Source organism: Fundulus heteroclitus, chromosome 19 (assembly GCF_011125445.2).
Source record: "Fundulus heteroclitus isolate FHET01 chromosome 19, MU-UCD_Fhet_4.1, whole genome shotgun sequence".
NCBI classification, from domain to species: domain Eukaryota; kingdom Metazoa; phylum Chordata; class Actinopteri; order Cyprinodontiformes; family Fundulidae; genus Fundulus; species Fundulus heteroclitus.
The window spans coordinates 16,706,274-16,815,243 of NC_046379.1; the positions used below are offsets into that span (position 1 = coordinate 16,706,274).

General features: G+C 40.1%; 1 protein-coding gene across 6 annotated transcripts; it reads left to right on the forward strand.

Moving 5' to 3' along the window:
- Positions 1-8,436: 8,436 nt before the first annotated feature.
- Positions 8,437-104,357, forward strand: myt1lb (myelin transcription factor 1-like, b). 6 transcript variants are annotated; one of them, XM_036150829.1, is made up of 22 exons: positions 8,437-8,572; positions 18,947-18,992; positions 22,354-22,387; positions 49,780-50,222; positions 55,316-56,467; positions 62,934-63,068; positions 66,661-66,751; positions 69,697-69,804; positions 70,627-70,853; positions 71,891-72,171; positions 82,658-82,888; positions 85,217-85,338; positions 88,921-88,983; positions 89,628-89,696; positions 90,342-90,404; positions 90,496-90,579; positions 94,635-94,856; positions 97,391-97,485; positions 97,888-97,991; positions 98,089-98,232; positions 99,049-99,111; positions 101,647-104,357. In XM_036150829.1, the coding sequence occupies exons 2-22, from the start codon at positions 18,947-18,949 to the stop codon at positions 101,785-101,787; spliced, it is 3,918 nt and encodes a 1,305-aa protein (XP_036006722.1). In that variant the 5' UTR covers positions 8,437-8,572; the 3' UTR covers positions 101,788-104,357. The 6 variants fall into 6 exon arrangements, with proteins under 6 accessions (XP_036006722.1, XP_036006724.1, XP_036006723.1 ...); XM_036150831.1 differs by having other exon boundaries at positions 98,089-98,136; XM_036150830.1 differs by lacking the exon at positions 88,921-88,983.
- Positions 104,358-108,970: the final 4,613 nt, after the last annotated feature.

Sequence of the window (108,970 nt, forward strand, 5' to 3'; positions counted from 1 at the left end):
GATTATTTCGGACGTTAGCATTACCTGGCCAGTAAACTAGGATTAAAATGGGGTGAAATCAAGCTTTTTTGGTCGGTTACACAAAACTTGTAAATTAACACAGGGGCAAGCTATCTCCAGTGGTCAATGAGTGAGAGGCGGGATTCACCCTGAACAGATCGCAGTCTCTCACGGGGCAACACAGAGACATACAGGACAGACAACCATGCATGCACTCACTCACACCTCTGCGGAATTTAAAGTAAGAAATGACATGAAACAAAAATTAAAATAGATAAAAACCCTAGCAATAAATAAATACATTGATCACAACAGTCAGGCAAACAAAAGCTACTATATCTGCTGCAGGTGTGCTCATTAGTAACAAAAGTTCAGAGAGGAAAATGGGTTTCCTCATGCTTTGCAGTCCCCACTCTATGGTTTCAATCTACCAGCCAGTTTTTTAAGGGGAAAAAGAGCCTCCTGTAATATTAAAGTTGTCTTGAATTAGGGTCATGGGATTTCCTCAGCTGGTTTCTGCTGCATTACAGTTTTGACAGTGTGGTCAGTGTAATGCCTCGTTGGGATTTGGAGGGTTTTGGCGGTTTAGTTCAGAGATATAGAGGATGAGCCTCTTTTTTACTGTGAGAACCCTCTGAATAAATAAACTCAGAGCAGTCTGGGCACAGGGAGCTTCCTTCTTAGCTGCCTCACTCCTAAAATAACAACAGCAAAAACACATCCTAATGTGAATATGAATCAAGACAGCGGCTCTACGGTTCCTGCGGCTGAACAAAAAGAGACTCATCTCGCTACATTATAAGATAAAAGGGGTTATGGATCACAAGAGTCGGCTGATATTCTTGTCAAAATGATCTCATATTTTCCAAAAAATATTTGCACACAGAGGTGTGTTAATTTCTGGTCCGTTCTGCAAGTTATGCACTTCAGGGATATTTATTGTTGCTCCTCAAAAAAAAAGCTGCTAAATCATTTAACTGCTCCACAGCTGCATGTTTGCTGCCATGCAGGAAACAGCAGCTACACCAAAATTAAACAAAATCAGGAAGCATAATTGTACAGTGCTCACATGTGAGCAATTAAGCCCAAGCACAAAAAGGATGAAGCATGTTTCTACAGCTGCAGTGTGTAAAAGAGGTCTACATGCGTATTGTCTACGCATTTATTGATGCCAGTTCTAGAAAAGTAATACAGCTTACTTTCATTTGTGTTGAGTTTAATCGGTTTTACATGTCCTGCTTTTAAAAGGTTATGTTGCAGCGGGACAACAATCATAAACAATGGAGTGATATTGATCAAAGTAAAGTGGTGTGTTAGAATGGCCCAGTCAAAGCCCAGAGCAAAATCTAATTAAAACTCAGTGGGGATACTTTAAAATTAACATTCCCAGACACTCTCTGTTTCATCTGACTTATCTTGAGATATTGTGTGTAGATGTGTGAATAACTTTCTGAGGCAATGTGCTTCTTTGGGCTACATTGGCATATCAGCTCTTAGGAGTCATCTGTGTTCCTTTGATTTGATCTCACTGTAAGTGTAAGCAGAAAGAGAACTTGTTTTTCTTTTTATCCAAGTGAAAGGATTTCCCTACACTTGTTTGTAACATAATGAGTAAATCTTGTGCCTAATTTGTTTAGACTCTAAATAAAAGGGACAGTATGTGGACAAAGGTAATTATTACAATTAAAACTACTTCAATTAAGGGATATGCTCATCACATTTAAGCTTCTAAATAAAAACAGCATACAAGCTGTGTGCTGTGAAATAGAAGCATCCACTACAGTAAATTAAGAACATTTTTATATAGTAATATTAAAGCATAAAATATTTTTTGCTGATCTGGTAGTTTTTTTTTGTTTTGTTTTTTTTTGGATGATTGCATGCAACAACCCTGGGCTTTTATTTTAAAACCAGAATTTCTGTTATTTTGGATTTCTGTGTTACACCTATGCAAAGTCCTGCCTAACCGTTCACTTAGATGGAAAATTATACATGGTTGTTAAAATGTTTGATAAACAAAAAAACTAAATGAGTGATGTGTTTATATTGAGCTGCCAACACCATGTTTAACTGAGGGGATGGTAATTTAAGGTGCCATTTTTTACCACACATGAGTTTATATTCTGTCCTCATTTGAACATTGGCAGGACAACAGCACTTTCAACAATATCTCCCTTCTCGCCACTTATCCAGTGACAATTAGTTGTCCTATTGGCAGTCTCTCCAACCTGAGCTGTGGGTCTGGAGCTCATCCACAACTAAATGGTGAATGGACTGAATTTATATAGGACTTTCCTAATCATTCTGACCACTCAAAGCATATTAAACCAATCACACTCGCTAACACGCACAAACTCATACACCAATATGAAAATCGGTGGGCAATTTGGAGTGCCTTGCCCAGGAGCCCATCAACATGTGACAGGGAGGCTGGAATCAACCCCGTGACCTTCCAATTGCGAGACAACTAATCTACTCAATGAGCCACAGTCCCCCTGTAGTTACCATAAGCCTCTTGTCTGCTTCTTTGATTCACCACTTGCCAGTTTATGAGACTTTGTGGGTTTGCTGATGTGCCTTGCTCTTTTCATTTTCAGATGATGACTTGAAAAGCTTTGCCCAGGGATATAACATTTTTCTGTGTTTCTTGGTCTTAATAATAATCTTTTTTTCACTCATATTCTCTAATAAACCTTTGAGGCCTTCACTGGAGAGCTACATTTGTTCAGAGACTAAACTACTAACTGTCGGACTAATGGGTGACTTCTGAAGAAAGTTAGTTGCACTTCACCCACTGAAGGGCACTGGGGTAAAGAATGCAGAGTATAGGTTCACAAAATACTGTTTTATATATAATAGAAATGAAAAGTGTTTTTACTTCTCCTTGACTTCTAAAATGAGCTGATAGCTTTATTTGTCTATCACACAAAAGTCCAATAAAATACACTTTAAAGATGTGGTTGCAACATCAAAAAACGTGAAGAAGTTCAAAGGGTATCAATACTTTCACTTCAGATGTGTATGTAAATCTAAGTATCTAAAGAATCAGAATCAGAATGAACTTTTTTCACCAAGTTCGTTGTACAAACAAGGAAGTTGACATTGGATTTCAAAGCTCGCATTTTCGCAAAGCAAAAAAACAGACTAGCACAATAGCATCCATCCATCCATTTTCTTACTCGTTTTCCCTAATGGGGTCACGAGGGGTGCTGGTGCCTATCTCCAGCGTGCAATGGGCGAGAGGCGGGGTACATCCTGGACAGGTCGCCAGTCTGTCGCAGGGCAACACAACAGCAACTGCAATCTAAAAGAAAAACAGTTTTCAGAGAAAAGGTAAAAACAGGGGCAGCATTTATAAGAGGGATTTCTTTATGTAACCTAAATATATGTATCATTACATATGATACATATTATGTACGTACATGGGGTAAAAATTCTGCCTAGTTGGTGCAAATAATTCTTACTGTTTCCTGCACAGTAGCTGGCTACTCTGGCTGCAAGGTAATTATTAAAAACACAGCTTGGGGATAGAAGCTGGATCTGTGAAGGCTCGTATTAGGCATCATCGTCCTGTAGCGCAGGCCTGAAGGTAGAAGTCTGAATAACGTGACCAGGATGTGTTAGGTCAAGGACTATTTTAGCTTCTTCTTTTCTTGCCCTGGACCTGTACAGGTCATCCATGGATGGAAGGTCAGTCCCGATGATCCTCTCTACAGCTCTAAATGTTCGTTGCAGTTTGGACATGTATAGTTTTGTAGATGAACTGAACCACACAGAGATGGATGAACACAAAACAGATGGAATGAAGGCAGTGTTGAAGATGATAAGAGCAGGGGGCCTGTGATGCTCGAAGGATTTCATGACCACAGACACCAGAGCAATAGATCTGTAGTTATCTAATCCTGTGATCGTCCATAAGGTTTTATGCATCTCCGTCATGAAGCTGAGTCATATGGGAAGTAAAGGTCACTGACATGACTCTTGTTATTTGTGGAAATTCTCAAATTTGGGATAAATAGCTTTGTTTTAGCCATTCTCCTTGCACATTTGTAATTAAATATCCAAGGCGATGTTCTAAAGTAAGAGCATAAACCCTTGCATTCAACAATTCCAGTCAGTTTTCAAGTGCTGCTTTTGGCCCCTTCAGACCACAAATCTGACATGAAATGTGACATATTTAATCTCCGTCCCCACTTCTGTGCTGAATTTGGTGACCTCACGGGGTTGTAAATAATTTATGTACATGGATAAAGAGCAGACGATAGATGAAGGAATCTCTGATATGCAGCAGAGAGTCTGCCATCACCTCCCTCTGAAATCCATCAAACGCACATCGCTGTTGCTCTGACCGGCCCCAAGTATGAGGGTACATTTCGGGCTTGAGAAATCACAGCTGCTTCTTCATCTCTGTTGCGCGAATGTGCGTCTGAGAAGAACACAGGATGGAGAGCAGCAGAAAGAGAGATTTCATCTTCTTGAATGTAGGTCAGGCAGCCCCAGTCAGTCTCAAAGACTGTGAGAAGAAGCTTGCTGTGTGCGTGCACACACATGGCATGAATAAAGCATGCTTTTCTCTTGCAAAATATGCCTATATGTGCGCACCCCCTTGTTTGCATGCACCATATTTACGTCTTTCAGTACATAAGCTTTGGATTTATTGTGTGTGTGCGTGTGTCTTAATCATGCCATGCTGCAGGGTGGTACATTTTCATTTACTGGGTTCATGATAGGGTGTGTGTCAGAGGAGCTATTTAGAGTCCTGCTTTGATAGATAAATAAGCTCAGTAAAGGCCAGGCATGATCTGTTTTCTCAGGGAAACAGTCTGAGAAAATACCACCTTAAATACACACATGTGGGATTCTGGGTTTGAGGAGTTCCTGCAGTGATTTCTAACAAATGGGAAGAATATATCGGTGCATGTGTGTGTGTGTGTGTGTGTGTGTGTGTGTGTGTGTGTGTGTGTGTGTGTGTGTGTGTGTGAGTGTGTGTGTGTTCCCATTACCGCTGAAGGCCAATTCTTCATGTCTGTCGCTGTCCTTGGTGCTTAAACCTGCAAACTGAAAGAAGCCGATCAGCGCGAATCCTGTAAGCACCACCAATACTCTTACAGGGGAACACATTGCATTGACACGTCTGTCCACTGTCTGGTTTAAGCAAATTTATTCCTTAATTTTTTTTCTTTCTTTTACTCTTTTATCACCTCTCACCTCCCCCATTTTTTTCTGGTCCACGCACACAAAAGAGGAATGTAGGCTGTGTCCTGATGAAGCGTCAGAGAGCTGTGATTTGTCATCAGCCTCCACATGAAGACCTTCATCAGAGGACAGACCCATCACTTACACTCTGATTATAAAGACCGAGAGGCCAGCAATGTGTGTTCTTCTATTTTATGAGCCGGAAGCAGTGCTGCACATCAGCTGCATTTATATTATCTGTGAACTTTGAACTGACAAAGGCTGTTATTTGTTAATGAATATGGACCAAGTGTAGCTCACTTTGGCGAGGCCTGATAGGCTTCTTGAATATTCCTTGAATACTTTAAGCAGAAGAGAGATGCCCACATTTCTGTTTGACAACTGCAGGACCTGGTTGTCTGCTTTGTGTGTTTCTTGCATTTAAGCTGTAGAACATCCTTTCTGTTAGTGATACCATAAATATCTTCCCATCTTACTGTAAAGATTATGGCCAAATTAAGCATTAGGCTATGTTTCAGCTTGTGGCATGATCCTTGACCAAACCGTTTTATTTGGACTGTCTTTATGTCAATATCAAAAGAGGAATCATAGACAATGTTGTAGATTTTAAATATATACTATACCCAATGATCAGCTTTAAAAAAAAACATGTAAATAGACTGAAATGCACTCTGGAATATAACCTTGCAACCCTCAGATCAATCAGAAACTCTCCTAGATTGGAGGGCTCTAAGACGTTCTTTCATGCTCTGTAATGCCAAATTTCTCCTTCTGTACAAGCAAACAAGACAGCCTCAAAACCTTTTAAATCTTTCTAAAAACAGGCTCTCAATTGGATACAAGGACACAACTGTACCACAATTGCAATTTAGGATGTTAAGTTTTGTAAACATAATCACTTTTGCTGGTGTGCATTTTGTTCTTAAAGTCCTCCATCATCTGTTACCTCCACCTATTAGGTTACGTTTTGTCCACATAAGTAGAGTGACAAAACTCATTTTTCATATGAGTCCTTAAAAGAATGGAACAATCTCCCTACTCACTTAAAAATTACTATGGACTAGAGAACCTTTTCTATTTGTTTTACCTGAACAAATTTTATGTGTTCTATGGTTAATATTGTATGCATGTTTTGTGACATTGGATTTTGGATGGCATTTCATCTACATAATCTTAAATGAACTGGGATTGCTTACGTTTAAAATGTTGTGCATCTTTGCTCCGTTTACTCTGTTGGCTTTCAAAAGTAATTTACCCCATTCCAGAGCCTTACTCTGCCCACATCTAATATTTGAAAAATGTGCTTAAAGGAGGCAGTACCCGGTGTTCCAGGGAATGTGTGGGGGGTAGACAGCTGGGCGTGGTCTGTGCATCTGGACCACATGACCCAAAAGTGCAGAGCTTTTAGCACACTTACCAGCAAGGCACAGCAACAGGTGGGGGAGGGAGTTTTCAGCATTTCTCTAAGCTCCATACATCCAAAGAAAACTCCTGTCACTCCAGGCACATTTTTGGCTGAACAGAAGGAACAGTACGGTGGAAAAATCTCGGCAATGTAGAAATCCTCCCTTAAACTTAAATCTTTATTTTACCTTGATGTCAATAACAGGTCAATGCCTTTTTGTTGAATGATGCTTAAACCAATCAATGAAGGATATATTAGCATCCCAGAGCTTGGAAGTTAACTGTCACAGAAAATGGAGTCTTACTGGCAAATTTGACAGTTTTTGGCTGAAACTGTGCCTATGATACCATATATCTGAGCAAAAAGGAACAAAAGAGAAGCAAACTAATGAAAGCTGTCTGGGAAGAAAATATGTAAATCATCAAGTGACGTTCACTACTTATTTTATTTTTTATACAAGGCTTTATAAATGAATAATTTTAATGCACCTCAACTATGAAACTGTAAACTAAGTAGTGAATTTTAAATACTAAACTATAAACAAAAATAAATGCATTTTTAATCTTTGTGAACTGAACTTTGAAATAGATCTTTTAAAGTTTGACAGCAATGGGATTCACTTTGCCAGCAGTTATCTCAACTGCATTAGATTTTTGTCAAATACAGTTTAGGAAGTAGGTGTGTTTTACCACTAGAGACACTCTTTTTATCTGAAGTTATACCTATTTTATATTCACGAGGTAGCACATACCAGTAACCAAATCCACTTTAAGTTTGTTTTATTGCATTTTTTTTTTCTTTGTGAAAATGTTTTTGGGGCACACCAGAGGCTGTAATCAAATACAAACCAGCCTTTGATGCATTTTTCATGAAACAAAAGACAGCAGGGCTGCAGTAGTAAATGAAAATATAGCACAAGTGTCCCATTGTTTCCCATTAGGACTTCCTGTTAATAGCCATTTTGAAAGTTGTTTGCACTGTCCCCTTACAAGCCGCTCTGTCTGTTTCCATGCTTATTATTCACACTACAAAGGGAGTGGAAAGAAGAGGTGTGTGGTATGTTGAAGAACAGAGGAGGAACCCCCGCCGGTTGAAAGTAAAGTCCGCATGTGCACGCAAGCACTGCCTTTTACATAACGCCTGACTTGAGCTCCGCCTGAGCTTGCGTTTGTCCTGAGGGACTGGCTTTTGTTTTGATTTAAGCTACTTTGAGATAGGTGGGGAATGACTGTGTGAATGTGTGTGCGTTACCATCCGTCTGGCAGGCTCCCTGTGGGGGCCCTCCTCCTTCTTTGTGATTCTCCCTGTTCACCATCAACACCTCATCTGTTCCCTGCTGTACATCTTCTCAATTAGCAGCAGTGGAAAGAGAAAGAAAAGAAAGAGACAGGGATAGTTCTCCAGCATGTTCAGTGCCTAACGCCTTCATCTCTTCCATCTTTATCTCTTTCTGAGTCTAAGGCTATTTTATCTTTACAGCAACAGACCCCCACCTCTTTTTTTCCCCTGCCTCCTGTTTTCTCCTCCAGCTCAGCCAAGGATGGAGAGCTGAAGAGAGAAATCATGGAGGCAGGCACGGATCATTAGCTATATTTGTCCCCACTTCCTGCTGCAGATGATAGATCTAGCTAATTACCCCATGTTGCCAAGCCTATCGCACACGACACGTGGCCGTCGTTATGGCGGAAATCAGTGTTCGCTCTGCCGCGTGCCGCATAGCTGACGCTATATGACTATTCATGAGCCTGGAGTCAAAGGAGAGGAGGAAATTTCAAATCCTGTCATGGCTGTGCGTGAATGTGATTGTTCTGGGAATGATTTTAATGATGCATGCTCTCCGTCTCCCCCCCTGTGTAGAAAATGAGTTTGGAGGAGACGTGGTGAGCTGTTCGTCTAAAGCTGAACGTCAGAACATCACGGTGGCAGAAGGAGCTGGGACCAAAGAGCTGTCAGAAGCCCAAAACATTTCAGGTAGATGTTCCTGTGTGCACGCCTGATCCGCTTCAGCTTCCACAGTTCACTTAGTATCACATGTCATAGGTTCAGAGTTCATTCATTAATCAACCTCTACTGTGCCAGGTGTTCTCAAAGAAAATCAGTATAGTGGTTGTAACATATAAAACTCAAAATAAATAAATAAATAAATACTGGCGAAGAGGAATAAAAGTGGTGGAAGTGAAGTAAAATAAGGAATTTTTGCAACCCAACGTGTTTTATTTTTTGTTAGAAAGCAAAAATAAAAAAAGACCTGTTGTATTTTAAATTAATGTTTATATATATTGTTCTTGAAATAATTTAACATCAACCCATTGTTTGTTTATCGTCATGCCAATGCAGAATAACATTTTATTTCAAAAAGCCTACTAGACATGAGCAATTCACCAGAACAGCAGCAGGAAAATCCAATGGCTGAATCAGAATAAGATGTTTAAAAAAATGTTTTCTTAAAGGAGCAATAGGCAAAATTTCACCACTAAGTGGGCTGTTGTGCACTGTTTGTAGACCAAAACAAGATGCCTGGCAAGCCACGCCTCTCTCTACCCCCAAAGTCTAAACACCAGATCAGTTAACCATTTCAATTTTAAATTTTTTGTCAAAAAAGAGAATGTTCTAAATGTACGCAAGGATCACATTTGGTCGCTCACAAGCCTGCCGGGCTGTATTGAGCAATGTTAACTGTATTTTCTGTATTTTCAGTCCGGCCCATTACTGGTCAAACTTCAACAATCAACCCACCTGCCACAATTGTAGCATTACACTAAATCAAATCAACACAGCAGCTCAAGTCTAACAAGACTGTAACACCAACAAAAACAGGCATTTGTCTTCATGCTGTTACTCACCTGTCTGAGGAGAAAAGCTTGCTCCGAGTCAAACTGGAGCTGCTTCTGCTCTCGAAATGCTCTCCGCGTTGGGATCACGAGGCTAATGTTAATCCTCGTTTTGTCTCTTTCCTTATCTGATAACTTCTTTGCCAAAGACATTTTTTTGTGTTAATAATCGGTCCCTGATTGTCTGCAGGTGAATGCAGTGGTGGCATTTAAGGGGCAGGGAGGTGCTGAGTCCGGGGTAGCAGCAGTTTACATGCATGTGTATGCACACATGGCCGGCCAAGCTCTGTAAACAAGAGACTGGAGAACAACACAGAGAGATGGTGTGTGACGTCATACCATATAATTAATCTAAAATGATACATTTAATTCTTTACAAAACTATTTTGTATTTCTATCTAAAATAATGAAATTTCACTTATTGCTCCTTTAATATCACCTTTAGGTATTCACATACCTATGTTTTAGTTCTTTCTATGTAAATTAATTACATTTTTGCTTATTGCTTATTTAAAGAGAAATCAGAATCAGCTAAAATCCATATCAACAGGTAAAGTGATAAAAAAAACAGATATTTGAGATTGACCACAAAACTATGATGGGTTGATCTCTACAATTCGCCACTCTGTTATTTATCAAAAAAGTCTGTCACTCACAAGTCAGTTAAATTCTTTACACCAACAGTATTCATTTAATCTTAGTTTATAAACGACAGACTGCTTGCCACTGCTCTGTGGGACGAGCAAATTGCTGAATGGTTAGAGACACCAGATGGTGTGAAGTTCTGTGACGTTTCCTAAAGTAAGTCAAGGAAGGAAGGAAGGAAGGAAGGAAGGAAGGAAGGAAGAAAGGAAGGAAGGAAGGAAGGAAGGAAGGAAGTTCAAGTTCCTAACTGCTCCAAATTGAGAATCCAGAAATGATTTGTGCTGATTTCCCTGTCGGACTTAGCTTGTTTGATTTTCTTTCCGCTTCATAAATGAGCTACTTTTGTGTTGGTGTATCATATGAAATTCAAATGATATACTTTGAAGTTTGCGGTTGTAACATGGAAAGTGTTATAAACATTTATGGAAGGCCGTGCATACATCCTGAGTAAAAAAGCCATCCCCACAGCTGCTTTTTGTCATCACAGGGCCAGCTGATGAACAGTGTTATTGTGCTCAAATCACAGCTTTTCTCGCTCTAACCGTTTCTGAGCGTTTCACAGCTGCCCTCACCCAACCAGCCACAGCCATTTTCCACAGCATTTAGGAATCAGTGCCAAATTTTAGCCCGTCCACCGCTATCACGTTCACCCTCTTTCTCGCTCAGCAGCCACTCAGATGCTATCGCCGCAACCCTTCACACTAATTCAGATGCACTTAGCATTGCTCGGGCACACGTGTTTGCTGTCAATACACGATGCATGGTGTAAATATGCGTTTGCAGTGAAATTCGATAACGCCTGTGCAGTTTTGCACCGCAGCTTTGTGCAGAATACCAGCTTGTAAACGTGAGCATGAGTGTGACTTTAGGATGGAGCTGGGCCCCAGACGACTGAAACACATTCTTCCAAAACATGATGAAGAAAACAAGGGGAGAATACTAGTGATGCAACTTGCTGTGACTGATGTCTGAGTGCCTCAGCACCCTCATTACTCAATAAAAAAATACTTCTATTATGCCTCAGTGCACATCGCAATAATCGCTGCATTCTTATAATGCTTGATTTCAAATAAAATTCAAATTCTTCTCAACCAAAATGGAGACTTTTCTTTATTTGAGGTATTCCATATAAATCACAAAGACCTGTTAAAAGCAAGCAACGCCATTTTTATTTAGATTTTGCTTTATTTTGATTAAGTCTTCAATCAGTGCTAATGCACTTGGTATTCAAGCTGTTGCTGTTTGCTATATCTCAGTGGAAATAAAAGTTTATCCTGCCTTCTTCTAAGTATAGTATGAAAAGGCATGCATGGTTTTTTTTTAATACAAGTCCCAAGAAAGTGCATCATACTTAAGAAACTGTCACAAAATTGACACTGGTGGACCGCAATGTAGGAAAATGGAGGCAGAGGTTGAGTGAAACCGATACAATGATATGATTAATGACACATAAAGAAACTTACAAAAAGAAAGTCTGAAATTCCAACAAGGTTTGCTTGGAGATAGCGAAACTAAATAAATCAAACTAGAAACATGGAGGGACGACGATGAGGGCGGAACTACACAGGACAAACTAGAGCAGGATTAAGCAGATGAACCAGCAGTGACTAAAGAACCAAAGGGGAATTTATACTGAGGAGAATTCATGAGTGATGAGACTAATGAGCAGAGCGGAAGAGGCTGAGAGCGCAATCAGACAACAGAGATAGAAGGAATCAAGGAGAATGAATGGCAGAACAGGAAACAAACAAAGACCTTAAACTAATAAGCAGTGCACAAACATAACACAACTAGATATAAGGAAGACTCAAAACCAACAGGAGACTGGGGGTCCATCTGAATACCCTTACTGGGTAAGGACTCTTTAGCCTAAAGCAGAATTGGGCAGGAAAAGTAGTCTGTATGGTTCCTCTCACTGCTAGTTTAGCCTAGGAACCTTGTGGCTTTTCACGGAAATTAATGAAAATGAAAAATTAGAAGAGAGCGCATACTTTGTAGTTCATTTTCGGAAGGCTGTAGGCCTCTGACTCAGCAGTGCGAAGCTCCTTTCCTCCCCACGATAGTGTTCTTACTGTTGACCCCATGAAGGTCATGGAGCAGGAGCTTGACGCTATCATTATGGGTATCCGAATGGTGCCTGGACAACTCAGAGTCAGAAAATAGGAAGTAAATAGAACACAAAACACAAAGGCTCAGACAACCCAATGCAAATCAGGCAGGTACTAAAAATAAACCAGACAGCTCTAAATACAAGAAGGTCAACTACCCAAACCCAATAAACAAAGTCCAAATACATGACAGAAGTACACAATGCAGGGAATGGCATTATAATTATGTGTTTCTATATTTTATTTATATAGCATTATAATTATAGTTTTCGGCAATTTGTATGCATAAATTAATACGAGATAGAAACGATTTTTCATTGTTTTGAAAATCGTTTTTATGTGTTATTCCATCATATTAAACTGAACTTCAGTCGAAACAAATATTGTGAATTTGAAACTAATAAAAAATGTAATATAAAATAATTTAGGTCTCAGAGAAATATATCCAATAATCCTACCTCACCTATCTAATGTTTAGTCTGACAATAAAAAAAAAAAAACAATCCTTCTTTTGTCTCATTGGTGCACCGTTTTTGAAATGTATATAGAGATTTAATGTGATAGACCATCAAAAAGTAGTGAAATCTATTTATGTTCACCAAAAGTGGAGTGTGCATCTGTATTAAGCCCCCTTTACTTTGACGACCTTCAGTAAGATTCAGAATTTTCCTATTGTAAAACTCAACAATTGTTTCAAAAAACTTAGCTTTGAGTTCCCAAAAATACAGTAAACAAACCTTAGTTATCCTTGGGGTTTTTTTTTCATTCCTATGTTGTTATAAGCATTTATATATGAAAATAATAATGGCTAAAACTCATTAAGAAAAACAGACAAAACTGTGCAGATTTGGTCATCTCTATAGAACTCTTGGAGCTGCGGGATCAACATAACTGTGTGTTTATTCGTCTCGGCATATAGAGCCATTGATCCAGGGGTTTAATTGAGACACAGATGGGGGAAGGAGTGGGCCTCAGCTAATCCTCAATAAGCAGACTAACCTTCATTACAGCTGTGACATTTTTTCATGGGGTCCTAAGAGACCGCAAAAGCCAGACAGGCTATGAAGGGCTGCAACATACGGTGAACCATAGAATCGGGAGGCACGTCTGAGCCCTGCAGGTTTCCTGGGTCCAGATCTGATGAGGAAGTGGAGGCGAAGAATTTACCGCTGTTATTGTTGCTGTTGTTTTCCCATGCAGCTGGATTTGCTGATACTGACCTTGTTACAAAATCAGGACTGGTATGTGACTGTGCACATTATGAATCTAATTTTCATTAAAATCCATAGTGACTGCTGTTCTTGAATAGAGCAGGTTGTGAAAGATCTACCTTTGGTTTTCATTTTAATTTGCTCAAACCTAAAGTGAATAACATGAGAACTGTCAAACCCAAATGTTGCATCAACTCTTAATGGTTTAACATCAATTTGTTGACTTGCATAGTTTTTTCCCCCCCTCAATGATGTATTAAAGTGCAGCCTTTTCCTTAAATAAAGTGTCAAGCAAATGGGAACATCAATGTATTTGAAGCAAAACCATTATGATTGAGCTTAGATATCCGCTGTGAGGTGAGCCACTGATTTCTGAAAAAAAAACATTGTTAAGCCCCAGCTCCAGCTAGCTGGCAGTTGTCGATCTCTGAACCCAAACCGACAGAGAAATCCAAGGGTGGGTTGTCAAGCGCATCATAACGTTCCTCTTCAACATGTTCTACTTTATCTTCCATTTACTTTAAGAATGGGGCAGTAATTCAGAAAATTAAATTTTACACATCATGCATTGTCAATTTGAATTATCCTTTTTTTTATTTGAATTATCTTCCAAGGCCTTCAGATGAAAGAGGTGTTTACTGGGACTATAAATTAAATATGAAGTGGGGTCATTTTCAAATGACTTTTCAACTTCAGCATTTGGATCTTGTTTCGCATTTCAAACACAGCTATAGATTTATTTTATTTTTATTTTTTTACTAAGGAAGCTGCTTGATCATTTAAATTAATTTAATTGAGGGGGAAAAAAGAATAAAAATCTAAACATTTTAAATACTTCTCTTGGAAAATCTTGTACAACGTTTGTCACAAGTGACCCTGGTCCTGCTGATACAACAGAGCTTTAAAAAGAATTGCATCTAAATACAACAAAAAATCCTGTGACATAGATAGCCTATGCTAAAGAGGTACAATTACCCCTTATTTCTTATTGGAGCATTTCTTCCCCAAACAGGTTACAACAAATGAACTGGAACTCAAACAAACAAAGATTTTTTTTACAAGAGGGGAAAAAATAGGACAGCTTCTCCTTCAAGGTCAAACTACATGCCGAACAGTGGTCAGGAAAATAGCAAGAAAGCCAAGAGCCCCATCTAAGACCCTCCATGCGCTAGTTAGCATGCACAATGTTAAAGTTCAAATAGAAAAAGACTGAACCAGAGGCTTGTTTGGAAGCTCTTGTCTCCACAAAGTATATTGCATCTTTATTTTTGTCTGCAAGATACATATAAAATAAATCACAAGACTTATCGAACAAAAAGAATAATGTCCTGTGCACAAAAGTAGAGAGGATTGTCCACAATCTCATATTTAGGAAATAAATCAAACACATCATATAGACACTATAGCACAAGACGTTAACTGTCCAGCATGGTGGTGCAGTTGTTCTGGTGCTTATCTCCAATGGTCATTGGGCGAGAAGACGGGGGTACACCCTGGAACATTCGGTTGATTGTCAGACACCACACAAGAAAACAGTTCTTCACAGAATATGAGCCAAGAGAAGGATGCACGCCATAGCTGCATGATCAGAATGATGTCCCTCTGTTCTGTTCTGTTGTTGCAGGCCTGAGAGAGAGAACAAACGTAATTGGAACAAACCACCTGTCTCTTTTAAAAAAAGTAGAACAAACTTCTAGCAATAAAGCTAGAAGGCAACCAAACGCAGGAAATCAGCACTAACACCTCATACAAACAACCATACATATAGAGAGATTTGGGCTTGTTTTGTAGTCCAATGGCCTGAGTACCTTGCACTTATTGAATTGACCATAAATTCCTCTGTTTACTGAAGGATTAAAGTCAAGTGCACAATGGCTTAGAAAGAACAAAACTAACGTGTTTAGTGGCCCAGTCAAAGTCCAGAGCTCAACCTGATTAAAAGGCTGTGAAACTCAATGACCTGAACCAGTTTCATGAAGGAGAGTGACCCCAAATAGTCTCTTCAATGACAGATGAAGTCTTCAGGTTATCACAAGCAAAAGCAGCTCAATCCACTGAATTATGGGATGCAACTATTTTAACCCATGACATCCAAGCTTTCTTCTATCCCACCACTGTCCGTTAAATGTAGCTGTATTTTTAGTTGGCGTCACACTTCCCCACACAGAGAACCTTCGCCATCGCCAAATTCCTGTATGTCGCTCCCTCCTTTCCACACTCAGAAGATTTACAAGCTATCTTTGCGTTTCATCTTTCTATTTTTCTCCTGTTGAAACATTTATAGGCATTCATAAAGAAACACACCATTAGGACTGAGAGGCTCTACAGTAAAGCAAGAATGGTGTTAATAAATCATGTTTAATAAAACGAGACATCCAAACACGGCCCCCGTCTGCGTCCAATCCTGGCAAGCATGAATATTTAGAGGCATCCGCAAATAACAAAAGAATGTTCAGAGGCGTTCAGGTTCCTTCACAATTTATGATATGTTGCCGAGGTGATAAACCTACATCTGAAAAAGAGATGTAGGCCTGATAAGCATGAAAGATGTCAGGAAAGAGCTTGCTATCATGTAAAAAGAGCTTGAAAGGGAAATTATGTTTGTGATACACCTGTATTTTGGGTCAAATCTGTAGAATCACTTTATCAATTACCTTATGGTTTATTTGACGCATGGATAAAAGTTGTTGAATAAAAATCACAGTAATTGTTTCAGACATCATTTCAACCAGAAAAAAAAGTAACATAAACAAATGTAAAATATGAATATTCATTAAGGTTATCCTGGAGCCTTTTTGGAATAGAGTTAACAGTGAAGATTTTGTTGGCAATTCCCAAACTTATCTATTAGTCAGTTCATCAGTTCTGGCAAAAAAAACAAACAAAAAAAAAACAAGTCTCGGTGGAATTTATGTTGATTTTGCGTAATTTCCAGGAAAAATTATTCACTCCTGGCATTTCAATCATTGTAATCACAGACTGCAATAGAAAGATAGTCACTGCTATTGTTTTATGTTTTACATTTGGTTCTTAGCATCCTGGTGCTCTACAGGCTTTATAATGTCATATTTCTCGGAAAAGCTGTTTTATATCTAGCTTAAAAAGTTGTTCAGATCTTCCCTGTATAGAATGCATAAGAAAAAGTTGATACATTTATAAAATTATCAGTAAGAACAAATGTTCATCAAATTTATTCTAGGGGTTTTTAATTCAACTGAATCTGTGGTAAAGTGAGAGCTGAAGAAAGCAACTTTGAGGTATAATGTCACACATGCAGCGAAATCAAGTGACATCAACAGCAGATTACAAAAAAACAGAACAACATCCGCTCCAAACTGGGGTCACCGGTAGTGGCAAGAACCTTAAGGAACCTCTGGGCAATACTATATAATGGTGATTAAATAATAGCACTCTCAGAAGTTAATAACATTTCCACATTCATAATTTTTCACAACAGAAACCAGATTTAAAAAATGTGTGTTGCAAGTGAATATGAAAAACTTCACTATCAAATTAGTCAGAATACTTGAATGATTGATTGAGAAGCAAAAGATCCCCAGATCGCACTTGTGCCACCCACATCCACAAGCGCCGCTTCTCTTGCATGTTCTGGACCAGTTACATCCAAGACTTCTCCACTGGGATGCTGCAGGTCAGTCGACTTAATTGAAGAAGTATATTTAAAAGAAGGCTGACTTGTCGTTCAGAAGGAGTGAATCTTCTTAATGACACCACGGATACTTTGGGGAGTAATTTATTGACTTTTGGGCGAGAAAATCCTTTTGGAGTGGAAGAGAGATGTTTGGTATCCATCTACACAACCTCTGAAAGTAAATAACATGTACTTTCAGTATAACAGTAGAGCATTTGTTTTAAAGTATATGTAATTAAATATATATCCAAACAAAGCTGTAAACAAAATTAATAAGTATAAAAAACCTCTTCTTGGTCATGCTGTGGGACCTGTAATGCAGTTTACCTTTTCTTTAATGTTTTCTCTTAAACCCTGACCTGAGACTTGGACAGTCCCAGATACACTGCAATGCAAACATTATTTTTTATTTTATAATGTTAAATCCACAAAGTTCTATATGTTTTATTCTAATATTAGGTGATAGAGCAACAAGATTGTGCCTGTGGTAAATCTGCATTACATTTTTTCAGAAAATAAAAACATGACTGTGATGTTCTAAGTTAAGGGGGCTATCCTTAACTCTGATGGCTGTAAATAAAGTCAGGTGCAACTTTTTGAGTAGTTATCGCATTAGAAAATGGATTCCATATGTGTGCAGTTTAAACATAGTATGAATCCAGCGGTTCTGTGAAGCTCTCAGAGGTTTGTAAGAGAACATCAGCGAACAAACAGCATCAAGAAGACCAGGAAAGACAGTCGACAGGTTGGAGATTATGTTATGGAGAAGTTTAAAACAGGGGTATTTTTAAGCCATAAATGTTTGTGGTCGTAAATTGATAGAAAGTGGAAAATGTCAAGGGTTAGGAGAACTGCATTAACCAAAACAGTGATGTTTTGTCTGAGTCTGTCTAAGTCTGAAGCCATGGTTCTCTAATGAAAAAAGGTGGATTGCCCCCTCTGTGTTCGGGTCACTCTCTGCCTCAAGCGGAGGAGTTTAAGCATCTTGGTGTCTGGTTCGGTATGGAAGGACAGATGGACAGTCGGCTCAGATTTAGATATAGGATGAGGATCTCTGTTATGTAGGGTGAGCTCAAAGTAGAGCTGCTGCTTCTCTTCATCAAAAGGAGTCCCTTGGGGTGATTCAGGCATCTGACCAGGACACACCCAGGGAACCTCCCTTTGGGGGTTTTCCGGATCCAGAACTCACTGGAGGGACTACATATCCCATCTGGTCTGGGAATGCCTTGAGATCTCCCAGAATGAGCTGGAGAATGTTGCTGGGGAGAGGAATGTCTGGGGTTCCCTCCTGGACCTGTTGCCCGCTCATCCCGATTTTGGATAAGCGGCAGATGATGGATGGATCTTCATTTAATTATAATTGACTGATCATTTTGACTAATGGGAAAACATATTTGATGCTTTCACCTTGAAGTAGATTGAAAATTGACTCAGAAATAGTGGTAGGTTTTCTCATTTTGCGTAATTTACATGTTTAAGTTAGACCTCTTACGTGGTTCTCCTTGTTAATGTAAAAAAAAAAAAGGTTTAAATTACACCAAGCTGCTCTGGATGTATTGTGGGCTCCAACTACAGTCATTGCTGGAATCATATCCAATAGTCACTGGGTCCATTTCAACTCATCAGACTGGCTCGCAAACTGTATTTTCTGGTTACATCTATCTAGTTAGAAAATAAAACAAGAGGAATTGACTGTGCAGTCTCAATCACTTTAATCATTCACACTAATGCTGCCCGTCAGTCATGTACACGACACCTTCTGGCGCATCAGGTGGGAACTGGAATGTCTGACAGGGTGGAAATAGCACTCTGAACCTGAGAGAACATGTATCCAAATTAAAGATAATTTCACTGCGCTGTCTGTTGTGTTGAACAGCTTGTTTGTGCCTTTTCTGCAGATGGAGGTGGATGCAGACGATAAGCGCCATCGCACACGCTCCAAAGGTATCTGCACAGATACACACAGAAACGCACACCTCCATTCAGGGTGACCTTCACTCCCCCAACACAAACACACACACCTTTGCAGACAGACACACACACACACACACACACACACACACACACACACACACACACACACACACACACACACACACACACACACACACACACACACACAGATCCTGGGCAGTTACACTCCAGTTGCTTTCTCTATCTGCTCACTCCTCCTTTATCTTCACTAACAGCAACAGAAGTCCACCTTTTAAAAGCCCTGCTCAGAATAAAACATTGGCAGCAAGCACAGTGCAAATCAAAAACAAACTGAACGTTCATTGAACAGGTACCTCTCCCTCTCAGCTCACAAATCAATGGACCCCCTATATGCTTATGACTAAGTTCAGGACATGCATTATTTAAGTATATAAAATAAAATGAATTACATGCCTCAGTCCACTCCCACAGCCTGAAATGATTCATGTTTTATGACCTGTATGTTTCAGTATCTAAAATCTTTGATTCCCCCTGCCCCCCCTAAAAAAAGTTACATTTAGATCCCTCAACTTTTATGAATAAAAACATGAAATTATTTGATGTCACTCCAGCGAACTAAAACGCTAAAAATGTTTTGATCATATTTAACTGTTAGCATCTAACAAATTACCCAGTCATCCAATAACATGTCAATCCATGAGGCATAATGGCATTACAGGTGATTTGAAACACAGCTAGCCTCAACGTTAGATCTCTGGTGTGCATATTCACACTGTGAAACTTTCAACAGAGCTATAGTAGACGTGACTAAATGTCTTTACAGCTGCAGGGTTACACTTTAGCCGGTTTAGACGTGGTATATATACATACAAGCTTTTAAAACATTGCAAAAAGCACAGCTAAAGTCAGATTTGATTTCTACTGGCCGCTGGAACAACATGTTCGTTTTATCTAAGGTGCTATAGAAAAGCTGTGCTGTAATAGTAGTTTATGTAAAAGCAAGATTTGCCCTCTGACTTGTACTCAGTCCACTTCCATTGGCAATTAACTTGCTTGGATGTTAGTTGAGCTCTTACCACAAAGATGCCTTATGGATATCATGAAAAAGCTCCCTTTTTTTTTTTTTTTTGCTATAATACAATGGTTCAGAGGAAACGTTCATTTACAACAACTTCAGACATACTGTTCATGGACTTATGCTGCACTCCATTTGTCCTTGGTCATCAGATTCATCCTCCAAATCAGAAATTTTAACTGGAACGGCCCCTATATTCGGAATTATGTGTCGGAAAGTGGGTGCAACAGGATAGTGCCCGATTTCCGTGCTCAAGATGTCTGCTACTCGCAGCAACGTTGAGTAAAACTTCATACTTTGACTGTTAATTGTGTAATATTTACCCAGTCCTGCAGCTACTACGATTCTGTGTTCATAAGACGGGATGTTTCAGTGCTGTTTATATGCTCAAAATACAATGTAGAACGGTATTATTGTTCTAACAGGAGTGTCCACAGTGACTAAATGGGAAATGAAGATTTGCCGCCTTTCGTTGTTTAACATTTCAGGTTTAGTTGAACAGATAAAAACACGCTTTGAGACTCAGGTTGGCTGTATTTGCATGTTTAATGATAGCTTTTGTGCAGGCGTCCATCTTTCTTCCTACTTTCTGTCAAGAGGGAAACTGGAACGTAAAAAGGCGAAGATGACGTAACACGCAACTTGCTAGTTTCAAGGTCCGAGGCAAATGGAACACAGCACTAAACCAGCCTAGCACCCGGATACCTGGACTGACAGTTAGCGTAACGAGACAAGATGTTAGTCATGTGAAACACAGTTGACAGGTTTGATCCTTTGCTCCTTTTGATTAAATATAGACATTTGATAGAAGTCTCAATCTTGATTTAGATTGACATGAGTGGCGTCCCCTGAACATTCAGAAAGACTATAGTCTCCTTTGGCTTAGATTGTGTGGAAAGAAAGCGTTTAAACCAAATATAAACTGTGGCTGTACATTTAAGCTCAAACTGCAACTTTATTTGGTCTAAAAGACAACGTTTCTTTAACATTGTTACATTTTGTAACATTTAGTTTTAAAGGTTTCATTATAGATGCGCATAGGCCAATTTTTCACAAGTAAAAAATTAACGGAAGAAAAAGCAGGTATTGATCTCATGACCACTTTACTTTTAAATACTGAACATTGTAAAACATTTTTTTTTAAAATACAATCTATGCTGTGTTTCCCGTAATGTTCCAGAGATATTCTGTCAGCGCAGCGGCATCATCTCTACTTTTTACAAGCGAGACTCACACGTATCAGAGTTTATCACAAAGGGATAATAGGGATAAAAGTGTCTGACAGTTCTTCTCGGAAATTATGATTCATGCTGAAAAATATTAATTTCCATGAATACAAACTGAACTCCATCCTTCATGATATCCAGGAGACATCTTGCATTCAGTTCTTTATAGCTTGTGAAACTTAAGAAGTGCTGGTACAAATTTTTAAGTATGTGTGGGACCTGTAAATTAAATCATAAAGACAAAACGAAACCTGGAGAAAATACATAGGTTCAAGGCAAAGCTATGCAGAGATTTTATAACTAATGTCTGTGCAGCTTCGACATTGATATCAATGGCTTGCCATTAATCAAATGATTTGTTCTTAATCTCTGATGTTTGTCAATTAGAAACACTGCCTTGTCTCTTCTGAGATTGCAGAGGGTATGTTTTTTATGGGATTATTCCAGGTCTATAATATAAAAAAATTCAGATATTCTGTCAAATGCATACACTTCATTTTCTACAAAATTTTAATATTTGACAATATTCCACTTCTATGCACCCCGCCAAGTTATGCTTGCTTTATAGGTTTCTCAAAACCTCTTGCCCTGAACACATTTAAAGACATTAGAAAACACCTTTCAGGAAGATATATTTATCTGAATTGTTTTGGTTATTCTCATGTTTTAAAATTGTCTTTTTTTTTTTTTTTTTTACTAAAAATGGACACAAAAAATTAGCTGAAGTATTTAATCTGTAATCCATGCTAATACATGCAAAGTTATTTAAGCTTTTTACAAAAAGTCTTGCACATGCTGATATAGCTGTCTATAGAGGAAAAAAATCGAAGGAAACATTTTTAACATTAAAATAAGCCATTAGTTGTCAGCTGTTGACTGACTGATTCCAATATTTTCTCAGCCTTGAGGATTTGATGGCTAATTCGTTTTAGGGCAAACCTACGCAGACGAGAAGTCACAGAGATCAACATTTCAGCAGGTTTCCTTTTTATGTGTTATGACTTGTGTGTTCAGCTGGAGCCGGTGTCGTTTCATAATGATTCTCTCCGTCTCTCTGCTTCTCCCTCAGTGCCTGTGGATCCAGCATTAACAGAACTTTTCAGGTCAGTGAGAATGGAAAAGTGCACGACACTCACGTACACACACACACACACACACACACACAATTTGCCTATTGTTGTCTCAGCGCAGCGAGATAGAGAATGTACCAGTTACCTTATTACCAACCAGAGATTTTTCTTCTTTTTTCCACTATTTGTCCTCACTTCCCTCAGAAGTCTGTGCTCTTTCCTACTCTCTTTTCCTTTTGCTTCCCCTTTATTTTTCTCTTTATTCCAGCTTTGTGGATTGAAACTCTCAGTCCATCCCTTTTAGCACCTGCAATATCAGCGGCATAGATGATAGCAACAGAACTGAAAGAACAAACCGCCGTTTCTTGTAGGTTTTGCATACGATTTGATGATTAGTTTAATAAGGGAAAAAGCTATCCAAACCAACCCTCTATGAAAAAATAACTACCCCCTAACCCTTATAACTGGTTATGCCACCATTGGCGGCAACAGCTGGCTTCAAGCATTTGCAATAATAGGCATTGAGTGTTTCATCTCGCTGTGGAGGAATTTAGTTTCATTTCTCTTTGGATAATTCTTTTAAAATGTGCCAAATGGGAGGGTTTTGGAAAACATTTTTGCCCAGTCCATGGCTTTTTTTACCCTGTCTAGGGATAGCTCCTTGATGAATGGTCAGTGCGCTCTCGGAGTAATTTTGGTAAGCGGACACCTCCTGGGAAGGTTCACCACTGTTCCATGTATTCCCCATTTGTTGATAATGGCTCTCACTGTGGTTCAATTGTGTCCCAAAGACTTACAAATGGCTTTGTAATCCTTTCCACACAGATAGATTTTGATGAATTGGTTTCTCTTTTGCACCATGCATTTATATTGTGCTTCTTTTTGAAATCTTTAGCCTACTTCGTATTGTCAGACAGGTACAGTTTAAGTTTTTATTTTTATTTTATTCTACAAGTCACATAGTAATGAGTCCATGGTATGGTTAAAGAAATTCAACTTCCAAAAATGAGGTTACTTCCAGTTAATTCTTGATTTAAGAAGGGAAATGATTACTCTGCAAAGGGCCAGCTTGGTTTGAATAATAAACAACAGGATTTACAGACTGCATCATGTATGGACTCTGATTATCTTTCTATTATAATCTCATTAATTTTATGATCTAAAACATAAAAAAACTTTTTCCCCAACACTGTAGTATGGAGCTAAATACTGTAGCCCCTTAAAAATTATAAGGGCTATTGTCACCTTCACTAAAACGACCATTTATATATAGCATACCTAGTGCTCTCCTTGATACATTTTACATTGTTGTAAGATTTTTGCTCTCTATTTAGTCAGTTCAGGCAGTGAATGTCTTTTCAGCTTATTTACATAAGATCAGCCCCCCCCCCCCCCCCCCCCCCCACACCAGCTTTATTTCATAATATATGTTATTAGTGACAGGAAATATGTTGTCCATACCTGCATGTGTACTCTAAAATGAACATTTATCTCAATCTACCAACTGCTTTTTATTTATCTTCATGACAAAATGACCAGTGTTTTAGGATAGAATAGAATAAAAAATATCCTTTATTGTCCCTCAATGGGGAACTTCACTTCTCCCACTGTTTAATGCCAAATACCCACAGTAAACTGCAGCGATGATCCAGTTGCAACGGCAACATTTACAGGCTAGTGACGCTACGCTACATGAATGAGTTTGACAGTCTCCCAACTGGTCTCCTGTGTGGGTTTTTTTGCTGCAGTTCGGGATGCATGGAAAATGTCAGCGAGTGCACGAGCTGCAGCAGCTGACTCCAGTCAAGTCGAGTTGAGTCTGTAGCAAACGCTGAACAGTCTCTGCAGCATCCAATGACTGCATCCTTGCTATGTTACTGTTTTAAGCTCTGATGCTTCTAAATATGTCTAGGTCTGCTTGGCTGCAGAAGATCTTTTGTAATTATCTATGTTTAGTCTGAGTTTGGCAAAACACTCAGTCAGGTCACAGTTCTCTATGTTTTCATTTTTGTTTAATGGATTAAATGCTGTGATTTAAGCAGTGTGGTTTGAGTTGTTGACACAAAGTTTCGCAGGACTGTGTAGTGCCACGCAGGGATGGGCAATGCTACTGGAAATTACATGTCTGTGTTTCATGACAGGATTTTCAGTATTCGCTGCAAACATTCACTATTACAGAAGCACTCAAGTAACGTTTTCTAAATGATTTCTCTTGAACTGTTAAGACCCTGAGAAGGTTAGTAGACATAAAATGAATCTGCAGAGGCGAGCTGCTGTTTTCACAATGCCCTTCAGAGTAAAGTTGTCCAGAATGTTAGATATAATTTTTTTTTAATATTTTTTTTTTAAATGTATTCTAAATTAGTTGCAAGGATGGCAAACAACCAGGAGAAAGTCAGCCTGTTACCATATTATTCCCAAACACAGGCGCTACAATTGAAGCCAACTTTCTGTTTTATAAGTTATACAAAGGTCCTCTCGTTTTTGCCACATTACAACCATGAACTCTAATATATTTTGGGGGGATTTCATATAGACCGACACAAATTAGCAGCAGCAAATTATTATCAGCTTGAACTAAAAATACAGCGCAGTATAAATACAGTGATATCGCTAGTACCGTTAGCTTTCTCCTGACTAACCGATGTTCATTGAAGCATTTCTCTCATGCTGCTTGTCCAGACTTCGATGTTTGTCAGTTCCGTTCTGCATGCTAACAGAGGTTGGAAGGAATGTCAGCATTCAGTGTGTTGTTATTTTCAGAGGGCTGTGTATAACCCAGCTGGGATTTTATGGGTGGATTCTTCAGTGTCCTCTGCTCGTCTTTGCAAGTTGTTTCCATCCCAGTAATGTGTAAATTTTATTTTGTCCTTGGCAGTGTTAGGAGGTGGTTGCAGCTCAGATAAGCTTCCTAGCCTACCCATGTATCAATAAATAATATTCCACCTCGAAGATTACTGTGTAGCCTTTAGCTGATATTCATAGATAATACAAGCTGGATTCTTCCAATCCTTCATCCACCCTCCTCTCTCACCCTATCCTCATTTCCTATCATTCTCTCACTTTTCCTCCTATCCTCCCGCCTGTCTCGCCCTCTCCTCCTCGCCGCGCTGCTGCCTGCAGATAGTAATTAATCAGGGGATCGATGTGAAGCCTATCTCCAGGCTGAGGCGTCTATAATGTCGATAACGGCGCTCGATGGCCCCTCTCCCCGAAGAGCTGATAGTCTTCGGGGCAAACATACCTGACTTTGCATCGCGCTTGTTGCTGTAAGTGTCTTAATGTGCTTAAATATGACTTCCAATTTTTTTTTTCTGTTTGCTCAGGGATTATATATAAGATTAATAAGTAATTGTTGCAAGGAGGCGAAACAAAAAAAGGTGAAATTATTGGTGCTGACTCAGAGTGCATATTATAAGGCTATTTTGGAAAATATGCAGCATGATCAACATAGAAATAAGATACATGCAAGATGCAAGAGTCCAGTTTAATGTGGACTTTTGTTTGTACAGTAGGTCCTGTTTCAACCCTCCACCTCTTCTGATCTAAAGTTTTGTCAACACTTTCCTTGCCGTTCTTGTGCTATTTACATGTTATGTCAATTAGATTCTTCTACTCGTTTTATTTGACAATGTAGCGACAAAACAGTTTTCTTGTTGCTGGCTTTGCCTCTATAGATAGTATGACCCCAGTCTGATTCTTCCCACTTCAAAAGCTTTCCAATTGATAGAATGTTAATAAGGGCACCGGGGTATAACTGAGTTGTCAAATTTAAAATGATTTCTGGGAAATTGAATACCTTTAAAGTTGTATACAAAACCTAAAATAGTGGAATTTATGAGTAATTTAAAGTGCCAAAAAAGAAAGTTCAAATAGAATAAATTTCTAAAAACAGGTTTAATCAGTCCTTTTATACTATCTGTTCTTAATTCAACTTTCTTGGTTTGTTTCTCTGTTTCTACCTATAGAGCAAAACTAGATTTTAGTCAGTCCATTAAATTTCACATGAAGCATCATCCGTTAGGACTAGAAAGTGAACCTTTCGGTTTTAGGCTCAGCGGTCATTGATCAAAAAAGTGGGACTAGTGATTGTTGGTTCATGGCAGTCATAGTAGGGTCATAGCAGCGTTATATCATGTTTGTAGCATGGTTATAGAATGGTCTTCACATTGTTATATTTGTGTCATAGTAAGATCATAGCATGGTCATAGTAAGGTCACAGCTTGGTAATAGCAGGCTCAAAGCACAATTATTGTCTGGTTCTTCATGTTAACAACTGCTCATAGCAGGGCCTTAGGATGCTCCAAACAGGATCATAGAACGTTCATTGAAGGACAATAGAAGAGTCATCGCATGTCCATAACACAGTCATGTATGGCAATTTCATGTTTATGGTAGCAGCATTGGAGGACATTGACATGTTCATAGCAGGGTCATAACCTAGTCATGGAATAGGTCAACCAATATAATAGTCACTGTTTGACCAAATGACAAATATTTAAGGTTTGGTTCAACAAGAAGGCAGAGAGAAGATTCTTTTGGAAAAATCAAATATTCTATAATCCTGATTAAAACATATGAACATAATCACAAAACTATTGAAAGAATAAAAATTCCTAAATTTTGACTAGAATCTATTTTATTACACTTGATGGTTTTTCATGCCAGCCATAAAACCCTAACCTGACTCTCGCCAGATGGATTTCATTCTGCAGAGCTCCACACATCCATCTGGGATCGCTCCACTGGAGATGAATCTCAGAAGGAGAGGCCTTATCAAAAATCCTTGCACATGATTGGATAAACCACTTGTCCGTCACCTTGACTGACGTACCACTCACATCGAATCCAACATCAAAACCTGAAACAATTGTTTCCACTAACAAAAGCCTTCAAAGCCGTTCTCTGGTGTTCTTTTACAGAATTGATATGCGGTAGATTAGACAACACTGATGAAATATCAGCATCAATGTTACCAGGTGACCAGATTTCTCTTGTGAAAACCCGTGTCATCTCTGATTTTGCTAAGCGGGCTGGCGCAGAGTCCGGGGTGGGTTTGTTTTGCCCGATCTGCAACGCCGACGAGGCGGGGAAGGCATGTTCTGCTCAGCTCTTCTACTACGTCGGGACAGCAGCAGGACTGGGTAAATACCACTTGCTACGTTAAAGTTTTTTACTCCATCATGATACACTGAAATCGGGGACATTTCCAAAGCGGGGGACGTCTGGTCACCCTTGCTTCCTTGCTGCAAGCCGCCATTGTTGTCTGAATCCAAACAGTCGCTTCTCCGATACGTCACATCTATGAAAATCCGCTGGCCGATCCCGATTGGCACGTCCATTTTCTGTAGAATTGAAATCCCTCCCAATGGCAGCGATTCCAGATGGATGTGTGGAGCCGTGTGGAGCTTCGCGGAACTACATCCATCTGCAGAGAGTCAGGTTAATAAAACCCAGTAACATGTCTAATTCTTCATCTCTGAAATAATTAGCACTTTTGTGCTGGGCCATGCTTTTGGCCAGTGGCTAATTACGGCCCTCCTTGCACTAATCAGCATACACAACTTTGTCTTTGCTTTGTCTGTGCCAGGGGACCAGATCTTTGGGGTGAACCAAACTTTGCCCTATGGGGTTTGAAAGCCTCTGGGACGTCATGTTGAGAAAATAAGCCTCCCAGTTTATCTAAAACTCCTGCAACATTGGGGATGACTACTGGTCTGGGTCTTGATTTGGGGGCTTCTCTTTCACTCGTCCTTTTCACATTTCCCTTTTGCTGTACTTCTCTTTTACCCCTCAGCTCTGAAGACTTTTTTCATATAAAGCAATGGCTGGAACTAAAGGTCTAAATGTACTTTTGGTCAAAACAGACCAAAGACGTTACAAAATACAGTTCCAGTATGGGGCAGACATGTTTTTTTTAAAAAAGCATTTTGGACCAACATTTCCACAGCTCAACCATAGATTATAGGAGGCTTTCCTGAGGTTTTCAAAATGAATTAAATGTGCTGGTATCACAAGTATGTCAGTTGGGCCCTGCAGCCCATTTTATAGACCCTGATTAACTTTTTAATTCAACTTCATACATTATATATAAGTCCGTAATGCACCAGCTACAGTACAACTCTCCTGGCTCTTGGCTTTATGTCTGACTTTCACACACCGAACCACCATCGTTATCATGCAGCTTTTTGGCAGCTAAGTGAGACTCTTGAAGTCCGGCGGAGTCACTAGTTAATGTATCTAAAGCAGCAAACCGGTTGAAGGCGATGCATCCCTTTGCATTGAGAATCACAATTATATGGAATTACTTTTATGAAAGAGTAAAAATCCGGGTAAGTTTAACATAGATCCTGTATTAGTGGACCTCATCTAGCCTTTCAGACAATGGCCAGGGTGGAGAGTTTGTGCGGCACTCCAAGCTCCCATCATAAACATTCTCTCCACATCTCCCCGCTCATTTGCATATTTACAGTCTGCCATGCTAATCATGTTTATTGGGGTGTGTAAGCACGGCACATGAGTTGAATAGCAAAGGATATCCTTGTGCCGGAGACTTTATAGGGAAAGTGCTCGGATGAAAAAAAGCCCCAGTCACCCCATTTCTGAAAATAAATGGTTTCTCCTGTGGTAATCCAATTTCAAAAGACAAAAAAAACAGCCATCTTACATAACTAGGACCGAACAGGGTTTTTGCTAATTACGGTGCTAATGCTCAGTGAAGAATTCCCTTCATTTTTTTTTTTTTTTTTTAAACAAAGGCCAAGATTTCCGCAGATATTTCTGTGCAGCCGAGGAAGCGGAGCTGTAACATTTAAACCAAAATAGATCTGAACCCCCCACTATGCTGGGTTTTAGTGTTTCTTAATCTGTCTGCATATTTTTGAAAATATCCTTCAGAAGACTACACACTGGTGAATGCCTTAGCACCAGAGGCTGGTTAGATGAGGTGAAAGGCACATTCCCTTGATATGCATTGTTACAAAAAAATGACACATTTGTAGGTTTTGTCCATGAAAACATACCTTACATTATCAGTCTGATGGTTTTTTTTTTTACTTTAAGATTTTGGTTGTGGTCAGGTAAGGTGGATCGCTGCTAAAGATTTCCATTTTCATATTTGAGGTAATCTATTATCACTGCCTGACCTAATGAAAGAACACTTAAATAAAACAAAATTGGGCTTCTTATGGGTGCTAATTTTCCATGCACACACACTTTCTGTGTTATTTTAACCACCGCATGTGAACAGTTGAAGCTTTTCTGCTCCTCCTTTTTTTGTGGAATGTCACCCATAGCATGTTGTATTAACTCGGGTTTCCTGTTCATTGTTGTTTCTTCAAGTCGCCCGCCTCGGTCTCGGCTGCGAAGCTTGAACCTGTCGCTGCAGCTCTGATGGACACTGTTGATTTGAGAGCCGGAGAGCGCAGGAATGAAAAGCTCTTTTTTTTCTCCCGTTCTCCGTCGCTGCCTCTCCGCCGACACACACAGCAAACTGCCGAGCGTATCAGATAATTAAAGAGAGCTAAAACAAACATGAAGATATCAGTTCATCACGTCGCCTGAGATGCCCTTCCAGCTCACTCTCTCTGGATTTGGTCTCTCATTCCTCCTCTCTTCTCCTTCCTGCCCGTTTTTGGTTCCCCTTCCCCTCCTAACACTCTCTTCCTTCCTTCCTTCCCTCCTTCCTTTTTTTTTTCTTCCTTCCTTTTCTCCGCTTACTCCCTCCTCCTCCTCCTCCCTCGGCTGTCTCAGGCAGAGCTAATTCCCTCTTCAGATGGTGCAGCTCTAATTTGCATACTTATCAAAGTATTTGGACTATCCGACAGAAGCTGTAGGAAGGTGGGGTCATTAATATGTTAATTAGCTCCACCATTCTTACAACACCCCCCCCCCCCCTTCCAAGCCTTTAACATTGGTGCATCATCCATATCCTCCGACTCTTTCTGTGCTTCGTGTTTAGCCTTCAAGGCCTTGAAAATGCCAGAAGACTGCAGATATTAATGTGTTGTGGTCATGGTGCATTCAGTGTCTGCATGTGGGCTACAGACACTCCCTTCCATTATACACCAAAATATCGTCTAATTGCAGAGTTTTAAAAAAAATCTATATCACTCCTTATATCTTGATGCACACGCGCTAATCCCAGCAGTTACGGCTAAGCGTGGTAAGCTATGGATGAATCTGCACATAATCAGTTTCTTTCCTGAGATTGAAACCGTAACATTTTTCTGCATAAATAAATGGAGCTTAAATTGGAAGAAAAATGGAGGCCATTTTCAGAGCTTCGTGTGCTGTATTACTTAATTGTGGGGGGGGGAGTTTGAAAAAATTAGCTGTCTTCGTGCACTTTTATATAAACCTCGTCTATTTATATGTATATAGCATTCTACAACAAAACTGTGAAGTATTTCCTGATCTCAGATTTATTTGTAAACGTTTGAACCAGATGAGATAAAAAGAAAATGTATGGAATAGGACCTCTGAAAGGGCCATGATATATTTGAGGGTACACCATGTACCATAATACACAAACTGAATGTCAATCGTAAAATTAGGAATCAAATTATTTAAACAAAAGATAAATCAAGTAAAAAGTACCTAGCACTTAACAAAAGCTTTTCAGTTCTTCTTTTTAGTTCCTGGACACGCTAATGGTCAGATCCCAGAAGTGTGCTTCAGTCCACTGATGAAAAAGTAGAGGATATCACTCTTCATTAGCCAAAGCGTGCAAATTAGTTGAAAGAAGTTTGTGAATTTGAACTACCGAAGGTGCCAAGAAGTTGTTTATCTTCTGTCTGTTTTGTTTTTTGTTGTTTCTATGACGATGATGCAGGTAGATCTGCATGGAGACATAGATGAGACTGAGGGGGAAGAATCCTTCTAAATAAAAGTGAAAGAAACGGTGGTGAAAAAGGCATCATAAAACGATGTGAGTGATGTCACTGAGCCACAGGCGGAGGTCTGCATGACCACAAAGGAACATGTTCATGAACAATGATAACTTCTTTCGGTAACTTTCAACTTAATGATGCTGTTCTTCCGGGCACCGCTCTCACTGGAGGAGATGAAATGGTGCTCCGTTCAGGAAAGAATGAACACAGTAAATCTTGAAACTTTTAGGGCAACCCTTAACTACTTTATGGAGGCAAGAAGAAAGAGTCACATTTGCACATTGCTAGTTCCATTTCACAGCTGTTTGGTTTGCATCAGGCTGTTACACACACAGATCCATCTCTCTAGGGACCCATGATTGATAATTTATCTCTCTTCCCTTACTAGAAGATATATGAATATAAAGAAAAGGCTAATACCCAAACCATATAAACCAATAAATTAGACTGAGTTGTGTCTGCACCCGGGTTTATTCTGCACGACCATCCTGGAGGCAGGGAGTAGAAGCCGCGGTTACAGCAGACACAAGCCGTGCGATGAAGCTGCAGCCTAATCCACTGAATCACTTCGGACTTCTCCCTCTCACTGTCATGGGGTAAATATAGCTGAAATAATACACATCTGTCCTCCTTCAGTTTTAAAGTCGGAACAATTTTGTCAGCTCCCTGGTTTAAACCGAATCAGGATTTTATCAAAGAGGAAGACCAATTTAATAAGTGCTTTAAAAGTCATCGCTTTTCCAAACGCTCTTTACTGGCCACCATTTAGTCCGAATTTCTGGCTTCCTGACAATTAAAGCAATACGATGTTTCAATAAGAGCCTCCAACTGTATTTAATTTGATCACAGAGAACAAAAGGCAGTAACACAAAAGTAAATAATCAAAGGTCATATAGCAAATGCCAGATGATCTCATAGTCTGTATTTTTAAAATCTTTATTTCTTATAGATGCTTTTAATAGATGGGAATTGATTTCTATGGGACTGGGAATTTACTGTAATCCTGAACACTAGCTTTATGGATTTATTACAAGCCAATGAACTGCAATTCATCATGTATTTTAAGTCAAATTGTTCCAATACTTCTGCTCACCTAAGAAGTAACAACCACTAGGCTTTTCAAAACTAAAATGATCTGGTGGAGAAACTAATAAATTTCAGACCCGAGATGATTATCATTTACACAGACTCATAACCCGTAGGCTGACTTTTTGTCATTTTTTCCATGCTTGTATCATCTACGTATCTATCGAAAGCAAAGTCACTCTGCGGCAGAAAAGACACCTTGTTAATTATAAGGTTGATAGGTCAGCCATGCAGTTGTTGTTCTAACAAGGCTTGGTTGGCAGTGCACTGCAGATCAGTCAACATGGATTCAGGCGATTGACTTAGACGCTTATGACAAGCAGCTGTGGCTGACGGTAATTAAACAGGCCACAGGAAGGTAAAGCCAATGCTGGATGCAGGACATCTTGCAAATTCATAACTTGAATATGATTTAAATGTAAATCTCTTTTGGATCTGTTACGCAAAAAGTGAGCAAAAGTCAAAAAGTGTACGTGGTCCTGTTGGTCAGTGGACTGTTTAAATTCTTATGGATCTGGAAGGTAATTATTGAGTGAAGTGTTTTTTCTAGCCCGAGGACACCAAACCTGGTATAATAGTTAAAGTCAAAAGCCAATACTGATGCGCCTTCTCACTTATTGCCCCCTTATTATTCCTGTCGAACTCTGTCTTTAAGTTGACAGTCACATTTTTATGGGTTAATTCACAGTACCATGAGTTTTTTTTTTTTTGTTTTCTTTTTTTTAAATCTCAGACACAGTGCAGGAGCCAGAAAATGTAGCCCAGGTTGACTCTGCTACTGCCTTTTAGGGAAACACTGTGCATCTGCGTCATCATTTTATAATTTCTGTGTCCAATATTACTATAAAACTACAGAGGACATAACAATACAGTTGCCACACATTTAATCTGTTTACCAGTAATATATTTTGTCAGTTGAGTGGCCATATAAAATGTCTTGTAAGTCAACCTATAAAGCTCAATAATCAAAAAAAGAGGGCTGAGTAAAATGTGGGCTCATCATAAGTATAATTGTCTTATCAATATTTAATAATCGTTTTGCATATTGTATAAAGGTCATTCTTTAGTTACTCCGACTTTCACTGCCTCAATGAGCAGAGTTTGAGAGATGCATGCCCTCATGTCACTCTGCAATAACACCAGAAAAAGTTGCTAGATTTGTCGCTTGTTGAGAAAAGGGTCTCTAAAGGTCTCCACAAACCTTATGAATATAATAACAACGTTACTAAGTTAGCATCAGTGAACAGGAGTTTATGTTGAGCAGGACAAAATGGAGTGTTTTGATATACTACGATATTTTGTTACATCCCTATTATTTTTATTGAATATCGGAGTAGTTGACAAGTTTTTAGCCCCTTGTGTTTTGTCTTCTAAAATAAATCGTAATGGAAGTAAAACCTTTCCGTTGTTTCATTCTCAACATTTGGGAATAATGGGTAGAATGGGTTGGGGGAATTCGGGGGAATATGACTTTTAATGCGTCTTTCATTGTTGCTGCTGTAACACTATTGAGTGTCTGTATGAAAAGCTGGCCGCTATATTCCCGGCAACTGTGAAGATAACAAGAGAGTCTTGTTATTGGTCAGAGCTTCTCAGCTCCAGGTACATTTTCTAAAACGCACAGGAGGTGAAGAGGCAGTTTACAGCCACTTCAAGTACATTATGCTGAAAGGTAGCTGTGGCGTGTTTGCTTAACGGATAGAAATTCAAAAAGCTTCTTCTTTTGCTTCTCTTAACTACGCTCATGCACCCTTTTCATTATGCTTTATCTTTAGAGACATCTTCTCTGGACTACAGAGATGTGTTGTTGTTGTTTTTTTTTATAAACGAGTCATTTTCCATGCGCTTCCTTTGTTTGATATGCGAGACATCAGAGGCGGGCCAGGTGAGAACACATTAAAAGAAAATATAAGGGTTTGATAAAGATGAATGAAGAATGAGTACTGAAGCAAAGGATAAGATGCAGCAAGAGGAGAAGAGTGTTAACCTTGTTCTCAGCAACTATAAAACTCTCACTAATCCACCCAGCCATGCCACCGAAGACAGATTCCTCCCTGCGTGCCAAGCCGAGAAGGTATTCCATTCGGCCCACACGAGGCCCGCTTGATAATTACTCTCACTTTGAACACAATTTGCCGGCTGTGGGTAATGATTGACAGATTGCATCCCCGGTGTCAGGTGGCCGGCCACGCCCCTCCTGACTATGGCAGAAATTAGAGAACAGCGGGGGCTAAATTACACCTTAGCAAAGACCTCTGGCAGGAGGACAGGAAAAGAAGCATGATGAATGAGAAAAAGATCGTAACAGAAAGGTAGACGGGCGAGTCGCACGGGAACACCGAGATGATTGGAGGAACAGCTCGGGAAGATATTTGTAGCCTTGCTCGAGCACATGGAGGCACGCACTGAGGTAATGGGTCTGCAGTACTATTGGAGTGCAAAGGGAGAGACACTTAAATGCCATTTCTGCGGCTGGGATGCTGTTTAGTCCCTCACGCGCGCGCATACACACACACACACACACACACCATCATCTCTACTCCCTCCACTTTGTCATGCTCTGAAAGCACTCAGACTGATATGCGAGCAGCTAGAAACCAGCAGAGTGGCACAATGACTCAAAGAGTTCAGCAGCAGGAAGTGGACAAGAAGAGTGACAGATCATTGTAGGGATAAACATAACAGGTGGACATCATCTCAACAGAAACTGCTCTCACATCAATCCGCTTATAGCCGAGACGTTTACCTTTATAAAAAAAATAAATAAAAAAAGTAAAACGGGCTGTACTTTCACTTCTGTCAACGAAGGTAATGGAAAGATCAAAACTATCAATGAGTCGGCCACACTTGCTGGCATTGTGTGAGGTTTCACACTGTGGGATGCCGAAGCTTCTGGTTTTAGCTCCGTAAACCAGCCTGATCCAAAAGCTGTTAAAAACACTTCAATCACACATACGTCCGCCGCAGGAAACAGCCACATATGTAACTAGAAAACCACGTTCATACGGTACACTCACCCACCACTTTATGAGGTGCGCCTCTTCAACTGCTCGTTTGCACTAATCATTGGAATCATTATTATCCAGCTTGGTTTACAATGCATATCAATGCGAGGAGCTATGCATTAATGTATACTACAAAAAACATCACAGATTCACATTTTGACTGATTTCACTGTCAAAATTTAAACTTAAAGTTGCTGCACACTTAAATTTACACATAGCATTTTTAATTGCAGGCTTAAATATATAAGTGAATGGATATTTTTGGAATACTGCTGACCCTGACACAACATGGGATCTTTACAATTTAGAAATTACACTGTTGTGCCTGCTGTTGAAGTCAGCGAGGCTAACGGTCCTAAATGTGCATTGCACAGACATTGCAAGTCAACAGACATTTCTTCATACAAATGCAAGAATGTCCATTAAATTCAATTTATTTATTTAACTTTGACTCAAAAGACTTGTCCTTTCAAGGCACTTAACAAAAAAACAAAAATAAAGTAAATTCTATTTAGTCCTACAGACAGATTCCAAGTCAAGTACATACGTTACAATTAATCCTAGTTATCAAACAACGGAGTCAAGTTCAGCTTATTATTTGAATAGTTTGAAAATATTTTGATATAAAGGAAATCCCACAGATTGTATCAAGTCACTGACTTGGAGCATCCCGGATGAACATGCAGTTAACTTTGCAGCACTCCTTCTTACCAAGCATGCATGTGGCGACAGCGGGAAGGAAAACTCTCAAGGAAAACTTCGGGCAGAGCTTGGCTCAAGGTTGTAACTGAAGCTAAATTACAAATGCAGTCCCTTGGCAGGTTACACACAGCTGTACACAAGGAGCAGTTATGGTTGTGCCTATGATTAATTAATAGCCTCCTTTAAAGCCCATTGTACCCTATACCCCCTCCACCCCCTACTCTGAGCTGTCTGAATACAGATGTAGTCACTCTATAGCATAATACTACTAAAAGGGTTGGTTTGGAGATCATTATGTAAATATTAATCTTGTTGATATGATTAACACAAGCAAAGTTATGGGCATGCCTTATAGTAGTTTAGGTTACAGTGGAAATCCTGGATTAGATCTTTTTTGTATTCTGTTTTATCTGAAATTTTATTTCTAATTCTACAAAGTCTGTATCTATATTTTCAAGTTTTATTTTGTAGTCATCTTGTATTTTATAAGCATTTTGTACTACCCCTGCCCTGGGGGGAGTATCATTGGAAGTTAGCTAGCGGCTGCACCCGGTCCACAGATCTCCTGTTTTGGAATGTATGTTCCTGTACGTGATCCAAATACATCAAACATTTGCCAGCCTATTTTTCGGGTTTTAACATATTTATCTGTAGACGTAGGTCTAAGACCACTTGTGGCTGCTCCGTGATGGTCCACTGAGTGTTTGCCGCCAAGACAGATGGCGAACTTTAGGTCCACCTCTTCCTGAGTAAAGTGCTACCAGGCCGACATGGAGGGCTCTTGACTGGAGCGGCACCCTCAGAATAGACTCTTCACCTGGAGAAAGAGAGCAGATAGAGATAGACACTCACCACATGCCGCACATCCGCGCTCACGAAAAAGGCCCTCTTAACACGATGACACAAATGTAGACTTGCAAGTCGTACAATCACACAGACATACGCGCGCAACCTACTTCACATGTAGAGCAGCATTCCCAGCTGAGTGCCGCTCTCCAACCTGGCAATTTCAGCGGAAAGAAAATCCAACTAAAGTACACAGGGCCTCATGCTGATCTCGCAACAGGGGGCTTGAATGGTAGAATGGCCTCACTACAGCCCTCGTTACTGATCCGGCAAGATCCGACTCATCTGGTTCAGTAGCACTCTGTCACTGGCGCTTATGTGTGTGTGTGTGTGTGTGAGAGAAGCTTTTTTTTCCCCCCAACAATCTTGTTGAATTGCGATAGCAAGGGTCCTCCCACATGCTTAAACCAAGCGGAGAATCGTGTCTTTATCCACATCTCCGATGGAGAAACACAGCGTACATGCTCTCAGACACACCTAACGGGGAATGTTTTTGGTGACATTTAGTTTCTAGGTTGCACAAGATGCTCTTATAAATGAATCATGAGTAAATCTGTGAGGTGTGAATAATAGATGGGAGGAGAAGTAACCAAAAAAAAAACAAAGGAGTGCTGTTATTATTTGTTAATAAGACACTCTGGAGCATCACTAACTAGATCTCATTACCTCGATACTCGCAGGCATGCATACCACACATGCACACGCACACACACACACACACACGCACACCCCCCCACATGCCAAACACATACCCAGGTCTCTCATCCTGCATGACTATTTTTACCTGTGAAGCCTGTCGTTGCCTAGCACTATGTAATTACATCCCACACTTCTTCTCCAGCGGATGATTAGAAGCAGTGATGGATGGGTTAACACTGTCACCTAAAGATGCCTCGGTGCAAAGCTAATTATGCGACCATGCATGTGTCATATACCTGATACATGTGATAGCCCTGTGGAGTGAGCGCGATAAAGTTGGACACTGCGTCTTATGTTAATTAACCGATAAGACATGATGAAGGAACTCCCGCCGCTGATTAATAGATTTTTGGAGCTCGGTGGCTCAAACTCCGACAGCAGAGTGACAGACAGAGACAGTTCCTTCGGTTTCTCGTTGTCCTCCAAGAAAACAATGTCAAAACTGCTCTGCTCATTTATCACTCTGCACTTAGTGGAAGATTTTTAAATGTACTATTTTTTTCCCCCCCTTTATCCCCCTCCCCCCAGAATAGAAATGGATTTACTGTCAACGTAAGGCGGGAGAGCCGCGTTTGTGTGTCTGCATAGACAATTGTGGCGCTGTTTGAACCTGGAGATTGGAGTGTGTGCTTATACATGCAAAACGTGCGTGCCCCGCTTTAAAGCATGTGTGCATATGGGGATATGAAGGGTTACGTTTGTGATTGCCACGGCTGCAGCTGGGGATGTGGGCTGAGTAATTGCCTGTCTTGGTAGGGAGAGCGTGGTACCGAGCTAAAAGTCAAGTGCTCTCTTCCTGCTGTAGACCTCATTTGGATTCCACATTGCTAGCTAGCAAGCTAACGCCAGCCTTGGGCCTGTATTATTCATGACTTGACAGATAGCTCTCACTAAAAGCATTGGAAGTGGGCCAGGGTAGTGATGGAGCGACAGAGGGAAGCGGCACTGCTTCACCTCAGTCTCTGGCAGGGAACACTGTAGAAAGGAGGAGGAGGAGGAGGATTTGGAAACTGTAGATGGAGCAGAGCAGCCCGAATACAGGTGCATCTCAGTAAATTAGAATACCACTAAAAAGTTGACTTATTTTTGTAATTTGATTTGAGAAGTTAAACTCTTATAGGAAAAAAATGTCAAGGCTTTAATTTAGAAGAGTATGATTTCCAGCTAATGAAATCCCAAAGTTCAATTTCTCATAAAATTATAACATTGCATAAGACCAATTAAAAAAAAAAGCAATTCTTAACACAGAAATGTCATCATACTAAAAAGTATGTCCCTGTGCTTAACAGTATACGCACTCATACGTTGTTGGTGCCTATTTTGCATGAATTAATGCATCAGTACAGGATGGCACGGTGCCGATCAGCCTATCGCTCTTCGGAGATGTTAATCCAGCCCAGGTTGCTTTAATATCACCTTTATCTTATCAGCACTATTGTGTCTGATGTATCTCATTTTTCTCTTGACAATCCTCCACATATTCGTTTTGGGGCTAAAGCCAATAAGTGAGTTTTCTGGCCAATCATGCACAGTGATACTACGGTCATTGACATAGGTATTTGTACTTTTGGCAGGGTAGACAGGTGCCAATCCATTCTGGAAAATGAAATCTTGATCCCCATACAGCTTGTCAGGAGAGGGAAGCATGGGGTGCTCTAATATGCGGAGCGGTACTGACAGATGACATGACCCGCCAAATTTGCACTGATTCCAGGAACGGAAAAGCTGTAGCCAATGTCCTGGTATGTGTTTAGCTTTGACTAAAGTTGCAATGAGCACCTCCTATATTCCCTCCAAACTTGTTTTGACTGTCTCTGCAGTTTGCAGAACTTTATTTAGAGGATTTAGCTATAATCTTTTGCAACCTTACCCTTCTTGTGGCCAGTGTCAATGACTGCTTGATGAACAACTGTCAAGTGGCCGGTCTTCGTCCTGATCGTGTAAAATATTTCTGCGTTAACAATCGTTTTGTGTTGATATTCTAATTAATTGAGAGGCGACTGTAGAGAACAGAAAAGATCAGATAGGTAAAGGAATGGCACAATGTGAAGGGAGGAGTCTTGCGGTATCACCAGATGGCCATAAAAAGTGTACATATAAGCAATGATTCAGGTGACAATGACAAAAGAAAAACAAAAGTGAAGTGAAAAAAGCAGAAATGCAGAGTGATATCAAATTGAGGAGCAAAATACGGCGGGCAAAAGAAAGAACAAGCAGCGATCCACCCCCACCAAGCTCAGGAAGCCCTCTGTCTCCATGTGCAGCACCAGATAAGGTCGCATTAATCAAAATCTGCCACTTCCCTTTCCAAAAAAACACAGTGCATGCCATCAGCCCCCCTCCGTGAAGTATCTGTCACCGAAACAGAAATTTCCATATTTAATGGGGAAGCTTTATATCACCAAAAAAAACGGAGTGTGTGGGCTGGGGGTGAAAGGAAGTGAGCTGGTTGGATCTGTCAGCGCTGTCGTTAGTTTATACACTTCAGACTGTGCGTGGTGCCTCAGGGATCATTTCAGTTTAGCTCTGATTCAGCTGTTATCACTTCAGCGGCACGACGGCGCTGGACAGAGATTGTTCTGCTCAAATACAATCACTGCTGTAATAACAGTTCACTAAAACACAATTATATTGTCTACTCTACATCACCGAGTCTCTTTCTTCACCAGCTAAAACTTAATTCATTTATTCGTTTGACTGCATACTCTGTCCTCTACCACAGTTTAAAGCAGTCTTTGAAAGCCCTTCAACAGCGCGGCTGCCAAATTTACAGTGGTGTGCGGTTATTTGTTTTTTTTTTTTCCCCCCCTTTGTAATTTCTCCCCTCATTTGCCTTCTGTGCTTATGACAAGCCGGCAAACTGCCTCTCTGACATCACCTGACGTCAGATAAACAGGTGGTGTTTATGCTTCTTTTTTTTTCCTCCTCCAAAACCCCTTTTTTTTATTTTTATAACTGCCTCCCGGTGGAGCAACATCAAAGGGAATGGCAGATCATGTGCGGTTAGCGCGGAGCGTGCCGTGGGGGGTTGGGGGGGGATGGGACCTTGGCAATGGAGAGGGAAAGTGGCGCTTTCTGAATGGGTTAGCTGCTCAGGGCCACCTCCGGGCTCCGGCTCATCCTGACCCCTAACCTCTGAACCCATTTCAAGCCCGTTTCTGGATCTTTCTTCCCCCCCTCCTCCCGGCATGGCTTCCTCTCCAAAGCAGCTGCCAACAGAATTACATCAGTGTCATGAAGCCCTCCTCCAATGGAGGGAAAAGCTGAGGCCCAGCATGGATGAAACAGAGCTGGACTAGTGATGCAGCTCACAAAGGGCAGACGCTTTACTCTTTTATTTTATGGAAGAACTACTGGAACCACCAAGACTAGTTGTGATGGTTATTATCACCAAATCACATGAGAAGAAGAAAAATCAGCCATGCATTTATATGTTCTTTGTCTAACTGTTCTGTGTGACCCAACTCATCTCCAGTTCTGCTAGTTCTGGCTTTAAATGAAATCTTTAAAAAAGGGTCTATTAGCCCCAAAATTGTCACCCCTAATGAGTGGAAAACACCTTTTTATTTAAAACAGAAAACCAAGAGTTACTCTTACAGCAAGTAAAAGAAAATACGATTATAATTGCAATTGTGCGACTATAACATGCAGAGTTGAGCAAAAATATTAGTATTGAATATGTAGAACAGAACATATTGTCCTAAAAGACAGGTTTTTCTTAAGAAACACGCATCAAAAAGAGGATAACATGGATTTTCAAAGAAAATCTGAAATTGATCATCTATCATAAATAAAAGTAATTCCCGTTAAGAACGGTAATCAACCTGTGATTGACAACAGCAAGGCAAATATTTTTTAACTGACCTTTTCACTTAGACGTTTCCGATGGGATGGGCAGATAATAAAATCCATGTCAGATGCTGAATTTTATCATCTTTGAATCTAACAGGGAGTTTCACCAGGTTGCATGTTTGAAGAGAAGGCCACGTTTTCAGGCATTATTTTTCCACTTGTGCTTTTCCCAAATTCTCTGGCTGCTATGAACAGTTTTCAACTTTATTTTGGAAAAGACTTTTCTGCACAACATTGTGAATACAATATCCTTGTCTAAATATCATGGGGCTTGCAATGCTGCAATTGCAAAGGACTGCCTTGACGCAACATTTGGTGGGATGCTATATTTCAAGGGATTTGGATTCATGCTCAGAAAATGGCTAATATTTTTGGCATTTATTGAATGGAATGCCTTTATCGCCCACACCAGATGTGTAGGTCTGGTGGCTGAGAAGCTAAAGCTCAGAGAGAATGGTGGGAGCATGGTCTAATAGTAAATAAAAGAACCACAAAAATTTGGATCACTTGTAGCCAATGTCGTGATCGCGGTTTCCAACAATTACAGATTAATTTTAAAAACTGCAGAGGATTTTTTTGTTTTGTTAGAACGGACAATCAACTCAGAAGGAAAAGGTTAATCAATCATTAATAGAACACAAGAACAGTTAGCAGGCTTGGAAACGCTCAAATATTTTATTACCTTTGATTTTAGCACTTTCGTTAACTTAAGAAAATGTTCATGGTAAAGTTAAAAGCATATTCATGTTTTTAACCATCGCTCCAGGACCTTTTACTTTGTTTCAGCCATGTTCAACATATGGGGCATTTTAAATGTGCTCGGACAAACGTATTAAAGCAAAGGCAGGCTGGTAAACACATTACCTCCAGTGTCAAAATGAACAAAATTGAAAGAAATAGTAGTATGCAGTTCTACAATTAGCAAATCCCACTGGTCTCCTGATATGCAACAAGAATGCGTACAACTCTGAGCAATAATGCACTTAGTGATGAGAATCTATAATGCAGTCTATTGATTTCCAGTCACGTAATGACAATGTTTCCCAGTAAGTAAGAAATAAACAAAAGGGATGCAAAGCTAATGTGTCCTCAGTAAGGTGGTTAATCACAGACAAAGTCTGCTCCATCAGTTCATCCAAGCAAACAGCTACTGTGACAACCTCCTGGGCAGACAGATGAAAAAACAAAAGAAGAGGGAAGTCCTTCTCAGAAAATGGCTGATGGGCTAGCAGCTACCTAGCTGTTCTCTCCTTATGCATCCGAGTCGAGGTGATTGATTGAAGTCATTACGCCGGTGGAAAGACTCCTTACCTGGCTAATCCGGGAGTGATTTTAGCTGCAGGATGACAGATAGCCACATTACAGCGTAGAATCAGCTGCTCGACGAGCTCCCCTCCTCAGGACTCCCTCAAGTGAATTATGTAAAATAACTTGTATGATATAAATACTAATATTCTCACAGTTGATATTGCAAATGTCTGAAAATTCTTTGCATCGCTGACATAAATTGTTTATCAAGACAGTTGCATTTCTGCGATTAAAACCTCTAGGGATCTAGGGATTAAAACCGTAAACTACATGCCTTTCCCTCTGAAAGTCCCACAATAGAATCTGCATCGCATTTTGGCGTCTCAACTGCTGCAGCATAAAGTATGAGTGCAACCCTGATTCATCTCTCCTATCTTTAGAGAAAACAACTCTCACTAAGCAACAAAAACACTTTAGTTCAGTTTGGTAATTAGCACATTAGACAGAAAAAAAAGAGGCAAAAATGAGCAGCCAGCACTTTGGGTGGGTTTAGAAGATAAATGTTGGAAGATTTTCCGAAACACATGTAAGTTGCCAACTGGAAAGGTTGCTTGTCATTGTGCGGTACTTGGGCAGAGAAATGTAGAGACGCCAGCAGTTGTGTAGAGAAATGAGTCGAGATGAGGAAGAAAAGGCTGTACAAATAGTAGATAGAAGGAGCCAAGTTTACATTTTTGATGAGTTTGAACTTCAAACTCTGGATTTCGAATTTAACTATCGTCCTTTGCGGAGCCAGAATTGACCATATTTGGACAAGAGGTTGAAGCTTTGTGTCATCAATGAAAGCTGCTAGGGAAAAATTGGGTTTCAAGGGAAGCTCTCACCTATTGATACAGATTTTAGGCAATTCAGATTTATCCCAAACTTTCAAATCAGATATAAGTTTCTCCTTCATGAATTGAAAAATGACCTTTCCTAAAAAAAAAAAAAGAAAAAAAAAAAGAGAAGGTTCTTGAACACCTTTTCTAAAACAGGACCACGTTACAGAGTCGCCTCTCTGAGGATCATAGAAAAGATAGAAACAGCTGAACTGTGAAGCCATGGATGAAGAGTTCCACCATTTCCGCCATGGTCTTGGTCTTCATCCTTGTTCCTTTCACTGATGATTTGTGAGCTGTACAGCGCCACACTGTCCGATTGCAGATCAGAAAATAAACTTCGGATTTTAGGCTTCACTGCTTGTCAAATATAAAATCTGCTCATTCTGGTTACAAGATGGATTCGGACGTATCTCTGCTTTTAAACATTAATCAAGGGTGAGCTCAACTAATTTTCAAATGATTTATGAAAAATCTTTGATATTAAAACAATCACCTATTGACAGTCGAAAACACACAAAAAGTGTAGTTTTGGCCCTACACTGTCAGTTATTGTTCAGTTTAATGTTCTCTCTAAATTGCCCTTAGGTGTGAATGTGTATGTGTTTGGTTGTTTGACCTGTGTGTCTTTGTGTTGCCATGTGACGAACAGGCAACCTGCCCAGGGTGTACCCCGCCTCTCGCCCAACGACCTCTGGAGATAGAAACCAGCCCCTCCACAGTTACACGGGTATAGGCTATGGATGGATGAATGGCAGGCTTTGTCTCATTACAATGAAAAACACATCTGTTGGGGTCTTAGCTACTTCAGCACCGCAGATGAAGAAGGAAGAGTTGGCATCTGCCAGCTGGGAAGTTGGCAGTTCCATTCCAGCCTCCCTGAGTACATTTTTCTCCCTATACCTCCCCGGTCTGATAACATGTGAAAGGAAAATCATCAAATACGCACGTGATTACACACCAGCGTCATGTGAGTTGGTTCAGCATCACAACTATTTGGGGCGATATTTCTTGAGCTTTAAGGAAAGTCGTCCCCGTGCTCATGAATGGGCCGAGCCAGCAAATATGCAAGCTGGAGCTTGAGCCCGCCAGAATTTGTGGCGTCTGCCATGCGCTTGCTGAGCCTCCTGCACCAAGACACTGCCTTTTGTTCTCCTCTGCTAGCAGGAGAAGCTGACAGCTCTGAAAATGATCCTCACTCCTCTTTCACATGCAAAAATCTTCCGTTTCTTTATACCTCCTCCACCCTATATTTCCCAGGTTTGTGCACACATAAAAGAGGTCTGCGCACGGAAATGCACAAAAAAAAAAAAAGCATACATTCTCCCATCTGTCTCGCCTCCTATAGCCTCTAATTTCCCTCCCCACCCCTCATTTTCTCTCCCTGCCTGCCGTTCTCCCTCATTTTTCCTTGCTGGCTGGCTTGCTGTGAGGATGGCGAATCCCTCGTGGGTTTCTGGAGGGTATCACCATGGAGACGGGGCTCTGCCACACGTGTCTATAGATCCTCCTGCTGGATAGGGAGCACAGTCGGAGGTGGTGCATTCCCTCTGTCTCCAGTCTGTTCTATAAAGGCAGAAGTAAAATGAAGCAGCACTGTTGAAGAAAATAGGGGGGGGGGGGGGTAACCAGAATTAGTCATGCAGAGAGCAATTTATGCTAGAACTTGCCAAAATAAATAAATAAATGAAGAGGAATGTATAGAAAGGAAAGGAGGGAGATTATAAAGCTGGCAGGAAGAGAAGATGGATAGAAGAGGAGGCAGGGGGAGCAGCACCAGCACCTTCATCCGTGCGTCATGGAGACAAATAGTGTGTGATGCTAATGACTGGCTAAAGCCTTTGCCCCCGCTGCGAACAGCCGCTAACATGACTACTAATAAAGGCGCTGTGGAACGTTGTCGCATTCCAGCAGTCGCTCAACTGTCGGCCGAAATTAGCCAAAACAGGAGCTCTCTGTCTCCTGCCACTCCTCTCCCCTCACGTTAATGCTCCAGGAACGGGAGCCCGTTCAGCACAATGCCTCCTGAAGGGGCTATTCTGCATTAAGGGGGCCTCTTGTTCACACTGTAATAGAATTTGTTCCATCTTGTAATGCTAAGGATGCCCTCTTTATAGAAAAATCAAGTGGTCTTTTTGTGATCTGAAGTTCTTTTCTTCTCTTGATTGCTGCTTCCCGTCCTGCACGCGCCTCTCGGAGGATTTTTGTCATTCTGCCAAGGGGGGGGGGACAAAGCAAGCAACTTAGAATGGCGCGGGATTTTCACATTGCCTTCCTTTTTCTTCACATTTCCAGCAAAATTAGTCCTCTTTTCAACGAAAATACCACTTAATTACTTGAGGAATTTTAATTGCTAAGTGCGGTGAGTGGGAGGCAAGGCCTGTGATGAGGAACATTGCCGACAAGGTCACTCGGTGGCAGAATTGGAAGAACGTGGGAAGCTGCAGAGGCTTCCTGCAGGTTTAGTCATCACGGGGCTTGCTAGAAGAAGGGCAAACACACCTTTTCATCATATAGCAACAGCCTGACAGCTAAAGGACACCAAAGTTCTGAGCTTTTGTAGTTATATTAAACTATATTAAACTATATCAATATTCATAAACCAATCAGTCTTTGAAATATCTATCTCATTAATCCTGCCTATCCAGGGAGCAGTCTGTCGCATCTCTGGCATGTATGTGGAACACATAAACGGACATTTTAACTAAACGACACTTAAAACGCAAATTTGCATGAGTTGCATTTACACTGTTTCCTATCCTGCTATGTATGAAGAAGTTTGTGTTAGGAGATTCTGAACTTAAATTGAGTAGATTTTGTGTACCACCCAGTCATGTCGCACCTTTAAGTATGTGTTTTTGTCTTTTGATGCAATCTTAGTTTGAATAGTGCGTCTATATTAGGATTGAGTATGTGGAGTTCAGTGTTACTTTTACATAAAGGCTAATTTTTTTTTTGTATATGAGGATCAACTGTGTGCTAATGGTCTGGTAGGAATATTTGGTAGGATATAGCTTTTCTGTCACCTCATTAATGGAACTGGCAGGGGTCTCTTGATGTGTGGCTCCTAAACATATGCTGTTTTTTGGATAACAGGATGGCCTGGACCACTTGTCAAACCCAAAAGCTAGTTTTGCTGGGCAGAATTTCACTCTGAGACTGGAAGGTTGTCAGCTCTGGCACATATTTTGACATATAGAGCTGGGTTGTAGGTAAAAGGAAAGGTGCTTAGAGAAAGACTGAGCACATTTCCAAGGCATGTGGAAGTGAATCTAATGTAGCATACAATGCAAAAAAGTAAAAATCTTTTCCCTCCTTTTCTAAACACCATATTTATGTTGGATAAAATATGGGTTCACAATCAAAGTTTGAGATATTAACTATCAATTTATAATATCACAGATAGGAATTATATATCTTATTAACATTATATTTAACAGAGTTTGGAATTTCTAAACTAGTAAAATATAATTATTCCTATTAGAGAGTTTGATGTGTTATATATCGATAGACGTTCAGATAAAATACATAGTGAGCATAACAGCTTAGCAAAGTCCTATACTTCTCATTTTTTGGAGTTCCTACCTGTGGGAATACAACATGACGAGACCTGTGGTTCTACAGGAACAATTTGTTGTCACCTGGTGAAAATCAGATCTTGTTGGGGAAATTTTAGATCTGAGGAAGGTAGGCCGCGCCACACCGTCCTGTCACCACTGTGATTAAAATTCATTTGCACACATTAAGGTGGTCCGCTTCCAAATAATAAAGCGTACTTGACTCCTTTTAATGAAAAAAAAAAAAAAACACACAGCCCTCCTTGTATTATTTGCTGTCCATTAGCTGATGTCGCAGCAATTATTCAGTTCAACAGCATGGCCCCGTTTTTTTTTTTTTTTTAGTTTTTTTTTTAGATGTAGTTGCATTAAGACCTGTCAGGCACTGAGCCACACTGCAGCTCAAAGCCTGACAAGAAACATTGCCTTTGGACTGTTTTATTGTTAAAAAAAAAAAACAGGTAGAAAAGCAAGGCCAGGTGACAAAGCAGGAGAGGAGGGGGTGAGAACCCGTGTCTATCTCCCTTTCACACCACTTCTCTCCCTTTCTACCCCTCCTCTCCTGCCCGCCCGCATGCCTGCTGGGACTGGCCCTTGATTTATTTGGAGAGGGCCACGGAACAGAGGAGCCAGGATGAGTGGCATTTTAATGTGCTTTCGAGATGTTTGGTCACAAGCACTATTGATCACGGTGCCGCAGCGCAGTCTCCACCCCCCCCTCCCTCACTGTCCCGCAGACCCTCTCACTGCCCTGGGGGGCTGGGGGGCGGGGGGGTTCTTGTCAGGCTGGGAATGAGTTTCCATGTAGGCTTAGATTAATGAAATGAGGCCCCTGGTCGCGGGGTGGTGCAGGGGGTCAAGACCATTAAGGAATCCCCAGACTGGGTGAGATTTAGCTTTGACTGAGTCAGTCTGGATAGGCTATTGGATAGAACTGTTATTGGAATATAAGAAAAGTAATTTGTGTTGATTTATCAGAAATACGGGGAAAAACATTGAGATGTTGTACAGAGAAAGGGATATGGGGATATTCGAAAGCTCCTTTTTTTGCTTGATTTGACAGCCCAAAACGCTCGAAATACTGACTGAGTGGGTGATTCCTCGAATCACGCACATGCTCCTGGACTCTGTATGGTTTGATGAATTAAATGGAATACGATCCCTGTGATCAATAGCCTGAGCAAATACACAGATTATCAGATTAGGATCTATCCCCCGGTGCTGAGGAGAGCCAGAGAATACATTAAAACCCGAGGTGCCTTAATAGGATTCAGTGTTCAAGCTACAGGTTTGTTCTCAATTACGGTGAAATTCAGGACAAAATGTTGTGTTTCGCTGCTGTAAGTCTGGGTTGGAGGTGTTTGTAGGGCAGGCACAGTGATTTTCTTTCTCCTGAAGGACAAACTGATGTAAAATCTTTTGCTTTGTTTCATTCAGGGATTCCTGTGTAAGGGACTGTAGGAAAAAAAACAACATTTTAGCATTAACAACTCAATAGTTAATGAGCACATCTAATTAAAGCCTGATTTCTATCTCGGCAGAACAACTTGAGATGCTCTGCTTTCCTTCTGTGACCCTGCATCTATTGATTGAGCTCCGTTTTCAAATTTTGGCTAATAAGCATTACAAAATAAATGGTAAAATGAGCAGTGGTGCTTGTAGTGCCTCGTAAAAAGTTCTTATACCCCTTGAACATTATTCAAACAAACATGTCTTTTTAAAATGTTTTACTTTAAGAAATTGGAAGAAATGTGTCATCTTTGTTATTATTCCGCTCCCACAAGTTAGTAGAACTACCTTTCACTGCGATCACATCTTCAAGTCTTTGGGGTTACGTCTCTTTCAGCTTTGAACATCTCGAGACTGAAATTTTTGTCCATTTTTCTTTGCAGAATAGGTCAGGCTCAGTCACATTGAATGGAGAGGATCTGTGAACGTCAGCTTTCAAGTCTTGCCACAGATTCTCAGTTACATTTATTTCTGGATTTTGACTGAGCCGTTCTAAACGATGACCATGCTTTGTTCAAAACTATTTAATTTGAGTCCTGGCTGAATGTTTAGGGTTGTTCTCCCACTGGAAGGTGAAACCTCCAGTCTAGTCTTAAATCTTTTGACAAGATTTCTGTTTAGTTTGTTTATTGCCCTGTTCTATCTAGATTCCCATCAACTCTTGCAAGCCTTTCCAATCCTACCAAAGTAAAGGTATTCCCACAGAAAGATTATGTCCCCACCATGTTTTACTCTGTGGTTCAGGATGATGTTTTCTCTTTCCCTTACATGGATTGTGGGGAACTTTAAAACAGGACTTCTTATTGCTTTAATTTAAAAATTGGTCTCTTCCTGCCAGTGTAGAATGAATGCTGTTGGTAATGTATGATCACAAGAAATAAACAACGGCTTTTAATGGATTTTATTCAGTGGTATCAGAAAAAAGGTTCTCAATATAGATGCACAACACACGTTTAGATTTTTATTTGTGAAAAAAAATGAAAAAATTCTCAATTCTGTTCTAATTTCACTTGGTATATCTCATAATCCCCAATTTAATGCATAGTAGTTTGTGATTTTAATGTGATAAAATGTGAAATAGCTTAAGAGCATTATTCATTTTGCTGCATTTTGCTAACATGGCTAACAGGTGCTCTCGGTTCGCCTCTGCAGTGTGTACGGCTGCCCGCTGGCCAAGAAGAGGAAGAGTCTGGACAGGCCAACTCTGGAAACCTCTCCGAAGAGGAACACCTACTTGGATGACATGGACAACTCCACTATGGAGGAATGCTACGAGACAGACGGGACAGAGGAGATGGACGACCGGGAGGAAGAAGACGAGGAGGGGGCCGTGGAGGAGGAGGGAGAAGTAGAGGAGGAAGAAGATGATGTGGAGGGTTACATGGACTACAATGTTGAACAAATGGAGCATGAAGACGGGGAGGACGAGGATAGAGGGGAGGGAGAGGAAGAAGAGGAAGTAGAGGTGGAGCAAGACGAAGACGAGGAAGGTGACGAAGTGAGGGTGGAGGAGGCAGAAGAGGAGGAGGAGGAGGAAGCTATAGAGGAGGTGGATTATGAAGAAGGAGACGAGGAAGAAGGGGAGCAACACCAAGGTGAGAGCGCTAGACGACAATGTTAGAAATTTAGCAAATTTGGTACATTTTGCAAAATTGTAAATGCCATGGTTGTTCTGTCTTATCAAAAGGAGAAATAATTCTTCAGAGACGACCCTAAAAATAATATTTTGTGCAAGTTTTCATGCAGTTTGCGACAGCTAAATTCCACACAGTGGTTTAAAACTTCTTGAAGTTGTCAGCATGTGTTTTGCTAGCTTTTAAACAAAGCTGGATGAACTTACCAGTTACGGGAATCCTATTAATTAAAGGCAATCGACTGTGCCGATGATAAAATGTCAGGAGTAACATTGGCTGGAAGTTGTGACGATACATTTCGCCATATGCTGCCGCTTCTGACTAACTAGTGGAGAAGAAAGTACATCTAATTGTGTGGGTCCAAATCAAAATGCCCATGATGAATGTATTTAAGTAACCGGCCTTTCTGGGTTCTTCAAATAAGCCGTTTTCTTTTCATTTGAATTACGAGCGCCAGCTTTTCATTGGTATGATTAGGAGCAGAGATAGCCCGAGATGCCACCACGTTCACAAAAGGCTTAAATCTCATTACTCTGGAACCACATAATTGAATTCAGTATCAGTTCAGACCAGTTTGTTTATATAGTGGCAGATTACAGCAGATAAAACAGGTTCATCCTATTGGCAGCTGCACAGAATCCAATCCTGCTCAAATTCACCTCAGATCAGTCCAGTTTATAACGATATTAGCAAACATATGGTCACATTCCGGTGTAAGTAGTGACATCGAAATACTGAACCCTAAGCCGTAAATTTTATAGTTTATTCATATGCATAGCTTACACAGATTCAAAGTATTGAATACTGTTAAAAAATAGAGTTTTGAAATGTATTCTCAAACATGTTGAAGAAATGTCAGTAAAACACTTAAGTTTATCCGTCAGATAAAAATAAAAGCCAGTAAAAGAGTTTTTTTCTTATGGCTGCGCAAATTCTCAGTTATCCGGGTCATCGCAACAGCAAGCAGGCTGAAATTGCTCAGTTCGTTCTGAGAACGTTTCGACATCTTTCCAGGACTTAAGCCTGTTTGCAGTTTATTTCTTGACAACGTCTGCCCAGCATATCAAAGGCACGTCTTCTGCTGTTTCGCAGGTTTTTTCCTCCGCTGTTTTCTTGTCTTCAACACTTTCTGCCACCAAGTCTTTTCACCGCTGTGCCTCGAACGAGTTTTGAATTGTACAGTTACTTGTCCAGTCAGTAGAAAGTGGGTACCCACCTGTGTTGTGTTCAGTGTGAGCACTGTGTGAAAAAAAAATACAGTCACACATGGCAGCTGGCTAAAGACACCGAACCTGTTATCTGATTTCAACATGGGGCTAACCTAAAGGACAGAGTTTTGAAACAAATCTGAATCACATTTGATAATCTCTAGGTAAAAGTAGAAATGATTTGCTGCCATAGAAACAGAAGTTGATAATTCTGCACTAAACAGTTTTACTTTGGTGAAACCTTTATTTTGTTTTTAAATACAAAAAAAAAGAAAAATGGGAATGTTTACTTGTCTCTCAATGTAGTTAAATCTTTTCTCGCCTCACTTCTTTGACATTTGGACAACCTTAGATTCAGGCAAGTTGTGAAAAATGCAATGCATAAACTAGTCAAACCTGAACTGCATAACTTCACATTTAGTGTTTCAAGATTTAGTGTTTTTATCTTTTTTTGTGTGAAATTATGACTCTCAATAACAGTTTGCATCAAAAGTCAGAGCTTATGACTCTTAGTAAATTTCCACCAATATCACATCTATGGATGCGTCCAAATCTTCTAACCTAGAAAGATTTAAACCTTTGGCATTCCTGGATAATGTCTCAAATAGCTGCATGATAGCTGTGACCAGACACGTTTAAATAGATTTCTCCTGAAAACACATTACAAAATTCCACCTAGTTTTTGGGAGTGGGATTTTAGGAGCTCCTGCCCCATATGTTTATCTCCCCTTCCCCCTGTGATGCACCAAACAGCAGATCTGGCAGGTTTCTCTCCAGCAGATTCAGCTTTGCACCCACGCATCACGATTGGACCTGACAGTGCCTTCAAGTCCAATTAAGAGTGAAGCTCAGAGAGAGAAGTGTGTTAACCCTGTTTGGCGCGCAGCTCCATCCACCCAAAGTGTTGATGTGGCATCGCTGCCACCGCCGCCGCCGCCGCTGCCGCCGCCGCCGCCGCCGCCGCCGCCATGCTCCTATTTTCTTGCAGACACGTGAAAACATCTTTTCAGACTCCTGTTCATTAGAGCCCATGGCTGATGGTTTTATCCAGAACACTGAGACTCTTGCCACTATCTCTTTGACCTGTTTCTGTTTCTACGGGAGGCAAGTTGTCCGCATCTGCTCTTTATAAGTGTAATACAAGAGCGCGGTTACAAAAATGAATTCTTCAGCCCTCCTTTTGTTAGGGCTCTATAATCAGTTCACATTGAAATAGCAGCATTTGGATTAGCTGCACGGCAACTCTTCCGGTATGCGCCGTCGTTCCAGTCCCCATTCACCGCTGGCAGACAGATTCCAATCTCCAGGTGAAACTCATGAGCTTTTCTGTGTTCCTCAGTCGCGCGCACATCCATTGTCGCTAATCCGACGTCAGTTCAGGGTAGGGCAGTCTCTCTCTGTTCCCTCCTTTAATCTGTTTCGCTTCCATTTCCCTTTTGTGTACCTTGATTGCTCCTCAAATTGCTTCCCTGTGCCATGTTTCATACCATCAAAAATTAAACCCCCGGTGCTGGGGGTTGCTGTAAGAAGCCTTTCGCTGTCAAAATATGTGCTTGGTCATTCGTGACTGTTCCCTCTTCCTGCTCTAAAGCCCTCACCCACCAGGCAGAAATGCTGTGTTGCGCTCATTAAACTTGTGTGTGTGGAAATGTGTATAGGGATGGCAAATCCCTTGTAGTAAAGGGATATTTTCATAAAACAAATTCCTGCCGTCTTTGTATATTTTCAGTACAATGTAAAATTACCGATATATTTCTTCATTATCACTTTTCGTTTTGAAATGTGTCCTCCCCATCCCAAAAGGTGATGCAAACTTTCGTTCATTATGCCTGTGCGACTTATTGGGAGGCCTCCGGGTGCATTTTCTGTACAAGAATGTAAGTGGCAAATGCGACGCCAATATGAGCAATGTGCTCTCTTCGGCACAGGCAGAGACTGTAAGTGGTGCAGGAGCGACTGCTTGAAATTACTGACAGAAGAGGTTCAGTAACCTTTGCAGCCTGTCGGAATCAATTAGGCACTGAAAGGAATTCTAAAGATACCTGTGATTTAATGAAAGGAGAATTTTATAATCAAGGGATAAATAGCTGCTGTCTGGAGTTCATCAAGTTACTGTTTGAGCGTCAGATTTTTGCCTAGAATTTATGTTTTGAGTAGAAAATAAGGCGTATCGTTTCAGAATAGGTATGTGCCAAGTTCCAATCGGATGATGCATTAATGGAGACATATCATACAAAATGCATTTTCTTAGCCCTTAATTACATTTTGTGCAGAAATGTTGAATGTAGTCTCTCCAGGAGCTACGTAGATAACTTTTATATTCTGTTTGGGTAATATTTTTCAAGCTGTTCAGTTTTCTCTATTCCCTATTAGAAGTATTGAACAATAATGTCAGAGTATTTGCTGCAAAGCTACTAAACAAGGTCATGGACCTCTGGCTAACCAATTTAACGAATCCGCCAATTTTATGTTTTTCACTGTGATTTTGTAGCCCAGGCTCAAGGATACCAAAGGTACAGCTGGATAAGTGAAGATGTTTAGTTGTTAACCAACAAAATTCATTACACCATCACCCTAGCATACTACAAAATGGGCAGAACACGGTTGAGTGAAATGGTCTGCGACCTGGAAAGGGGGTGGGAGGTGGGTTGGAGTATCAACTTTCTATATTATAGTTTGGGCTATAATGTAGAAAGCAGATTGTGGGAAAATCTTTTAAAAATTACCTTATTAAATGCTGCCTCAAGTTTCCTTGGATTACCCTAAAACCAAGGTTGGCATAGTTTCAAACGGTAGACCAACAACAGGTATTGGGAATTGAGTTTGGACTCCAACACTGTTTATTTATTTACGCCTTGATCAGGATCCTTATCCGAAACGAGCAACAGGGCTGATTCTTCAAAGTTCTGAAATATTTTTTTCTTTACATGTTTTTTTCTATTGCCAAACTCCCCTGTCGCCACTTAAAGAGGTTTCAAATGAACGTTTTCCAGGCTTTCCACAGGTAGCGTTTTTTTTCTTTTACAAATTTTGCTCTTTTTGTCATTTAACTCTATCAACTCATTGTACTGTATTAAAAATTGAGAAGAGAAAAGGAGAGAAGAAAGAATTGTCAGCAGATACATATATATGTATGGTCATCTCATGAAGAAACAAGCAAAAAATTAAACAAGGTGGAGATTAACATCATCTTTTAGTAGTCTTTAGCTCATAAATCTTTGGAAATCACCTTACCGCTGTGTTGTCTTTGTAGATTCAAAAGCCTACTCAAGTTTCCCAATAGTCCAATTTAAAAGTGATTCTTTGTTAAATTGTCTGTTTAGTGAAGACACAGCAGAGTGCCATCCCTTAGGTTTTATCTTTTTTACATGATTTATTCAGAGGTCAGTGTTGTGTATTTAAAAACATATATTTCCCTAATAGAGGATTTAACAAAATTCAATAAGTTGACAAAGTCTTTAGAGAAACCTTTAAAAACATTCAAAAACTCTAGAAAAAATACTAATCAATAATATTTTTAAAAAGATTTCAAGAGTTACTGCCTCACTGAATTATTTTTTTTTTCAAGAAATGAGTGAAGACTTTTGCTGCAGAAAGAATCAGAGGCCAACTCTGAAACAGGATTCGTAGCGCGTCTGGAATCTTCCTGAGTCACTGCATTTAACTTCCTGTGATGATTCACAATTCAAAACACAAGCTGCTGTTAAGGCTCTCAAAGTAAATTATTAAGGGGAAGCAAAGAGTTCCTTATCCAATTTGGACGATCCAAGCCCAGAAATTTGATTTAGCTGTAAAATAGAATGACGGAAATGGAATTACTAGATGCTTGTTCTTTCTTTCCAACAGAGGACGATCAGATGAGCACTGGCGAGGGGGGCGAGGAATACGGTGGAGGTGGCGTCGTTGGAAAATCTGGTCCGGCGACGGAGAAGGATGACAACAACAACGATGAGTACGAAAACTATGACGAGCTTGTGGCCAAATCCCTCCTCAACTTGGGAAAGATCGCAGAAGATGCCGCCAACCGTGCCATGACAGAGTCTGAGATGAACAGCAACTCGTCCCACAGTGCTGAAGATGAGGAGGAGGAAGATGAAGAAGAGGAGGAAGAGGAGGAGGAGGATGAAGAGGAAGATGATGAGGAGGAGGACGAAGATGAAGAGGAGGAAGGGGATGAAACCCAACGGGAAGACCTGAGTTTGGATGTTGACAGTGATGTGGTTCGAGAAACGGTGGACTCTCTTAAACTGCTGGCACAGGGTCATGGGGCGGTTCTGTCCGACAGCCTAGATGGACAGGAGTTTGAGAACAGAACATCCGGGAACGGGGATGAAACTGACTGTTCTCACAACGGGGGAAATGCACATAATGGTGGTCAACTAAGGACCTCCGCTAATGGACAAATGGAAAACAGCGACGAGGAAGTGTGTTTGAGCAGTCTGGAGTGCCTAAGGAACCAGTGCTTCGACTTGGCTCGGAAACTAAGTGAAACAAAGCCCAACGACCGAAATGGTCCTTCTCAGCAAAATCATTACTCATGCGGGGACCCCAATCAGCAGCCCCAGCATCACGGCTATGGAGATTATCATGGTGGCCAAAACGACAGACGGACTCTTGATAGGAACTATTCTGACATGGACAATCTGATGAAGCTTGAGGAGCAGCTGAGTCCACGCTCCAAGGCCTTCTCTAGCTGCGCACACGACGAGCGGTATCACACCCACAACCACCGGGACTTTGACGAGGACACGGCCTCGGTGACGTCGGACCGATCGGAGGAAGTTTTTGACATGACCAAAGGGAATCTATCCCTGCTGGAGAAGGCGATTGCACTAGAGTCGGAGCGTGCCAAAGCAATGCGGGATAAAATGGCCGCCGAGGCGGCCAGAAGAGACGGGGTGAGGTACAACCATGACGATCATGGCCCGCGGCACGGCTACAGCGTTGAGCGCAAAGCCCGGCTTCCTGACGGCATGAAAAAGCCATTTTTCCATAAAGGTGAGTGAACTCTATTAGAAATGTAGAAACTATTCACTACTTTACCTAAATGTTCATATTATTTATCAATAATGTTAATTTATTCAAAGCATGATTCACACTTTTGCATCAAGTTATTGACATTTGAATTCAACAATTAATGACAACTTGCTACTCTAAAATTCCGCTTTTAAGCATTACACATTATCAACAAAAAGCTTATCTATAGACAATGAGTTTTGTATAAGAATAAAGCTGAGCGGGGGGAGTGGTGGCCTACTTGTTAGAGCAGCGCGCTTGCGCTCTGAGAAGGGTGCAAGTACCCGGTTCGATCCCAACTGCCTACACTCTGGGTCCCTGAGCAAGACCCTCAACCCCCGATTGCTCCCCAGGAGCCGCACAGTGGCAGCCCACTGCTCCCCAATTGGGATGGGTTAAGATGCAGAAGTGAATTTCTCCATTGTGAGATCAATAAAGTTAAATTTTTCATTTTTCTTTTCTTAGAGAGTTTGACTCGGGTGACAATTACTTTGGTGGTCTTATTCTAAAATTCAGACCTCCTAATCTAAAAGAGGATGGGGATTAGGATGAGGAACAGACAAAGCAAAGTCCTAATTTCAGTGATACAAAGTGCCAGCATTGCCTGCCAACACTCTAATCAGCATCCACTAAGAACAAAAAGTCTTGAATTCGAAGTCTTTAGTGTTTATTGTAGTATTTATCCGTACACCCAGATGGACAGGTCGTTTATGGCCATCTTTCTTAAGATGAAGTGACATATCTACCACAAAGGACAGTATTGCTTCTGGTGACCCACTGAGGTCCGTTTCAGGCAGGACAGCAGCTGTGGTCTCTTTTGACATCTGGTCATGAGATTGAAGATACTAAGCTTGAAGATGGAGGTGTTCAGAGAAAGCAAAAGGAAACCCTTTCCATGAAATTCTGCAAATATCGTCTGAACTCAGCCATGCAATGCGATGCAAAACAAACATTTATTGCAACTGCAGCTACAAAGACTGGCTAGGCCTCGGTGACTCAATTGAGTCCACTTTCCTGCTTGGATTGACACTTTTGTTCTGAAGCTTGGTCTCATATTCAGAAAACGAACCTCAAGTGAAACAGACCCACATGGGGTAGGGCCCAGTCAGAAGAGGATTTTTAGGGAATGTGGAGTTTGTATCAGTTCTTCCTCAGTGATGTTGATAAGATTAAGCTGTGAGAATTTCATTATCACAACATATTTTGACACAAAGAGGTCTGATAAGCATTATTTTTTTTGCACATTCCTTTTATTTCAAAATTGGAATAACTTCTAGTGAAACAGATTTCACATTCATAATTTTTGCATAATGAACATTCAGTATGGAACCTTAGGATGATCAGTTGTGAAATATTTGAATTAAGAGGAAATATATGTTATTGTTCATAATGTTTGATGACAAATCATCAAACCGAGGTACATTGCTTATTATTTGGTAAAAAATAATCTTGTCTTGATGGAACTGAGGGTTAATTTTCTCTAAATAATCTAGCTAGTCAACTAAAGTGAGCAGAACATTTCATGAGGTCAAAGGTCACCGGCCATGTTTTGGTTCACGCAACAGAATCCTTATCTACAAACAACTGTAGATGAGCTTACCTCATTGGACAGGCTCAGGTAAAATATTTCCTTTCAGGGGTTGGTTCTGCATTTCATCCTCTGCACAAGAGACCAGACAAACTCTGCGCATCCTCGGAAGCTCAGCATAACCTCAGGACAAGCTTTTTTTCTCAGCCAATTTGAAAAAATTTGAAACTCGGCACCAGCGTGAGCGGCAGCAGCAGCAGCTTATGTTGTTAAAATAGGCCAGCATGGAAACATCAGAGGGTAGGCTTGTCAGGCATAAGTAATGGCAATCTGCACGGCCTGTTAGGACCGCAAATCTCATCCCTGTGATGCAGCTGAGGGTAAAGCTGCCTATTTTTAAACCTATTGGCAAGCAGGTTGGAGAAGGAACCGTGCAACAAAGGTCCCGTGTCTTTAGAATCTGATATACAAGGTCACTGCTTAAAAATACAACAATATCGCAAATACAGTTCAGAATTTCTTTGTTCTTCTCATCATTTGTGGCAGTAATATACACACCTAAGAAGGATGAGTTACTGTCACCTGTAAAGATACCGTACAAGAGCAACAAATAAGAGCATGGCAGTTCACAGCGGGATGATATTATGCCTCAAATGGCAAACAACTCACAGCAGGTTTATATTGCTACTTAAATGCCACACAAATGCTAATTTCAAGAGCCTTCCCTGGCCTTTGTGTCTGGATAATACTGGAATAATGAGAGGATGCAAGATGGTTGCACCACGATAGCATCTTTCCCCGGGCGAGATAGTAACAGACACTCGTTGACCATGGTTTCGACGTGTGATTTATAAAAACGGAGCTTGGCTCATGGAAAGCGAGGCTCCCTAAAAGAAGCATGAGGTTGAGATGAAAATTGAACAGTATCAGAATGACCGATAACGAACGACAGGCCCACTGACTGCACATTAATTATCTAGAGATGGTATGGTAATGGGGGCCATTTGCTATGCAAAGCGCAGCCCGTCCCCAGCCACAATCAATATCCCCTGCTTTCTAATATGCCTTCCACTTGGCTGCCTCCGCTCTCCACAATAGAAGTGATGCAAGCGGGATGCGCGGGCATCACGTCTGTTTGCACTCACACGTATGGAAATGGAGAATTATTTCCAACGCACTGCTGAAACATTAACAGCGAACGCTGTATAATGAAGCCATTACACAAAGAAGCTGCATTTAACTTTCAGCTCAAGTTCCCTATCAACATGAAACTTCCCTTCTTGATAGTGCTGGTGCCAGACAAAAGAGCCAGACATGACATTGCACTTTTCTTCCAAACTCATATGGGCCTAATGTGGCACAGATGGATGGCGGCCCCGACGGATAATGAGGTGCTTCTTTTCTGATGAATGAGACATGGAATTTCGTTTGGTGACTCATTTGTAAATGTATGATTACGTGTGCCCTATGCCACCTCTCAGTCTTAGTAGTTTCCAAATTCGGCCTTCCGCATTACTCGGTTGATTTTAACACTGCAGGGCGACCCAACTGAGTGGCTTATTTCTGTTAACGTGCAAAGTGAGTGAGGCCAGGGTTTAAGACTTTCATCAACTGTCTGTCAGAGCAGTCAATACTTGTCAATACTTCTACAGTTGCATCTCAGTATACTAAAATATCATCAAAAATGGTATTAATTTCAGTACATTCCTTCAAAAAGTGAATTAAATAATCAGTTTGATGCCCTTAGATTATTTAATGGGAGTTAAATGGGAGTTAGTTCTAGATCTTATAAATGTCGGTACTTTGAACTGATGTTTGTCCTTGCTTGACAATCAAAGTATTACAGAGGTGGAAACGATGCCTGTTGGCACATTTTGGTGCATTTTGGTGGAAACCATATCTGATCTGATTTCAAGGAAACATGAGCTGTAGCTTTTAGGGAGAGAAAGACAGTCTCATTTGTCCTGCAGAGGAGAGTTTCTCAAGATGCATTTTTGTTGTTCTGAAACCTTTCATGCAGAAAAGAAAGTAAAATTTCTTACTGAATCTGAACTTGCTGATGTGTGGCTTTGTTTTGTAGTCCACTAACGCAGCATAAATCAAAGACTGGATGCTAGATTTTAAAAAAGAAAAACATGTATCCTTACAATATCATTGTGTTAAGCAACTTGTCAGCAAAGCAATTATTAATCTTTGGTTTAGCCTGTTTGTATCCCAATTCCACACATAAAGAAAAAACAAACAAAAATAAGTTAAAAAAAATAATAATAAAAAAAAAAGATTAATTCAAAGATCAAGGATTTGGTTTTAAATGTGCTCAACATTCAAAAAGCCAAATGTTTGTTAAAAATGACAAAAGTTGAAAATTAAAAATAATTACCCACATCGATCCTATAAGAATGGAGTTCAGAGACCTCCTAATAAAGATATACAGATAGAGATACTTTGGATTGTAATCAGATTTATTCAGTCCAAGCTGAAATCTTGTTTGTTAATTGAAATACTGATTATTCCTTTTTTTTTTTTGTCCTCCCCTGCACCACCGTTGTTCACAGACATATTTGGTAAAGAAAGCATATAAAATTATGCTGAGGTCAAATAAAAACAAAAAAGTTTCTATGCTCTAATTTTACCTTTGAGAAGGTCAAGCAGATAATACTTAATTTGTTATGATCTTACTAGACTTTTCACGTAAACATAACCAAAGCTACAGCTCAGTCTTTATATTCAGTCTAAATTATTACAGGGCTTCAAAGTTCAGACTTTATTTGCTGATGTCAGATAGCTTTTTACTAGGTGACAAGCAAAAGGAAAGTTTCAGACTTAAAAGTTTTTCATGGAAAATTTCCAAAGCAAAAGTAAATCAACGAAATCCCCCACAGTGTTTTATTTTCAAAAGTTATCCAATTAAAAAAGTCTTTACTCTGAAATCACCAACTTGTAATAGGCTAATAATTACAGTATAAATATTCTGTATTGTTATCAAATGCCATTTGTTTGGATAGTTTCCTGTTAATCTATCAATTCCACACAAAAAAAGAATAATCGGCAAATGTTGTATTTTGAATTGTTTATATAGTCAACAGGTCGGCCTGTAAAACCAAACATTAAATATGCGCTCCTTTTTTTTTCTGAAAAAATCCCTCTCACCCACCTTTTTGCGTCAAATATATTCAGATTTAACATTCAAGAGTAATTTGAGTAATTGTCAACATTGTATAACTTTAACCACAAAAACCTACAATCTTTGAAAATAAAACTCATATAACCTTTGAGATTACTTTTATAACGGATTTTATTAAGATTTTCAGTAAAAGCAAAAAAAAAAAAACTCATGCTGTTATGTTTGGACAGCTACTCCATACCCTTGTTTTTCTTCTGTGATTTACATATAAAAACTTAACAGAGGTTGATTTTCTGTTACCATTTCATTTCCAGTGAACACATAAAAAAGATGTTTGCTGGGCTAAAATCAAACAATTATGTAATGTTGAAAATGACAGAAAAAAATTCCATAATTGTTTGTTTTTAGCCTAGCAAACATATTTTTTTAGGTGCTAAAAGGAAATGAAATGTTAACATAAAGTGGACAACCACTCTGGTTCACTTCTTTGAGTGTATTTGTTTGCTTACCATTATACGGGTATCCAGCTGAGTACATATTTCAGGAAAGACACTTACCAGTTTATGGAAAGTCACAATCAAATGGAAAGCAACTGAGATTTTTTCTTTTCTTAAGGCTCTGTGTTGCACATATGTGTTGAGTGAGTTTAAACAACGAAATGGTAATGATTTGAAAAAGTCTACTTATCCTCATCCATGATGCGTGCATCATGCTTAAGCCAAACATTACATGTTTAGAAATGATTTATCTTCAGAAATAAAAGATTATATTCACTGTAATAGTCATGAACAACAAAACTAAACACAAGCGGCACTAGTTGGCTACACCTTTAACATTTTCATCAAAACCTTTAAATCCCTGGTTACGTGCTTCTACTTTTGACTATGTATTTTTATATTTATATCTTTACATTTGTGAAACCTAAATGTGCCAGGAGTGTGACACAAAATCAAGTAATATACTGTATATAACTTCAATGTTAGGCCTGGTTGTAGCTTTCCTTTAGCTGTGGATATACCTTGCTGAATTAGAAAAAAAATACATACATTTTTAAAGAGTATGGTAGCTGGAAAAACACCAATCAGGACTCAAATGTATTTTGAACTGTGAGCTCCATGTCTAGAACTGTCTAAACCAGTCACTGAATTCCAGTCATTTTATTGTCATTTTGGAAAGCAAATAGTTTAAAGCAAGATGAGATATTGCTTCTATGAGATCCTTCAACTGAAGAATTGAATAAATGGATAAAATACAAATGTAAAACAAAGTTCACAAAACACAAAATAAGTGCAATAAAACAAAGTTTGCCCAGATAAGCGGGTATAGACAGTGGATGGATGGATGGTTAAAGCAAAGTGTATAGTCCTGACAGCAGGTTGGCATTTCACCAGCTTGAGGCAGAAAGTTTTGTGGCAGACCAGTGTTTCTGCTTTTAATGTGTTACCATTTCCCTAATGGCTGCAGTTCAAAACGTTTTCGTAGCGGTTGTAAGGCGGTGTGTGAGGGTCGGAGTCCTGATCCTGCAGCAGCTCTGAAACAGAGACCAGACAGAAGTTCTGATGACCTTTCTCTCTGCCCCCTGCAGGCCCTCTTGTCTACCAGATTACAGACGCTAAGATGCAGTTGACACAATGAAAAAAAAAAAAAAAACGCAAACATTTAAGACATTCATATATTTGATCAAACATTTTTGATTTGGACAGAGACTTTACCGTCTTGTAAATCGCTCACCGAGACGGCAGCGCAAACGCGTTCCACCGTTTTTCCATGCCTGTCACGTAGCTTTCTCTCCGCAGACGTTTCCCGCGCCGACAAGAAGGAGAGCCGGTGTCCGACGCCGGGCTGTGACGGCACGGGTCACGTGACGGGCCTGTACCCCCACCACCGCAGCCTGTCGGGCTGTCCGCACAAAGACAGGGTGCCGCCGGAAAGTGAGTACATCAGCCGCGCGCGCACCAGTCAGTCCCGGCCTGTGTCCTCCCTGTTCTTTGATGTCCAGGAATCAGCATGTTTCCCCATGTTTGCTGCCGTGTCTGGTGCTGTGTGGTGTGTGCCTGTTTGATATCGAGGGGTCAGGCGGGTTGCAGCTGCCTCCTCCCTCTGACTCTTTGCACGGGGCCGTGGTTTTTGCTTTGCGGTTGTCTGCCATGGGTGCCGTTGTTGATGAGGTGGGAAACGAGGCCTTGGTAATTGGCAGGACGGTCGAGAGCTGTCAGTTATAGATTCGCCGGCCTGCTTGAAGCGGCTACGTTGACTGACAGCGATGGCGAGAATAAGAAAATCCCACTTCCTCATTGTGAACGGAGTCGTGGTTGGGTGGGATGTTTTCTCACTGCATGTCAGCGCATGTCTGAGAGGGAAGAAAGGTTAAACAGCTTTCTCTTCGTTCATTTCTGGAGCTTCTTTTTTTTTTTTTTTTTTTTTTTTACTATTAATAGAGTCGTAATTTTTCATTTTCTTGCAACTTGAAAATGCTCGCACACCTTGATAACACCGAGCGCTTCAGTCATCCATGGCACAGACCCTGTTCATTTATTTGTATTCCTTGCTCAATTGAATTCTGTTGAATGGGACGGCAGTCTCATATCTGTAAGCCACAGATCAAGAGAGGTGGCAATAAACATTAGCCTTGAATGAAAAATGAGTTTTCCCTTTAGAGCATTCAGGCTGCTGAATCAGTCTCTTTCACTCGCCGCAAACTCATCTCGTGTGTATTTTTCATTAGCGACAGAATGGAAATTCAGTTAGGATGGGCCATGACCCAGACTTCAGTCAAAATTGAAAAAAAAAAAATAGTAAAAAAAAAAAAAAACAGATACTATTAAAGAGCTAAGCCAACAAGGGTAGTGGTTTTTGGCTCCAAACAAATTGCAAAATGACTCAGAGCAGGTGTCTTGAACCGGGAGCTGCTAAACTGAACCTGGGACGGTCTTGAATTGACTGAACTGGAGATGTTTAGAATGAGATGTTCCCCGCTGCTGTCAGTAAAACTTCAAACAAGATAAAAAAAAAAAAAAAACAGCCGGGTTTGTTTCTACTCTACCTCCTCAAAATACCCTTCCAAGTGAATAATTCAAGACTTCTTGGCATTTTCCGCCATCAGTAGGACAGTAAAAGGTAAATAGGAGCATATATCACACATGGGATCGCCTGAAGGGTCGAATCTTTCTTACTCTTTCACATGAACCCATTTGCGGTACTGAATGGACTATGCATTATTAATTCAGTGACTTTATGTAATTGGGAAATCACATAGTGCAGTTTGACTATCCTCATGAAAAATGATGATTAAATTAGATCTCGGAGTATTTTTTTGTCTGCCTTTTGGCTCTTTTTTTCCCTGTAGAAACATTATGAATTTTGTAATGCACGCATCAATCAGCCAGTGATCGAAATCTACATATTTGCTCTTAATTGGTGAAACCCTGAAAAATATTTTCTTTTCCTGTTGATTGAATGCATCAAGACTTGAAAGCTAAGGTCCCGGTGATGTCATTATAGGAATGAGAATAAGAAATTGCTAAAAAATAATACCATCTACAGGTGCATGTGTTTTTATTTTCCTACATTTATTCTAGAGGTTACTGACATAGAGTCATAACGCAAAATGGAAAGAGTAATGGGCACAAATGTAAAACAAAACTTAATGACATTTTCTTATTTATTTTATTTTTTTGTAATGGAAGAAGAGTGTGAAATACTAGCGGAATTTCAAAATAGCAAGTTTTCCTCTTTATTTTTTTCTTCAGCCAGCTGACAAGCAGCGTGCAGCCACAATTGCCCTACTCCATGCAGCTGGCAAAAACTGCAGCGAGTCCGGTACTTTTTTGAATCATGATATTAATCATGATATTAAAAGAGACAGACACAGAATAACAGAAAACAATAGCAGTTTTTAAACCATAACCTTTTAAAACCTTGCTTTACCTTAATACCCTTGGTTGTGACCTGTACTAAAAACTGAAATATTATTTTTGTACAGAGCCTGTATGGTAATTAATATGTAACCTACATATCTGGAAATAAATGAAAAGATTATTCCATTTTAAAAGCATAATTTAAAAATATTTAATTTTACTGGAGTGATTGAAATCAGTTTGCAGAAGAGTGCATCCTCACCAAAATAAGATTTTATATTTTTTGTTCATCACTGCCCACTCAAAAGTCCTTAAACCTGCATTTAATTTAAGCTTAACTTCTATGACGTGCTCCTCCAAAAGCTTAGTAATCGTTTATATCGGACAAGCAGATCACAAGCAGGTGAGCGCAGTAAGTCCATAACTGAAACCAAGGTCAGATTATAACTGGGCCAGAACCCATGATGAGCATCTGAAGTGAATAGGAGTTCAGTAATACACCAGACAATATTTTAGCAATATTTATCAGAACTCTAAAAATATTTTTCTTTCTCCCACAAAGTCAGCAAAGGTTTCAGAAATGATATCAGCTTCGGTTAGATCTTGAACTAGACCAAATAAAGGCCAGACTCATTAAAAATAGCGCTGTGGCATTTTAATAGAGCGGGATCTCCCAGCAGACACCACTAGAACCAGAAAAGAAATAAACTGTCAGTGAGAATCCTTTTCATATTAGAGATGAAACCTTTGGACATTCATCAAATAAAGTCTAAAAATTTCTATGGGGAACCCTGAGAAGCATACTTTGGATTCCTTACCGATTCAGTTTAGACTCGTCGGCAGAACAGAGCTTATATTTTCTACTACTCTGCCTGTCCCCTACCAGAAGGCCAACACAAACTAGGAATATGCATAATGCATTGTCTTGTGCTACGTTGAGAGTGGGCCGCTTTGTCCAATTACCTGCACCGAATAACCAATTAGTATGTAGGGGAAGGAGGATGATGAGGGGTTAAAGTTTAAGGGGGTGATAATGATGAAGCTGATGCCGATGGGTTTGGCCCCACACGCCACCAGATTCTTCCTCCCCCCCCCCCCAGTCCTGCCGAGCTCTGATGGCTCCTCTCGGACATCCATAGATCATTAATCTAATTGGCTGGTTGCCGAGGGGATCTGAGAGCGTTATGGACTGTCTTAATGGTAAACGATATTGAAGACAGTGCTCTCTGCCCTAACAATGCACGGATGATAAGAAAGCACAATTTTAAGAAGCTGCACTCCATCCGCCTGTGTCCAACGTCGGTTTTTAAGGCTCCTGTTTTGCATGACTGTAAGCTGTTTGCATGCCCGACAATTTCCCTCCACTCCTCTGTCTGTTTCGCTGGCTTTGTCCTGTCAAGCCTAAATGACATCTTTTTATTCATGAATATTCCCCATTCCATGAATACTAATTTGAAAGAGCCGGATAAGTGAAAGCAATATGGTGGGAAACCTCGTCTGCCCTTTCAAACTTGTGTTCATTAAAATGAAAAAAGAGGTCATTTGGGTTCATTTATTAATGATGTTTATAATGCCAGGTTCCTCACGCACTAATAGCGCTCATGGGTGATTGTAAAGGGCTCCTAACCTTCCCTGTCTTTCACTCCTGTCTCCTGTCTGTGTGAAGTTGTGGCAATGTATGAGAATGTTCTTAAGTGTCCTACGCCTGGCTGCACGGGACGCGGCCATGTCAATAGCAACAGAAACTCTCACAGAAGGTAAGAGCTCAACCTGAGTGAAGCTCATATTTGTCCCCCACTTTTTTTCATTTTTTTTTTTTTATTGTGGGATTATTTTTGATCATCTCTTTTTGGAGGTATTAATTTTTTTTTCTTCCTACTTTTGGTGTCCTAATTATTTTTTAAATTTGGTTTTAGGTAAACCCGTTCCTTTTTCAATGTTTTGTGCATGTGTGTGTGTGTGTGTGTGCGCGCGTGTGTGTGTGTGAACGTGAGAAATTATCAAAACACTTCAGAAGCTTCGCAGTCACATAATTTAGCCGAGACTGATTTGAATGCAGTAAGTCACACTTCCCACAGCATAAATCATTCATCAGCTCAAGGCAAAAAAAAAAAAAAAAAAAAAAAGAAAAAAAAAAAAAAGGCATCCATCAGGTGCAGGTTCGGAGGTAGGAACTGAAATAGCTTCTTGGCGCTGCTGTCAAACGGGGGTGAGGTGACAGTGAAAAAAAAGAGTGTCACCCGCAGCAGATGCTCAGGGATTCGGGTATAGCGGCAGCCATTAGCACCTTGCTGCCACTCAGCTGGGGTGACAGGAGAGGTGCAGACCTGGGAGGACGAAGAACGGGTGACTCCATGCTGAGCTCGGTGACAAACCGCGGCACCAAACAGCCACGCGCGGTAAACTTTCACTCCTGCACGAAAGAGCTGCTATTAAAACCCTCAACATACTGCTTCGCACGTTTTCCCACAATCTCATCTGCGCACGTGCTCGTCACGGCAGGTGCTCGTGAAGACAGCTGGCTCCGGGCCATTGTCAGAAATAATTCTTCTCACACGATACAGTTGACAGACTGGATGGAGAATAATAGAGGTTAAAGATAGCGAAATGAAGGTTTTCGCGAAATTGGTTAGCAGGACATATATCTTAGATTAACTAAATGCTTCCCCGTGACACAGTGTCTTACAAATGTACTCGTGCCCCTTAAGCTTTTCCACGTTTCGTCATGTAACACCCTCAAACCCGAGTAGCGTTTCAGGATTTTATGTGATAGACCAAAAAAGTGGTGTTTTTATCCAAAAAGATCCTAAATTCAACCTGTTTTGCTTTTATACCACTTAATGAAGATACAGTACAAACAGTATCCTTCAAATCTCACCTAAATACGCAAAAGAACCCATTTTTGTGTAATTTAAGTTCATTCAGTTGTTTAGAGAACGGGCTGCAGCTACAGGGAACCCCTGTTGAGAGGGCCAGTGTTATTTATGCACTCTTCAAACCTGGTCTTAATGGTAGTGCGGCGAAATGGAGCCCAAAGAAAGCTTGGAGAATTCCTGTAACGCTTCTCTTAAGCAGTGACAGGGAAGCAGGTGAGAGATGATTACTGGGAAATCCTAGAACAGAATCTATTAGATGTTGCAAAGACTTAAGGCGGGGCCATGTTCACAAAAATGTTTTCCTTCAAACCTGATTGGGCTTGAGCTATTTTGCAAAGAAGATTGGATGAAAATTGCAGTCTTTACATTAAAGCTGATAAAGACACACTCCTGAAAGACTTGCAGCAGTAATTGCAGTGAAAGGCGGTTCTACAATGTACTGCCTTGAGTGGTTGAACACAAATCCACTGCAAACCTTTGAGATTTTTATTCCGATTAAAGAATATTAAAGGCCATGTATCATCTTTGTTCAGCGTTTCAACTGTGTGCTTCTCTTTGTTGATCTACTACATAAAATCTGAATTTGAGAACAAACTCAAGGGGAATGAATACTTTTTTTTTTCACAATACTCTTGAATGTTTCTAAAAGTTGCCATCAGAGCTGAAGAAAAAAAATAATTATATGAATAAACGAAACACAATTGAAGAATAAAAATAAAATTATGACACATAATAATAGGGACACATCATAAGAATATTATGCTTCACTTGCCTTTCAGGGCCCAAAATGTTTTTGGAGAGGTTTCAATAAAAAGAAACCATTTTATAACTCATGAATCATATAAGGCCATAGGAAAATTAATGTTTTGTTAGACTTAGAAAAATGCGGGGGAAAATTGTAATAAAAAAGATTTATATTTTTTGGTCCTGTACTCTCCTTCTAGTTTTATTTGAGTATTGCCCTGTGACCAGATACAGTGTGTTGATTCACAAAAAAACAGCAACAAATCTTTAGCATGATTGCAAAGTCAAAAATGTTTGGATAAGATTGCATATTTACCATTTTCCCATTTCCTTTGCATATTTCTTTCTACATTGGTATTGTTTAACATTTAGTTGATACTTTTGTCTTTGCTCTGAATGATGAAGTCTTTGATTGATGCCTCATTTATATGCAGTGTTGGTATCCACCTGTCACAAGATACGCTCCTAATAAGAACATCTTTCAGAATGCTATTTGCTTCTTAGTATTACTTTTTATCTTCTTGGCATAAATTTGTTTTAATTCTTAAAATGTTCTTAAAACTTATTTTCTCTAAATGTTGCATTCAAATAGCATTAATTACTATGTTGTGGATACCAATTGCTATTGCACAAAATCCAATTTTGAAGAAAATCTTCAACCTTTTCTATAAATGAGGCATGTACAGTAAATCCCATATGTGTGCGTCTTCTGTTATTTTACTGGTCTTTGAAGGCAACAAGCTGTAGAATGTACATAGAAAATGCAAGATTTGACCATATGGGAATATGTATTCCGAGAATTATTTTAAGATGCTCAACCAGAAACATGCAAGCTGTTTCTAACTGCGCTGTTATCCAAAGTGTTAAAAGTGATGAAAATTAATGAGTTTGCATTTTTTATTTCTGCATATCTCAAGCAGAGACTTCCTGAACTGAGCTGTCGTTCGCTGTTTTCAGCTCGACAGATTGGATGACAAGCACTTCTAACAAGCCGAACGTTTTACACCCTGTTCGCTCAACGGAAAACTTTAAAAAGATGGTGCTGCTCCACAGCGCAATCTCAATTTTCTTTCTAATTACAGTCTATCTGGATGTCCGATTGCTGCAGCTGAGAAGTTGGCAAAAGCCCAAGAGAAGCATCAGAGCTGCAACGGCCCAAAGTCCAACCAAGCCTCTGACAGAGTCCTAAGGTAGTATTCACTCGGCTCTTTCCTCCTTGTGTCCAATTTGAATTTTTCACAAAGCTGTGAAATTTGTTGTGACATGATGCACTGATGTAAACCCAGTGAAACGCTCATACAATGTGGCATTTATTTCTGCCTTTTTTTTTTCTTGTACATCCTGTAATTGAAACTTGCCGTCTCCCCCTTTTTTTTTTGTTTTATGTTTAAGTTCTGCTGTCCCCTGAGAATGCATCCAAGAGACTGCACGTTCATTTCTCTGTTTCTTCAAGGCGAACCGCTTTAGATTTGAACAACACAGACCACAACAACAGACCACATTTATGACTACGGTGGCCTTGCGATTGAATGAGTGTCTTTGATAGACATGAAAATGCTGTGATGAACAATCAGAAGTGATTTAGAATTTTTTATATCATGAATTTTTTATATCAAAGAGAATATCAGGCACAGTTTTCTTCCCAAGCCTAAATTGAGGCTATAAACGGACATCCAATGATAATAACATATAAAAGAGAAATAAAAGAAATAATTTATTCAACTTTACTTGTTTTTTTTTTTTTTTACTGCATTTAGTTAAAAATACTTAAAGCAGTTTCTTTTTCTTAAAGAAGAGCAGAACAGCCCTGCACCTTCAGTCATTTTCCATGTCCCATCATCATCTATACATTAATTTTCCCACCACAGTCTGCTCGTTCCCTTCCTCCCTCCATTCCACACATTTTTTTTTTTTTTTTTTTTTTTTTACCAAAAACCAGGTTACTTCTCCTCCCCCTGGGCAATGTTCAGTGCCTCGGTCCAACTTCCACCCCCTCGTCATTTATTTTCCAGGCCTATGTGCTTTGTCAAACAACTGGACTATCCACAGTATGGTTACAAGAACAATGTCTCCACCAGCACGCCCCGCTCCAACCTGGCCAAGGAACTGGAGAAGTACTCCAAGACCAGCTTCGACTACAGCGCTTTTGATGGCAGCAACAACCACCAAGTGTATGGGAAGCGGGCCATTGCACCCAAAGTTCACGGGCACAGGGACACGTCTCCTAAAGGATATGATGGTACTATTTTAAAGCAGCATAAGACTTTTTAAAGACATTGTCATGACATGTCTGATTTCTTCCACATTACAATTACAATTTTGTTCGCAACAGGCAGTTTACGACATCATTTCCTCATCTCTACTGCTGTGCAGACGGATAATATTTTCCAAAAGTTTGAAACTGAAAAATAACTGAAAGTGAAGCGATTTGGATTAAAAGTTTTAATTTATTTAACTTTATTTTTAATGGTGATTTTTTTTTTATGAGTTTTACTCATATCTATCTGACAGATTTCAGTTTGTACAATTAGATCTGTCCACCACAGGGGCCATTTTTATTTATGATGTCGCACAGCTTCTTTAGCTCTCTTGGCCTGATTCTTTCTTTGATTAATATCATTTCACTTCCATCACTATGCAGATGACACTGAGCTCTATTTATCAAATGTGCCAGATTATATTTAGTTACTGAGACTGTAGACTTCTCTGTGAGACATGAAAATTTGGATTGGATCTGTAAAGATGGATGGATTTAGGATCTAAGTAACATTTCTGTAAGACCCCTTCAAAACATTACACAAAACCCAGCCAACATGTGTTCATGGGCCCCATCTGGATTTTGCTCAGCACTGGATGGGTACTAATTGGGACTGGGGTCACAGTGGGTTTCTTTTAAGTAGCTCACTAGAGTTGATGGCACACAATCCATTATGGCAAGAGAAGGTGGGCACCTGATACAAGTTTTAATATGTATTATGGCCATTATGTAACCCAAGGACAATTCATTCTGGGACTCATTTCAGAACCAATTTCTCCCCTCATACATGGATGTTGGCTGGGAAGACTGCCTGCTTAAAATCAAAATATGATTAATTATTGTAAACCTTTTAATTTCTGAATTCCATCTTATTTAAAGGTTTTGTCCGTGTGTTTTGTGCCTTTCGTTGGAACACTTTGAGTTGTAATTGTATTCAAAGTTTGCTGCATACATTTTTAATCAGTCAAATGTTATAAAATGATGAAAAAAAATAGCTGTTTAATTTTGTTTCCCTGCAGCCAAGCGATATTGCAAGAATTCCAGCTCAGCCAGCAGCACCACCAGCACCTACGCCCCCAGCAGCAGCAACAGCAGCCTGAGCTGTGGAGGGGGCGGAGGGGGCACAGGAGGAGGGGGAGGGGGCAGCAGTGCCAGCAGCACATGCAGCAAGAGCAGCTTCGACTACAGCCATGACATGGAGGCCGCACACATGGCGGCGACCGCTATCCTCAATCTTTCCACGCGCTGCCGGGAGATGCCCCACGGCATGGGTGGAAAACCCCAGGACTTGTGCTCACAGGTAGGGACTGAAGGGAGTTGTGTATGTGGGGGTGTCGGGGGGGGTATCTTTGCTACAAAAATTAGTTGGTGAATTGTTGTAAGATGAAAATTACACTGTTCAAAGAACAGTCACACACACTAATGTTTTGTTGGACCACCCTTAGCTATGATTACGGCCTTCATTCACTGTGGCATTGTTTTGAAAACCTGCAATGTCACAACTTTTATTGCCATCTAGATTTGTTTTTTTTTTTTCAACAATCTTCCAGAGATTACAGGAGATTAGGACTTCTGCGCATGTTATTCTCAGGCACATCCCAAAGATTCTCACCGGGGTTACGGTCTGGACTGTGGTGTGTTTTATGCTCCTTGAAGCAATCTTGCACAATTTGAGTTAGATGAATCCTGGCTTTGTCATCTTGGAATATGCCTCTGATGTCAGGGAGGAAGGAATTCACAAATTTAAAAAAATATTCTGTATGTTCTGGTAGTCAACCGACCTCATTGTCTGGGCACAACATTGCTGAATCTAGACCTGAAGAATTTAAGCAACTCTAGATCATAACACATCTCCCACAGGCGTATACTGTAGGCTCTAGGCATGATGGGTGCATCAGTTCATGCACCTCTCTTCATACCGTGATGCATGTATCACTCTGGAACAGAATAAATCTGGACTCATCAGAACACATGACCTTCTTTTGGTGCTCTAGAGTCCAATTTTTAAGCTAACTAGCAAATTGAAGCGTATTTTTTCTGATTAGACTGGACATTCAGTGGTCTTCTAATGGCTGCCCGGCTGTTTGGTCTCAATCCTTTGAGTTATTTTTCTTGTGTGTGTATAATGCTCTTACTTTCACTATTGAACATTCCTCAGAGTTCTAATGCTGTCTTTTTACGATGTCACCAAACATTTGCGTGATCAGCAATCACGATCGTTCAAGATTTATTTATTTCGTGAAGAAGATAGTTCCCCACAGCCTTTCTAGTTTTTGGATAATGAGGTGGACAGTTCTTAATCCAATTTTAGGAGTCCCAGTAATCTCCTTACATGTTTTCTTTGCTTGGTGCATGGCAATAATTTAACCCTTCTGAAATAGATTGATGTCTTTTCCATGACCACAGGATGTGTCGTTCTCTCACTGCATTATTTTGGTTAAATAACTTGTTGCCAGCTGAAACATAATTATCTATGCAGTAATTATCCAATGCAAGGCTGTTAACCCTGCTTTGTTAAATCCATGTTACTTTGTTTGGGACAGGCAGCATAGGATTCAAATGAGGGTTTGGCTTCTAGGGTAAAATGAAGATTTTTGTGCAATAACTAGGTTTATTTGTTTTACCTGGGCTCTATCAAACCCAGTTTGTAATATAGAATTTTTTTCATTTTGTCATTATTGAAGATGCATTAATCAGAAAGGTGTAACCCATTGCCAGATTTTTTGTGAAGCTTTAACCTGCCGATCCTGATATTAGTCTATCCCACCTTTTCTTTCTGAACTATAAAATTGGAAGACAGCACTGGAAATAGCTTTTTCTAGCCAACCCTGCTTTGAACAATCTCTAATTACTAGGAGCAGAGTTAATGTATCTCAGCTGTGTGAGACAACAGTCATTGTGGTAGTCTTTCAATAATATTGCAATACCAAGACAAAATAAAAATACAGAAAGATCTGGAAAAAAAAAACATAGGCCACCACAGTTAAACTATTCAAAATGTGTTAAACCAAAAATTACATGTTACAGCATTAAACATTATTATGTTTAATACTAACACTACTTGAACACACTACACTACTAAATACAAACACATAACACAAGGATGGAAATAAAAGGAATAACTTAAAATAAGTGTCACTTAATTAAGCATTGAATAATCACCATTAAGACAAACAAATGATGTAAAAGCGTTGAAATTGACCTGGAGTGATGTGATAGTGTTTTAAAGCGAGGCCTGCTACTAGCCGAATGGCTACAATGAGCTAGCTTTAGCTGCTAAGCTACCAGCTCTAAATGGCTACGGCTTATGCCTGGGCTAACCACAGCTACGGTTTAAACACGACAAGCACGTGATGTCACCGAGGGGCGGCTAACTCTACACAAAGGCCATTAGTTGACCCAATGAGGGCTTCAAACAGATTCTGCGTGAAAATCCAAAGCAACAGAAGAGAAGAGAAGAAAGTAAAAGGGGCAATAGGGATTCTAACAATAACGTTCATAATAAACTTGGCGTCGGTGGCTTTTCCGTTCATAATAATAATGATAGAATCCACAATAATAGTCAATCGTTGACTCAGTGGCTTTCACAGTAATCAAATAAAAGAAAACACAGTAAGCAGTTTATCACCTGCATTCAGTCACAGCATGTAAAACTTTCAAAGACAGTTCTACAACTCCTCTAAATAAATTCTGCCCAGACACAGATCGGTTTCTGTATAAGAAATAAAAGAGGGATTTTCCTGGTCCAGTGGAGGGAGGGATACCTTCTCTCAAACCGGCTCTCGCCGGTCTTTGTGAACTGCTCGGCCAAAAACAGAAAAGACAACCTCGTCTGTCAATGGAAAAGGTGGAAGAAACTCCTCCTTCTTCTTTGGTTGCACACTTCCAACCTGATTAAAGTCCTACGATCTCCTCTGTCAATCCAACAACCAAAGGGGTAAAGGTGGTGCTCGGCTTTGTCCAGCAAGGTGTCGATCACTGTTTCCAACACGTGTCCAAACGTGAGGAATCTTCAGCTGAGATGAGGTCTCTTCAATACAACTGATGTCGTCTGAAGAAGACGAGCCCGCTTTGCACCGTGCTTTTATCATCTTGGGGGGTGATCTCACAGGTATCTTGGGGGGTGATCTCCATAGTCTGATCGGACATCCTATGGCACAACACCTCTGTATAGGGGTTGTGGGCACTGGCGCTGTACCATCGAGCACACCCCAGACGTTGATATTTTAAACTAACTTCAAACATTACTTCTGAGATTTCCAAAAGGCTACCAGAATTTTCAAAACCTTTATGTTCCATGACAAATAGAGCTGGAAAACCTGAAAGGATAAAACAAAGCAACTTTGCTGTATGTGTCTCTTGAAACCTTAGTGCCATGGCTGTCTCAAGATATTATAGTAAATGCACATATTTTATCTAATTGACAATGAATGTAGCTGAGTCTTGTTTACCAAGTAAAAGTATCCACATTGTACACATTGTTGCTAGCGTGTCCTGGTAGCACTTACAATGGTGGACTCATTTGTTGGGAAAAGATTAGATTTTTAATATAGATTTATTTCATCATTTCATTTTAAAGTGTAACTCACCCCTGTACCTTAGTCTTGCCCTGCCCAAATCTAATATTGGAAAATTGTTTTTAAAGGAGGCTAGGGAACATGCCGGGGAGGAGGGCTGGGCATGGGCTACTGGAACAAAGTACATAAACGTTAAATAAACTAGCTGAATGCAAAGCTAATAAATCGCTAACCTGAAAACTGATCTACAACTCGCTACAATGGAATGTACGAGACGGGAGAGCTTCTGACATCAGTTTTTCCGGGTGATGTCACAATATCTTTTGAGCCAATACTGGTTTGAAATTCAAATGCATTACACACATTAAACTTAGGAGGGCGTCACACAAACAGTTTTAGACATGAAAGTAGGATTTCAACAAATGCGCGTGTCAAAAATAATGACCAGGACATGTAGATAGCACTATAAGACATCCGTATTTACACAGTTTATTCGGTAAAAAAAAAAAAAAGTTGTTTTGGGTGTGTTACCCTTTAAATTAAACCAAATGTGCCATGTGTAATATGGACATGTTTTTTGATTGAATTTAGTGAAGGAACTTTGAAGCTTAAATACGTATGACTGGCTTCTCCAGCTAAAATTCTCGTTTAAAGCATGACATGTTTTATTAGATTTTATAATTTCCAGATTTGTCTCTGCAGCCTCACATGACTTCTAAGAGTCATACTAAAGATGCAGCGTATCTAGTTCCTCTGTTATGCTGCAGCCTCCTACTGCAGGTGCAGAACAATACACAGCCAGATTATCCCTTTCCTTCCTTCATTATACTAATGCTGGCAGAGAAAACTGACAAAGATAAGGAGATTTGAGCTGCGCATAACCACGCCGGCGCGCACACGACTCCTGACCAAGCCAGAGCTGTGTCTTACACTCAGGGCTCAGCGAGGCACTTTCTTTATTTTCCGTCTGGGAATCAGATAGGAGCGGGGACGACGCGTCGTTTGACACGGCGTGAGTCCGGCGTGTCACTTCTGAGGAGATAAGGTGACAGTGCTCCTGTATTATCTGTGCCCAGATGCTAAGCTGGAAAATGGAGGCCAGAGAGGGAGCACACAGCAGAGGTGTAACGTCGGCTTATGTTGACAGAGCAGACTGCTGGAAAAATCAGAGCAATGGAGTTAAGAATAAAAAGTAAGAGAAAGAAAAGGGGTTCAAGGAGGGAAGATTTTTTAAATGTCAGAGTGAAAGGAGAAGAGGACCGAGTAAAACAACAAGGAGCAGAGGGAAGGGAAAGGGCCAAAAAGCAGCTTATTTCCAAAGAAAATTAGGCCAAAATAAACTCAGAGGGATGAGCTCCTGGAGCAGTCGGGATTTTTTTTTTTTTTGTACAGTAGTTTCACCTTATTTCGTTGTGTGCCCCAAGCTGCCCCCTCCCCCTCTATGCTTTGGGACGAGATGAGCAGGAAGCTCTCAGGACAGACGGAGAGACTTCAGAGGATTCTGTTTTCCTTCCTCCTCTTTCATCTCAACACCTCACGCCGTGGCTCATGCTGTTCTTTTTGCTGAGTATGAATGAAGCCTCGCACGCACACACGTTTTCTCACCTCGTTCATTTTTTTTACACCCAGGCTAACCGCCTGTTTCTCTCTCTCCCTCTCAATCACTTCATTGGATTTGATGCTGAAGGGCTAGAACGCACTGTATTTTGCTCACGGTTGCGGTTTTCCACAGGAACATTGGTCACTGACAACGCATGTGGGGTCTTCTCATTGACCTGCATATGCAAGAAGCTTCCCAATGTGCCTGACTGAAAAACCTCATCAGCAGGCCACGAAGTTCAGCAGATGTTTGTTAACAAAGCATCATTTAATCAGGTCTGTTGAGGCAAAGGAACACCTAATACGTGCAGGGCAGCAGGTCCTGAGAAACACTTCCTCAGAGCAAATCAAAAGTGGGAGCAGGTCACGTGATACTTGCTTGTCCTCTCTAAACCTTTGGGTTACTTTAATCACACAAGTAGTCTGGCATCAGTTGGAACCATAAAACTTTGGACAGGCTACATCTTTGTATATTTATTGACAAATCATAGGAATACTCAACTTCATTGTCAGTCTTACATGTCACATTAGTAAAAGAATCCTGAACTAGACAAATAACCCCTAAATATTATGGTCCTCCTTACACCTGGTAATGATGTACCAAAAAACAACAACTTACTAGCCAGAAAGATAACTTTTTTTTCTTCTTCCATAACATTTCACAAGTTTGGAGCCTGTAGATAGAAGGATATTTGACCATTCCTCTCAGTCTGGAGGCTGACATGACCATGAAAATAGGTTAATTCTGTGTCTGGTGAATCATTTCTGTGTTGGATTGGCCATGTGTCGTGGAAGTTTATCCTGCTGAAAGACTCAACATTGGAGAGTGTTCTGATGTAGACCACCAAAATCTTTTAAAAAATAAATATCAGGACCTGATATTGCAAAGTGCCCATGATGCCATGCTTTACAGCAAGGTTTCCCTTTGGAAATGAAGAACAGTGGACATGGAGTCCCCCCCCCAACACACACAATTTACCCTGTGTTTCGCACTGGAACCACCTGGAGTACGTGCTGTAAGAATCGCCAACATTGAGTGTTCTCTGACCAAAGATTATGTGTTCAGTAAAATACCCAGTAGAGTTTGGCACACTCCGGTTTTTGACCTTTCTGATGGTAGGACAGGAATCCTTGTTTGAGTTCTCTAACAGCACCCCCCTTCTCACATTGCGGGTTCGAAATCAATTTGGGTTGTCCAGCGTTGTTTGCCACAGTTGTAATTACCTCTCTGACAATAGATATCAATAAGTTTAGATCAGTCGCTGTTTTCTAGTAGTTATTTCCTGCCTTATGAATATCAACGCACACCTGCCTCACTTGAATGATATGTTTTCTTAAACTTCTCTTGAACAGTGGCAAAGAAAAATGTAACATATATCTACATATATCTATAACTATATCTAGCTCCAGGGAAGTCATGGATTACAAATAAAAAGTGTTGGATACCCTGGTGAATATCAAATAGAAAAGTATAAGAATAAGTGTGCTTCCGCAGTATAAGGTTGATTTAGTTATTTTTGTTTTTTCTGTTTTAAATGCATTAACAGTATGTGTTGAGGATGCCATTATGTGAAGGCAGTGGTTTGGACGTTAACAGCTCCGGACCACAGAGAGGCCAAAGGACAAAACCAGACAAGACTAGTTATAACAAGAGCAACAACTGTCTTGGTGGCACTGAGCAAACAAAGGCAGCGTGTGAATAATGTATCTAAGATGTTGAGAAAGACAGAACCTCAAAATCTCATCACAGTTTGTGAGGTCAAAAAATTGTGTATTTGTTTTGTATTGATTGCTCCGTGCTTCCAATCAAAAAGAGCAACATAGGACTCGAGTGAGCTGAATGTTCATCAGCCCGTTTAGTAAAAAAATAAATAAAAAGTATTAAAGTTTCATAACATCTGCAAATTCATGCAGTCTGAAGCAAACATAAAAATCCACAAAGCAGCTGAAATGTACCAATCACGGCGTTTGATCATACTGTCTGTCAAACTGCAACATTGATCAGTTATGAATGATTAAATTTAGCTGGATTTGCCTTAGTGGGGAAACCTCATCCAGACTCCCTTTAGACCAGGTTTTACCAGCTGCAGAAAAAGGTCATGGGTTACCACAGGGCAGGAGTAGAAAGAGGCAGCGTCTAATGAGTGGGGGAAAGAGGGTGTCCTCACACATCCTCTTTGGTAATTTGATATGAAAGGGTGGGCCGTGTTAATCTGACAGTGATGCACAGTAAAACAGCTAACAGGAGGGGGCTGATCTGCTGCAGACATCCATAAGAACATGATCGGTAACTGGCTCACCCAGTGCGGATCTCTGCAGCAACATGACCTTTATTCAACAAAATTTTCTTTTCTTTCATTTTCGGCTTGTCCTTTGCTTCCGTCTCTCTAATTTTTTCTGCTTCAGTGTCATTACTTACTAAAGACGTTTTACAGACATGAGCAAAAATTTTTTATATTTTCTTTGTTTTTTGCTTAGCGTCCCCATCTGTTTAACTCACCTTTTAATGCTCTTAAATAGCAGTCAGTAATAAAGATTTTATTTGCCATTTGTATTCTCGTTTTTTTTTTTACAGCTATCCCCAAGTGCTTATCCATGCGGCCGTAGTTGTTGCAGTATTCATGTCCAGTTGCAAATCTATCACCCTGTGTGTTTGAGTCAGGGTGCATCACACAAAGTTTGGCTTCAGACACCAGGAGAATCCACCCTTAGGGACTCTGTCAGCTGGAATCAACATTAAAACGGGCTTTCCTCCTCATAAAACCGGAAAAATGGGAGTGAGGGAAACAAGGAGGAGAGAGGAGATAAGCAGAAGCAGTTAGAGGCAAAGAAGGCACAGTAGCATCCATGAAGGCATGCGCGAACATGCCACCGAAGCGTAAACCTTAAAGGGGTAGGGTTTTTTTTTTAAAAGTGGGATTGTATGAGTTAGTAATGAGCACTCAGTATCTTTTTTTTTTACAGTATACAGGATTTAGGACAATCTCAGCATGGAGAATTTTGAAGACATTATAATAGAGTAGAGTGACGCTAATAGCATTTTAGAACAGAGACAAAAAATAAGAGAATGGCTACTAACTAACCCCCTAATACACGTTTAGCTTTTCTGGGAGTTCAAGCTTCCAAGCATTATTACAGCATGTAACACTACAAAACCATAAAAGAGCAGCCACTAGTTGCTCAACAAATTTTATTTGTGTTACTTCACCTTTGGTAGACCCAGCTCTTTTCCCCTTGGGCAACCCCCACTTGTACTTTAAAGTGTTTTGAATATAAGATGCACAAAACACAAATCTCGTTTAATCTAGAAAAGTCAGAGAAACGTTTACAGACACATCAGCGCTGACGGGCTCTTGATCGGACACGACGCAGGGAAAATGAATGTAGCAAGAGGCCCGACTGATCCTCCCATAAGCGTTATAAAGAAGTCTATAGCTACACGCCCATGCAAGGGCTGTACACTTCCTCACATGTCATCAGTAAAATAATGTATAACCAATGGGCTATCTGATAGCCTTGTGCCATAGCCTTGTGTCCCAGACTATCTAAGTGAGCATGCCGCTCCCAGGATAACTGACGTTCCACTCATACATCCCATTTCTAACATTATTGTTTGCATTTTGGCTGCTGAAATATTCGGCCAACCAATCAGAAGTCCACTGGAATTTTACTCTCCCCCTAAAACCAGCAGTTATTATCCTATCTCGCCAGAAAATAGCAAATTGTATTTGTTTTCACTCCCTTTTACCTTCTGCAATTTTTGTTTAGGTATTAGACTGGTAAAAAAAAAATCCCATGATCTATTAGAGGAAGGACACATCGAGTATAGCCACCATGGAAAGAAATAACTGAAGCTTACAGAGGCTGTTTGGTTGAGAAGATTTAACAGAGGTAATTCTGGATCTGGGTGACATGGCTCACTACCCTGGGTGACATTCATTTTGGGATAGCAAGAAGGCTAAACAAAAAAAAAAACTTATTATTTGTTCAATTTATTGACATAGCGACAGGGCTTTTGAGTGAGGTAGGTCCCCCTACATAACTACATCAGAAACAGCAGTCAGGAGTTTGAGGTACAGTAGCTGATCTGTAGGATCTGACCTCATGGGTCAGCACTCGCTCTATAGATGCATCAGTGAGCCTTGGCTGCTCATGACTATGTCTTTGGTTCCTCACGCTTCCTTCCTTGGACCATTTTTAATGGATACTGACCACTGCAAATGGACAACACCCCCAACAAGAGCTGCGAATTCAGAGATATGTGGCAACTTGGACCTTGTCAGATCCCTAAACTGTTTTATTTTACCTTTCTATAACTCATCAAATCTGGAAACAAAATGTTTAATTGTTGACTGATTTCTTGTACCAAAAAGTGCTGTGAAGAAGAGCCAATCAGTGTTATAAACTTCACTTGATAATGTTACAATGATGTATGTATCTAAATATAATTGTTGCATACCATTTATGTTTAAAAATGATTGTTTTTTTTGCAGAATCGTTCTTGGTTTTAGTACATGGCATTTGAGGGTGTCAAATGTACCATTGTGTGGGGAGAAGGTTGAACAGTGAGGAAGAGTGGTTGGAAGCAGGAGCTTGCCTTGGGAACCGTTAGTGAAAGAACCACAATTCCCTGTCTTGCAGAGTTACAAAACTGCAAGAGTGACAAGGTGCAAAAAAAAAAAAAAATATGCCATATATAATAATTCTTGTAAAAATGTTATTCTAAGTTGTGTCAGGTGAAGGAAAGTCCCTTTTGATCAGACCCTGCTCTGATTCCCCTACTGCTGATTAGATACTGATGGCTCAAAACTACTCCACACAATCCAACATTAAAAAGCTAAAATATTAATTTTCGAGGAGACACCCTAACTAAAGTGTCTATCTATGCGGCGTTTAGGAAGAAAACCTAAGTTTTGGATTAAAAGTTAATGCTTAACTCTTGTAGACGTGGCCCACTTTGTTCCAGAGCACCGTAAAGTTCTGCCTCCTATTTTTGGGTTTGCAGCAGTCTAGTTCGAGGCGTTGCTGCTGCTGCTGCTGCTGCTGCTCGCAACCCCACCCCTAACCTTCGTCCCCTGCGCCCCCTGCGATGTCAACTCACATTAGGTTCACACATGCCCAACACACGCAGACAGTTCAGACTGCAAAGCGCAGAGCATGGAGGTGTGGAAGGAAAGAGGAAGACAGAGAGAGGCAGAGAGGAGAGGCTTCACACAGGGATGCAGTCGTCCTTGAGAACTGACAAACCTCCTCTTCTTTTGACCTTCTTTGGCGTAAACATTGTTACTCCGCACTGCAAGAGTATGTTGTTTCTTCCTTTAAAGACTCGGTTCAGAAAAAAGAAGATGGGTATCTAAACTGCTAGCGTTCTTAAACCATTTTATACTCCTAATAACTTAACAATTAGAAGATTTAGGCACTTTTCATGTATTGTTATACGATAAACCATGCACTGCTTTGCCCATCTAAAGATGAACATGTTTGATTTCTAATTAATCAGAACCTCTCTCTGTCTTTTATCCCCTTCTCCTCATCTTTGCTTCCTTGTGTTCTATGCATTCCCCTATCTTTCCCCATAATCATCCAACCCGCTTTCACATCCTCTCACTTTACCCGCACACACAAACGCACATAAAAAAAAAACACACACACCCATTACATGCCTTCCAGAGCCCTGGTCTAGATGTTGATGAGAATGGTACATTGGACCTGAGTATGAGCAAGAGTCTGTGCGGCGGCGGCGCAGGGGACTCGGTACTCACCCCGCTAGAGCCCATGTCCCCCCAGAGGCAGGCGGCCCTGCTGGGCTCCCGCTGTTACGGCATAGGGGATGCTGCAGACTGCTGGGACCTGCCGGTAGACTACACCAAGATCAAACACATAGACGAGGACGAGAAAGAGGTAAACGGGGGTGTTTTGCAAGGGGGGGCTCTGGAAAGTGTGCTTAAGACAAGTACTGTGTTTGTGAGCCTGTCAATGCAAACTTTAATGTGTATTTTTAAATAGCCCTCAGAAAATATAGTCTTTATATTTGTGCTTTCAAGAAGACACTTTTCCCCCCCCTCGCTTTTAGCTTGTGCTGTGTCGCTGAGTGTTTTCAGGGGAATGCTGTCGTTTATAAGTCACCTATCTGATCATTCAGGCAAACAAATGGACTTCTATATTCAATGACAGCTATGTCTACACAACAACAACCAATTTAGCAGAGAATTGTTAATTTTAACGCCGTCCTACAAAGACATAATCTGCTCCATTGTTGTTGTTCTTCCTTGAAAATTGCCTACAGTATGTTAACAGGTAACAGACATAAAATATTATCTTTGCACGCACAAGACAAGTCCCGATAAGCTATTAGCTAAACTCTTTCTTGCATGCAGCAGATGATAGGAATAATTATTTACCCGGACGCACTCACCAGCAACTTTAGGCATAACTAAGCAATACAAGGTTGCACCCTCTTTTGCCTTCTGGACCCCACTAATTGTTCATTGCATAAATTGAATGAGGTTTCGTAAACAGCTCTCAGAGATTTTGGTCCGTGTTGTCATGATAGCGTCTCACAGCTCCACGTCCATGATGTAAATCTCCCATCCCTATACATCCCAAAGATGTTCTATTGCAGGGGTGCCCAAGTCCGGTCCAGGAAAAGTTGCCAGTGTTCAAAGAAAAAACAAATCTGAGCTTCAAAACGCCTGAAAAACAATCGATCAAGACCCTTTTAAAAGGATTAGTAGAAAGTTTGGCACACTGGACGTAAAACAAATACATTTTAAAATTGTCTTAACACTTTTTTGCACAGCACGTTGGATGGGATTTGGTTTTATAGGCTCTCCTGTTTTGCTTCATGATGCTGCATCACAGACAAACTGTCTTCTCAGAAAACCTTTGTGACAGAGCGACGAGACAGAAATGATAACAAGCGGTGGAGAGTAGAATAGAAGACAGCACAAACGGCAAACAGTTTTGTCACTGATGATGATTATATAGCAGCAGTTGCCGTTTTGGAGGCTGAAAGAATACTGTCTGTTCAATGCATAATCTCCCTGCAGCCATTGATTAAACACAGTCTCTAAGTCAAACATTTGCCATGTCTTCTTGGTCTCTTACCTCTCGGTCTGACTCACTCTTCTTTGCAAAAACAGTAGAAAGTCACTGAAAGGTTTTTATTTTTTCTATTTTTATACAAAACCTAATGAATCCGTCTGTTAACTAATACCAGCATTGCCGTGCACTACAGTCGTCTGCCCTGTTTGTTCCGTGCTCCCTGCATGCTGGCTTTCTGTTTTTTACATTTCTCTCCTCTCCAAAATGAATTATGCAAAGTAGCACCTTGGGAGGGAGTCGGAATAGCTCATCTCATCAAAGAACCGCTGGAAATCAATGCACCACTGCTGGGTGCGCCTGTCGGAGCGCTGATGCGCGCGCGCGTGTGGGTGCACGAGCCTGCTTTGCTGTGTGAATATTCATAGGAGCGTGTCTGCTGCACCCTTGTCTCTATGGGAGGGTGTCAGAGTGAGTTTGCGAGTCCCATCCTTGTAGCCTACTTTTTCCCTTTCTGCGTCCTCTGTCTGGCTGCATGCGTCAATCTCCATTCCAGGGCGCCGTTGATTGGAGAAACGGGTTTGACAGCTGGGCAATTTAGTCTTTATCTGGACTTCGCTCTTTATGGCCATTACTGTACCTACACTGTAAAATATGGAAGGGGAAAGGGATTTGCATCAACTTGCATCGTGCCCTGGTTGCATGCACTGCAGACAAAAGCACAGCCCCACGCTGCACATCCAGCAGCGATCTGATCCCACACCACAGTGCCATCTAGTGGCAGATGGGATTCTTTACAAGAGGCAACTCCCAGACCACTCCATGCCTACACACAAGCACTGCAAACACAGGCATGACCACAAGCGAGGACACTAACACCATTGGTTCGGCATTATTTCCTCTCGGCTGTTCCATTTTCCAGCGCTGTTAGACTGACGGGCTCAATATTCACACTGGCTCACCAATTTGCATCCAAATTGACAAGACCCCGTAGCCTGAGAGTGCATATGATGTATGTGTGTGTGTGTGTGTGTGGAAAGTAGACAAAGAGGTAGGGAAGCAGACAGGAAAAGACTCACACCAGAATTTTGGGCTTTCACTTTCAGATTGTTGACTGCATGCAAGCTGAGAAGCAAAGATTCGGTGATGAACATTAGTGAAAATACTGTGTCTCTGTCCTTTCTTCAGCCCGACGATCTGGATCCTTTCCACGACCTGCTGGATGATCGATCCTACACCACAGACGTTAACATGCCGAGCCCCAAGCCCAAGTACGTCCAATGCAAGGAGAGTAAGAAGGACCTGATAACGTAAGGAGCCATGTCCTCTTCCCACCTGACCCCCACTTGCCTCATCCCACTCATGCTCTGCTTTTTTTTTTTTTTTTTACACTTCATTCACCGGTGCATCTCAATAAATTAGAAAATCATCAAGAGGAGAATTTCTTCCAGTGATTTAGTTCAAGACTTGAAAGTATACATTACATGGATTCATTACACAAAAAGGTGTGTTAGGTGTCTCTATCTGTTCAAGTTGAGCTGTTCGGTTCTGCTAATAAAAATGCCATAGCCTACGAAATCTTCACAGACAAAACAAGCTGACTGTTCACACAGTGCTACATCCAAGCACAATGATAGAGAGCGGTAGAAAGGTTCTTGGGGTGATGGTGGAACAGAGGTTAGGGGGTTTGTTTTGCAATTGGTGGGTTGCCGGTTCAATCCCCTGCTCTGACTGTCTCTGCCGTTGTGTCCTTGGGCAAGACAGTTCACCCGCATTGCCTGCTGGCGGTGGTCAGAGGGCCCCGTGGCGCTGTTGTATGGCAGCCTCGCCTCTGTCAGCCTGCCCCAGGGCAGCTGTAGCTGCTTACATAGCTCACCACCGTCAGGGTGTGAATGACTAAGACTGTAGTGTAAAGTGCTTTGAAGGTCATCAAGACTAGTTAAAAGTTCTATACAAGTACAAGCCATTTACCATTACACAACTGAACTGATACTGTTGTATAAAGCCACTCCTAAACCAGAGAATAGCCGTCTTTCCATCAATGTTTTGTATGCGCATTTTAGAGTATCACATTAGAAAAGGTTGAGGGTGTCGGCAAAATTCAAAATAACTAAAACGTCTTTACGCTCACTTGAGGTGTTTTTTGGCTTTTCCAAAAAAAAAGAGTGAATGCGCAAAACCGGAGATGGAAACACATTTGCCGAATAAGTTCTGACATAGCGAACATTTACTTTCGCTGACTCATCAGCTGTTTCTGCTGTGGGCATCTTCTCGGATATTCTGCGCATAGAATTGCAATTCTTTTTCTACGTCTCAAGACAGCATGTAACGTCGCCAATACTAGTTGACACGACAGAACAGTTACAGCTTGCCCGATAGTTACAAATTCCTGAAAACCTCTCCATTTTCATTAGATGTGTGGTCGATGCTAGTTTTCAACTTCTACTTCCTGTTTATTACTGCCATGGATAACATTAACTGCTGATGAATCTGCACTTTGCGTAGCCTGGTAAATTTGCGGCAACATGTGGATGGTAGCATGCCTAATTCGTATTTTTTCTCAGTTTTTTTCTTCTTGCGACACTTTAAAGGAAATAGGCACAAATGTAACTTCTCCCGGCCAGTAGGGCACACTCGCATTCGCCCTCTCTCGTTCCAACCTCCAACTGTACTGTTTGCCACAGTGGCTGAGAGGTACAAGCGCACTGCAAATACATAAATGCGCTGCAAAGACAAAAAATAATCCAAACGCAAAAAAGAGGCTAACACACGAAACACATGCAATGGAAAAAGGCAGCAAAAGAGAACTGCAGCGATCACAGAAATTAGACGCAGAAAGTGCAAACATGCTGCAAACACAAATGCAAAGGAAAAATGCTGCAAGTTTAGAAAAGCTGTAAACTAGCTTAGCATAACAGAACTGCTACAGACCACTAGGGGGAGTCAACCATCAACCAAGTAAAATGCGACCAGAACCGGTGGCCTTAGTAAACATTTTGATATGCCCAAAGGAAACTTGGATAGATGAAAGAAAAAGTATGTTTTCCTTTGTGTCGTTTTAAACACTTTAATATTTTACAATATTATAGAACAGCAGCACATATACATCCTTAGCATTAGCGTGCTTGAGACTTTATCGTAGTTTGCATTTATGATATGTCAATCGATGCAGCCTGATGTCTGTAGACCATTGTCTACTGCCCCTAGTGGCATGGAGCACTTACGTTATGCAAAGCTAGTATGCAGCTTTTCTTAACTTGCAGTTGTTGTTGCTACTTGCAGCATTTTGCCTTTGCAGGTGTTTTGTGTGTCTACATAATTTGTGTTTACATCATGTTTGCACGTTGGGCGTCTAATTTCTGTGACTGCAGCATTTTTCTTTTGCTCCATTTTCCATTGTAAGGTTTTTGTTAGCCTCTCTTTTGTGTTCGGAGTACTTTTTGTGTGTCTAATCTCTGTGATTGCAGCATTTATGTTTGTGGTACTTTATGTATCTGTAGTGCGTTTGCATCTCTTGGCCACCGTAGTTTTTCCCAACCGGCTGCGAGACCCGGCAGCATTATCATTAGCATCATTGTTAGCATTAGCAAACGTTTAACTTACCTTTCCAGAAGGAAAGCGGCCTCTCCTTAAGTCAGCACCAACTCTCAATAGCTTGACCGATGTTCACCCTCGTTTTGCTTCGTTTTTGGTCTCCTTGAATCTGAGAAATGTAACGCAGAAAAGAAACCATTTCTCAACGCTACCACGGAGCTATTATGATCTGGCAACAACTAAGCCCCGTCTCACGTGACGTCTATCTACAATTCCTATCTGCGCAGAATCCTTTCGTGTCAATGTTAGCATCATAACCAGAACAAAATATTTATATATTTTGGACCTGTCAATATTTATTTTATATACGATATATTAATTTTTCTGTAAAATTAATACTTTTATTCTGCATCACTCTGGACATTCTGTCGATGTATTATTTTTGAAAAACGAATTGTTTTGATGGAAAAGTTGTAGCTATGACCTGTTTGAGATTAAAATGAATTTAGTATTTTATTCCTAAATCAAGGTCCCAGAGTCTTGAGGGAGAGTTTAGAGGCACAGAATCTAATTTGAGGTCCAGTGTGACGCCTTGACAGTCGCTGATGATGTGGGGAGACATGACATCTGCTGGCGTGTTTTTCAAGCCCAAAGCCGTCTAGCACGTAATTTTAGTACGCTTCATTCATTCCTCTGGTTGCAAGCTTTATAGGGATACTGATTTCCGTTTCCAGCGGAACTTGGCACATTCCCACACTGCCAAAAGGGCCATGCTTGAACATAGTTTGATAAGCATGGGGTTATTGTGCACAGTGAATCTATAAGTGATTATCAGGACAAAGATGACAGACAACAGACCCCAACAATGTATAAGAGCTAAATGCCGCTATAAAAGCAAACATTGCCTCCTGAACACCTATGCCATGTCACATTAATGCCACGGTTAAAATGTATAATGTTAATGCTGGAAACATGTCACTTTTTTATTAAATACAGAAATTATGTTTTAGATGAGATCCCAATTTATTGACATGCACCTATAGTTTCTTCCCCCATCCCTCTGTTCAGTTAACCTCAGCGATCCACCTCTTCTGCTCTCTCCCTCCTCACATTGTGCTGCTGGCCTGCTGTATGACTTTTATTTAAAGGTATCTGTGGTATCTGTATGAAACATTTCAAGCTGTCGGTATCATTCCACATCAAGAGTAGCCTATCTCAGGCAGCACTGGGTTAATCACGGACAGTGAAGCTAAACTGGAAACAATGAAAACCATAAAAATAAAAATCCCCCTTTCTTCCTGTGATTTTTCCTCTCCTTCCCTTTGGGCTTATAAATCTATCTATTTTTCCGGTGGCAGATGTCCCACACCGGGGTGTGATGGAAGTGGTCACTTGACGAGCAATTTCGCCTCACATCGAAGGTGTGACTTCCTTTTCTCCTGGTGGATTCTTAGTCTATTTTTTCTTTATTGTTTTCAGCTTACCTCAACTATGCTGTCAACCATCTGTAAGGGAGGGTTTCACTTTTTTCTCTTAGCCCTTTGAATATTGAAGTGCAGAAGCGAGACAGAAAAAAAATAAATTAAATATTGGGCAGATGCTCATTTTGAGGTAAAGCCCTGGATTAAGTTTTTCTCAGTGGGCCACATTTAAAGCCTTCTAAGCTGATGCTATTTAGTCATCCAGGCACCTTCTCACAGTCCAGTGCAGACTGTGCATTTACCATTCAAAAGGTTTGAGCAGAACTTGCTGAGGGTTGCAGAGCGAGATGAGTCCGCATGGATCCTGAGACTTGTACAACCTCTCAATTCCAACTAAGTTCTGATGTGTTAAACATGCAGTCACTTTTACCAAATAAAAACTTCATTTTCTTTATGTATAGACACTCAGAGGGTTAACTTTTCATTATTTCCCCCCCCCCCTTAATCAACTCCTTGCACTTGCATCATGGCTTTCTTGCATTTTCTGGTTGATATTTTACTCACGCATGTATTTGTCTTAGAGTGGCTGGAATGTATGTTTGTTTATTCAGAGTAATCTGATGTTCTGTTGGTGTATATTTCAGTCTCTCAGGTTGTCCCTTGGCTGATAAAAGTATTCGAAGCATGCTGGCCAACAATGCACAAGAACTCAAGTAAGGTTTTAGATGACTAATTTATATTTGTGTGGGATGTTTGACTTCCTCTTGTTATAACAAATTGGACAGTCAGATGTGCGAAGACCAACTCAAAACTTTTAAATGATATTCATTTAACCGGTGCATTTCTGAAATGGGAAATAATCGCAAAACGAGTGGAATGAGGTAACAATTGGTTAAAAAAGGGTTGCATTCAGTTTTAAAAATAGTTTGTCAAAATGCCAATATTTATACCCTTCTTAATAGTCAAAAAGTGAATAAAGCTGGGATTACAGCAGTTAAACTCTGCCCATATTTGCTCATCAGTTTCTTCCAAGTTTTGACTTATATTTTATTCATATTTTGCAATAATCTTTAAGACTTTAGACAATGAGTTTAGAGACCTCTTTGCCATGATCTTATCCTTTAGCAACCACCATTGACTCTTGATCAGATTCGAGTCAGGACTGTGGAATGGGCCACTACTAAATATTAATATGACTAAAAGGAAGAAACATGTTGGTATAATCAAAAGATTACCCAAAACATTAATCTCCTAGGGGTTTTCGAAACGTTTCAGCTTAACTGTTGTATATGTAAGCATCATTAAGACACTACAGATCTGTGTTAGGCCCTGAGCCCTTTGTATGTTTTGTGCCCCAGGTGTCCGACACCAGGGTGTGATGGTTCGGGACATATCACTGGTAACTACGCTTCCCACAGAAGGTACAGCTCAGAGTCACTAGATACATCTCAACAAAGCCTTCTCTCGTTTTGAGCTGCATTTCAGCCTTGTGACTCTGTCATTTGTCTGCAGTCTTTCAGGGTGTCCGCGGGCCAGGAAAAGTGGGATAAAGATCATCCACAGCAAAGAGAATAAGGAGGACCAGGAGCCCATCAGGTAGAGGACAGGCACAGATCATCAGTCTTTTGTCCGACCATAAAACCCTGGGGCCGGAACTTCCTCCTGCCACCAACACTGCTCGCCATCCACTGCCTGTGACATATGACTTTTCATTTCCTGCCTCAAAACGGACTGCATGCAATTCCTAATCAGTCCCGCCACATCTTGTGCAGTCGGTGCTTACCCTCCCGTTCGACCGCACATATCCCTGTAAGCAGGAATAAATCAGTATTAGTTCTGACAAGACAAATGTACCCGGAGTATAAAGTTTTTGCTCTTGTGTCAAGGTGTAGGAGGAACTTCAGAAGTGCAAGGTTTTGGCAGTTTAGAGGGAGGTGGTTCTGCGGTCTCTGGCGAACTCCTGCAGACCCTCACGTAGGTAAAGAGACGGGCGAGCAGAGAAGTGAAGATAGAAGCAGAGAGAGATTGATTGACTCTGCCTAAATCCCACAATGGGCTTCTGTGGCCTCAACCCTGCAGCTGCATTGATTTCTCTGGTGGCGCAGAGCACAAACAACACACTTTGTTCATTCTCGAGCTTGTCATTCTGTTGGATTCAGTATGTCGTAGCAAACCCTCTTCGGATGCGGTTTTAATATAAAGAGAAGCATCTGGAAGCATGAACAATACCATCTAAAACAGACTACTGAAATCTTTAAAAATATATATTTGAAAGGTTTTCCAAGCTTGAAAGCATAAAAAGAAACTTTAGTGCAAGCTGTTCACAAGATATCTTACAAGAGGCTGTTCAGCACATGGGTATAAAACAGTAATCAGTCAGCGTGGGTCAGTGTGCAATAATATGCAATACTAACACAATGCATTGATCTCTAGACTGAGGTAGCGATACTTTATTCCTGCTGAAATTGTCTGAAAGACATAATTTGCCATAAATTTAGCCCATTTTTAGTCTAGACAGTCATAGACAAGCGCAGCAACTTTTAAGCATGAAAGGTGTTTACAGGGTGGATGCCATGAACTTATAATAAATAGTTTAGCTAAATGGAACAATAGTTTTTTTTAACATGGCTTCCATGCGAATGGTTTCAGTTAATGCGTCTTAACAATATTTAATGGTTCATAGGTGTTTAGGTTGCATGCGAAATATATTTGGTTTGAGAGTAAAACGTTCTAGATAACGTTGAAGATGTGTTTTATAGGTATAAACATAGATTTGTTTTAACAGAGACTGATAATAAAGATAGGTAGTAGGTAGTCTTATACTCAGGACCTCTGCAATAGTACTTACTGAGCTATGCATCACCATATCTTCACAATAAATTATGGAGAAATCCTGGACTTTTCAAGTTCAAGTATCAATAATGCTTTATGATTGCTGGGAAGCCATCATTAAAAAAATGATCTTTGTATCCTTTCTGCATCAGGGGTAACTCAATCAGTGAGGTGTTGGTAGGAAATTATGATACATGCCAAACAGACTGAGCTTCGTCTCTGGTGGCAGAGAAAACTGCACACGGGCTGTACAGCTTGAACAGTGTAGATTAAAATGAGTACAGATATCAAAATGTCCTGTCATATTTTCCACTATTTCTGCCACTCAAATAAAAAAACAAAAACTGGCAATGTTCTTCTGCACTTTTTACAAAACTCCTTGATACTAAATTTAATGAAACATTCCTTAAGTTTTAGTTTATGCTTCCTGGCATTCTCACATGATTTACTGCTTTTTTTTCTTTTTTTCTTTTTTTTTTTCTTTTTGTGGAATTTGTAATTCTAAGTCTAAGCTTAGTGTACTTTGAATTATATCTTTCCTAACCTGTTCATCGGGGCATCTCCAGAAATTTTAGTAAGGTCCCCAATAACCTTGGGATGATGCTTAAAAACTAAAACCAATAACAATGCTTCAGTTTTATTTAAGTATGTCGCTATAGCAGACCTTAAAATTCAGGCCAAATAAAACAAAATCTCGATCTACCTTGGGTCATTTTAAACAACCTACAGATCTGAAAGGTTGTGTTTAAAAATTGTATGTGCATAAATTTAAAAATACAATGATATCTCCATATTTTATACATGCATGTGTGAGTCTGGTGTGGCAAACAAGAAGATATATTAATGTAAATAAATCAATTGTGCCACCCAGCTCAGCTTTACAGTCTTTTTCTCTTAAATTTATACATACAAGTTAATAGGGTTGACCACTGCCTCCCCAGCAAACCCAAAACCCCCCACCTCCTAAGCCTCATATCCCTACCATATACATATAGCAACTTAAGCATTTTCAGGTTGATAAAAGGTCTTGACATATCAAAATAGTTGTAGATATTGGCAAGTAGTGGACTCAGTTTTGTTGAAAACACGAAGGATTTGTAGACATTGACACCACCTAAACATTGTTAATTTCAATTTTGGCTGCTATCCATCCATTTATTGTCTGTACACGCTTGTCCATGCAAGTCCATTTTACTGCTTGCTTGCGGTGTTTTTTGGACCAAATGACCTAGGATGGAAACATGTTTGCCGAATAAGTTCTGACGTAGCAAACATTTATCTCACATGACTGATCAGCTGTTACTGCTGTCGCTGTCCTCCCTCATATTCTCATAATGCGCATAGAATTGCGTTTCTTTCTCAACGTCTCTGGATTGCAAGGAACATCGCCCAGAGTAGTTGACATGACAGAACAATCCCAACTTGCCCGATAGCCACACATTCTTGAAAACCTTTGTCTTTTTTTTTTTTTTTTTTTTTTTTTTTTAGATATGTGGTCCAGGCTAGTTTGCAACTTCTACTTCCTGTTTATTACAGCCATACGTGGCATCAACTTCTGACAGAATTACACTTTGCGTTGCCTGGTTATTTCACTGTAAACCAGTGAATGGAAACATCCCTAATTTGTGTATTCTTTTTTGCAACTATTTAAAAGTTTGCTCAAAATTTGCATGTCAACTGGATGGAACCATGTCTACAGAGTCACATGGGACAACCACTGGGTGGTTGTCCCATGTGCACTGGGTGAGAACCTAGGACCTCCTTGCTGCAAGGCTAGACTGCTACCAACTAGACCACTATGCAGTCCCATTTTCATACTGGTGATGCTTAACACCAAGTGTACTAGACAGATGGGTCAGAAACACAAGAGCTCTAGCATAAATTCTAATCTTGCATCCCACTGAGCTAACTAATCAAAGAAATCTGTCCTACCATCTAATATTGTACACAGTCTCTTTGTGGGACTTTGGGGTTTTGGAATTCCTAACGCAGGCCAAACCCTTACCATGTCCTTTTTTTATGCCTATGCATAAAACTTTACATTTTACATTGTCTCAAATTGCCTCGAATAAAGCAAGCGAGGAAAAAAACTTCTGAGCACAAGTTTCTGTATCTTGCATCAAATATATATTCAAGATCTTGCCATAGTTTTATGTATTATTTTTTGAGATGGGATGATGATATATTGAAGATTGATGGGAGAAACTCAAACATTAAAGTGATGAGCTGAGCATTTATCTGATACAATATTCAACGTTTCAAATTGCTTATTGATCCAGTGATTGATCGAGAATAGCTAATGGTAAAGATATGATCCATGTTTACTGCAGGCAAAAATATTCACTCACATTCTGTCCTTATAGCAAACCATGTATAGCAGGGGAATTGCTTGATGTCAGGAGGCAACATACAAAAGAGGACATTCTTCCATTGGATAAAAGTAAAGTTGCAATGCTCCAAAACATAACATAACAAAGTAAAAGAGGAAATAAAATCAGCAAGTTTACATTTTACCAACAAAGTGGGGTACTTTGACAACTGATGCTAGAGTCATTCTTGGACCATTTTGTGCCATATCACATTTGGAATAAAGTTTTGCTTCATTTCATTTGACTAGCACAGTGTAAGACTCTCCCTTTGATCAGCCTGTCTCTAAGACAGCTTAAAAAAAACATCTCAACACAAACATTTTATCATGTGTTAAAGACAAAGTGGATTCTGATAGTATATTCTATTTTAGGGAGCCAGTGGCTGACACAGGTCTTTCCTTGTAGATGATAAAAAGGATGATTACTGAGTGTCGTTCCATCCCCTCTCAGGTGTCCGGTCCCAGGTTGTGACGGCCAGGGACATGTGACGGGGAAATACGCGTCCCACAGAAGTGCTTCAGGATGCCCCATAGCAGCCAAGAGACAAAAAGACGGCTACCTGAATGGAATTCAGTTCACATGGAAGTCGGGGAAGACGGAGGGAATGTCCTGCCCGACGCCGGGCTGCGACGGCTCGGGGCATGTCAGCGGCAGCTTCCTGACACATAGAAGGTAAATCAGAGAGATGTAACAAGGGTATCGGATTTCAAATTTACTGCAGTTATGCATTTCTTTTGTTGCTAGAATAAATAAAAAAAACACTATATTGCCAAAAATATTTGATTTTCTTTTACGTGTACTTGAGCTTTGATGACATGCTATTCCTAATCAACAGGGTCAAATTTGTTGACTGATCCCCATCTCCAGCAATAGCAACATTATCTATTCTGTAAAAATCTTCCTTGTGTTTTGTTTGTTTGTTTGTTTTAGTTTTTTGGGTAGGCTTTTATGCTTTTGTTAATCCCAAAGGTTTTCTGTAAGGTTAAGTCAGGGCTCTAGGTCAGTCAAGTTTCTCTTCACCAAACTTTACACATCTGCAGCCATGGAATTGATTGGAACACTCGAATCCACGGATTTGGTGGTCCGACCCAATACTTTTGGCAATATTGTGTATGTCATGACGTATTTCTAGGTCAATTCAAATCTTTTAAAAATGAATCCCTCAATGGCCAAAAATTCACTCCATTGCAACTTCTTGACCAAAGCAGGCCTAGATTGACGAGCTATCTAATCTTTTTTCGGGAGTTTTTAAGAAAGCATGGTTTGGTAATGAGCTTGACAAAGTCTTTATTTGCCATGAACCCCAAATCACATTTTAATTTCTGTGACACCTTGTTGATGCGTTTCTTACACTTAAAGAACCTGTTTTTTTTTACATTGGTTACGATATTCTTACACCGTTTACAGATGAAAATTTGACACATGCCTAACAGGCAAACAGCATGCAATCCAAGTGTTGTTTACATTCAAACAACATGTCAACACCATGTCACAGACATGTGAAAGTCAAGAGTTTTCGACCTCCCTGGCTTTCTTAGCAAAGGTGGATGCTATCATGTCAGGTGCAACATTTACATTTTTTTTTTCCAAAGCAAAAATAACCCAATTTTCATCTGTCAAGTATGCAGAAAATGACAACTGATAAAGTTGACGTCATGTATTTCAATTTTTCCTCGGAAATCATTGCACTTAAAGAGGAAAACGTCTACAAGAAAATGCGCAATGTGGAAAGAGCTCTGTGCTCTCATAGTTGCACAAAGTAATTAGCGTAAACAACCTGCTGGTGTTGTTCAGTACTGAAATATTAAGCATTGGATAAGAAATGCCCATAATGTCCAACAATCACAATTGTTGCTAAGTCAGGGTTGTAGCTGAAAGACGATCAACAGAGTATGTCAGTCTGTGATCAAGAATACAGCTAATTAAAGTAGAATGAGATCAATTAATTGACGCTGAGCCGCATTTATATCAGCAGGCTATCAAAAGTTTAACTAGAATCACCACGACAACGAATGTTGTGTTACTTTTAGGGTGTTAGAGATCCATTTAAATCATTATTTTGTTGGGGCAATGTAAATACACAACACGCTTTAATGAATATTAAAACAAAAAGTTGGTAAAGAAGTTTGAACCTCTTGTAGATTTTCTTTAAACCACAAAGTGTCAAAATTGTTGTTTTTTTGGGCCCAGACAGGACATTTAATCGTAGCCCAGAAGTTGTTTTCCTCAATGTTCCTTAAATTCTCAATGTTACACTGCTTTATCCAAAATGTTATGTGTTTAGGGTCATTGTCTGCTGGAACACCCAAACGCGTCCAAGTTTAAACTACCTAGCTGTTGATGTGAAGTGACGTTGAAGAACGTATTATTTCCAAGCACTGAATACATCTCGTATAATGCAACAGCACCACTGGCAGTGAATGAGGCCCCCAGCATCATGCTGACCACCATCATTTCTGATAAATGTGTTCTTAGTTTTAAAAGCTTTAGCTTGACTGTTGAACATCCTAACCCATTTCCTTAATCATAGCTAACACATTAGACGAGTGTAATCTTGGTACTGGTGGGGGTTCAAACCAGATAATGATCCCAAATGCAACAAAACCTCTTTTGGAATCAGAATCGAAAACCTGCTTTAGGTTTTCGATTCTGATTCCAAATTGGGACTTTCTTCATTTGTTTTAAGGCATAGTGATTATAGTGTGAATTAAAGTGTTGATTTTCAAGTAAGTAAGAAAAAAAATCTCCATCATTACTCTGGCATTTAGCAAATTATTTTGGAAATAACTTTGGTGATTCTATCTGACCTAAAGTGGGAAAAGCTTAGAAAAGTAAAAAAAAAAAATAATCAAATCTCATTGACGGGTTCATATTACATGTAACAGCTGCTGTATCTCAGCAAAATTGCAACATTGTGCACAAGTAAAATCTGCAGACCCTAAGAACCAACAATAAATACTCATCAAGAGAAAATAAGTAGCTGAAACTATATATACATAAACAGTCCGATGTTGGCTTGTCTTAAACCACTGAACAAAACTCTTCTGTTTAACAACCCCCCCCCCGGTTTGCCTCATTGTCCGGCGCCAGTGCAGAGTTTCTCTCTAAGCTCACGCCAAATAGCACACAGGCAGTCTGTAACAGCAATATGGAAGCCCCCGAAACAATAAACTGAAATAAAGCTTGCTTCTGGTTGCCGCCTGCAGTCTGTCGGGTTGTCCACGCGCCACCTCCGCCATGAGGAAAGCCAGGCTCTCGGGAGTGGAAATGCTAACAATAAAGCACCAACGTGCCAGCAACGGTAAGCTCAGCCACACAATGCAGCCAATCAGGAACAAGGAGTTCCAGTTACAGATAATAAACCAATCAGAATAGTGCGTGCATGTGTGTGTGTGTGTGTGTGTGTGTGTGTGGCAGCAAATGAACCGCAATTCATGGGTAATAATGAAATGAATGACTCCAATCTGGAGGGACAATCTGGAAGTAATCGAACCATTTTAAAGAGATGCTAAAAGATTATCATTAAATTTGTTGAGTCGTGATCAGCTCCAATTGCCTTTTGTAGAGGTGGACACTGTCAAACGCGCATCCAAGATGAATTTTGTACATTTTATGTCATTGTGAATCATTTAAAGTCTGACAACGAGGCTCTTAGTTTGATTCACGCGTTAGCAGTGCGGTTAACGCCGCTCATTGTCCACAGGGCTGGAGCATGACGAGGAGATCAAGCAGCTGGATGATGAAATCAAAGATATAAGTGAATCGAATTCACAAGTGGAGGCAGATATGATCAAACTCAGAACACAGGTGAGTCTTCCGCATTGGGGCCTTTCCGTTTTTTGTCCTCCTGAATTGGTGAGTGGAAACCTGCAACACACCGTGATCCCTCCCTTTTTCTTTGCAGATCACAACAATGGAGACCAACTTGAAGTCCATAGAGGAGGAAAACAAGGTGATTGAACAGCAAAATGAATCTCTGCTGCATGAGCTGGCCAACCTCAGCCACTCACTGATTAACAGTTTAGCTAATGTCCAGCTCCCTCATATGGTAAGGGCTACCAGGAAACGAGCGAGCCAGAAGGTCACAGATCATAGTTGACCATAGCTTTTATCTGTGTAGATTTGCCCACGGCTTTCTGTGCATGCTGAGTGTAAAGTGTGGAGCATCGCTTGTCTTTCCAAAGGCTGAGGGGGAGTTGTGAAAGGAGGGCAGAGTTGCAACCAACTGTGAGAGCTGAAATTCAGCAGAAACCAAACAATACGTTTTAAGTTTGTGTTGACTTTTACAGGGGAGCTATGATTAAAAGGAGTATATATGTGGCGATTGAATTCTCAAAAGCAGCCTTTGCCATCATTTTAATTCAAACGGAGGTTGTTTTTGGAGGATAACAAAACAACAACTTTTCTATGTGCTTCAGACACCTTTTTTCTGTTCACTTCCATTGTTTGTTTTTTTTGCCAAGAGTTTTTCAAGTAATCACAGACAATTTTTTTTACCTCTTTGTCCATCACGCTGCTATTCTTTTTATGATCATCTCTTGCGCAATAAATCTATCACTGACAAAGCGAAAAGAATCAGACATCCTTTGAAATGTGAAAGCAATTTTTGTTATCTTATGTTGCTTTTAGATCCCAGGAGTAGCGCAGATGAAAGAAGTTAGGGGAAAATAAAATGTACTTTTAATCCTCCTTAAATGGGCTTTGTCCTGCTGTCTTGCTTTATCTATGTTTAAGCTCCATTTTTTCTAGATCTATATATTGTGGCTGCTTAATAGATACTGCCATCTAGTGTTTGATTTTAGGAATAGCATCTTGCTTGAACGTGTCCTGCTTAAAGAAATCGGTCTTTCTTGACTGTCTGCAGAAACCGCTGGCAGAAAAAGAACTTCCTCTAAGGAATAACAGCTGCTTACAGATGCACCAGCAAGTAAGTCTCTCACTTAAATTGTTTAAGATGCATTTTTCCTGCTGTGCATTTTAATGTGGCCCTTTGTGTCTTATGCTTCAAAAGAAAGAAGAAAAAAAACACTGTGCTTTGAAAAAGTATTCAATGCCACTGAACACTTTCACATTAGAGCCACAAACTGTATTTTCTTGTGATTTTAAATTATAAAATACAACATAACTGTTGACTGAATACCAGGGCTTGCCACACTTTCAAATCTTAATTTTGGGAATATGAACACTCACAAGGAGCGGTAGACACAAAGATTTATTGGTATTAACTACAAAATATTCCTTTCATAACTACCTTCAATAATTCTAAATCATGGGTTTCAACAGAACAAAATACATTCATGACAACAAAATAAGGGTTAAAACAATGTTGTTCCTTCAGATAAACCTCTTTGTGTTATTTCTAATATAATAACAATTGGCCACCTTCCAAGAATATCTAAAACTCATTATCATACTGGGATGATTTTTTTTTTCATTTAATCCACAGTATTCTGAAAGTGCAAATGTTGCACATGAGTAAATCAGATCATTTGTAAAAAAAAAAAATAAAAAAAAATATAGAAATGGTTGAGACTTAAAAACTGTGAATGTTTTACTTGTGAGTAATTTTATCTATTTGGAAGACTAAGTAAAGTAAGTATGGCAATTAGGTCTATAGAAAAGTAATCTTTTTCTGCAGTGTCGCAGGCGTTCTTCCAATCTGTTGTGGCGAAGAAAGAGCTGAGCCAAAACGCAAAGCTCTTAGTTCACAGGGCTGTCTTCAGTCTGACCCTCACATATGGTCATGAGATACCGATCGTGGCCAAAAGAACAAGATCTCGTATGCAAGTGGCTGAAATTAGCAAGCCTTCATAGGGTAGCCAGACTCAGCCTTACAGGTAAGGTGAGGATTTCCCCCTTCTTGGGGGAGCTCAAACTAGAGATGGTCCTACTCAGTGTTGTATAGTAACAAAGTATAAATACTTCACTACTGTACTTAAGTATATTTTGGAGTACTTTATACTTTCCTCGAGTATAATTATTTTTGATAACTTTCACTTTTACTTCACTATATTTTTGAACTTAATTGCATACTTTTACTCCAATACATTTTCAATGTTTGGTTTAGTTACTCGTTACAAAAAAAAAAAAAAAAAAAAAGAGAGAGGGAGAGAGAGCGACACATGCAATTTATATACCACTGACCTTACTTGAAGAAGAAAAACTGAAAGCTTACAAAAAGGTTGTGTTTTCTGTCTAAACTTGGTCTAAATGTCTCCTGTACTTGGTTGTTTATATTATTTTAAGTAAATTTGACTTTCAAAGTTTGCCAAAATGTAAAAAATGTCATTCAAACTGCATTTGCTTTGTTATACTTTTCATTACATTACTTGAGTACATCTATTTTTACAGTAATTTTCATACTTAAGTACAAGACATTTCAGATACTTTAAGACTTTAACTCAAGTAACATTTCAGTCAGTGACTTGGACTTTTATCAAAGTCATATTTTGGAGAGGTACCTATACTTTTACTTGACTCTGAGATTTCAGTACTTTATACAATACTGGTCCTACTTCACTTTAAAAGGAGTCCATAGAGGTGGTTGGGTAGTCTGGTTAAAATACTTCCTCTTTTTGGAGGAAGTATTGTAATTCCACTAGGAGGAGACTTCAGAGCAGACCCGAAGCTCCCTAGAGGGACTATATATGGTGGTAGAGAAATTTCTGCTTTTATTAATTACTGGTCATGGTGATGATGATCAGTAGGTAAGTATACTTTATTAACAGTGCCTGGGTGTTGCTGTCCAGTTGTTGGAAACTCTAGGGGTATGCTTAGTTTTTCCACAGCTTTTTAAAATGTTGACCTTATTGTCATTTAATAAATGACGACAGCATGGAATCTGTGGTACTATTAAAGGTAGAGTCTGTGATTTTTCTGTAAGTTTCTCCAAGTCCCTTTTCAAATAGCTGACCGCTAGGCTAACTGCTAAGCTAACCAGATACATACTAGAAGTGTGAATGCGCAGCCAGTAAGCGGAAACTAACAAGGAACGTGCACGAACACTGCCGTTATGTGAGCGCATCAGAATGACTGGCAGGTGGGACAACCAATAGATAAAGTGATCCCTCCAGAACTCAAGGGACAGAGGGCAGTGTGGGAAGGACCAATCATTTGACCAATCCCTGCTATTTGGTGCGAATGACTGAATACCTAATGTATTGACTATTCTCAGGATGGAAGGACCATTTCACCCAGTATAAGGAAAAGTGTTTCTGAACAGGATTACCGACTATAGGTTTAAAGTTAGATTTAATTCATTTCAGAGACACTCCATTTCTCTTCATATTTGTAAAACCCTAGAACTGAAACAAAGCGTGCTCTATTCTTACCCATGACTGGGTGTGATATTTCCGTCACCTTAAACAAAGCGGAACTGGACTTGTTCTGTTCATTGGAGATCTGAATCGACCATTTGGATCGCAGGTGTATCTCTAACAGAAGTTTTGGTTTGGTCCTGCAGGAATCGCTAAGCGACCAGAACTTTGACGCCTACGTCACCACTCTGACGGACATCTACACAAACCAAGACCAGTACCAGAGCGTGGAAAACAAAGCGCTGCTGGAAAACATCAAGCAAGCAGTACAAGGGATTCAAGTGTAACATCTCAGCAGAGGGAGACATCGGTCCCCCCCAAACCCCCTCCACCCCCACCCTGACAGAAAGAGACACAGGCAGTGACGGTTTGACCTCCTCGGTTCAGTGCAGTAATTTGATATAGTGTTATATATATATTCTGAATTCTGTTCTTTGGAGAAAAAAAAGAGGTATTATGCTTAGAAAGACCTCAAGATGATTTTTTTTCCCTTTTGTTTTTGGGTCTTGCTTTTGAGGGAAGAACATAAAGGAGTAAATTGCAAAATAGTTTTTGAGGACATTTACATTTTGTACGTTTTCATATGAGCTGACATAGTGTCATGTAATGTTTCTAGCTGCTCATGTATGCACATTTTTAGTGTATATTTCTGAACAGTAAGCTAACAAAAACAGAGGTTCTTTTTATTGATCGACAAAACAAAGCATTTCAGACAAACAAAAAGAAAAAAAGAAAAAAAAAGAGGACGGTGAAAAACGAGGAACAAAAAAAAACTACAAGCAAGGAAGAAGCTTTTTATTTTCCAGTGGATGACTCTGGACTTGATGAACTGAGCTCTTCTCCCCCCACCTCCCCTTCTTTATCTTCTTCTTCCTGCGTGTAGATTGTCAAAAAGCAAGAACTGGTTTGCGAATTGCTTTATTTTCTATATAAAAAAAAAAAACTGCTTGAGAATCATTTTGTGCTTTGTTATGACGAAGAGTAAAGATGTGTCGCTGTAGGTGGGGCCATTTTTAATCAGTGCTGTAAATGAATTCTGGGGAAGAGAATTACCTGATGTCTGTATGAATGTATGAAGTTATATTGTAAACATCATTACACGGAAACCCGATGGTGGAAAAAAAATCCTCCCCCCCCCCCCATTACTGTATCTAGCAGAGCCAATTTGCATGTTCTCATGCTCATTCCTAAATTAGTTTGAGGTAGAAAAGATGTGTAAAGACAATGACCTTTAGAGGCAAGATTTTAGCCTTTTTTTTTTTAAGAATCAGATCTGATCGGTGGTATGTTGCTAGGATCATGAAATGTCTCAGCAATATAAAAAAACCTAAATCATTTGTTTAAAAAGAGGTATACGCGATGCAATCTGCAAAATGGGAAAAAAAAAAGGTTGGGTATATGCAATCTCTTGTTTATAAGCATAGCGGGGTAACATGAATCTTTTTAATATAGCCTATGTAAAATATTGATTTTTATACAAATCTTTTAATACGAAATGTCTTTTTAAAAAAGAGGAGGGAACCTGGACATTGAGTTTTAGGAGCAAAAAGTATATGAGTTGGACTTTTTTTTTTTTCTTTTTTTCTGTACAACTTTGCACAGGGACACCTTCGTTTCCATGTTTTGATGTTCTTACAGAAACTAAACGCAGTTACCCGAGAGCCAGAGGAGAAAAGGTTTTGTAGAAAGTATTTATAGAGAGCGGGACTTACAGGGTCGCTGTCCCCACTTATGTGCCAGTAGACTATTTGCACTTCTCCTTGAAGATATTATCCTTACGTATGGCGGGCGTGCAATTTTTCCAGGTGACCTCTTCGGCACACGATCGGAGCAACCAACCGCTTGGAGCCACTGCAGGTGTGGTTATCCTCCCACGGAGAGCAAAAAAGAGAGGAGGAACAAAGACTCTGAAATCAGACAGAAGGATGATTATAACCTTAGCAGTTATATTTTAGGCTGTTATCAAGTGTAAAAACATTAAAGTTTGTTCATTTTTTTCGCTACGTTTTAGGAAGATGAAGTTATCCCTCCCCCCCAGCAGCACTTTATATCTAATCACTGTACAAAGGATTAAATAGTCAATCAGTTCAAGGTTGGAAAAAGAAAAAACAACAAAAAAAAAAAAAGCAGAGGAGGCAAAAGCTTGGAGACCTTCACAGAGTAAGAGTACGCAGCCCTCCATTCTGTCACCGTAGTTGTTAGCGATCATGTTCAGAATTTGCCTTTTCGAGAGCTAATGCAAAAAGGTGCTTGTGGTTCACCAGACTGAATCTCATCTATTGTAATTTGCGGGTCCTCGTCCAGGACTCTACTACCCATCATCCATGACTGCATACGCCTTTCTCTCCACAGCATCGTGTCTGCAGCTTTTTGCCAATATAGTAATGCTTCAGTATAGTTATAGCTAGTACCAGTTCTTGAATTAATTCTCATTAACAGTGAAAAATGGACAAAGGGACTTTTTAAAGCACAAACCAGCTGCTCATCCGACGTTGGTACACAAGAGGTTTGTCACATATTTAGAATGCTGAATTTTCATATAAATTATTGTGAATCCTTTAGAGTTTATTCCTTTCTTCGAGCCGGTTCATTTCCAGGATGATTTCAGCCGCCATTAACAAAGACAGGATTTTGTATAAACTATTGTGCTCTCTCTGTGGAACTGAGGTTTGATTTATTTTTGTACTACACAGCATGGATTTGTTGACATTTTAATTTTGCTATAAATGTGTGAGATCACAAGTTGCTGTGATATTTCATTTATAAATTGTGAACTTTGTACAATTTTTGTCATGCTGGATGTTGACACATCTTACTCAGAATAAAGAAAAAAATGTGTTGCCAGAGGCCTGTAAAAGGGTTCCTTTTGTGTCTTCATTAGGTAAAATCCTCCAATTGGGCAGGTATGCACACCCCGAGTTAAAAACGTTGTGTTATGAACCTTTTGATTCAATTTCCACTGTTATGGCCTGTCTATGGGTGGCCAGACCACAACGTGAAGATTGTTCATCCTCATCAGACGTCAAGCAGCCACAACACGCCATTGTACGTATTTACAATGATGTGCTTTATTTGCTTCTGATTATGTTAATTTACTTTAGATTCAAATAGTTTCAACTGGATGTAGCTTCAGGGAGGACGTTATGCCGAAACAGCAAACAAAAGGAAACTACTTGAAATAGTAACCGAACTGAGCTATTCAAAATTAATGAACCAAAAGACAATAACTCTTCCCAAACCAAGTCAAACGGGGGGGGGGGGGGCTACAAACTCCTGATTGTAACACACAGATCTAAAGTTGTTTATAAAGGTGCTCCAAAAGCAACGGCTGGCTGGTTTGGATGAGAAGAAGATGAATGACGGGCAGTCTGTGGCAGCGTCATCTTACACAGCCTCTCCACTTAGGTAACCTATCCGTATTTTTCCGTCCCTTGTATCCACCAATCATGTAGAGGTACGTGCACACTCAGATTTACATACATTATTTAAAAAGAAACATCACCTCACCACAGGCGTTGAGAACACCATATTTACTCTTCTTGAGAACACACCTGCTTCCTTTAGTGCGAATTGGACGAGCCTGACAAAAGGTTGAGCTGCCCCGTAACAAAACGCATTTGTCCTAATAACTTATTTCTTGATCCAGAGGCATGGTGGATATTGGACATTGTTGTCGTTTGTGGTGAGACATAGCCAGTTTTTTTTTTTTTGGCAGAAATTCTTGTATCTCCCTTTTAATGTAAAATCGACCAAGAACCTTGTGGGAGACGATGTTGCAGTCTGAGAAAGCCAAACCTAAATGTTGGAGCCACGATTCCAAAAGGTATCATTAGCAACAAAATAAAACCACGCCCACAATGGTGGCGGTTGCATCCTGATTTGGGGTTACTGTTGTTCATATGGGCCTGCTTTTTTTGTTCCAGATAGTCTGTACAGGGTACGCAGGAGTGACCCACAGAGAGTGAAGAAATCAGGGAGTTTGAAAACAGACGAAGGTGAGGCAGAACACAGGTGAAAGTAATAAGATAGGAAATGAGCAACAGTTGAGAATAGTGAGGTCACTGAAGATCAACAATGAATGAGCTAAGAACAAAAGCCACCAACCCGTTCACAAAAGTGAGAACTAAAACTTTAAACCCATCAAAGATGATAAACTAAAGAAATAACGATCTGGGAAACTAAGAACTGGTTAAAATACACAAAAATAAATAAATATATAAATATCAAAAAACCCGCAGATCATGACAGTTTTAATATACTTTTAATTGTCTCACAGGAGTGGGTACACTTTTAAACCGCTATAAATAAGAATATGTAAGATATGTACAATTTAACTCAAAAACTCATAAACCAATCAGTCTCAAAATCATTTTAAAATAAACTTTTAGCTTAACACATAAATCTGAATAAACTAAATTAAAATTTTGAATGAGTACTATATTCTCTTCAAAAACACTCACACATCCACCTGACTCCTGTGATGTCCAGTTTATATACACAGGTATATAATAGCTGAATCTATTGGTAAAAAAAACAAAAAACATCTAAAATAAATTACAGAGTGAGGTAAAAACTAGATTTCTATTGTTTTTGTCTCCTTAGATGGAGAGGAAACTTTCCATGTATCTCTCATATAACATCCCTTTGATCCCTGTCATTTTTTTCGGCTACAGTTCAGGCTTTAGTTGGAGAAGGAGCAATTTAGCTGCAATTTGTGCATTTACCACTAGATGGCATCATTGGACACGTCCTAATATAATGGTGTCCTAAACTGAAGGCAGCTGGACAAAATGTTGCTTTTTATTCACACACCTTTTCTCACATGTGGTAAAAAACTAGAAAGCAAATAAATTGCATATCTGTTTTTCTTTGATTGTTTTTTTACATGATGTGTCAACATTTTAAAGATTATTAGGCTTTAGTCATAGTTACAGAGAAATATTCTCACAGCACTCTAGCAAGGAGGTGGCAGCATGCTACTGTGGCACTTTATAGCTGCAGTTGTATTTAGGGGAAATGAAGTGATCAATTTTAAACTTGGACCTTTGAGGGGATTTTGAAGCACAGACACACATATTCCTATTTAAATCAAAAATTAAAATGGTCCCTTACACGGTATGGTCAACAGGTGAACTGAATCAGAATAGGCTTCAGTTACTGGAGGACCAAAGATGTTTATCCAGCCATTGTCTATACACTCTCATCCGTGCAAGGTTGTGGGGTTTTGAGAGGCTACATCCTAGATAGGTTGTCGTTCCATCACAGGGACATTTTTATGAGTGGAGAATCTAACATACTCTGTAGACTTGGATTTTTATTGTTGCCACACATCTGTCCATATGTTTTTCTTTTCTTTTCTTTTCAGCCTATACAAGTTCTCAGCCATAAAGTTAAGCTAAACTGGTCTCTTGGACTCACTATAGTCCCAGTTTTCTGTACTGCCGCCAGACCCCCTTCGAGGAGGTAGCAGCATGATTTGAACTAATGAGGCCATTGGTGTTTTATACCCAATTATCTAAAAAATAAATGTAGCCTCTGAAAGCACAGCGAGAAAAGGGGCAGAGATGCAGACAAAAAGTCACTTTCCTTTGGGTGCACAGGGTTGATTATTGAGCCTGAAAGTTGACTTCCTGCTGCCTAAATGGTGCACTGCTTCTTTTTTTAATTGGCAACAATGAACAGTCATGCAGTTTGTTTTAGTGTTTATGCTGAAACCATAAGGTTAAGCCTTTGCTAATCAGTGCAGAGCCTATGTATGAGAAAGCTGTAACAACAGGTAATGGAAAAAAGTATTTTTGGTAATAGGAAAATGTGATAATGACAGAATGGCTTGCCAGCAACAACAAACACGACACAGAACTGCCTCTGACTTGAAAAATAAACCCACAACATCAGGAAACAGAAACCGAGAGGGTACAGGATTACAGTTTGAGACAGAAGATGATTTAAAATGCAACCTTACATTGACATTGGCAAAAGGCTTGACACACTAAACACCAATTAACAGGAAATTAACTTGGGAGCAATTTTTATTTCAGAAACAAGAACAGAGTAGAGACTTAAAAGGCCTCAGCTGGTCCACTAATCCCAAATACCAACTACATATACATTAGATGTATTTGTAATCAAAGTGTTTTTTTCAGCTCATAGCTACTTGGGTGAATTTGGGCATTTTTTCTCTTGTTGTTTCCATATCTTCCAGCAGATGGCAGCAAACCCAAAGTTTGAAACCATGACACCTATGGTGAAACGATGCAGAGGAAGTTTAACGCTTCTTTTTTTAAGTTATAATTTTGATAATTTGTGAGACAAAATTTAAATACTAAGAATAACTATTTAATTGCCCTTTGAGATTCAACATTTTTTTTTCATTTATTTTATTCAAACAAATGTGAGAAAATATAAAGTGGCACCAAAACCTCAACTGTGATAGCATTCATAACACAGTCTGGTTGGTTAGTTGCCTTTTAGAAATATTCACACCCTTTCTTATGTTATCAGATCTTGTCACATTGCTACACAAAGCTCAATATGTTATATTGGTATTTTTTTTTTTCAGATGAAAGAGCAATACACAGTAGTGAACAACCTTTAAATGGAAGGTAAATCATGTGGTTTTCAATTATTTTGAACAAATAAAAATCTGAACAGTGTTATATAAATGTTCATGCAGCCCCATTTACTCTGAGGCCTCTTAATCAAGATATAGAGGTATAGAGGCTCATCTTTCAGCATAACAACACCCCACCAAGAGCTGCCAAGAATGGTTAAGATCAAAGGGATATTCATGGTCTGTTACTTAAAAACCCAAAAGAATAATCCAAAGTTATGACTGTACTGTAGAGATTAGATACAAGAATCCAGAAAAGAAAGTCGGGAATGGTTTGGGGAATGGGGGGAGCTTATGTTGTGCTTTGTTGATACAGATTGAGAGATGCAGATACATATCTGAATCCTTCCTCAACATAGCAGCCAACGTTGCTTTATAGTCAAAACATGAACATCTATTTAACTTATTGCCCAAACTCAACTTGAATGAAAAGCCAAAGAAAACAGATTCATGAGGAGTGATAAAGGTTGATTTGATCTGAATGTTCTTAGGTGGACAGACAGACAGACAGGCAGACAGACAGACAGACAGACAGACAGACAGACAGACAGACAGACAGACAGACAGACAGATAGATAGACAGTTTTGTGCTTGTTTTTTTCCTATTTGCCTCTGTCTTTTCAAATCCGAAGTCAGTCGTGGCAGATTGCTCCTTTTATTGTGTCTGGTTCTGTTGGATCTTTCTTCCAACAGAAGGTGGGATTGCTGTAAAGTCAGAGACTTAGTACCACTATTGGTCCACTGTTGCCACTCACTTGCTCTTGCTCTGGAGCAGGGATTGCTGTGGAGTCAGCACTTTGCAGTTGGCTGGGCTTCTTAACATCAGTTATATTTGACCAGTTGACAATAATTTAATTATC

Bases quoted from the DNA above. Each gene is read 5' to 3' on its own strand.
- myt1lb (XM_036150829.1), top strand. From the start codon at position 18,947: ATGGAGGTGGATGCAGACGATAAGCGCCATCGCACACGCTCCAAAG. The intron at 18,993-22,353 runs GTATCTGCACAG...CTTCTCCCTCAG, and splicing joins CCATCGCACACGCTCCAAAG to TGCCTGTGGATCCAGCATTA. The intron at 63,069-66,660 runs GTGAGTACATCA...GTCTGTGTGAAG, and splicing joins AGACAGGGTGCCGCCGGAAA to TTGTGGCAATGTATGAGAAT.